At 37.9% G+C, this 110,565-nt stretch overlaps 1 long non-coding RNA gene across 2 annotated transcripts; it reads right to left on the bottom strand.

The window, feature by feature from the left end:
- Positions 1-25,211: 25,211 nt before the first annotated feature.
- LOC141570396 (uncharacterized) lies at positions 25,212-106,379 on the bottom strand. 2 transcript variants are annotated; one of them, XR_012494398.1, is made up of 6 exons: positions 106,025-106,379; positions 99,712-99,803; positions 99,227-99,368; positions 76,606-76,704; positions 74,151-74,244; positions 25,212-25,759 (listed from the first exon to the last, which is right to left on the bottom strand). It is a non-coding gene; the product is annotated as an uncharacterized LOC141570396 (long non-coding RNA). The 2 variants fall into 2 exon arrangements; XR_012494399.1 differs by lacking the exons at positions 99,227-99,368; positions 99,712-99,803; positions 106,025-106,379 and adding an exon at positions 77,096-77,573.
- Between the last annotated feature and the right edge of the window lie 4,186 nt (positions 106,380-110,565).

Below are 110,565 nucleotides of genomic sequence, written 5' to 3'. Positions count from 1 at the left end.
GAGGGAGTCATGAAGAGCTGATTTCGCCCTAGGGGACTAACCACCGATGGTAGAGTGCTTTGCTATTTGCAGAGAGTTTTGTCATAAGTAATAACAAATTTGGGGCGAAGCAGTTTAGCCAGGAGCGTGAATTCTGGAACCACCAGACTGCAGGAGTTCTAACTCCCTCTCTGCTACTTACTGGCTGTGTGACAGTGGGCCAGTTGCTAACCTCTTTGCTTCAACCTTTGCATCAGTAAAATGAGGACAATAGTACCCAACAGAGGATTATTACAAGGCTTCAATATGTGGAAAAAGTACCCAGAAGAGTGGTTATCACTAGATAGGCTTTTGTTAAATAAAAATAAACATGCTTTGTGCTAAGCACATTCCTTTTATTGTGTTTTGGACCCTTCAAACAACCCTATAAGGTAGGTCTTATGCCTGTTTTACTGATGAGGAAATAGAGAATCAAAAAAGTTGAATAGGGGTGGCCAGATGGCTCAGTTGGTTAGAGTGCGAGCTCTGAACAACAGGGTTGCTGGTTCAATTCCCACATGGGCTGCGCCCTCCACCACTGGATTGAAGACAACAAGCTGCCGCTGAGCTTCCAGAGGGCTCAGCTGGTTAGAGCACGGGCTCTCAACAGCAAGGTTGCTGGTTCAATTCCCTCCACGGGATGGTGGGCTGTGTCCCCTGCAACTAAAGACTGAAACTGGCAATTGGACTTGGAGCTGAAGGGCCCTGGAAAAACACACAGTTCCCCAATATTTCCCAGTTAAAAAAACACACAAAACTGACCTCACAAACAAAACAACAAAAAAAGTTGAATAACTTGCCTATGGTCCCACCACTGGTTTGTGTTGGCGTGCTTAAAAAAATAATAGTGGGTAATTATACATTTTCTCGTGCAATAAACACAATTGAGGTATTATACCGCTTTTTATAAGTGACCATGGTGAGGCTCATGCACTTTAAGATGGTCAGCAGAGAGGGTAGGTAGGGGTTTTTATGAGAAGGAAATAGAGGCAGGTGGGTAGGAACCAGGCAGGGAAGTGAGGCGGGCAGTGTGAGGAGGTGGGGTAGGGAGAAGGAATGGGGAGATGAGGAGGTGGGGTGTGGGGTTGGGGTAGCGGGGTGGAGGGGCGTTGATGAGCAGGGAGACCTAGAACTTCTTTTGGCCTGGACTGCCTAAAGCCTCTGCAGGGGGAAAGGAGCCCCAAGGTGGTGAAATTTGGGGAAGAGTGTGCCTTCCTGAGAGCTGGGCCAAAAAGAAGCATTATTTCTTCTATGAATGGAAAGAAGACTGAATTGCAAAGTACAAAACGTGGGTTTAATTTTCTAACTGTTGTGAGAGATATAAATGATAAGTGTCTAACTATTACATTGTTTGTTCACCTGAAACTGATTTAAAAAATTTTTTCTAACTGTTGAATTTGGGCAAGTAACATTGCTCTTCTAAACTTCAGTTTCTTCCTACATAAAATGGTAATACAAACAAACAACGAATGAATGAATGAGATTAAAACCACAATGCAATACATTGCATACCACCCAATAGGCAACAATTTTAAAGTGCAACAATACCAGATATTGGTGAGCACATAGAGCAACAGGATCCCTTATACACTGGTGGTAGGAATGCAAATTGGTACAATCGCTTTGGAAAACAATGAAGCCTAATCTAATAAAGTAGAATAGATAAATTCCACTTTGTGTATACTTTATGTACTTTAGACATGTGGTTCTCAAAATGTGCTCCAAAGACCGCTGGGAGCCTCTGACTCCCTTTCAGGGGTCCTGAGATTACCTATGTGAGGTTGAATTTTCATCATATATCTCAACCAAAACAACATATAATGGACTGAGTGTAAAAACATCTGAGCACCCAGCTTCTTGTATGAGTCTAAATATTAAAGAGACTCACACAAATATAGAACAATGTTACTCTGTCACTAAATGTTTAGTTGGAAAGTATAGCCACTTTTTAAAAAATGTGTTATGTTCACATGTATAGTGGGTTGAATTATGTCCCCCCAAAAACATGCGCAAGTCATAACTCCTAGTGCCTGTCAATGTGACCTTACTTGGAAATAGGATTTTTGCAGATATAATTAAGAATCACAAGATGACATCATCCTGGATTTAGGTTGGGCCCTAAATCCAATCACTGCTGTTCTTATAAGAGAAAGGGGAGAGAGATTTGAGGCACACAAACAGATATACAGGGAGAATGCTGTGTGAAGACAAAGATTGCAGTATTCATCCACAGGCCAAGGAATGCCAAGGATTGCCCAGAGCCACCAGCAGCTAGGAGAATGTCATGGAACAGATTCTTCCTCAGAGCCTCCAGAAGGAACCAACCTTGGCAACACTTTGATTTCAGATTTCTGGCCTCCGCAACTATGACAGAATAAACTTCTGTTGTTTTCAGCCACCATGTTTGTGGTAATTGGTTATGGCAGCCTCAGGAAATGAATACATGTAACGGGTTTATTATTGTTATTGTAAATGAATTATTCAATAAATATTTTAAGTGTCTATAAATTTTTAATTAAGATTATTTGTTAATTTATCTGATTTTAAAGATTCTGGGATCAAAAATTTGAGAACCATTGCTTTAGAGGAACTCATGCACAGGTACACCAGGACACGTATACAAGAATATTTAAAGCCAAAGCCTAATAGTCCCAACCAAATTGGAAATACCTGAAATTTCCATAAATTTTGGTATGTACAGAATAGAAAGGCTGACAACAGACAAAACCAAATGATACTGTTTTCCCTAATACATGGTGAAGCAATCCAAAGCAGGAGGCAAATAATTTTCTCAAAAGTCAGGATAGTGGAGAAGGATGGGATAATAGGTGAGAAGTGACATAGGGCTGTGGGTTGGTGGGGGGGATGGTTTCTTCGGGCTGGCATTGCTCTTTTTCTTGACCAAGGGCTTGTTACATTTATTTCCACTTTATAATTACTTATTAAACTTACATATATTTGATGTACTTTTCTGTATGTATGTTATATTTCACAATAAAAGAAGGAAAAATTAATATGCTAGGTGCATCAGCTAGCCATCATTGTAGGGGAAAACACAGCTCAACACTTGTGGCTTACGTAATACGTATTTATTACTGCTTGGGAGACTATAGGTTAGCTGGGACTGCTCTTATGCAGGCTCACTCATTTGTGGTCACTTGGGGGTTGGGGGGGGCAGCTTTGCTGATCTCAGCGGGGCTTGCTCATATTTTTGTGGCATAGCTGATTATGGGTTGGTCTAGAATGGCCTTGGCTAGGATAACTGGACTCTCCTCCATGTAGTAGTCTCTCACCCTCCAATAGGCTAGCCCGGGCTAGTACACACAGTGGTTATGGAGTTCCAAGGGAGAGAATGTGCAAGGCTTCTTGAAGCCCAGACTCAAAACTGGGCCCTGTCACTTCTGCCTCATTCTATCAACCAAAACAAATTACAAGGCCAACCCAGATTCAAGGGACAGAGTGGAACTGCAAAGACTGTGTCAGTCAAGGCTCCATTAGAGAAGCAGAACCACTAGAAGGAAAAACAAGAACTATATATGTGCATATATATTTATGTCTGTGTGTATATAAATACATATCTATGTAAAATATTGAATATAAACATATTTTTATATTTATATAAATGTAATCATATATGTGTATATACATTTATGTATACATACGTAAAATAAAGAGTCGACTATAGGAATTTGACATTACTAATTGTGGTAGCTGGTTAAACAGACTATGGAAGGCTGTTGTTTCTTCCTCTGATGTGGAGCCTGAAGTTTGCAAATAAAGCAATCAAAAAGAAAAGGTGGATGTGAAGTTGAAGAAGGGGAAGAAACTAGATCTGCGAGGATGGGCCACAGCCCACACCACTTTCTCACTGCCTGCAAGCCTCCAACTTCAATGATGGGTGGTCTGCAAGAAAAGCAAGTGTTCTTCTTCAGGGATTTAAATCTGCATCTGGCCCAGAAATAGAGAAGCTTCGGGTGTAGGAAGGAATATTGTTGCCGCTTCACCACTTATGTCTCTAGTGGACCACTAACCCCCAACTATGAGGATTCTAGGAAAGACTAATTACAGCTGAACTAAGTTAAAACAGTGCAAATCTACCATACACACTTTGTATGTTGGATAGCAATTTAGACACTAGAGTCACCCTTCAATTCTAGTATTTTTAGAGGTAGTCTATATTCTAGTGTTTTAAATAGGAAAAATACTCAATGCATTCCATATGCATACAAAAATCCAACCAATTTTCCTAAATATCAGTAACAAACTCTTCAACTTCTGTAATAATCCTTACGTGTGTCTGCATGATATAAGCATTCAAAATACTAATCATCCAGTTATTTAACACTTAATGGGCTCATCAATAGTATGTTTGTATGTAGCTCTCAAGGATATTATATAGTATCAGATATGAATCATGTTTTCCTTCTACACTGCAATGAACATGCACTGTAATGTAAATAAACAAGGACATACTATGTTAAAGATGTATAATAACACTCAGGAAACTAAAATTTTATAAAATGAAACATTAAAAAGCAGTTACTTTCTAATTGCCCCAGTGAGGTTTGGTGGTGGGAGGGAAGGGGGATGTGGTCTTCGTAGAGGTTTGATGATGGGTAAAATTTGAGAAAGCGTGAGCTACCGTGTTTCCCAAAAAATAAGACTTAGCCGGACAATCAGCTCTAATGCGTCTTTTGGAGCAAAAATTAATATAAGACCCGGTATTATATTATATTATATTACATTACATTACATTACATTACATTACATTACATTACATTACATTATATTATATTATATTATATTATATTAGACCCGGTCTTATAGTAAAATAAGACCGGGTCTTATATTAATTTTTGCTCAGACGCATTACAGCTGATTGTCCGGCTAGGTCTTACTTTCGGGGAAACACGAGTGAAGGAGTTAAGTGACACAGTACATGTCAGAGATGTGTCCAGGTCTAAATTCAAGGAATAGCTAGACAGTCTTCTCAACGTGGCAATTAAGACACAGTCAATGACTGAGAAGCCTCACCTGAAGCAATAGGACAAAAACCAAAACAGCCAATAAAACAGTTCCTCAAAATGGATAGCACTCCCTTATCTTGCAGTTTATAAAGCTCCCAATAATAAGATTGTACATGGAAATGCATTTTTGAAGGTGATACTTCCTCTCATGTCATAATCATAGTCATTTACAACACCAATCATTTCCTATGGACGATCTAAAATATCTTTTAAACATTTGGCATTGACTGTTCAGAATTGCTCTTTTTCCTCTTTCTCTTCTTCTGACCAACAATGAGCATTAAGTTAAACAAGTTTCTCTTCAAGTTCTTCAACATTTTCCCTATGTAAATATAGCCACATGTATATATGTATTTATATACCTCTAACTTTAGCAACATCTGCAATTTTTTGCTTTGAGGTGATCACTTCCCCAAAACATTGGTAGTCAACAACTAATTGGCAGCATCAATTTTCTAGAAAACATTTTTACTTAATGTTTTAGTCCACTCGGGCTGCTATAACAAAATGCCACAGACTGGGTAGTTTATAAACAACAGAAATTTATTTCTCACCGTTCTGGAGGTTGGGAAGTCCAAGATGAAGGCTCCAGCATGGTTGCCTTCTGGGGAAGGCCCTTTACCTGGTTCACAGCTGTGCCTTCTCACTGTCTTCAGATGGTGGAAGGCGTTAGGGAGCTCTGTGAGGTCTCTTATAAGAGCATTAATCCTGTTCATGAGGGCTATACCCACTTCCAATAGGCCCCATCTCCTAATACCTTCACTTATGGAGGTTAAATTTTCAACATATGAATTTTGGTTGTGGTGGTGATGGTGGTAGGGTGACACAAACATTCATAGCACTTAATAATGTGAAGGCGATATCTTTAATGTACAACCCGTGTAAACAAGGACAGCAAAGACCCATCCTATCTGGAAAAGGTCTGAGCTAGGTCTGCAGTGCACTCAGCATCTTCTCTTCCAGATGTGTAAACTAATCTACATATTTTGGCTGGTATGCAGATTCCTTACAGCAGGTTTTGAGTTAGAGAGAATTTGGAGTAAAATTGTTTGTAATCTTCAGATGGTGAGAATTCAGAAAGTAAGGGACACCTGTATTTTTGCCCGGCTCCCACAATTGCTCCCTAGTAAAGATTTATCTGATATCTCTGATATTTGAGAGAAAGGCAAATGGGCATATTAATTCATTATTCTTCACAGTTCCTTAATTTGAAGAGATAGACACAGAGATATGCACAACGGATGCATATTCAGAGTTTTGTGAATACCCAAATCTGTGAGTACTTCTACACCACGTGATTTTTTCACAGTAGGCAATAAATTTGAAATTTAAAAACTGATGTGACATCTTCAGAATCTTGCTGAGAGTGACTGCCTACTTGACAGTGAAAAAGAAACCCTCATGTTGGCCAATCATGCAAATCACATTTGTGTCTCAAGGAAAGACAGATTGTCAGATGTCCCTAGTCTTCACAAGTCTCTCACCAATGGCTGAAATGGAAAACACGAAGTCTGTTGAAGCCAGGAATCCACTCCACCATATTGTCAGCTCATCAAAAAGTGCTGCAATCAGATCCTGTTGTCCCCCTCTCCAAAGAAATTTCTCAACATTGTAGAATTAAGATTTTAGGTTTTGAGCATAACATTAGGGGCAATATTTTAAATACATGTTTGAAAAATGTTTTTGTGGTTTACAAAAGTGAAGATGAAGACAGTAATAAAAACATCACCTTCCTTCAGAACATCAATTTTGCATTCTCCAAAATTTAGGAAGCAATGGATAAAGAAGCTTCACCTATAAATGAGCAGGTGGCCCTGTAAACACACTGCAGGCTTTCAGATTCCTGGTCACTCATCGACCCCACCTACACCATACTGTCCACTAGGTGGTGATGCTCCCCTTCTAATATTTCTGCTCAGGCACAAGCATCCAAGTATTCCTTTTTCATCCGGGATTTACAGCAACACAGCTGAGATATTTAAGCAAAACTTTGCTAAAGGCACCAGAATAACAAAAGGGAGGTGAGAGTTAAAAGTGGTTAGTGAACGGATCACAAAGCTTCTGGAAAGTCATGTTTATATATTTGGACTTCTTCCCAGGATAGTGCAGAACCATTGAGAAGTATTAAACATGAGAAATCCTAATTAGAGTTGTATTGTAAAAAGAGCATTCTGGCTACTATATAAAGACTAGATTAGAGAGGTGAGAATATTGAAACCAGGAGACCAATTGAAAGACTGTTACAGTAACCCAGATAAAAGATGGTGGTAACCAGAAATGAAAATAGTGTGTCTGGTGATGGCTGACTGGCACCTATTGGGATCACTGTCAGATGGGAGAAGATATGAATCAATACAGTAGGAGATGGTAAGATACTGGCCAGGAGTGAATGAATAGAATATAGGTGATGCTGTGGGAGAAAAATGATGAATGGGAGACAGAAAGAGAGAGGGGGTTGAAAAAGTTGTGAAAATGTTTGCCTAACTGGAGCCAAGTTACTTAGGCACTCAGAGACATCTTAGTGATGCAAAAGAGACTGAAGCAGCCTGGCAGCAGAGAGCAGAGAGCAGTCATTTCTTGGGTAACTGTAGGGTGGCATTCTATGAATGAGCACCTCTGTTTTCTGGGCTAGTTGTTTAAAATACCAAGAAGTCAAGCATCCTTATTTTCTTATAATTTCCTCCTTTAAAAAAATCACATCACAAGACAGAGAACTGTCTTCTCTTTACTCTATTATTTTGCACAAAATACGTGGTAAATAAATATTGGTTAAAGGGATAGATGGATGGAGAATAAGAATGATAAATGCAGCTATGATTATCATTATTATTTATAGGGATATCTCTGTTGGAAACAAAATTTCACTGACAAATGCAAACAGCTCCAGATGGGTGGTCAGGGTAGGAAGCAATTTGGTATTAATTCATTTTCATTGAGCTTAATTGGCAAATACACAATGTCCTATATTTCATATTATATAGTCAGGTAGCAAAAACTAATAACAAAAAAATGTATTTTAGCTTAACATTGGCATTTGGAAAATAACCAATGGTCTTGCTGAATGAGGCAGACCATGTAGTATTATTAAGAAGAGCCTAGATAGAATATCCTTTGAAAAGATCACCCTCTATGATCCAAAAAACTATAAATTATTCTGAATTATACTATTATATAAAACACATTAAACAAAAAGGAATGCAGATCTGTCTCTGAGCAATAGTCTCATTTGATTGTTGTCACATCTATTCCGCTAGAAATCTGGGAATCATCCTTCATTTCCCTGTTCTCCTCAGTATTGTTTTGATTTAGTATTTTGATAGTAAGAAGGAACTCTGAAAACTTCAATCAGGTGCGTCTTCCCATAATTTTCCTTACTCCAGGGGTCAGGAGACAGCCTGAAAATATTATCAGGTTGCTACACCAACCCTATAGTCAGGAGCTGAGAAAATAACTACGGAAAGGATCTTGGGCCCACCTGGGCTTAGGGTGAGGCAGACTTGGATCACAATCCCATTTATTACTTGGCCCCTGCTCTGATTGGTGAAGCCTAGTGATATCTGGAGTTCCCAAGAATTAGGTCAGCTCACTAGTATCTAACAATCCTGACAGAATTATTTCTCCAAGTGCATAATTTCCAAGATAAATGGCCAAGGTCCACAGGAGGAAGGCTAGCAGTATGATCATGGAAAAGGTCTTTCTCAAGGATAGCCACCATCTTATTCAAAGCATTCTGGGGGTGGGAACTGACTCAGGTCTGGAAGTAGAAGACTGTGACTCTCTAGAGTGGAGGTTCAGGTCAGATTTCTCCCAGCCTTCACCTACTTGGAGTCTGTGACTTGTGTAAATGAAGTAGGACCGTACTTAGTACATTGTTTATCAATTTTATTTCTGTGGACTCCATGAATTAATCATAACCAGAAATCTCTGCATATTGCACCCCACTCTAGGTCTGATTAACAAACCCCTCTGCCACCTATTAAAATGATCAGAACCATATTCTTTAGGGCACAGTTTTTAGGGACCCTCCTGACCCCACTGAGCTCAGAGAGCCCATTTTATTCAGCTTTTCCTATCAGCCTTCCTAGTTTACTAAGGACCGCTAGTAAAGCCTGTTTTCGTGGTGGTGGTGCTCTCTTCACCAATCTAGTTATCAGGGCAAGAGTGAGAGTCTTTAGGGAGACAGTGGTGGTGAGAGGGTGGGGAGGGATGCTTATAATATTGAATCCAGCATGAATGTCTTCTGAAGTCTTTGAATTCATTCCTCAATTTCATGCAAAGGAATTTGTTCCTTTTTAAATATCATTTAACCAGTCAGTCAATCTTTGCAGGCTTGTATTTGCTGGTCCAGCCAACACACACTTTTAGAAACAGTTGATTTCCTGAGCCTGCCCATAGAATGACACCACCTGCGTCTAAATATGAGCTATCTTAAAATATTCCCTCTTCAACCACGTACCTTCAAAATCCATTTCCATTAATATTCTCCAATTTTTTTACAACACAAATTGGTAAATTCCTGCAATTCCATGTGATGTGATTCTCATTTTTCCTACTCTGGTTCTGTACTTTACTCTATTTGAGGTTGGAATTCTGCTTACCGGCCAAGGCACAAAACTTACGGTGTGATTGTTAGCTTTCTTCTCCAAGGGAGGTGAGGTTGACCAGCAAAGGTGAGCAGTGGCCAGTATTTCCGAAGATTTGGGGGGTTCTGGAATCTCCAGTTCCTAACCTTGTTCTGACAGCTACTCCTCTAATTGCCAGGCTCCTAGTTTTTCCTGATTCTTGTCCTAGAAGACGTTGTGAGGTTGTGAGTCAGCTACCATTATAATAAAGCAGCCCAGGAATTAACCTCTAGGTGTGGTTTGCAGTGACCTCAGGCTTCACCAATCACTGGAAAGATTTAGAGTTTTGTATGTGTTTTGAAGGAAAAAAATTAAGATTTGAATGTGACTTTCTTTTATGTTATCATCTGGTGGCTTCAAGAATAATTCTCCTGTTTGGTACCCCGAAGATTTGCCCCAGGTGAACACAGACTGGAGATTAGCTGTCTCACCACTGCATACCAAGGGTTGCTGACGTCACAACTTGGAATCTGAAATTTTGTCACTACCAAATTTTGTTTGATATTTTTTAGGGAATATGTATGAAATATACTATAATAATCATTTGCATTGGCAGGGGGCTTGTGATTAAAAACAAGTGAATAAAATGCTATGTTATTGGGCATTTTGATATTTATGCTGATTATATGTGAGCTTTTGGACTTGTCTCCAAAGGTCCTGACAGAATGATGACAGGCCACTTGTTCTGGGAATATATAGCACATCAGATATTGTGATAACATGTGCTCAGAAATTCATCTGATAATTGCCTTTCTTTGATTCATTTTAGAAGATGACACACATAATCAAAAGAAAAACAACTCTGATAACCAGTGACGCATACTTTTGTTAACTTTAGCTTGATGATAGCTTGTTAAATTTCTATGACTTGTGTGGTATAGAATCTGATTCCCATCAAGAAAAGGCACAGAAAGGTTATGTATGTCATCTAATCATCTTCAGAAGACAAATATGATTAGACAATTGCACACTACCTTTCCTGAAGCGATAAAAGAAAATTCTGTTTGTTGGTCATGCTCAGATGGCAACCATTAGCTATCTGCCCAATATATAAATTTTTCACCATGCTGCTGACTAAGAAGAAAAATACTCATCAGTAATTGGACAAATGTTATATACAATATTGAGTGTTCATATTTCATGTTTCATGTATTTATTTAATTCAGATGGAGAACAAGGTAAACTTTTATCTGGAGGTTATATTATTGGTGATTATTATTAATATAATGGGTTATATTATTAACCCATACCTGATTCCCCACTTACTGGTTACATGTGAAGGAGGAGTTAATCTTGAGAGTGGGTGAATTCACTGAGCCTTCCTAATGCTAAACCAAAATAAGTTTTTAAGTGGCTCTTAAAATAGGGCAGAAATACAGTTTCTGAATTAGGCTCTACCCTACTACATATGTATAGATTTGGTTTGAAAATTCACTTCAGAAATAGAACATGGGGGAAAAAAGGAAAAAGACAAGACAGCGTGTCAAAGGTGAAGATGATAGTGAAACATCTAGGATTCAGATTGTTCTCTTCCATAAGCTTTCTTACTATACAGGAATAAAAGATAACGTATTATTTTTTATGTAACTCTGGTCTAGTTAATGGTAGTGTTGTCTATATATGGTGCTATATAATACTGTGTTTTCCCTAAGCCCACACATAATGATACTTTATACTTACTTATAAGGAAACCATATACAATAAGCAGCCTAGCTCAGGAGACAGAAATCAATTCAACCAGGCAGCTCTTTCTGAGGAACTGTGGCCAGGCTGCAAAAGATTTTCTTGGGTTCCTCTTTTGCTATTGTTATTGCCCATAGCATATTCTTTTGAATAGTCTGACATGGAGAAATTTTAGGTTTAAGGAGGGAGATGATTTTAAGAAATAAACAAATAGCTTTGGAATGTGAATAATTTAGCTGGTTTTTTTTTTTTTTTTTTTTTTTTTAGAGGAAGCAAGGGAAAGTGAAAGGCAATTATAAAATAATGAAGCTTATTTTCTTGCACATCTGTGGTAAATTTATTTAAAAATAATTACACTAGACAGCATGTATCTGTATGCTCCTATGTGTCAAAATAATTGCATCAGATAGGACATATATGTACGTTCCCATGCACATCCACTAAAAATTTATATTTATATAACATAACCGAGTTGTTCTTAACACAGGACATGTAACTAATTTCAATGAGACTACAGGTTTTACATGATTGATTTATATAAAATATGTTCATTGTGTCCATATCAACTCTGGGGATTGATAAAAATCATAGCGAAACAAAATACCAGGATAAAGCACAAATATTGTAAACATCCATAACTGGTATGGATGTACCATAATGGTAACTTTAATTGCATCAAGGTAGTAAAGATGTGAAAGGAGCTGTCACAAATCAGCTCTCAATACACAATACATGGGATCCATCAGTGGATACAGCTGACTTATAGCACTTACTGCGTACTAGACCCTATCAGTTGCTTTACACACATTATATTGCTTCTTTCCCAGGACAGTCCTTGTACTACGTGGTAATTGCTATTACTTGTTCCCTTTTAACAAAGGGAGGTTTAGAGAGGTTAAATAAGTTAACTAAGATCACACAGCTTATTAGTGGCAAGGCCAGTTCTTGAAAATGTGTTTGTCCGACCCCGGGTTCTGCATTCTTAATCCTTGAAGTCTTTTCAAAATGTTTTCGGAAAAAGTAAACAAGGAGGTGAAACGGATGTGCTCTGCTTACATTGAAGCCATTACACTGAAAGTCTTTCCCCGACCTGGTCCTTACTAACTTATACACACACACCTACCTAGTCCTGCTGAATGAATCCCTCCTCTCTTGTCTTTTATACACACACACACACACACACACACACACACACACACACACACACTATTGTTTGTGTTCCTTTATATCCCTTCTTCACTATTGCCCTTCCATCAGATTCTGTCTCAGCCCAGCTATTCCCATCCCTTTCAGCTGAATCCCACCCTTACTTCTTTATCAAAGGCAAAGACTTTGGTGGGAGGGGGTTAAGAGGAAGAGAACCCCCACACCCTAGTCCCCTCCTTCTCCCCAGCTCCAGGCCACACATCCATTTAGCTGTGTCTGAGGCTCTGGTTTCCCCAGCAGCCTTCTTGCCTTATTCTAAAAGCCCTTCTCCAGCCCATAGGCAGAGATGCCCAGAGTAATATCAGTCTAGATTTTCTCTGAATTGTAGCTCACCCTGTTACTTGGGTCCTCTGAGGCATACCTTCACCATCTCTTTTCTTTTCTTGATAAGGTTAGGAGGAGGAAACACAAAGACAGGGGTACGGGAGGAAAACTTTGCTGCATTTATATGGTTTCCATATTATTCCCAGATAGAAATGAGCTTTGGTAAAAGGTTATTCAGGAAGTGGGACTGCTCATCAGATATGACCCACTCTGGGTGCCCAAGTCTTGGCCATATTAGGCAGGTGAGGTCCATGACTAGGCCATATTCCACTGTGCGCTGGAGAGAGGGTGAAGGGGCGAGGTTTTTTAACTCCAAATTTCATTAAAATACCAACAAGATTTATGAGAAATGATGGAATCCACAGTATGGCATAAAAACGAATTTAACCATAATTATGTATAATAAACAGATACTATGCGATATTCCTGACATTAATTTCCAATTCCTTTATCCATAAAACATTGCTTTAAATATACCCTTGGCTAAGAATGGCTAAGAGAATAGTCTATGTTCTGCTCTAGTCTAAACGTCTCTTCTCTAATATGTTGATCTAATTCAGCTTATCTTTTTTTTTTTTTTTTTTTTTTTTTTTTATGATACTAGGTTGTTCCTGTCCTATGCAGGGATGTCACGCCTGTGTCAGGAACCTTGTTACTAATCAGTAAACTGTCTATATCTGCAATTGCTTAAGGTTCATACTTTTAAAGAACAGAGTCATTGTCATAGAAATGCCAATGTTTGTCTTCAATACCCTCATGATGATGCCTGGAACTAACTACTTTTTGCTCCAGGAACAGTGTCAGGCAACTAACAGTGGCCTAACGAAATGATTGGGTGTGTGGGGGTGGGGAGAGGCAATTTAGTAGAATGACACAGGGGTAGTTTATGGTCCCTAAGAGCAGGAAATATAAGTAGGCTTCTTCAGTAGGGACTGGAACCAGGAAGTAGAAAGTTATGAACGAAAGCTAGTCTGTCCACATTCACATGACCTCTTGTTTCTGCTTCTCTCTGTGCAAATGTTCTATTCTCTTTCTTCCAGACTGGCTCTTTCTGCTTCTTGCAGCACATGGGAGAATATGGCCACCCTACCAGCCCAAGTCATACATCCCTTCCAAATCATGCATTCAGGGAAGATTTAGTGTCTCTGTATTCCAAATCCACATTTGCGGGAAAGTGAACAGATGGATCGGTCGGTGGGAGTCAGGTTTACACTCTGGGTCCAATGAACCCAGGGCATGGGCCAACACGGGAGTCTGATTTCTGAGAAGGAGAGAGGAAGGGTGCTTTAAAGAGGGGCCTTGAGATGGGGTGGGGGGAACAATGGCTTCTCTCTGGGACAAATGGCTTCTTTCTGATGGCATGGTGGTAATGAGATTCCTCCTACCACTTCTTTCTGACTCCTCTGTCCTTTGTGCTTCTGTACTTTGTCAGGACAAAGAGTTTCTGACCAAAGCCTAAGCTGCAATTTGAGCAGCCACTGGGCTTAACAATGGATTCCAGGACACGTCCCCAGTGTTACTGTTAAAACTCACTGATAGTTTAACCATGGTCTCTCCTTTTTCTTTAGAGACAAAGACTAGAAGCAAAGCGCAGATACTCAAACATCTTTCTTCGTGAGTCAGGAATGAAGCAAACAGCAGTTGGAAGAAGATAGTTGTGTTTCACCCCCGATCCTGGGTTGTAATCTCCTATCAGGATTTAAATCATATCCAAAGGAAGCCTTTTTCCCCACATAGTGGAGGCCAGAAATTGGTCAATTAATAAAGAAAAAAAAATCAGTTAAATGGGAAATTATTAAAAAATACACACATACCTTAAATATTTTATTTTCATTTAAGACATGCATATTCATTTGCAAATCTTTTGATGTAGGCCCAGGCCCTTTTCTTTGAGTATAGAATAATTGCTTGGTGTTCTAATCCATATTTCTTGCCTAAATTACATCCATTTACTAGTATCTCCAGAGTTGGTTTATTTCAAGTGGAATGAACATTTAAAGACTCTTATGAAACAGACTTAACACAAAACACTAGCTCTTTACTACTTTTTCTCCCTCTTGTAAGGACATTTCTTTGGTGACTTGTCTTCACTGAGTCTTTCTAACGATTCAATTTACTTTTCATAAAAATAACGATTCTCTTCATTTTGCCCTCATATTTCATTGGCAAACATAATAATTAATTAAAATATATAAATAGAGTGACAAGTACAACTGGCATAAATAGGGGTAAGAATAAACCCAGCCGTCTCCTGGTAAGGCTGCAATTAAGCTGGTGATAGTCAAGTTGTGTTACACACAGGAGTGGTGCTTTGCAAACTGTACTGTGTGTGTCTCAGAATCGCCAGGAGGGCAGGTTAAAACCCAGGTGGCAGAATTTGGGCTGATCTGGCCTTGCATTTCTAACAAGTTCTTAGAGGATGCTGATGCTTCCTAACCGGGGGTGGGGTGGTGGTGCATATTTTGTGAACCACTGTTCTAGCGAGCTACAGAGTGACCTGGTAGCCAGCATGGGCAGCCATTTGGATGTTTTCAGAGTGACCGGAGAATGCCAGATAATCTAGCCGATTCAATGAAGCTCGACTGTGAGCCCTGTCCCTGTCCTTCTCTATCAGGCACTCGAGTTGCTTATCCAGATATTCTGTGCTGAGCTGTAGAAGCTTGGTCGCCCTGGGCTCTGGTCCTGTCTCCGCAAGTAAATGATTGCGTGATCTGGGATGCTCACTTCACTTTAACACCCCCCTCCAGGTCACTTAACTTCAACAATCCTCAGTTTACTTATCTGTAGAAAATGGGTATGACAATGTTTTTCCCAGAGGCAAAGGACTTATGACTCATTGCACAGCAAGTAGCGTGAGCATCGATGTGTTTATGTTGGTCTCCTTTGCCATCAAGTCCCACAGGGGTGGCACAATGGGGGGACAGATGGACGCTATGCACTCAGTGGGTTTGTGTGGCAGCTGAGGAACACAGAGCTTGGAGAATCCACTGCTTATATAGCAAGCACTAAATAATCCTGCTCTTGATCTAGAGGAAGACTTATTAACTTATTAACTTATTTCTCAAGCTTATCAGCAATATAAAATAATCCTGAGAAATGGCCCCAGTGGAAGAACGGGCAGGGTCTTGCAGTCTTGGCACACCCAGCAAGAGTATAAGAGACCCAGGAAGGACCATTTCTCCCAACAGGATGCACTTGTACAAAAATGCAGAATTGCTGGATTCAAGCATATTCACATTTTACAGTTTGATGCTTGTTGCCAAATTGCCCTTCAGAAAACTCATACCAAGTTTACATGCTCACCAAGACACCACAAGAGGGCCCATTTCTCTACATTCTTACTAATACTTACCAACTTTTGACTCTGCTACTTTTACAGGCAAAAGGCAAATTCTCATTTCATTTGTGTCTCTTTACTCACTAGTGAGGTGGAACATACTTACTATTTGTGTATCTTCTGTTATGACCTGCCTGTGTTTGTTTTCTCAAGACTAGTTGGGTTGGTCTGCTTGGACCCAGGAAGAATGCATCATAGACCATCAGTGTTAGCACTGAGCGTCTATTATAAGCAAGACTCTGGATCTGCCTCTGAGCTTCCCCAGAATAGTTGGGGAAAGAAACCACACTCCAATAACAGGGGACTTACAATGCCAGCCTCTGAATGCTAAGGGTCAAAAGTATAACAGCCATTTTTCACTTAGTTGTCACAGAACCCCTTTCAGTGCCAAGTGTTTCTCTAGGCACTGGAGGTAGAAGAACCAATCCGACATAGCCACCATCCTGAAGGCACTCACAGTCTCATAGAAAACAGGCAAGTAGAATAGTGTGAGAACTATGCTAGTAAAGGCTACATAGGGTGCTGTGACAGCAAATTCATAATTTTTAATAAAACAATAATTTTGATCTTTGATAATTTATGTAACTTTTGTGTATAATGATAATACATAAGAAAATATTATACAAACGGGCAACTAAAAATATATCTTATATAGTCTTGCCGTATTAATTTTGTTTATATTTGGGTTTGGGTTTGAAGGTCCCTGGTAAGTGATTAGAGGGAGGAGAAGAATACTCGTAGATTTGAGATATTTATTCCCCTCGCTGCCTCCCTTCAGGGTTGACATGGGCTGGGGGCAGCATCTGTTGCTCAACGGTCTTATTTCCTGTCAGGTGACTCTCTAAACTAGGTTCCAGCCGCTGCTCCTTTCCTTTCCTCTTCAAGTATGAAACTCTACTGGTTATAGTCCCAGAATATTGCACTATTCTTTGTGATTTGTCTTACACCACCTGCACTTTTAGAAATAGTCCTTCTGCAAAACTCTCTTCAAATTACCCAATTTGAGTATGCCATCTTTTTCCTGCTGAGACTCTGATAGGCGCAGTAATAGGTGCTGTAACTGGCTCCAGAAAAATAAATCAAAATCGTTAAAACGGAATCAGATAGAGCTGGGTTGTGTAGTATTTGAAGAGTATGGAGGAAATGTGACTATGGATAACCCTTCACATACAGTAGTATCACGATTACTGAAACTCTCACTGATGATGACACGGAAGGGCAAGGTATTGGGAAAGCAATAGCTGTGGACTTTGATTGCCATGACAACAATAAGGATTATTATATCTTCTGGGTAATTCTGATGTCCCTAAAAGGCAGTAGGAAATGGGAGAAATGAAATAATCAGATGAGAACTCAGGTGGACCATCAGAAAACCTTGACAGCAGCTTTAAAAGAGTATCTTATTTACTATAGTTGCAATGAAGATGTGGCTGAGAACTAAGCCTAGGGTTTGACTATAAAGGTTGAGAACCAATTAAATGCACAAGCCCATGAGGTCTGTTACATTAAAATAGGAACACTTATGGGGCAATGAGTGGGACTTTGACCACTGAGTCATAGACAGAGACACACTTTACAGCAAGGAAAGTATGACAGTGAGTTCGTACCACTGTAATTCACTGGTCTTGCCATGTGTTCAATCTCCAAGAAGCCAAGTGCATCACTAGCAGAGTGGAATAGAATAGCCTTCTGAAGACACAATTTTGGGATCAGCTCAAATAAAGCACTCTCAAGGTTAGGGCACTATTCTACAGGATAGGGTACATGCTTTAAACAAGCAGTCAATGTTTGGTGTATCTTTCTCCACAGTTAGAATGCATGGCCTGGGAACCAAGCAACATGTAAATCTGCAAAAATTTGTCATACACTAGGCCACAAAGCAGGGCGTAATAAATTTCTAAGAATTGATTCATACAATTGTTCTCTAAAAAGAATGCAGCAAAATTAGAAACTAATAATAAAAAATTAGAAACCTTCATATGTTTTGGAATTTTTAAAAGCACATTATAAAAAGATTCATGGGTGCCATAAGGCAAGAAGAAGAAATAAAAGGCATAGAGTTTGGAAAGGAATAGTAACATCATCATTATTTGCACATAACATGAATGATATGTAGAAAATCCAAACTATCTCTCTCACCTTCCTCCAAAAAGCTATTTAAATTCATAGGTGAGTTTAGTATGGTTATTAGATTTGAGATCAATAAGCAAAAATCAATTTTATTTCTATGTATTAGCAATGAATATCAGAATACAAAAATATTTAAATACCATTTTTGATAACTAAAATAATCAAATATCCAGAAATAAACTCTGCAAAAAATAAAACATCAATGGGAAATTTATAGCCAACCTAAATAAAGTAATGCAAGATTCCATGTAATCCCAATCAAAATATCAGCAGGTATTTTGATTGTGGAAACTGACAAGCTGATTTAATAATTCATATGGTAATGCAAAGACTCTAGAATGACCAAATCAATTTTGCAGAAGAAAAAAGAGTTTGAGAACTTCGACTATCAGATGTTAAGACTTCTCATAAAGCTATATTAAATAAAACAATGTGATTCAGGAGCAAAGATAGTCAATTACACCAGTGGAACAAACTAGAGTCCAGAACAGATAGATTCACAGAAAAATATCAATGCAATTCATTTGGGGGTAGGGGGAAGAATAATTATCTTTTCAATACTTTTTTCAATAAATGGTGCTAGATCATTTGGATATACATATGGAAAAGAAAATGAACTTTGATTCCTAAATAATGCCCTACACAGAAATTATTATTAAATGTAAACAGTAAGACAATGAAGCTTTTAGAGGAAAATATGAGAACAGCTTCATGACTTTGGGGTTGGCAAAGATGTCTTAAACAGGACACAATAAGCACTACCATTAAAAGAAAAAATTTAGAGTTCATTGGGTTATAAATTTTAATTCATCAAAAGAGATCATTTAGAGAGTGAAAAGGCAAGTCTCAGAGAAGAAATTCACAATGTATATATCTGATAAAGGACTCACATCCAGAGTATATAAAAAACTCTTACAATTCAATGATAAGAAGACAACCGAATTTAGAAATAGGCAAAATGTTTGAATAAACAGTTTATAAAAGAAGATATGCGAATAGCCAGCAAGCATATGAAAAAGATGTTAAACACATACAAGTCAGTAGGGAAATGCAGACTAAAATGATTTTATGGTACTACACACACAACCAGAATAACAAAATTTTTTTAAAAAAAGAACAATACCAAATACTGATGGGATGTTGAATAATGAGAACTCACACATCACTGATGGGAGTGTAACTTGATACAAACCACAATGAAAAACTGGAAGTATCGAATAAAGCCAAATATATGCCTACCCTATGGCCCATCAACTCATATATCCAGGAGAAATTAGGACATATGTCCACCAAAAGACATTTATAAGAACATCCATAGTAGTTTTATTTATAATAGCCCCAAATATGCATCAAGAGTAGAATGGACAAATAAATGTATTCATTGTCAGTAATGGAGAGAGAGAGGGAAAAAAAACCTGTTGTTATAACATGAATAAATTTCACAGTCACAAAATAGGATACATAATTCTATTAGGCAATGTTGCAAAGGGGGTAAAACTAACCTATGATATTAAAGTCAAAGCAGTTACCTTTAGAGAAGTATTTATTGGGAAGGGGCAGAGGGCGCTGGAATGCTGGAAATATTTTACATTTTGATCTAGGCAGTGGCTATACACGTGTATACATATGTAAAATTCATTGGGTTGTTCATTTAAAGTTGTGTACTTTACTCTATGTATAATACACGCCCATAACATTTTTTTAAAAAGTCATGGGATAAAGAAGAAACTATAATGAAATTAAAATACTTAGAGATGAAGGACACAGAAAGCACTACCCATCAAAATTTGTGGAATACATCCAATGCAAAACTTAGAGGGTAATTTATAGCCTTAATTGCATATATTAGAAAACAAGAAAGATGGGAAAATAATGAGCTATTCAACGAAAAAATTGCCAGAAAAATAATCATAGAGAAATTCTAAAGAAAACTGAAGGAAGTTGAAGGCAGAAATTAATATAACAGAAAACAAAAATAGTAGCAGTGGGGAGAAGAAATGCATAGAGAGAAAGCAATAAACAGAAGGCATGAGACAGTAGAAGTCATTAGAGAGAAGAAAATGAATAGCAGAAATGAGTCAGCAGCTACAGAAATTATTATGAAATGGATTATAAACTTAAATGCAAAAGGTAAAACAATGAAGCTTTTAGAGGAAAATATAAGAGAATAGAAGTACCAAAATGGACCAGCCCTACAAGAGGGAGCATACAATAACCTACTCTATGCCATTATGATATGGCAATTTCTGGAGTGGCTTTTTTGTTACAGAGTTGCAGTCAGACTACTGGACCTACAGCTCCAGTAGTATCAGGAACTGTGCTTCATTTCTCCATGAAGACTGTTTCCTGCTCTCCCTCACTTCCACATGAATCCTTGCAATAAAATCGTATCACTAGAGGTAAATTGAACTTGTCTCTAATTCAACCTATTGTGTTTACCTGACCAATATCGTTTTCCTCTTCTTTTGCTAACAGCATACCATTTAGCCTTTCGAAAACCATTCTTTACATATTCAGATTACATATGATTTTGTTGCCTGAGATGCTGACACAATCCTGCAGTTCCATGTTGGGTCCATGATCCAGCCATGGTTAAGTACAACCTTATACGCGGTTGGTATAGGGATAGGACACCTGCCCAGCCAGGCCAATCAATGTGATTCCTATGACTTTTCCTGAAATCATTGGGAAGAAGGCAATCTCTTTCTTTGAGGTTGCCAGCCTGGTTGAATTAAGCCTGGAGTTGCTGATGACCATCTTTCCAACTCAATGGGAAGAATGCCTTGCCTGAGAATGAAACCACCATACAGGAAAGCAGAGCAGCGTTTTTGTTTCTTTGTTTGTTTGTCTTGTTCCTTTGTTGCTTTCAGTTTTATATCCCACATATCAGTTTAGTGGTTATCAGAGGGTAAGGGGGGAGGAGGTTGGTAGATGAGGGTAAATGGGATCAAATATATGGTGATGGAAGAACTGACTCTGGGTGGTGAACACAGAATGTGATATACAGATGATGTATTACAGAATTGAACCTATATACACCTGAAATCTATGTGACAACTTTGCTAACCATTGTCACCCCAATAAACTTTAATTAAAAAAAAAGAAAGAAAGCAGAGCAGAGATGGAGAGTGAGAGAAGGTGTAAGAGAGATGGCTAACAATATTGTTGGATGTCCTAAACACAGCAGTGGCTGAACTCATCACAATCAATTATTTTTTTCCTTACAATAATTTGTTCTCGATTTCTGCATGTATAACCCAAATTTTCCTAATAGCAACAGTTGACCAAAACAAAAACCTATATCAAATACTTTTTCTTTAATATCACTGCCTTCAGCGACCCCAGGATCTACACATAGGTTTTCCCTTAATGTTACACTTATTTTTCCCTTTCAAATTATTGCTTAAAACATGGTTTCTATAGTACGTGCACGAACACGTACAAAATTTTTGCTGATTGCATTGCAATTTTTGCTGAGTTTTTATTGGCAATTTTGGAAGATTCAGCCAATGGTTTAAGTTTAAATTTGGGAGACGAGTAAAATAATTTGGCAAGGCCCATGTACATTCAGTAATTGTGATACAAAAATCGCTTTCGTGAAAAATTGTTCTCTCTTTCTTGGAGACTCGTAGGCATAGGCTGCTAAAATGAGATTCACAGTTACTCGTACAATCAAAATGCTCAGAAGGGTCAGGGCTCTTTGAAAATGTGTTGAGCACTTATGATTTTTTTAAATACTTGGAGTTCAACCCTTGTGAGTGTTAGCCTCAATTTCCCACAGAATACATGAGTAAAGGAAATAGAAATCTAAGCAACACCAACAGAGCCAGCAAAATAAGTGCTGAGCTAATCTCCATGTCACCCCATGATCCGCTCCCAGACCGAGCCCTTGGCTAACACTGTCACTGTGTGTGCCCTTTCTTCATGAATGTGCTCTCTTCCAGAGAAAGGCCCACATTCCTCCACCACAAACGCTGAAAGGATTCTCTGATGATTTCAAAGGACATACCATGGCACTAAGAAAGCTTGCCATTTTCATTGCTACGGTTTTCAATTCCTGTTTTAATAGAATGAATTTTGACAGTAGATCTTTCTTAATTAATGCTAATCCGTGGTTAATCGGACAGAACTTTAGAAATTGCAGATGACTGAATTCTTTTTCCCTCAAAATTAGACTCTTAACTAATGAAATGTATAGCTTCCTGAAGGAGGTTATTCAAACAACAATCCTGCAGTCCCCAGCACACAAATTCTCTCACAATGGCTTTGAGGGGTCTTGTGTATACATTCCCTCTCTGACTAGACTAAGCAACATGCATTCCATTTTAAGAGATGCTGACAAAAGACCACTTTTCAGCAAACAAGCAATAAGAGTATTTCTTTTGGCTCGTTGCCTTTCTCATTGTATTTCTAAACACTGATAGTGTGACATCAAGGTACGGCAATACGCTGAATCAGATTTACAAACATTTAATTATTGGAATAAATTAATAAATTCAGATAAGACTACATCTAAAAGTTCGCCAAAGAAGTACAAAACAAGAAACATATCTGCTCCTACCAGGAATATCTAGGACTTAATACTTGCAAGTAACTTTTGCTAAAAATATGTTTTTGTCTTTTATTAATACTCATATGTTTTTGGTGTCTAGCATAAATTTATCTTGAATAAGTGAATAAATGAATGGGTGAATTCTAGTTCCTTATGGAAATTTTCTTTCTTTTTAAATCATACCTTGGCATTTAAAACAAACTTTTGGTCATTTGTACAATTTTAACAACTTGGGAGTCAAATAGTTTGTAATTAAAGCTTTGCTACTTGAGGTCAAAAGTAGAAATCTTTGTTTAATTACTTGTCCAAATGTTCTCCTTTTAAGGAATTGTTCCTTCTTTCCATTTTGTCCCACAAACCTAAAGACTGGTGACTGAAAAGAAAAATACAAAATTCATCTTCTTTCTTAGGATTGGCCAGTAATTGCATAGCCTGAGAGAACTTTCCCTGTTCACTGGTTGGTGGAATTTTTATGGATGAGTAAACAGTTCTTTGTACGATGCCAATTGGCAAAATCAAGTCACATGCAGAGTGTCAAATTAGGAGCAAGACTCCATTTCCCCAAAAGGACAATGTGTATTGAAGAAACAGAGCCAAAGTTTTCAGAGCTTTTACATTGCTCTACACATAATGTCCAAGTAGTATCCTCTCCCCTGTAATTGATCTCATTTATTCCACCGTGAATTTCTAATATAGAAAGAAAACTTTTTTAAAGCACTTTTAAGTTTGTTCAACCATCTGTCTCTTTTGCATAATGATTGCCTTTTAGAGTGATGATAATGCCTGTGTGTGTGTGTGTGTGTGTGTGTGTGTGTGTGTGTGTGTGTGCGCGCGCGCGCACACACACATGGTTTTTCAATGAAGGCATTTGTTTGCTTGGTTTTAGAGCAGCATTCCTTGCTTTAAGTATTTCAGTAACTTCCAACATCTATCACTACAAGGTTTTCCAAGAGCTCAACTTTTGCTAGCAGGCAGTTGATCCACTATCTTTTTTGCCTTTATTAAAAAAAAAAAAAAATCCTGGACACACCATCCTATCAGGTTTTACAGTTATGTCTTGATCTTTTTGAGCATCAAACACTGGTAGTGACCAACAATTCTTTCTCTTTGCTGCTGTGCCGCTAACGCCACATTTCCTCTTGCCCATCCTCACTTGAGGATCAATTCTGATTCCTCTACAGAATGAGTGATTTTGGGTATTTATGCCATGTAAAGTACAACTTCATTCTAAGAGTTAAAATTCCTTTTGTGAAATATTCAAGTGTTTTCTTCTCCACCACAACTTTGTTACTGCCATATTCTGGCCTCCTGGTCACTTTTGCATGACGTCCGTGCACTTAGCTCAATCTTCCCCTTCATTTTTAGTTGGCCATATCCTGAAACATCTGACTGTTCATTGCCAATCAAGTATCTTATTTTCTGAGTTTCTTACCCTTCTCAATGCCAGTGGTTTTCATCCACAGTCCACAAAAACAATTCCCATGGGCCATACTCTGGACCATGTCATAATTCATAGCTAATCTTCAACTGATATCCTAAACATTAGTACTATATGTACCCTTTGTCAGAAATCTCTTCTTCTTTGAGCTCACTCTTTTGTTTCCAGTATATCTAATCTTATCCATGTCCAGTTAATTGAGCCACTTAATTTTCTTCCAATTTTCCACCTCACCTTAAATGATATTTTTGGTCCATTACTGCATATGTTGACTTCATTTCCTTCTATTTTACTGCACTCATAATACCACAGCCCAGGATCCATGCCATCATACTTTTCTCATCTGCTCCTACCCATCGGTAGCTGCATATGTTGGGCAGGATTGTTCAAAATTATAGATTAAAAACACTGGGAACCAATGGTCTCCAAGCACAATGCTAAGCTCTCTCCTACCGCTGGCCTCAGTCAATAGATGACTTTGTCCCTGACTTTATTGAGAAAATCCCAAGTCATTGCATAATCAGGACCTCAGCTGACCACCCCTTTGCCACCTACAAATGCATCTTAACTGTACCCTCTATTTCCTTTCATGCTATCTCAATCAAAGAGGCATCCTGTCTGTCTCCTGAAAAGGGGCAATCTCTCCACAGTTTTCCATCTTGTCCCATCACCCATTTCTTTCACTTAACTTGCCTGCTCCACTAGGTCTCCACTAACTCTCCCTCAACAATTATTGAGTAAACACTTAGTTCTTGCTTTGTACTGCATTCCCATCACCTTCTCCTGGATACATCACTGCTTTTCTTGAGAAATGCTTCTGCCTGCCTCATCCCCTCCCACCCCACCCCCCGCCAACCCAACCTCACCAGGTAGCTCAGCATCACATGCCATGTTTCCCACATAATCCTATATGCCAGTCACAGCTGAGTCTCAAGAGAACGTTCTAAGATCAGCATTGGGACTTGATTGAAGGTGAGATCCCAAAGACCTGAGTATTCATTCAGAGGTGCCATGTCTTCAGAGAAGTACTAAAGCTCTTCTCTCTGAGAGGATGGTATGGATGAGCTTGTTGTTGTAAATGAGGAAGAGAAGAAAACCAAACAGAGAGAGAATAGGAAAACCAAGAGAAGCAAACAAGATGGAGACCAGCTGACACTAGGTGAGGAGTGTTGGTGAAACTCTAAAGTGGAGGGAGAGGCGGCAGGCAGAAGAGGAGAGAAGGGGGTAAAGGGAGAGGGAGGTGGAGAATATTTCAAAAATGGGAAACCTATTTCTTTACTTCACAGTGTTGCTGTCATTTCACTCCTCCGTCTTCCCACACATCTTCATAAAGCATTTTTCTGAGGCGATTTTGTTGTTGATGTTGGGATTTAAAGAGGAGACTGAGTTTCACGTCTGCATCACTGTGATGCAGCACAAAGACTTCGTACATGGAAGAAAGAATCAAATAAAGGAAATGATGAGATCATGGAATGTGCCACCTGCATCCCACCCCTGAAACTTATAGAAATTATGAGATGAGCTTTGGACTTCCACGTGAGTGGGTTTCAAGTCCACTTTACTGTTTGTTTTTTTTGAAAGGACAGAAAGAAGGCCCTGCTGACACTGGGTTATATGTTATATGCCCAAGTATATAAACGGCATTCCATGCACAGTTGCAAAGTAGTGGTTCTTAAAATAAAATTTGTCAAACACTGATGGAATTTGGGACTTCTCTTTGTGCAAGTCCTTTTTTTCCCCATTATTATGAGTGACTAATGCACAATATAAACTTATTTCACTCAGTGGATACTAAATTTAGCCAGTTAATAGGTTTACTGAATGAAGACTCTAATATAAGACATCTGGCTGCCACTGAGTGCTATAAAGTTCTGATTGCATCTGATTCAGAGCACAATTTCCATAACTCTCAGTCAGACCGAACTGTATTATCTGCAACATCTGTCCTGACATGAGTGGGCCACAGTTTCAATTGCTGCTGTTCTTGAAATAATAAACATAAATTAATGAGGTTTACTTTGGTGGATCATTTTGTTTTTATGTACTTGTAATTTTTTTGTGTAATTGCTGTAATGTTACCTTTTGTACTTTAATTTGGGCCCTCTCTAACGTTTTTTTTTTTTATTATTGACATGCAGTCAATGCTGGTTTGTCAAGAGCTTTTTCTTTTCTTTTCTTTTTAAAATGTTTATTAAAATATAGCTAACATACAATATTAGTTTCAGGTGTACACCGCAGTTATTCAACATTTATATACCTAAAGAAGTGATACCATGGTAAGTCTAATAACCATCTGACACTGTATGTTATCTCAATATTTTACTGACTATGACCCTCATGCTATAAATTACATATCTGTGACTTATTTATTCTATCGCTGGAAATTTGAACCTCTTATTTCCCTTCACTTTTTGCCCCCTTTAAAAAATTTTTTCAATTACATTTGGCATTCAATATCATTTTATATTAGTTTCAGGAGTACAGCATAGTGGTGGGACATTTGTACAATTTACAGAGTGATCCCTCTAATTAGTCTAGTGCCCACCTAGCACTATACATAGTTATTGCAATATTATTGACTATATTCTCTATGTTGTTCTTTACATTCCCATGACTATTTTATAACTACCAATTTGTATTTCCTAATCCCTTCACTTTTTTCACCCAGTCCCCAATGCTCCCCCACCACCATCTGGCAACCATCAGTTTGTTCTCTGTATCTATGAGTTTGTCTGTTTTATTTATTTTGTTCTTTAGCTTCTACGTATAAGCAAACTCATATGATATTTGTTTTTTGTGTTTTTGTTAGTTAGTTAGTTTGTTTTTTTACTTATTGCACTTAACATAATACCCTCGAGGTCCATCCATGTTGTCGCAAATAATAAGATTTTATTCTTTTTTATGGCAGAGTACTATTCCATTGTATATATGTACCACCTCTTCTTCATCCAGTCATCTATTGATGGGCACTTAGATTGCTTCCTTATCTTGGCTATTGTAAATAATGCTGCAATGCACATAGGGGTGCACATATCTTTTTGAATTAGTGCTTTGGATTTCTTTGCTTAAATACCCAGAAGTGGAATTGCTGGGCCATAGTTTTGTTTTATTTTCTTTTGTTCTGTTTTGAGGAAGCTCCATACTGTTTTCCAAAGTAGCTGCACCAATTTGCAATCCCACCAACAGTACATAAGTGTTCCCTTATCTCCACATTATTGCCAACACTTGCTGTTTGTGATTTATTGATGATAGCCATTCTGACAGATGTGAGGTGAGATCTCATTTTTGTTTTACTTTGCATTTACATCAAGCATCTTTTCATATGTCTAGTGTTAGTTTTTTTGGTGTTATGTTGCATGAGTTCTTTACAAATTTTGGATATTAACCCCTTATCAGATATATCATTGGTGAATATCTTCTCCCATTCCATAGGTTGTCTTTTCACTCTCTAAGTCTTTGTTACGACCAAGCTTCTTTTTCCAGTGGGAGATTGGAACAGCTTGTCTAGGTAGGCCATGGTGCCTTCTGTTCTATGTTGGCAGAGGTTCAAGCAATTTTAAAACTACTAAGCTTAGGGTCTTTCGGTAATGACTTTGTAAGTAGTTTTTCATTCTGTGCTTCAAAGAGACTGGTGCTAGGGGATAGGAAACTTGTGCTCACTTGCATTTTGGCAGCCCCATTCTGATGAATACTTTTATTTGTGTTTCTCTAGGGTCAGTAGTGATGTCTCCTCTTTTATTTCAAATTTTAGTAATGTGTCTTTTCTATTCTTTTCTTAATCAATCTAGCTAAAGATTGACCAATTTTTGCTAAACTTTTCAAAGAACCAACTTTCATTTTGTTGATTTGCTCTATTGTTTTTCTGTTCTCTATTTCATTAATTTTCCCTCTAATCTTCATTATTTCCTTCCTTTTGCTTGCTTTAGGTTTAGTTTTCTCTTAAGTATCTTAAAGTGGAAGGTTAGGCTATTGATGTTAAAATGGTAATTTTTTTTTAATATAGGGATTTATACCTACAAAGTTTTAAGTACTACTTTAGTGGCATCCCATAAGTTTTTGTATGTTGTGTCTTCATTTTCATTCATTTCAAAGTAGTTTTAAGTTTCCCTTGGTGACTTCTTTGACCCATTGGTTGTTTAGGTATATGTTATTTAATTTCCATGTATTTGTGAATTTCCCCATTTTTTTTTCTGTTATTGATATCTAATTTCATTCCACTGTAGCTGGAGAACATATTTTGTATGATCAATCCTTTTAAATTTATTAAAGCCTGTTTTATGGCCTAGCACGGTTTATACTAAAGAATGTTCCGTTTCACTTGAGGAGAATATATAGTCTGCTGCTGTTGGGTGGAGTATTTATCTAGTATTATTTTCTTACTCCACCTACAGCTTTACTTCCACCTGTGCTCCACTTTAAAAGTGCTTAAGACTTTTCTTTTATAACAATTGTAACTTCATAGCAAAATTAAGAGGAATGTAGAAAGATTTCCCATATACCACTTACCCTCACACATGCATAGCCTCCCATTATCAACATTCCCCCACCATGTAACATTTGTTATAATTGGTGAACCTACATTGACACATCATTATCACCCAAAGTCCACAGTTTACAATTAAGTTCACTCTTGGTGTTGTACACTATAAGGGTTAGGACAAATGTAAAATGACATGTATCTGTCAGTATGGCATCATGCAGCCTATTTTCACTGCGCTAAAAATCCTCTGTGCTCCACTTATGTATCACTTCCTGCTCCCCACAACCCTTGACAACCACTGTCCTTTTTAGTGTCTCCATAGTTTGGAAAAGTTTGCCTTTTCCAAAATGCCGTGTAGTTTGAATCAGTGTGTTGCCTTTTAAGATTGGCTTCTTTCACTTACTAATATGCATTTAAGGTTCTTCCATGTTTTTTTCATGGCATGAGCTTTTCAAGCTGATTTCTTTTTAGTGCTGAATAATATTCCATTGTATGGATATACCAAAGTTTATTTATCTACTCACCAACTGAAGGATAACTTGGTTGTTGCCAAGTTTTGGCAATTATTAATTAAAAACTCCTATAAATATCCATGTGCAGACTTCTGCAGGGACGTCAGTTTTCAGTTCCTTTGGGACATACCAAGGACCATAATTGGAGGATCGTATGGTAAGAGTATGTTTAGTTTTGTAAGAAACTGCCAAACTGCTTTCCAAAGTGGCTGTACAAATTTGCATTTGTACCAGCAACAAAACTGAGTTCCTGTTGCTCCACATCCTTGCCAGCACTTGGTGTTGCCAGTGTCGCACATGTTGGTTATTCTAACAAGTGTGTCGTAGTATCTCACTATCATTTTAATGTGCATTTCCATGATGATAATTATATGGAGAATCTATTTGTATGCTTTTTTGCCATCTGTGTATCTTCTTTGGTAAGATGTCTGTTGAGGTCTTTGGCCCATTTTTTAATTGAGTTCTTTGTTATTGTTGAGTTTTTAGAGTTCTTGTATATTTTGGATAACAGTCCTTTATAAGGTGTGGCTTTTGCAAATATTTTCTCCCAGTATGTGGCTTATCTTCTCATACTCTTGACACTGTCTTTCGTGGAGCATAAGTTTTTAATTATAATGAAATTCAGCTTATCAATTATTTATTTTAAGGATCATGCCTTTTGTCCTCTCCTCTCCATGCCCAAGGTCATCTCCATGCCCAAGGTCATCTAAGTTTTCTCCTATATTTTCTTCTAGGAGTTTCATAGGTTTGTGTTTTAACATTTAGGTCTATGATCCATTTTGAGTTAATTTTTGTGAAGGGTATAGATCTGTACTTAGATTCATTTTTTTTTGTGTGTGTGTATATGGATGTCCAGTTGCTCTAGCACTATTTGTTGAAAATACTATATTTGCTCCATTGTATTAACACCTCCAGAGTAAGACGTAGAATATATATGTCATCAGTTCTGATAGTACACGCAGAAATCTCATAATTTCTATTTGCCTTTACAAATAATTTAAGGTAAAGTTGTTTGGGCTTGAAATATCCAGACTGGGTTCCTATGGCAGGAATATCCCTCCATAAGTAGTTAAGAGTTTATATTTTAGAGTCAAACTTGACTCTACAATTTTCCAGTTGTGTGACCTTGGGTAAATGATTAATGTTTTTGAGTCATAGTTTCCTCATTTTTAAACGGCATCAATATTTTTCTTATAGGGCTGCTTTGAAGATTAATTAAGGTGCTTTTTGTAAAGTGCTTTTTCACATCAGTAAATACTCAGTAAATGAGAACTATTGCTATTATTGATACTAGGAGAATGGTTCTTTATAAAAGGAATATCACAAAAACTGTTTAAATGTTTTCTTCCCCTAGAAACTATAATAATTGAGAATTCCAGAGTAATCTAATATTACATTTGAGACTTAATCCGTGGAAACCACAAATGTTCCAGACAACTCTGGCTGGGGAACAACATTCTTTTGGAAGACATGAGATGCTGTGTGGAAATCAAGGGTGGTGTACATGCACAAAATATTTTGGTGACACTCTGGATACAAAATGAACGTAGGAGATGGGTGTGACGCAAGACAAGAGACCAGGATTTCTGAAGTTTATTTCTGGTGTACGTATCATTCTATTATGTTGCCTCCAATCTCCCTACCTCAGTCCTCCCTTTTTCCACTGCTTTGTCACCCTGATATTGTTACAGTACGGTTTCCTATGAAGAGGTAACTGTAACTGCAATAGAAGTACTCCACTTTCCACTCTCAATTAGGTTAAGAATATGGATCAACCATGAAATTTATTCATACACTGAGGAGTTGGAATCTATTTAAAAGAGTCTTTGTATTTAAGAAAAGTCATGTATACCAATTAATTAATTAATTAATTAAATGAGAACTGAATGGGGCAGGGTTGTTCTAGACACTGGAGATGAATTGGTGAAAAAGATGGACAAAGAAAGTTCACGAAGCTTCTATGAGTTAATGTTATGAAATCATTGAAGTTGTTACAAATAGTTTTTTGAAAATTGTTATTATTGAAATTGTCAAACATACAAAAGCAGGGAGAAGCTGTAATAGTCTTATCACTTGGTTCAACAATTTATTAACACCTGGGCAAACTTATTTAATCTGTACTTCCCATACTTGAAGAGTTTTTGAAAGGCACTTTGATTTTAGCTTATCTGACCAACCACCTTTTCTGATTTGGGATTTAAAAAACTCAGAACACAGCTCTTAATTCTTCCAACTGTGGCATCATGAGAATAGCTTTTCATTCTTCTCAGCCACTCAGGGCTTAGTCATCCAATCCTGTACTGTGAGCCACGAGAAAATTGTATTGGCCTTATTTTCTGTTGCCTTGCCCCGGCTACATGATGAATTTGGGGAATGACATTAAACTTGGTAACCCAGCAACTTGATAACTTAGACCTCAGGTAACTCCCTTCTCCATGCAGTTCATTCTAAAACTCGTCATATCAATTATGCACTCCGCCCACCACAGTGAGCACGACCACAGAACAGATGTGAAGTATTTCACTCCCTCTGGACCTTGACTCTGCTTTCCTCTCTAGCAGTTCAGTATTTCACTATTTCATTTGCTCCCAGTCTTCCCTGAACACGAGCCTGCCATCTCAATAGCTGCACTGGCTTCAGGTCTTGACATGTCCTCCTTTATGCAAGACAGCTGCACCTGTGCCTCTCTGCACCTGTGACGTAGATGTCATCCTGGCTCTCTAACGCCCAGGCCCACACTCATTTCTTGTCTCTAGGTAAGAAGTCTTTTAGGGTAAGAGAGTTTTAGTGTGAGAATGACAATTCTCTTAAGGGTAAAATTACCCTGTTAGACGAAGTAGGTTGAAGAGGAAAAAATTATGCCAAACAGACATATTTTGAAGTCAGCTTTTTAAAGAATAAAAAAGTAAGAGAGAAGCCTACTAGGAAATATACCAGAATACTAATAAGATTGGTCCAACGATGTTAAGATTTGGGATATTATTTCTAATCACTTCTTTACTAAGTTATGTAATTTCCCACGTTTTCTAAAAATTAACATATTATTTCAACAATCAGAAAAAAAGCCAAAACACTAAAAAGCTCTCCAAAGTCATAGCATTAAAAATTGTAAACAAGATTAACATCATTTCATTTTATAAGGCGTATTGGCCAGAGACTTTTTCAAAAATCTGTTATAATATTCTCACTGTGAAATGGCATGGCTCTAAAAAACTGGACCTAAAACACTTTAGGAATACGATTCTGCATGTGTTTGTTTTTTCCCGATTTTAGAGATAATACATGTCTACTTTAGAAAATTTGGAAAATACAGAACAGCACCAGAAAAGACTAAACATCACCCCTAGTAAACATACTGTGGCAACAATGGAGCTGTGCCTCTCTCCAGCTGGTGCAAGAAGTGGAATGATCCGATAGACTCCAGGGGCCACCCTTGGGGCTCTTGGCAGCATTCACCCAAGGCCATGCCCTCTCCCCTTTCAGCCAATGGTTGAGAAGGGAGGGGGTGGAGGAGGTGCCAGAACCAGGCCATTTCTGCTTGAGGCAAGACTCCCCTACCAAGGAAATACTCATTTATAGTTTTGCCCCAGGGCTCTGTTAACTTCTCTGCCTTCCCTCGTAATATAGTCTAAAGTGACCTGGACTTTCAGGTCATCCCACAGAACATTACACTGATCGGTTACCTCGATGACATCATGCTGAGTGGATAGGTCAAGCAAGAGACGACTAATATGTTTAGAGGCCTTGGTAAGACAACTGCCCTCCACAGAGTGGGAGACAAGCCCGAGGAGACTCAGAAACCCACCACTTGGGACCTTTTTCAGAGGTTCAGTGGTCGAAGCTTTGCCGAGACATTCTCTCCAAAGTAAAAGACAAATTTCTGAATCTTGCATTCCCTTCTTCAAAGATGGAAACATAAGGCTTGGTGAACCATTTTGGATTCTGATGGCAACACATTGCACATCTACGAATACTTCTCTTGCCCATATACCAAGCGATAGGAAAGGCTGACAACTGTGAGTGGTGCCCAGAGCAGGAACGAGCTCTGTAGCAAATCTAGGCTGCAGTACAAGCAGCTCTGCTGATGTCAGAGATGGAAAAAGTTGCAGTGTGGTGAGCCCCAGTGAAAGAATCACGCTGAAAGCCCTTGGGGTTCTGGACCAAGGCCATGCCACTTGCAGTGGAGAATTACATACCTTTTGAGAAATAGCTCTTAGCATATTACCGGGCCCTGTAAGAGCTGGAAGGCCTGACTGTTGAGCACCAAGTGACCAATACAAAGTGGGTTTTGTTAGACCCACCAAGTCACAAAGCGGAAAAGGCTTAACAGCAGTCCACAGAAAGATGGAAATGGAATGTCTGGGATTAAAGCCAAGTGGGACCAGAGGGCATGAGTAAGCTGCATGTGCAAATAGCCCAGAATCCTATGTCACCACCGTGGTTACATACCAGTGACACTCCTTCAGCTCACACTTGTGGCCACCTATGCAGGAATCTATACAACCAGATGAAGGAGGAAAAAGCCAGGTTTTTGTATGAGTTGGCTTGGTATATGAACGAAGGCTGAAAGTGAACAGCAGCTATATGACAGCCACCGTCAGGGTTGGCCCTGAAAGACAGTGGGGAGAAAAATCTCAATGGGCAGAGCTGGGAACAGGACATCTGACTTTGTGTGGAAGAAAAAGTATCCCGTGGTGAAAAAATATATGGATTCCTAGGTGCCAATGTCCAGTCAACTGGACAGGGGCCTGGAAGGAAAAAACAACAACAGAAAAACCCTGGAAGATTAGAGACAAGGAGATCTTGGGTAATAGCATTTGAATGGAGTGGGCATGAAGTATGAAGATTTTTTAAATCACATATTAATGTCCATCAGAAACCACCCATGGAAGACATACTCAACAACCAAGTAGACACAAGGACTTGGCCACTTGACATTAGCCAGCTTGCAGCACTGACCGTCCCAGAACAGGCACATTGTGTACACGAATGGAGGTGCCACAGGGGCAGAGCAGAGGCCATGCGTGAACTCAACAGCACATACGAGTATGTTCATTACTAAGGCTGATTTAGCTACTGCCACCTTTGAGGGTCCAACCTGCCAGCAACAGAGACCATGCTGAGTCCCCTAAATGGCACTATTCTTTGAGGAGACCAACCTATCATATTATGGCAAGTAACCTTCTCTGGGCTCCTTCCATGGTGGAAGAGCCAGTGGTTCATCTTCACAGGGAAAGATAACTATTTGGAGTATCGGTTTGTTTTCCTTGCCCACAGAATCTCAGTCAACATCACTATCTGGGGACTTACACAATGCCTGATTCATGGCCATAAAATCCCACACAACACAGCATTCAACCAGAAGTGCATTTCACAGCAAAGGAGATGTGGGAGAGGGCCCATGACCATGAGATCCACTCAATATACCACATACAGTGCTTCAACAGCAGCGGCCTTCCCCTGATGGCCTTCCAAAGGAGCAAGTGCTGTCTTGGAGACAGTAAAAAATGGGGTGCCTTTCTTTGGGATGCAGCATAGACACTAAATCAGAGAACTTTATATGGTGATGTGTCCCCTACAGGAAACATACAAGTGTGTGAGACCCAAGGAGTGGAAGCAGGCGAGGCCTCACTCGCCATCATTCCCAGTGATGCACTGAGGATCGTTGTGCTTCCTGGGCAATTCCGGGCTCACAGGGGCTCCAGGTCCTGGTAACCAAAGGGGCACACTGTTGCCAAGGGAAACAGCAAGGGTCTCACTGAACTACATGCTATGACTACTGCCAGGGCACTTCGGACTCTGTACCCATGGACCAGCAGGTAAGGAGAAGACTCACCATCATGGCAGGGATACTTGACCCTGACCAGCCGGAGCATGAGATAGGACAGCTCATCTCATGCTCAGACATGAAAGCAGGGCAGAATTCATATGCATCCCATATAATCTGCTTCCGTTCTTCTTGGTATCCTTTGCCCAGCTGAAACAGTGAATGGACATGTGCAGCAATCCTAGCTTGAAATGAGTACAATTACCAAGGGTTCAGCCCCTGCAGGAAGGAGAGTTTGTGTCACAGCACCAGGTAACTCATCAAGACTGTTCCCCAGGAAGAGAGGCCCATGGTTCCTGGAATATACAGAGCAAAGGATCTATGCCGCGCAAGGGGTGGACTGGGGCAGTCATGAAGATGCATGCTCAGACGTCCTTCAAGAGAACCTGCTGCAATGAGTGTAGATAACTGTCCAAGCAGGGGCCACACTCTCCCCAGGCTGTACCCGCCAGTGACAGAACATGGTGGGGGTACTAGAGATGGTCCATTTCTGCCTGATGTAGGACTCTTCTAATGGGTAACTTCTGCTCTGAGGTTGACTGACTTTCTCAGAGCTGTACTGCAGTCTGAGACTCTTCTACCTTCTTCCTTCCCTCTCTCCTTTCACAGGTGTCAGACCTGCACTGCCATCTGAAGTCTCTCCCTGCACATTCCAACCTCCCCCCACCCCAACTTTTATCCCTCATAGGCATTTCCCCCAATACAGCTCTTGAATTTATAAATCCATCCTGGCATCTGCTTCCCAAAGGACCTGACCTGACGTATTAATGTACAACAATAAACATTATCAGTACTGTGAAGTACTTGCTTTGAATCATAAAGTATTTATTTATTTGGGACCACACTGTCTCTACTGAATTTATGCCCATGTATAAGCAGTTATACAAGCTGTTCAGGCTTGGGCACAAAAAAGCACCCTAATTGCAGTGACACCTACTATGTGTCTGAGGTATCAGTTTCTACATTTGCTTTAGTTCTCTTGCCAGTGCCACGTATTTAATATTTCAAGGTAGATCTTTTCATCCTTCTAATATGTGGGTCTTTATTACCACAATATCCGAATTATTGGGCCAGAGTCTACATCTTACATGGTACATTTCTGTAAAGCTGATCTTACATTATGTAATGCAGAACTGGGAATAGTAAAGTAAGCAGCTATGATCACGAGTGTGTGATAGTTTACATTCAGACCTGGTGAATGATGCCAAAAAGACAAGATTCTTCTTTCACCTCTTAAAAGTGATCAAGTTATTAACTTGGGGCCCAAGGCTGGAAAGCATCTCAGGAACAAAGGTAGAATCTGGGAAGGAACAAGGGTGGACAAGAGTCAGAGATGTGTGTGGGGGCCAGGTATGGAAGTGAGAGTTGGCTGTCGGATGAAGATATCTATTGTGCACCTTATTTGGTCATTTAAAGTAATGCTGAATGTTTAACAGGTTGTTGTTGTTGTTTGTTTTAATTGCAAAGCTTTGCACACATACACACAGAGATGGGATTGCCACAATTTTTAGATGAAACACATTTAACTGTGCATGATCAAATGTCGGCTTGAATGGGCCAAGGGTTTCAATTAACATAAAAGGTTATATTAATAACAGATTTGTAGAATTACTGATAGATTTTACTTCTGTTGATCATTTCAAAATTTTTTTCAGTCAATTCAATAAGACCACAATTATAATTTTGGCCCTCTCCTAATTTTTTGTAATCCCCAAATTATTTTCCCAGTAGGGGGTTGATCTAGGTAGACAATGGGCTGTCTTAATCTGAGCAGGATTGAATGAGGTCAAAAATATTCGGGAATATTGATCCATAAGACTATCAAATATGCCTTTATAAGTATTTTATCACTGCCCCTTGAACAGACTTGTATTCCCCCTTGGCCTACATGCTTTTGGCTCTAGGAACTTTAGCGTTCATTTATCAGAGGTCTGGGCTTAGCCCAGCTCTTTCTTTGAATTATTTATTCTCACAGCCATTTCCCCAGGGCACAGTCCCTACCACTTTTTCTGGATTGCAATGAGAACAGGTGGCCACCATCTGAAGCATCCAGAACCACAGTTCTTTAACCTTCATTTTCCTCCTCTAGACTCTGAGGACAGATGCTGTCTTCTACTCTTTGTCATCAGGGACATTTATTTCTTTCAGGTGAAAATCCTATCCAGTTAGATGATACAGTTACTAATAAACAACAACAAAACAAACCCAATCTAAGTACACAATTGCATTTACAATTTAATCTGAGCTAGGAAAAAAAAAAGAAATGTAGAGAGAAAGTTCTGAGAGGAAACACACCAAAATATAAACAAATATTCCTCTTGGGTGATAGGATTATGGGTAATACTTTTACTGCCTCTTAGCAACATTATAGTACTTTCCAAATTTCCTACAATAGCCATATACCTTTGATCAGAAGGGGGAAAAAATGGTGTAGAATGCTAGGGAACAACACAAAATGTGTTACCAATTATTGTAAACCAGATAAAGTTGCAGTGGCAGAGAATGTGCACAGTTTAGAATAAAGACCCTTGCAGCTAGGTGTGGTCCTGTGACTACAACATGGGGAAGAATGGAAGGCAGGAGCTGATCAGCTTGGTTCATCTTCCTACTATTCCTGGGCAACCACCATGTTGGCTGTGTCAGGGTCTTCCTGCCCCACCATCTGCCACCTCTGGGTTTGGAGCATGTCAAGAGCCCCTGCACCTTTTGCAGCAGTCCTCTTTTGCATAGATTTGAGCTGTAGCTCCTTCTGCCTTTCATCTTTCAGGAATTTTGTAGTCTCTGGTCCACTAAGAATATTACTTCTGTTCTAGCTTGAGTGCAGTATTTAAAAAAAAAAAATCTGTTATGTCTTGGAATTTAGGGAATAAGACTTCTTTGCTTTACATAATTATGTGAATAGTTCCTTCTCTTGATCACCTAATATTTTAATTCGAATCCACCAATACTGTCTCTGGGTTGGCTTAGGTGGCTTAGTTGGACTGTGGACTCCCTGAAATTATAAAGCAAAATATTGTATTTTGTAACACATACATTTTCTTAGAGCATGGTCCAGTAATTCATACTTCCAAAGAAAGCCATGAATAAACAAACAAACAAACAAACAAAAAAACAACAAAAAAGTTTAATGACTGCAGAAACAAAAAGCAATAAGATAATTTAATAATTTCAGAATTTTAGATCTGGTCTGGAATTTTAGATTTCCTTTTAAATTTTATTTTAAGATCTGAGCACCTTTAATCTAAAGAGGAAAAAATAAAAGGAAGAGTCTGCTATAGCCTCAACTGATTTTCACATAGGTTTGGAGCTGCTTTATGGGAAAAGCAATCTGTATCATCACTTGTAGTCAAAACTAGAGAGAGGAAAGATAAAAGAAGTTAAGAACCGAGTCAGTGAAGGTCTGAGGCAACAGTAGCACTCCTGGAATCCCACAGCATGCACTCAGCCCAGACAGTAGCAAGCAGCTGGGTACCAGCTGCTTTGTATTTTCAATCTGTTGTTTCCTTTAACAATGATTTCTTAAGAGAGGTCACCTTGCAGGAGTGGTTGCAATTGCAAGTAAAGAAAACAGATGAGAGAAAAGAATTTGTTTTCTTCTCTTCTCTGAATAAGGCACAGAGGTTAAATTTGTGAGAGGACAAAATAAAACAGTCTCAGCATGTAGATGAACAGTATCTATTTTTAAAATTACACTTGGGATTCTGTAAACACAATTAATGTGAGGGCAAGTAGCATGTGGCTTTCTGGAATCCTAGGAACAGAATGTGAATGGTGATAAGTGAGGATGATGGGACACGGTTGGTGGGAGAAACTCACTTTGCTAATCTCTAGAACAATTAAGAAAATGTCTGGAATTCATAAGTAACAGCAGAAGGAAAGCATGAATGGCCAGAAAGCTGTTGTTCCTGTGCCTGGCTTTTAGCAAAGTCTGAGGTATTTGTTTGGGTTATTTGAGAAATTCTTGTGGTGCTTGTAATCAGCCAATGTTTCATGGCGCTCTGCTTGCCCTCTGGTGATTTCCGGATGCGAGTTGTACAGAGGAGTTGTTAAATGAATTTTCCTTCACATCATCTCTGGGGTGTTTAGAAGTATGAGTACTCTGTCAAGAAGTGCACTGCAGAAGACCCCAAATCCCCAACCTCTCTTCTCCCCTGGAGGCACTGAGATTAATCACCAGGCCCTATTTACCTCCCTGACACCGCCCAGAGCCTTAGAGATTCCAGAGTCTTCCGAGGCATGACTGCAGGCTCTTGGTTTGGGGCTGAGTAGGCCTAAGAGGGCTTTGTCACCCCAAGGACTTTGCCTCTCCTCCCTTCCCATTCATCGAGGGTTCCGCCACAAGTTGCTCGGCCTCTTAGCAGCCTCAGAAGCAGAATTCAGAGAAAAGGGACAGAGCTTCAGCCATGTGTGGAGAAAGTCAGCCCAGCACATAGCTGGAGAATACTAAGCATGCCTGTATGCATTCTAGAAGTCACCCACCTGGCCTACCGCTGAGCACTCCCTCTTCTCGAGGTTCTGCACTTGGGATCAGCTTTGAAGGCAGAGGGGAAGTGAGCCCCTGAAAACACATCCTTCCGACTCTAGAAGTGTAGGCTGGGATAGTGAGAAAAGGGGGCCTGGGCTGGTGTTCTAAGGGCCATCCTTATGATGGCCTCACTGACCAGCGGGTCTCAATCCTGGCTCTATATTACAGTCACCTGGACAGCTTAAACATCCAACAAAAAGCTCTGCCTAGATCTAATCCCGAGACTCAGATTTCATCATTCTGGGATGAGGTGATGAGTCTAGTCTGCAGCCAGGCCTGACAGCATCTGATTTGGACCTAGGATCACGAGCAGGTTGTATGGTTATAGAAACGAATTCATTGAGCTCATATCAGTCCCTGTTCTCCCATTTGTGCTTGGGGAAAACAACAAAGTAAAAACATTTGGGGAGATAGCTGGGGAAGTGGAAAGGATGCCTCATCCTCTAGAAGCAGTAAGGGTCCAGGCAGGAATTGACTCTTATATTCAAATGTTCCAATATGTTACAGTTGCTTTTCTTTGTTAATTGAAAGTTTGACTGAGGTAATTGTGGTTCAGACGCAGTTGAAAGAAATAATACAGATAGATTACACATATCCTTTGTCCAGTTTTTCTCCATGAGAACATCTTCCAAAACTATATAGTACAGTACCCCAAGCAGAATATGACATTGATCCAGTCCACTGCTCTTATTCCGATTTCCCTAGTTTTACTTGTACTGTGTATTTAGTTGTATTAAGTTTTCTCACGTGTAAATTCATATGTCCACAACCATAGTAAGCTACAAAACAGTTCCATCACCACCAGGACCCCTGTGGTGCCCCTTTATCACCACACCCAACCTTTCCCATCCCTAACCCCAGGCAACCACTAATCTATTCTCCATTTCTAAAATTTTGTCATTTCAAGAATGCTCTATAAATGGAATCATACAGTATGTAATCTGTTGGGATTGGCTTTTTTCACTCTGCCTAATTCCCTGGAGATTCAAGTTGTTGTGTGACTTAGTCGTAGCCAGCAGAATGTTTGCATCACAGTTTAACTATTCACCTATTGAAGAATCTCCGAACTCTTTCCAGTTTTTAGCTATTATGAATAAAGCCGCGATGAACCTTCATTTTTGTGTGAACATAAGTTTTCATTTCTTTGGAATAAATACCCACAAGTATAATTGCTGGATCATAAGGGTAGTTTTATAAGATATTGCCAAACTATTTTTCAGTATGGTTGTACCATTTTATATTCCCACCATCAATGGGGCCCAGTTTTCCCATGTCCTTGTCAGAATTTGGTGTTTTCACGATCCTTAGCCATTCTGATTGGTGTGTAATTGCACTTCATTGTGGTTTTAATTTTAATTTTTCTTGTGTCTACTGCCATTGAACATCTTTTCATGTGCTATTTTGTCATCTGGATATCCTCCCCAGTGAAATGTCTGTCATATCTTTTGCTCATTTTCTAATTGGATAGGTTGTTCTTTTTACTGTTTTGTTTTGAGAGTTCTTTATGTATTCTAGATACTAGTGCTTTGTTGAATTCATGTAATTTTAACATGTTATTCATGAAATACATGATTACATTTTCACTGTAAAATTAATACAATAGAATAATATTTAGCATAAAAACATGGACGTCCCCCTGACACACCACTATCTAATCCCACTCGTGCCCCATAAAAAGGGGTAACCATTTTTAACCATTTAGTTCAGGCCTTGTTTTAAGCTGCACATATACAACAAAATGGGCGTGATCTCTATACAGTTTTCTGCAACTTGCTTTTTTTTAATTAACATTTTGACATGACAGAAAACACATAATTTACGTTACTTTTTCTCTAATCATTCAGCTTTTCAAGTTTTTTGTAATCCAGAAGGAAACACAACAATCACAACATCTCATGTCTCCAGGAATCTGAAAGTTGAGGACATTGGTTTCTTGAGTGAAATCTTAAGTTGGAAAAAAAAATGGAGACCATGTGGCTGAGGATGTCATTCCAGGTAATGTGAAGAAAGAGCCTTGTACCACCTGTGTAGGGCCAAGAGACTCAGTTTCCCTTCCTGGTGCTGCCATGGTTAACTGGGAAATTCCTTGCCTATCAGGACTCCTGTTTTATCCTGAGTAAAATCACAAAATTGGATGCAAAGCTTTCTCAGTGCCCCAACAGCTTTACCATCCTGTCAGTCAATTCTCCAGAGGAGTGAGGAACAGGGTCTGGGTCTAGCCCAGGATATTGATGCTTACGCAGGTAAGGGTGGAATCCATCACCTCCTTCTCTTCTCCACTCGCCTACAATAGAAGCCAACTCCAGGACAGGCAAAAAAATCAGCCCTTTCTTCTCACTGCCTGGGAAACATATTTCCCAGTGAAAAGAGAATCATGTTATCTGCAAAATAAGTGAGACTTGGGGAAAGAAGATTTCTTGTTCTCTGAGCTGCTCTACTATTTTAAGACATAATGCAATGTAGCAATGGTGACTGGTTTACTAATTTGCTTTCCCAAAAGAGGGAAAAGAACTTTCATCATCATTACCCCCATTAGTGAGATGTAACAGAGTCTATGTGTGTGTGGGGGAAACCTTGATTATTGTAAAAGCTGCCATCCTCAATAGCCTAGATTAACTACACACACACACCTTATTTGATATATTTATTCACTTAACAAATATTACTAAATGTCTCTGATGTTAGGAACCCTGCCAGGCAGTAAGGTACAATAATGACCATACATAGAGTATCCTAAAATCTTTAGCATCAGAAAATGGTCCAAACACTGAGCCCTCTTGCTCTTGTGGCTTATTAAGCCCTTCTAGAAACTTCTACCAAGGAAGAAAATCTGAGGACAAAGTGGACTCATAATAAAAAAGCAGAGTACCTACCAAATAGGGCACTAGCAAAAGTGTCCAGTGTTTCAAAGCTGGTTTCCTGGGCTTACAGGGTGTTTTAGTCACAGTGGTAAGTGTGGTAAACCTGTGTAACAGAGACAAAAGCATCGAGCAGCCCAGGACTGAAAGCTGGACACTCTGGGTTTCATTCCAGTTCTTCCTCTTTTAGGTCTAACATTTTGTCACATGGCAATTTGAAGTTCACAAATTCCTTAATGGCTTGATCCGACCTTGACTGAGAACATTTGGTGTCACTGATGTAATGAGAAGAACCCACAAACGTTTGCCACTTTCACAAATGATTTTAAAGACAGGGTGAGACAAGAGTTGCTGATATCCTATGAAAATGTAAAAAGTGCTCATTTTTTTAATGTTGATTGGCTATTAACAAATTCTTCACTATTAGATGCCATGTTTGAACAGCGTTATACAATGAAAATACATTGTGTTGAGATGGCTTGGTATTTCCTCCCTCTCTGAATTGTCACATTAACCTCTCAGGGAAAGTTACCATTAACCGTCTCATCTATTTTTTTTTTTTTTTTTTGAGGAGGTTTTAAATCATGTATTCAATTCTCATCTATTTTTAAGAAAAAGCAAACTGCTACAGAATGAAAGCCAGATGCTAAGCTGCATACTGACTTGTTCGGATTGCTCAATATACAATTGCTTGTGATACTGAAGCCCTCAGGATTTACTTATGCTTCCTGTCTGCCCTCTGGCTATAGGCCTGAATTTATCTGGGTTGGATTTTTTGTGTCTTAGATAATTCCCATTCTAAATCTTTAAGAAGTCAGAAGTTATTCAGTATCTGGCTATTCTGAGAAGCTGATAGAGGAGTGTTGCTCAGGAAAGCAATAGGACTTTTTTAGGGAAGCAATTAGATCAGAGAATTTATTTGCTGAAGGAGGTTGGGGTTATAGATGTGTGAAAATAGTATGTCTTTAAAAGGGAGGGGGGAAAAGATCTTTAAAACATCTGTTAACTTTTATTGAGATTCAAGCTCATTTGGAATGTTTTAGATACAGAAAAAGTATATTAATGCCATCACCATTTACATTTCCACAATGTGGAATAATTTTGTATTTTTCATTCAATGTCAGAAAAATGCTTGAACGTTTTTCCTTATTGGTTTCCAGGGCTTACTGATTTCAAATCCTCCTCTTATATTAGCTAGCTCTAATTCCAGAGCTTCTAACAAGGCATTTGACATGAGAATTTCTATTAAAAAAAAAAAAAAAGACTTGTATAATGTAAAGAAATCAAGGGGACAAGGATCCAGAATAACAGGGGCAATGATTATTAATGATCATCCCTAAGAATTAGTTGCAAAAAGAAACAGATGATTTGTTGCTCTTGTTTGCTAGAAAGTAATTCAACAGCATTATTAACTATCCAATTTGTACTTCAAACAACCCTTTCCCCATTTTCATTTGTTAAAATTTATTTGTTCTTCAAGGCCTGGCTCAAATGTCACCTTCTTTCCTGAATTGTTTCTTCCTCTCCTGTGGCAAATAAATGATTTTGTATTGTGTACGTAGAGTTAAAAATAAAAATTTCACCTGCTACAAAGTAAATCCCATGAGACCTAAGTACTACAGACTCAGTGCTTAGAACAGTTGCTCAAAAATTATCACTTTATGAGGGGTTTAAATGTCTAACTATTACGTTGCTTTGTACACCTGAAACTAAAAAATAATAAAGTAAAAAAATAAGTTGTGTCCCATTTGCTGGTCTTTCTCATCAAACTAATACAGGTACACCTTCTCTGGAGTTGCCCCACATACTGCTGAGTCATTAATCCCTGCTCAGCCAATTCAGAAAAAATCTCCAAACTGCAGTGGATGTACCCTAGCTATGCTCAGAATGGTCCACTGGAGCAGAGGTATGTGATGGTTAATTTTATGTGTCAGCATGGTTAGGCTATGTTGCCCAGATGTTTGGTCAAACACCAGTTTTATATGTTGCTGTGAGGTATTTTTTAGATGTGATTAATATTTAAATCAGTAGACTAATGATCACAAAAATCTTTAGTGCCACATAGTTTCACCTGGTGGCAGAAGCAAGTTTATTCAAAGAGTTATCACACTGAAAGATAAAATCAAAAGGCAAAGGCTACAAATCTTCTGACCTCTTCTGTGAGGACAAATTAGCTGGCAGTAGCACATCATCTAGAAATATTTTCAAAAAGATGGACACACAGTCTGTTGTTTCAAGGTAAAAGTGGTAGTTTAACAATGAGTGAGAAAGTGAAAGCTCAATCATGCTACAGAAAGAGCATCTTGAAAGCAAATGTTTAAAAATAATCTTTGTTACTGAAAGTAACTTAAAAGTTACCTTAAAGCCTACATATGTATACATTTAAAAAGTTGGAAATAAAATGTTAAAATGTAGTACCTTTCAATTACTTTGCAAGAACAACTGGCTGTTTAATAGCCCATTTCAATAGCAACAAAACATTGGCATAATTACAGTACGAAATTTAAAAAATGAGTTTTATGATTTTGAGAGCATTTCTTCCATCTAGGTCAAAGTACTTTAGAAAACATTTTTTTCTACTATGATAGCCATTAAAATTAAATCTCCAAATAAACTGAACCTCGTATTGCTGCATCACAATATATTGAACTAAGATTTAAAAAAGGAAGCCTATTTAATTACATTACTCTTATTTAAAATGTGATTCAAAATAATGGTGATGAGTTTAGTGATAGCAAAGATGATAGAAATACAATAATATACATTTAAAAGTGATGGATGTTAAGTTATAGACCTAGTTGTTTACACCCTTAAAAAATTATGAAGCATGCTGAGAAAATAAAGACAACTAATTACAAAACTACAAATTACCTGTCAATCAGAGGTAATCAATGATGGTAGCTCCACATCCTCACAAGAACTATCCTATTGTGACTATTTATTTATTTACTTAGTCTACTTATTTGAAGGATTATGTAGGGTTATGAAAGAAAGCTCTGAGGTGGCAGAGGAGAGCTGTTGGGAAAAATCAGTATTGCATTAACAAAGAGCTCTTGCCATATCAAGACCACTTTGTGGTCATGTGCAATTCTGAGCTCTTTTATTTTATTTTTATTCAACTTACTTAAACTAAAAATAAGTTCACCCATTTTCCCCCCACCCCATCTCTTGCAATCACAAATCTGTTCTTTGTATCTATCAGCTTGGAGTGAGCTTGGTTTATGTGTGCGTGTGTGTGTGTGTGTGTGTGTGAGTGTGTGTTTTAGGACTCCACATATGAGAGACATCATCCAGTATTTGTCTTTCTCTGTCTGACTTATTTCACTTAGCATAATGCCCTCAAGGTTTGTCCATGTTGTCACAAATGGCAAGATTTCATTATTTTTTATGACTGAATAATATTCCACACCACAATTTCTTTATCCATTCATCCATTAGTGGATACTTGGGTTGTTTCCATATGTTGGCTATTATAAATAATGCTGCAATGAGCATAGGGGTGCATATATCTTTTCAAGTTAGTGTTTTCATTTTATTTGGGTATATACCCAGTGGTGGAATTGCTGGATCATATGGTAACTCTACTTTTAATTTTTTGAGGAAACTCCATGTTGTTATCCATAGTGGCTGCACCAATTTACATTTTCACCAACACTGCACAAGGGTTCCCTTTTCTCTACATCCTCACCAACACTGGTTATTTCTTGTCTTTTTGATAATAGCCATTTTAATAAGTGAGAGGTGATATATCTTTGTGGTTTTGATTTGCATTTCTCTGATGATTAATGATGTTGAGCATCTTTTCACATATCTGTTGCCAATATGTATGCCTTCTTTGGAAAAATAGTCAGATTTTTTGCCCATTTTTAAATCCCCCTCCCCTTTCTTTGCTATTGAGTTGTATGACGTCTTTATTTATTTTTGGATGCTAGCCTCTTATGAGATATATGATTTTTAATTCTTTTCTCCCATTTAGTAGGTTGGTTTTTAACTTTGTTGGTTTCCTTTCCTGTGCAGAAGCTTTTTAGTTTAATGTAGTCCTCCCACTTGTTTATTTTTGCTTTCATTGCCTTTACTTTTGGTGGCAGATTTAAAAAATTACTATTAAGACCTATGTCAAGGAGCTTACTGCCTACCATTTTCTTCTATGGGTTTTATGGTTTCAGGTCTTACATTCAAGTTTTCAATCCATTTTGAGCTAATTTTTGTGTGTGGTATAAGATAGTGGTCCAATTCCATTCTTTTGCATGTGGCTGTGCAACTTTCCCAACACCATTTACTGAAGAGACTGTCCTTTCCCCACTGTATATTTTTGGATCCTTTGTCATAAATTAATTGAACTTATATTAATGGGCTTACTTCTGGGCTCTCTATTCTGTGCCATTGATCTATGTGTCTGTTTTTGTGCCAATACTATACTGTTTTGATTACTATAGTCTTTTAATATAGTTTGAAATCAGGGAGTTCTTATGACTCCATTCATTATGTTGAACCAGTCATTTCATTTTCAGGAATGAATTCACAATGCTACAAGGGATTTCTTTGGAGAGAGGTATCAGTAATATGTATAGGTGTTAAGCATCCGCTTAGCTAATTGTAAAGGAGGAGAATTGCCACACAAAATCCTAGAAAAAAGCTTTCTTTCATCAGATTAACTCTAGCTTATATGGGAGAATTCAGGGAACAGAAAAAGTAGGGCAGGATCCCAAAGTATTAAACCTGGCTAGATGCTGATGTGTCATTAAAGTGAGGAAGTTCTTTTTGAAAAATTAGAAAGCTAACAGTGTAGGAATTCTCCATTGTAATATCCAATGTTCTTCCCCAGAGACAGCTGGATAGAATAGTTATTCTCTGCCACAAAGCATTTCTGACATATTCACACATAATAAATAGTCATGCAAAGTCTTTTTGAGTATGTTCATATTTCCTGTTGGGACTAATTCTTGAGGCTAATGAGTTCCATATATTAACTATAGGTTTTGTGCTTACGTTTTAAAGAATGAACTCTTACTTTGACAAAATGAACACTTTGTAAAACAAAACAAAGTATGAACTTTGAAGTCAGATCAACTCGGATTGAAATTGCAGCTTCACCACTTACCTGCCATGTAATCAAGGACATGTTACCTAACCACTGTGAACCTAGGCCCCCTCATTGTGGTAAAACTCCTAACCTCATTGATTTTTATTTTTTTGGTTGAGTGAGATAATAGATGCATAATTTAGCTCACAAATAAAATGGCCTTCTCACTTTAAGTAAAATTTTAACCCCAAACAAGGTCTATCCTTCTATGCTTCTTTATGGTGTTTTCCATTACATTTATCATTTATTTACTTTATTGTCCATCTCTTTGACTAGATTGAATGTAAAATGATGCAGCTAATTTCAAAACAGTTTAGCACTTCCACAAATAGTTAAGCATAGCTATCTTATGATGTAGTAGTTCCACTCATATACCCAAGAGAAATCAAAACATGTATCCACACAAAAACTTGTACACAAATATTCATTGCCCATTATTCATAATAGACCCAAAGTGGAAACACCTAAATGTCCATCAGTTGATGCAATGGAATATTATTCAGCAATAAAAAGGAATGAAATATAGATACATGCTAAACTCTGAAACACTGATAGCACCAAATGCTAGTGAGTATGTAGAGCAACAGGAACTCACATTCATTGCTGGTGGGAATGCAGAATGGCACAGCCACTTTGGAAAACAGTTTGTCAGTTTCTTATAAAACTACACCATCCAGTAATGATGCTCCTTGTTATTTACCCAAAGGAGCTGAAAACTTATGTCCACACAAAAACCTGCAGGCAGATGTTAATAGTAGCTTTATTTACAATTGCCAGAACTTCAAAGCAACACAAATGTCCTCCAGGAGGTGAATGGATAAATAAACTTTGGGACATTCAGACAATAGAATATTATTCAGCACCTAAAGGAAATGAGCTATCAAGCCACAAAAAGGAATGGAGGAACCAGAAATACATATTATTAAATGAAAGAAACCAATCTTAAAATGCTGCATACTATATGATTCCAATTATATGACATTCTGGGAAAAGCAAAACTATGGAGACAGTAAAAAGATCAATGGTTGCTAGGGTTGAGGCGGGGAAAGGGAGGAATAGGCAGAGCATAGAGGATTTTTAGGGCAGTGAAAAATCCTCTCCATGACACTATAATGATAGACACGTGTCATTATACATTTATCCAAACATACAGAATGTCTGACACCAAGAGAAAACCCTAATGTAAATTATGGGCTTCGGGGGATGATGATGTGTCAGTGTAGGTTCATCAATTGTAACAAATGTACCACTTTGATGGGAGATGTTGATAAGAGGGGGGGCTGTGCATGTGTGGGTGTAGGGGATACACGGAAAATCTCTGCATCTTCCTTTCAATTTTGCTGTGAACCTAAAACTGCTCTAAAAATCATAGTTGTTTATTTAATTATGCTAAGTGAAATAAGCCAACCACAAAAGACCACATATTGTATGATTCCAGTTATATGAAAAGTCCAGAATGGGCAAATCCCAGAGAGATAAAGCAGGTTAGTGGTTGCTTAGGTCCTGGGGGTGGGGGGAGGCGGGGGGATGAACAATGATGTGGATACCTAAAGGGTTTGAGGTTTCTTTTTGAGATGATGAACATGTTCTAACATTGTCTGTGATGGATGCACACATCTGTGAATATACTACAAACCATTGAATGATACACTTTAATTGCTGAACTGTATGGTATGGGAATTATGCCTCAATAAAGCTGTTAAAGAAAGCTATAATGTCCTCTTGCTCATTTTATTACAATGAAATGTAAAGTAAGGTTAATGTGTACATTCTCTTTTCTATATGGGTGGGGGTTTGGTTACCACTGAAAAATTCTATTTAATTACACTCTTTAAATTTCTTGAAAGTTGAATGGGTCAGATAAGTTGTTTTTTTCCAAAAATATTTCAGGTCACAAAAATATAAACATGTGTTTGACTAAATTAAATTGTAAGAATTACTGTCTCTTCAAGGGTTTGTGCCTGTAAACATCAGACAATACTGAAAATCATTGAGTTAACTATTTCATGTTCTAAAATCTTTAAAATACAATTTTTCTAAATTTTAATACCAACAGCAATTATGTTACTCTATGGTGTTCCAAATTAAATATAATTTCCAAGATCCTTAGAGTTGGACTAATATTAATTTTTAAATAAACTCTGGTTATCTGAAATCTTTGGTTATCTGAACACTTTCTAAGAGATTAAAAGTTGTAAAGCTAGAAAAACAAAAGCAATGCAAAATAAATAATACATATTTGGTCTTTGTAAAGCTCCAATTATGATGATAAATTTGATGTAGTACATTCATAGTCTTATATAAATTAATGACACAGTTAATATATCTGAAAGCTAAAATTAAAGCTTTAAAATTTTCATCTCATTTATATGTATTTGTGTATGTTTAAATTTACATATAAAGTTATATTAAAATTGTGACACTGAGAACCTTATGAATAACAAAGAGGAAGAACTAACACTTCAGAGGGAAATAGTCTTTGAATATTCAGTCTCCTCTTTAAAAAAAGCAAAGGAAAAAACAAAACCCAAGTCTTATTTGGTGGCTTTTTACAGAGAATAGAACTTTCTTATTTCATACAGAGAGAACTTCTAGAGAGGCTCTGGGTGGTGAACACACAATGCAACATATAGATGATGTATTATAGAAATGTACACTTGAAACCTATATAATTTTACTAACCAATGTCACCCCAATAAATTTAATTTAAAAAAGATGTGGTATGGGGGTGGCAGGATGGCTCAATTGGTTAGATCACGAGCTCTGAACAACAGGGTTGCTGGCTTGATTCCCACATGGGCCAGTGGGGTGCGCCCTCCACAACTAGATTGAAGACAATGAGCTGAGCTCCCAGAGGGGTGGCCGGATGGCTCAGTTGGTTAGAGCTCGAGCTCTCAACAACAAGGTTGCCGGTTCAATTCCCGCATGGGATGGTGGGCTGCACTCCCTGCAACTAGATTGAAGGACAATGATTTGACTTGGAGCTGATGGGCCCTGGAGAAATGCACTATACACCCCAATATCTCCCCCCCAAAAAAAATATGTGGTACATATATACAGTGGAATATTACTTGGCCATAAGAAAAGATGAGATACTGCAATTTGCGGCAACATGGATGGATCTTGAGATTATCATGCTAAGCAAAATGTCACACAGAAAGAGGTGAGAACCATGACTTCACTTGTATGTGGGATATAAAACTGAAAGCAACAAACAAACAAGACAAACAAACAAAAAGTCATGAATACAGACAACAGGTAAGTGGTTACCAGAAGGTGATGCGGGGAGGAGGGGTGGTAGAAGAGAGTAAGGGGGGTAAAATATATGGTGATGGAAGGCGAACTGACTATGGATGGGGAATACACAATGCAATAAATATATAGATGATGTATTATAGAAATGTACACTAGAAACGTATATAATTTTACTAATGTCACTCCAATAAATTTAATAAAAAATTGAAAATTGAATAAAAAATCAGCACAAAACTGCAAAGATTTAGGAGCCTCTCTAGTCCATTGGTCTGTGTGTCTGTTTTTCTGCCAATACCATGTTATTCTGATTACTGGAGTTTTGTAGTATAAGTTGAAGTCAGGGAGAGCGATACCTCCAGCATTGTTCTTTTTTTCTTAGGAGTGCTTTGGCTGTTCGGGGTCTTTTGTAATTCCATATAAGTCTGATGATTTTTTGTTCTATTTCTTTAAAAAAATGCCATTAGGATTTTTTTTTTTTTGATTCTTATTAAATTTATTGGGGTGACAATTGTTAATAAAATTACATAGATTGCAGGTGTACAATTCTGTATTACATCATCTATAAATCCCATTGTGTGTTCATCACCTGCCATTAGGATTTTGATGGGGATTGCATTAAATCTATATATTGTTTTGGGTAATACGGTTTTTTGACAAAAATCTCTTATTTCTGAAAAATTTAAAATTTCTATTAATTGTTACTTACTGCTATGATTATTTTAAATGTTATTTCTGATTATTTGTGTAACTAAAACTTTAATCAGTTTTGTTTTTAGACACCTATGATGTATGTTTATACAATAATACTATAAAATGTTTCTTCAGCAATTATTTTTGATGTCGATTTCCCCAGATCTAGGCCCAAATATTGTATAATGAAAATGTTAAGATGTTACTTTTGCCTAAACTATATTTAGGGTTTCCTAGGAGGCTTCTAGAACATGACAAAGATTTGTTTCAGGAGTTTATGAGACTACTACAAATGATTAAGGATATGTGTCATGTGTAAATATGTGAATTGCATAGAGCGATAATATATTTTTAATAACTCTACACAATTGTGAGAGCTGTACTGTTATCAATCTCACAGTATGGGGAAAAAACCCTATCAAACCATAGACATTCAACCTCATCTAGATTAATTATATGCAGGTAAATGTTATGAGTGTAAATATATTCCTATTTTCAGGATACTTACAAATCACATATATTATTAGAGAATTCCACTTTTCTTCATTCTGTTAATTCTGGCTAATGTAATGTATTAACCACAGCCATTCAATTTTGTCATTAATAGGTGGTTTCTACTTTCCATTTATACTTGCATAAAGGCTCCTGCTACAAACCACAGATCTGAGATTCTGGACAAAACTTCAAAAGGTCTTCAGGAAAGAACTGTTGGCTATTTGATTCCACAAGAATATATACTCATGGATCTGAACTTGCCCCCAAAAGTTGCCGTTCTTATTACAAAGAGACACCAGTCAGACTTCACCAAGACTGACTTAGAACTTCCAAAACTTCCATCCAGAAGTGGTTCACCTCACAAAAGTGAACTCTTAAACTAAGATTAACCAAACAAGAATTAATTAATTACCTAGGGCTAAAAGAACTGATTTGATTATGATTAATGTTTTATTTATAATGAGCATATTAAAATTTAGTTTTTCTTCTTAATAGCATTATTAATGTCCTCAGGAACCGTTTCCTAGAGATGCTATGGCTAATGATCGGTGAGATCCCTTCCAAAGCTATTATCCTTTGAGCTGATGTGAATAGTAACTCAGTGAACTTTAAGTGCTTCTCTGCAGGTGATATTTTGCTCTTCAGGATATAATTACATCACCAGAAATGTGATCTGTGCCTCTGATTGTTTATACTCTACTACATTAGTGATGTATTGATATACGTGATATTTTAAACATTAACGTATTAATTTCATCTGTCTTCTAAAATATATCTAAAAATAGTAACCACTGTTATTAGGAATGTGTGCTGCTTTTACGAACAGGGGTGGCTGTCTTAGCATTTATCAGTGTACTCTGTTCAGCTTTGTTCTGCTTTTTTTTAACAGGGAACTATGATAGTCAATTTCATGTGTTAATGTGGGTATGTTATAGTACCCATTTAATCAAACAGCAAACTAGGTGTTGCTGTGAAAATGTTTTGCACATGTGGTTAATATCTACAATCATTTGACTTTAAGTAGATTACTCTTGATAATATGGTGGGCCTAATTCAATTAGTTGAAGGCCTTAAGAGCAAAATCTGAGATTTCCCAGAAAGAAGAAATTCTGTCTCAAGATTGCAGCATCAGCTCCTGTCTGAATTTCAAGCAGGCCTGGCTGCCTTACAAATTTGGACTTGCCAGCCCTCCAAATCATGTGAGTCAATTTCTTGGAATAAATTTATATCTATCTATCTTTCTATCTATCTACCTATCATCTATCTATCTATCTATCTATCTATCTATCTATCTATCTATCTATCTATCTATCATCTATCTATCTACCTACCTACCTATATACCTATTTATCTGTCCTATCGATTTTATTTCTCTAGAGAACCCGGGCTGATACAGGAATGTATTTGCATAGAAGTTGGCTAAAGTTAGGAGTACTCTCTGTGCCTATAGAAAAGAAGCACTCTATGGAAAGCGGACCAAAGCCACTTAAAGATCAAATCCATTTACTTAAACTCATAGGACCACCATGTTTTACAGTAAGGACCCAAAGTGGCAAGCCCAGACCAAGACTTGTTTTTTTGTGTGTTTTTTTAAGAAAGCATTTTGTTCTTTCATTGAATTATATATATTTGTTTCAAGGTCAGAAGGTGAGAACTCAAAATGCCAAGTGTTATCACAGTGGAGCTCTCTTTGCCACAGTTGTTCAGTTTAATGGCTGACCAGATACTTTTTCCAGTGCCAGATCAGGCAGTCTGATGTGCCACCTGCTAAGGAATGGACCTTATTTTCTATATCTGACATCTTCATATTACTGAATGTTCCAGTGAAAGAAACATTCCAAAATCAGCAAGGCTGAATTGGAAAAAATGCATTTCTTTTAAAATCATAACCACACCTGACCACAATACAGTTTTGCTTTCTTTTGGAGACCACATCTATTTCTGCTCTAACCACCAACGGCAATACAATGCTATTTCCTCTGTTCTTAGAGGAAGAAGCATTTTCAATTTTATATTACTGTATATTTAAAGTCTTCATATAAAAGTTTTATTTAGAAACTTTTCTCATAACACTGTTGTAAAATTAATTCCATAAAATATATAGGAAAGGGGGGGCAACAGGACTTTGAATAACTTTTCCAGGAACAGTTTAAAAAACTAACAAAGGATATCTATTTCTCAAATAATTTCTCCTTGTACCCAGTAGAACAAGACTGCATTTCTAGCCTGTTGTTATTTTGTTTCTGCTGTTATCTACATTTAAAATATTTAAGTTCACACAATACAGAAAAGTTTCTGAGACAATTAGTATCACCATTTGCTATGTGCCTTCCATCTATTCATTTCCCAAGTCTGTATGAAAAATTTTAAACAAAATCAGAAGAATGTGTTCCCGTCATTACTATCCCCTAGGATTTTGGTTCCGCTTTTTTGAACATCAGTTACTACAGAAGATACTCTATGTAGAACATACTTTATTCTTCCCAGGGTATACAAATGCTAAATTAAACATTCTATATATTATCATAAAAGATCACCAAATTAAACTGTTACATGACTAAAAGCAAGTTGCCCAACAATATTTATAGTTATATAATGTATGTATTGCTATGTGTATCTATTTAAGCAGGAAAAAATATGGAAGGATACAGAATAGTTATCAAAGGTAAGATGTGGGGTTGAAGGTAAAAGGAGATTTCTTTTTAAATTCCATATCAAAAGCAACTGGGGAATAACAAATTAATTCTCTTCAAAAGAGTCAAGGTCGTGAAAGATAAGGAAAGACCAAAGTACTATTACACATTAAAAGAGACTAAGGAGAAATGACAACTAAATGTCACATGGTATCCTAGATTGGATCCTGGAACACAAAAAAGACATTAGTGGAAATAAGGTGAAATCTAGATAAAAAAAGAAACTTCCTGGGATTCTTTGCATGTGAGAGAAAATATAGGTAATCTTTCTTTGGAACCTGAACTATGGGATACTAAACTTGATGAAATAAATTGAGTACTTTCTTTTTTCCCAGTTACTGCTAAGTATAATAATACATCCATGTTCCCAGTGGCATATGAAGATCAGAGAATTATAAAGTATATATCACATATAAATGCTTTGTCAACAGTGATTCCTTCTCGGGAAGAGAGTGGAAGTGGGAAGGCAGAATACACTTTTTTTTTTCCACATTTATACTTTATATACTTCAATGATGTTTGGAAATTTTTCAGAGACAATGAATCAGTATATTGCCTGAATAATTAAAACTCCATGAGGGTCAGAGACCTTGATCACTACAGTTTCTAGAATTCCATAGGAAGCCTAGAAGTGTTTCCCACAAAAGAACAACAGCCTCCATTCATTAATGGAGGCTGGTTGATGCACAGAAATCTTTTCCTTGAATTTGTTAAAATTTAGAGTTCATGAAAACAAGCTCAGAGGGAAGGGAGACATTAAAGTCAGGTGTGCTTTAGACAGATTTTCTCAACCTGTGGTCAATTGACCTCCAAGCATGCCTATGGATAGAATTCAGGAAGTCCATGGACCTGGAAGGGAATAATTGTGTATTCATTTTCACTAACCTCTATCTGAAACCTAGAATTTCCTTCAATTAAGAACATAGACAGAAAACCACAGTAATAGACAATTGCGTATTTATCGCTAATGGAAATGACAGATCTATTCATACCCATTACAGTTGTAGATATCTCAAAATCCTGCTTCTGCTCATCATGCTTCAGAATTATAGTAGGTAGTAGGCCTGCCACTAGATCGTAGTTAATGCACTATTAAAGAAGCACATGTTACCGTATCATAAATTTGGCTTGTTGTTTAGGTAACCACATTTATAAAACTGTTTTTATTTGTAGCCCTACACATGGTGCTTTTAATGCATTTAAAACATTATCCTAGGGGTTGTAAAGTACAGCGTAGAGAATATAGTCAACAATATTGCAACAACTATGTATAGTGCCCAGTGGGTACTAGATTAATCAGGGGATCACTGGATAAATTATATAAATATCTAACCACTATGCTGCACATCTGAAACTAATATAAAATAATACTGAATGTCAACTGTAACTAAAAAAATAAATAAGTAATTTAAAAATGAAACAAAACATTATTCTAAGAAAGGGTCTGTAGGCATCACCAGATTTCCAGAGAGGTTCATGGCACAAAATAAGTTAAGAATCCCTGCTTTAGAGCAAAACAAAATTAAGCAATCATTTAAAAATAAAAGCAATAATGGTCTTTTACTCTGGTTAAAAGAGTTTTACAGATATGTAAAAGTCCATATGTCAAAACAGTCATTTTCATTTTGCAGAGACCTAGCACAAATGAAATAACATCACCGTCGTCTGGAGATAACCATCTTCCTATAGCTGTAGCAAGACCTTTCCTTTAGAAAGAGCTGCTAAGCAAAAACCAGTTTCTACAACAAAGATGATATTTTTCTTTTCAATCAAGCACACAGTATTTGACCAAGTCCTGATTTATGAACCTTAACAAGAACCAGGATCCATACAGCCAATCCAAGTGATGTGACAGGTACAAGTACTCGATTTAGGAGTTCAAGATTATGGCCTGGAATCACTGCATTGAGGTTTATGGCCATTTCATTTCTCAACTCTAAGATCTTTAGAAGGACAACACCTGACGACTGATAGAATTTGGTGAGGGGATATTAACAGAGGTTGGGAATGGGGAGAGGCTGCAATACCATGTGAGGCCGCAGTGTCCACAGAGCATATTGTGTAACCCCTGTGCTTGTCCCTCAGTGGGACACATGTTCTGTCCTCATGCCGAGTTGTGACTTGCGTAAGTAGAGATATCAGTGTTTCGCTTTTTGTTTTTGGTTTTTCTTTCTTTCTTTTCTTTTTTTTTAACATTACCTTTGTTTTGTGTTCCCTTTGTTTTCCCGTCATAAACAAGATGCTGTTTATGACAGCATGGGCATCAGGCCCCTTTGTCTGACTTATGGGCGAGGGAAACACCACTCACTCTCTCCTCGTCTCCTTAACTTCTCAGTGGTCTGAGTTTGTGGCAAGTTGCAGGATGTGCCAAGTTACCATAGGAGGGCAGGGAAGTCCCACTTGAGAACAAATACAGGAGGGACCAGGGTAGAAAACTATCAGGGCTCAGATATTCAAAAGTATGGCACCAAATGGCAGACAGATATACTACATGTTTTTGAGGTTTGTCTGCTTCTGACCAGCCTGGCTCCATGAGCCATATTTATCAATAAATAAGAAGTGATCCACCAAAGACACTCAAAGTGTGACCTGTGGACAGGAAACATCATCTGGGAGCCTGTTAGAAATTCAGATTCTTGGGCCCCAAACCAGAACCTACTGAATCAGAATCTCTGAAGGCGGGGGCCCAGAAATCTGTGTTTTCAGAAGCCTTCCAGATGATTTTTCAGGTACACCAAGGTTTGAGAAGCTCTAGTCTCAGCCACCCTCTGCAGTCTGCTCTTCTGAGGAAGGAGGATGTCACTGTCGCACTGAACAGCAGCAGTGTAATGTGCTGTTTATTAAGTGAGCAAAGTGCCGCAATGAATTGCACCAATGCCATGATCTCACTGGACACAGATCAAGGGGGAAAAATCCATTCGTTCCTTGTTTTTAATTTGCCCATGCTACATCCACATCAATGATTTTACAAAACATGACACACCCCTACTGTGACTAATTGTTTTGAAATTGTAGGCAAGAAGTAGAGGTTGAGTAATTCGGAGAATTAAGGCAGAACAATTTGTTTGGCAAGTCAGGAAACTTTTTCTGGTCTGTCCACTGACTTTGTATAAATATGTTGAGAACTGGAACTGAAACTCCCACTTTTATTACCAGCAACCAGCTTAGTGCCAGGTTCACTGTAGCTGCTCAATGAATGCTTGGAAAATGAATAAATGAGTAATGAATGAATGAAATGAAATGAAGCTTTTGTCTTTACCTCCCTGTATTAGTTTTATATTGTTACCAAAACAAATTACCACTAACTTGGGGGTTTAAACAATGAAAAATTATAGAATCTTAGAGTTCTCCATGTCAGAAGTCCAGCCTGGGTCTCACTGGGCTAACGTCAAAATATCAGCAGGGCTGCATTTCTTTCTAAAGACTCTAGGGGACCATTTACTTCCTTAATCACACAGGTTGATGGCAGAATTCAGTTCTCTATGGTTGTAGAAGTCCCCATTTCTTTGCTGGCTGTTGGCTGAAAGCCCTACCAAGGTCCTGGAGGTTGCCTGCCTTCTTTGAACCATGACCTCTTCCTCCATTTCCAAAGCCAGCGATAGGGGGTTGAGTACGTCTCAGGCACTGACTCTCTCCTCTTTCTTATTCAGCCACATCTCTCTGATGGACCCTTCTGCCTTCCTCTTCCGCTTTTAAGGGCCTATGGCTAGATGGGTCTTTCTCGGATAAAGCAGGATAATTTTCTTATCTCAAGGTTCATAATCTTCATTACATGTGCAAGTCCCTTTTGCCATATAAGGTAACCTACTTACAAATTAAAAACCAGGACATGTACAATTTGGGGGCCGTTATTCTGCCTTCTATACTCTGTTAGCCAAAGTGTATTAAAAGCATCTGAATCCCAGGAATTTGGGGGGGGAACAGGCATGTTGTCTTTGTAGAATGCATTAGCACAAGGCATCAACACCCCAAATAAGGTCTTTGCAAGGTGATAAGTTTAGAGAAATTTGTAGCTTTGTACCATGACCACTTTTAAAACTCTTCCTCCATCTGCCATGCAATGCTAAATGGCACCCAAGCTCTCAACCTTTCCTCCTCTTTCCTTTTCCTGCCTCCTAATCAAAACATAATAGGAATAGTTAATAAGTATTCCTACTACATGTTTGTTGTTTACTACATGTTTGTTTAGTATTTTCACACAAACCATTACATTAAATTATCATATGATCTCTATTAAGTAATTATATTCTCATTTTAGAGGAATGGGAAGATTCGAAAGTTTAAATATCCTATTCAAGATAGTAGAGGTCAGATTCTCTTACAAGTCCCTCTTTTTAATCATTACAAACCCTACGTCCTGTGACACCCCATTTGCACATTTCCCACATTCCAAGCAATGAACAGTAAACTTAATATGTTTACTAGCTGATATGCCAAGAAGTGTGTGTTAGTCAGTGTTCTTCAGAGAAACAGAATCAACAGGATACATAGACAGACAGATAGATAAGAGGAGATTTATTATAAGAGTTAGCTCATGCAATTAGGGAGGTGGGGAAGCCCCACGATATGCAGTGTGCAAATTATAGAACCAGGAAAGCCAGTGGTGTAATTCAGCCTGAGTCCAAAGGCCCGAGATTTGGGGTGGGGATGATATAAATGCCAGAAAGAGTCTGAAGGGCCACACTCTGGGAGAACCAGGAACAATGATATCCAAGGGCAGGAGAAGATGGATGTCCCAGCTCAAGCAAAAAGAAAAAATGTGCCCTTCCTCCACCATTTTGTTCCTCTGAGGCCTTCAGTGGATTGAACGACGCCCAGTGACATCAACAAGGGCCCTCTTCTTTCCTCCGTCTATCAATTCAAATGCTTATCTCTTCCAGAGATGCTTTTACAGACACACCCAGAAATGTTTTGCCAGCTATCTGGGCATCGCTTAGCCCAGTCAAACTGTCACATAAAATTAACCATCTCCAGGTCTTTCATAACAAAGATGCTTTGATTTTCACAGATCTCAAGCTGTAAAGAACAACATCAATGGTGAAAATCAAAGCATCTTGTGATAGGCCAGAGGAAAAATCAAAACATCTGGTTTTGTTTGGTATACAACAATGTATAAAGCCTGGCAGAGTAGGAGTTTAAGAGAAGAGCATTTGAGAATTCCTTTTTTTGTCCTTTCTATGCCAGAAAAAGTCCTAGTTGTACGGATTAATTAGGAAGAAGATCTAGGGGAGATCTCAGGAAACTGGTGATTGCTATAGACACAATATTTGGACAAAGTCCTTCACTTCTAGATAGAAATTCTGTTCCTACCAGAATTGTATCCAAACTGGTCAAAATCTTCCCTCAACTCGCAGACGTGCAAATAGGAAGAAGAACTATTGAGTAATGGAGTTATTTTGCCCCTCTTTTGAATAGTGTTGGTCTAGTTTTATTCATTAGCATTCAGTGACTCATTTTTTAAATACAGATGGGATATTCTCTTATTTGCAGACACCATGCTAGGTACAGAGGTAAAAAGAAAGAATACAAAGTTCAACCCCAGAAAGAGAAACACTCACCAGCCACCAATTATAATATGACAATTATTATGTAACCACAAAAGTACAATCTCATATTTATCCTTATCCTGGAGGATGCCTTAATCAGGAAACCCCAAGGAAACATGGATTTGATTCTGGATGGCTTGTTGGTTTAGAGGCCAAGGCTTGTCCCTAAAATATTCATTTTTAACAACTGTCCCATGCAGGGCAGGGCAGCCCACTCCCCCTTTGCTCTGTCCTGTTCCATACACAAAAAGGAACTGTGTTCCTGGAAAACCAGACTACAGCTCCGGCACTCTGTTTCTGCCTATCTCTGAAGATGGGTTTCGCCTTAGATTTCCCACTAGCTTTCCTGAGAGAAGAGCAATTCAATGCCTTTCCTGCTACTTACATTTTTACTGAAGCTACGGTATAAATAAATATTTATTGTGTCCTGTGTTTACCATGCTTATAATTTATCATGGAGAATAATCCTATGGCTAGGATGAGTGTGCGTGATTTTTGTTGTTATTGCTATTGTTGCTTGAGCAGGACTAACCCTGTGAAAATGATAATGTAGGTGAAGATTGTTTTAACCCATCTCTTCTCTTTCAGCACTGACTCCAAAGGTACCAAGAAGGCATAGATGCTATTGGATCCATCTTATATAACTCCCACCTCCAGACTTCACCCACTTAGAATGCTTTTCCAGTATGCATTATGTGCTTCTGAAATTTGTATTGTTGATTTCAATTCCCCATTCCATAAAACTTCCTGTCCTGTTCATCTCTCGGTTCAAAATTTAGCTATCTAACAGATAAATAAGGAAGCAACTACGGGGCAGGGTCTATGACTTACACACATACCTGTATTCCCAAAATCTAGGCCACTTTGCCCGGCTATAATAATAAGTAACAACACTACAAACCATATCAATAATAATAGCATAATAATAACATACGTTTATATAGTATTTACAATATTGCTAAGCAATTATTTATACTTGTATATATTAACTTATTTCCTCTTACGACAACTGTAGGAGACATGTACTATTATTATATTCATTTTACAGATGAGGAAATTAAATCTGTTTGTTGAGCTAAGGCATGAAAAAATGGAAAGTTATCACACATAATTAAATGGACTACCTTGAGACAATTCCTCCAACAGTGGGAATTTGGGGTCTGGAAAGGTACTTGGGAGTGGGGAGGACTGGAGTGGGAGATGACAAGTCTTTCACGTCTCTTCAGCCACACAGTGTTGAACTTAAACAGTTTTTCAGGGATCTCTCCTTGTCTGTGATCTTGCTTCAGACAACTCCACACCATCATTTTTCTGATTTTAAGGATTCCCAGGAGTCAGGGAGGTTGTAAACACTTTTGTCCAGGTCAGGGAAGTTTTGTGGAGAAGTCTGCTATCCAAGGATCCTAAGAAATGTATTGGAGATGAACAGAGAAAGCCAGCCTAACCAGCCACACGAGCCTGCGGGATAGTGCCGGGAAGGCTCTCGTCCACGGGCTCTCTGCATTAGTTTTCTCTGCTACATCAAAATTACTACAGTCTTAGCAGCTTAAAGCACCCATGTATTATCTCAGAGTTTCTGTGGATCAGGAGTCTAGGAATGGCTTATCTTGATCTCACAAAGCTGCAGTCCCCGAAGGTCACCCAGAGGCTTGACTGGGGAAGACTCTACTTCCAAGTTCACTCATGGTGCTGGCAGAATCCAGTTCCTTGCAACTGTAGGTTTGAGTGCTCTGGCTGCTTGCTGGTTGTTAGCTGGTGGCTGCCCCCAAAGCCTTGCCACATAAGCCTCCCAACATACTCCTTACGTCTTCAAAGTCATTGAGGGAGTTTCCAGAGTGAGTATGCAAGCAAGATGAACTCTTATACATCCTATTGCAATCAGGAAAGTGACATTCCCCGACCTTTGCCAGAAGTCACGGGTCTGGCCCATCCTCAAGCAGAGGATGTGTACCAGAAGATGGAATTGTCAGGGGCTACCTAAGAGTCTATATGCCAGTTTCTCAGGACCCTCTTGAAGGCAAGGCAGAGTGTTATATGCACTGCATTCACCTAGCATGTGAGTGGATGAGATCAGGGGCCCCTTCAGACTTGTTCATAGAGGTATCTCGAGTCTGAAACAGTGCCTCCTCCAGTTAGGGTTTCGGGAGGGTATTCCTGTCCATCCTCAGGAATTTTTTTCGCCTTTCTGTTCCAGAATCCTGAGATATAAACTGTTTTCCTCGATGAATCGTCCCCACAAAGTGACAGCCGATACTACCAGCCACCTGGGCTCAAGGAGCCGATTTTCCCGATTTCCCAACCAACTTTTCTCCAGATTCGGGAACAGAAAAGCAAAAGAAATTCCCGAGAACGGGCAGGAGTTCCTGCCTGGAAACCCTACTCCTCAATAAACCTCTGTGAATGAATGAATGAATGAATGAATGAATGAATGAATGAATGAATGACTTCTGGTATCATGCTTGTGGTAAAGAAAGGGAATATACATGATGGGTAGGAAATAGGCTAGAAATCATGCTTTCCACTAATCTGATGTGTAAAAGATAGCTCTTTACTACTATTTACTCCTAGTTAACAGTCCATTTTCTACTACGGAAGGCCGTTGGCAAAGACAGTTTTTTAAAAATTGGGCCAACAGCTAAGGGAGGAGGAAAAAGCCCCTCTGTCAGGGCACCTTTCCTGGGACAAAGAAATGCAATGTGCTCCCAGGAAGAATCGGCCCCCAGACTCCAGAGTCTTTCTGGTTGACTCTGCTTTTCATAGAGAAACTTGGCAAGAGCTACACACATTAACAAGGTTGCTACGCCTTTCTCTTTTATAGCACTTGTAAATTACAAACCCTCAGGCATAATTCTGAGTCTCAATCTCCAGGTAGCAACACTGGACCCAAAGAGAAAACAAATGGAAAGACAGACCCACTCAAATGAGAAGAGAAAGTTTTAGCAGTAAAGTGGCCAAGATCCAGCCAAAGATCAAAGCCACATATTGCTTGGAGCCATTGAGTCGTTGACTGTTCTTTCTAGAGCAATTCCTGATGCGGCCTCTCGGCGTTGTACTAAATTTGATCCTGGTGGTGAGGCCATGGGCATGGAAATATGTACAAGCAGGGACACGAGGACAAGGAGCACAGAAGATATTCAAGATGTGACCTTTGCCATTTACTTGAAAACATGTAGAAACAGAACAGAGCTTGGCTGACAAATGGCCACACCCCAGACAAGTTCAGTGTTTAATGAAACATTGGTTGCTGGTGTGTTCATGTGACAGTGTGTGCGTACAGGGAAAGGGATGGGAATTAGGGAGGACACGTCCAGCTTCCCTTCCAATAAATCTTGTAGTTATGAAAGCGAGGAATAAGGAACTTGTTAAGAGGAGAATGAAACATTAGGCTTTCCCAGCATGCAAAACCAAGGTTTGTGAGAAGAAGTACAGTAATCAGAACTTGGAGACTGCCTTTAACCTCCCCTTCAGGAAATTTTCTAAACTCCAACAGCACAGAAACTTTCAAACAGGACAAAGTGTCTATTTACATGCTGAGCCTTGACGAAAATTTATGAATCAGAACATATTATATAACTAAGAGGTAGGCCCTGAACTCAGGCCAGGAAAAACTCCAACGGGGGGCATTTACTCCCAAGAAGAAACAGTGGCCACAGAAAACAGAAAACCAGTGAGTAATCACCATTGCCTTTCCAACCCATGACTCTGAGCTGGGGTTTCGAACATGGGATTCTCATCTTCTGTGCCTCAGGCAGGTCACACTAACTTACCAGACGCTCTAGGGACTTGAGAGACCCACTCTTTAACTGGAGGTCTGTGGACTTTCTTTGTCTTGCTCCTTTTCCTCTTCTACCTGTCTCATGGTTGATGATGAGACACGTTATTTACCTCTAACATTCACCCATTAGTTCTGGGTGAACTTGTTGAATGAAAGGCCTCTCAAAGTTGTATAATCCTGGCTCTCTCAAACACACCAGACATTGAGAGTCGTTGTTGATGAGTGACCATCTGATCAGCCCTATCCCCTTCATTCAGATGGGAAGTATTGAATCTATATAATCTGCCAGGGCTGCTAAAACAAAGTACCACAGACTGGGTGGCTGAAATAACAGAAATTTATTGTCTCATAATACCGGCAGCTAGAAGTCCAAGATCAAGGTGTTGGCAAGATTGGTTTCTTCTGAGGCCTCTCTCCCTGTGTATTCCCATGATCTTTCCTCTGTGTATGTTTGTGCCCTGATCTCTTCTTCTTATAAAATACAAGTCATATTGGATTAGGATCCACCCTAATGACCTCATTTTATTTATTATTATTTTTAAATTAAATTTATTGGGGTGACGTTTGTTAGTAAAATTATATAGGTTTCAAGTGTAAAATTCTATAATACGTCATCTATATATTGCATTGTGTGTTCATCACCCAGAGTCAGTTCTCCTTCCATCACCATATATTTCACCCACTTTACCCTCTTCTACCATCTCCCCTCCCCCCTTACTCTCTGGTAACCCCTAAACTGTTATCTGTATCTATGAGTTTTTCTTTGTTTGTCTTGTTCCTTTGTTGCTTTCAGTTTTATATCCCACATATGAGTAAAGTCATGTGGTTATCGACTTTCTGTCCAACTTATTTCGCTTAGCACGATAATCTCAAGATCCATTCATGTTGTTGTAAATGGCAGTATTTCATCTTTTCTTATGGCTGAGTAATATTGCATTGTGTATATGTACCACATCTTCTTTATCCAACCATCTGTCGAAGGATACTTTGGTTGTTCCCATGTCTTGGCCACCATGAACATAGGGGTACATATATCTTTACCAATAAATGTTTTTAGATTTTTTTTGGTAAATACACAGAAGAGGGATTGCTGGATCATATGGTAATTCTATTCTTAATTTTTTTGAGGAACCTTCATACTGTGTTCCATAGTGGCTGCACCAATTTACATTTTCACCAACCATGTATGAGGGTTCCTTTTTCTCCACAGTCTCTTCAACACTCGTGATTACTTGTCTTGTTGATGGTAGCCATTCTAACAGGTATGAGGCGATATCTCATTGTGGTTTTGATTTGCATTTCCCTAATAGCTAGTGAAGTTGAGTGATTTTTTTCATGTATCTGTTGGCCATTTGTATGTAATGAGCTCATTTTAACTCAATTACCTCTTTAGAGACCGTATCTCCAAGTAGAGTCATATTCTGAAGGGGGGGGGTGTTATTCAGCCCATAACAGACTCCAAGGAGGTGGAGACCAGGATGAGAGTTTTGAAAAGGATCTTCCTTTCCTATTTCTCCCATCACTTGTAGAACACCTCTCCTAGCTCTGTAGATGGACCCAGAGGCCAGGAGTGATTTCTTTGAGAATCCACTGTTGGGTTTGAGATTTGACCTCAGGGTCCTTTGTGGAAACTCAGGCAATAGTCAGAGGGAGCCTACAGTAGTCTGTCCTTTCTTCTATGACAAAGCTGCACTTTCTAAGTGGATATTCTACTAAGATCCAGTACAGCTGCATCTTTAAGGGGCATATATCATTTCACTAAGAAACACAAAATCTTCACAAATTTTATCTCAGCTTTCTAACATGTGACACACATGCCATCAGCGATACCTGAGACACATGAACAGGGTATTAAGTTACATCAAATCAAATTGTGAAAAAGTTATTCCCTTTTGATCTTTTTTTAGTTCTTTTGATTACATGCAAAAGAAACTGTCAAGTTGGGGTTAATATATCTTTAGCACCTAACACTAATGGTTCTTTTTAACAAAGCGAGCAGACCTTAGGTCAGAGACTTTAGCAAGCAAAAACATCCAGCTGGAATTTAGTAACATTGTTTAGTCTCCATTGTATTTACTCTTATACTTAAATACCATCACCAGAGGAGTGATAACAGTGCCCATCTACCTTTTACAATTAATCTATATTAAAAACTGAGTTAATTTAAAGAAACCATGATGAGAACAATAGCACAAGTGATATTTGAATATGGAAAAAATTATATAGGCAAGTTGCAAATGATTGAACTTTGGGAAAGCCAGCTTTACGTCATTCTTCCAGCAACTTAATAAGGTAGGTTTTATTCACCACATTTTAATGAAATAGAAACTGAGACTCAAAGAGCTTGTTGTTCACAATCCCCCATCTAGTTATCTGCAGAGCCAGAGTTCATATGCAATGTGTTTGATTGCAAAGCTTATGCTCTTAACTACTAAATGACATCACTTGCTCAGCAGGCCCACAAGAGCTTTTTGAGTAAAAGAAGGCAAGTGCTTAAAAGTAAACACCTCGGGTATGGGACCTGTGACTAAGGAGGTCTTGGGGCTTGACTGGTATGGGAACAATCATTTCTTTACTCAGTCAATAAATTTGTATGGAGTATCTGCTATCTGCCAGCCGGATTTTTTTTCTGGAAGTAACCAGAGACATTAGTTCCCAGACAAGAAAAATAAAAATCAAACAAAGCAAAAGAAAACACAAAACAGGGAGGTTTCTTTTTTCCATGGAGATCACTAAGTGGCTTGAGAATGACATAACTCCCAAAGGAGCACCAGGATTGTCTGCAGCAAAACGCATTGACCCTTCTTCTGCTCTGGGCCAGGAAGGAAATATTAATGGTCTCCTCTATAAAAGAACATTGCGCCATAATTATTTTAAGGCATGGGACTTTAAAGAAAAGGGTAGGAGGTTCTCTCATATCCAATCTCTGCTAGTATGAGTTTCTTAGTGTTGGCAATAGTCCCCAGTAATTTTGCCAGAAAAGTCATTGCAGTCTTTTAAAGACTTTATCTAGGAGGCCTGCCAAGACAGAAAATTCAAACTGCGACAGGAACCAAATCCAACTCACTCATGCTCTCCCTCTCCCCTCACACCTACTACTATCTATAATAAAAAGAAGTGTTCTAAGGCCTTAAACCATTGATTGGCAACTGACCATATGAGGACCAACAATTCCATAATCCCTATAGTACCAGAAGAGCAGCAGGGACAAGGGAATCAAAGGCTTCTCTGCAGCCTCCATCTCTTCGGTGGGACCCCCATCAGTAGCCACAACCACAAAGATACAGAAGTCCAGCATTAGTAACTCCATATTGCCGTCCCTCCCACCCTCCTCCTGGCAAATCTTAGAGACCTTCTCCATCTTCAGTTAGATTAGAGAAACAGCAGTAGAGTTTGCTCCTGAACACAAACCGTTTCTGTTGGGTCAATTTGGGGATTTCCCTCTACGTCTTTCTTCTTTATGAAGGGATCCCAACCTTTTTGGGAGCACCTGAAAACTTCTGATTAAAAATTCCCTGAGAGTCAAGTCTCCACCCTGCAGTACCTTGGTACTGACTGCCCCTCTTCAGGGGCAGAATTTCCTTTAGGCGTAAGCAGACATGATTATTTGGGTTATTATCAGACTGTACTGTCTACTCCATCAGTAGACCCAGACAATTTGAGCATGAGAAGCTTTTTTTAGTATCCTCCAAAAAAATGGTGGGGACCACCACATGACCACATCTGTTCCCTTAATACTGGTTGAGATGACGTGTAATGACAAAAAATATGACATAAGGAGTCCTTCTAAATGATGTTGGCATTTATTAATCCCAAAGCAACTATAAGCTTGGTGCAAAAATAATTGCGGTTTTTGCAGTTACAAAATAAACCTTTTAAACCACAATTACTTTTGCACCAACCTAATACATACGTTTTTAAAATACAGTATATATGTCTGAGGCAGATTACTTATTCAGTCTGATGAGTAGATTCTCAGAAAAAGGCTTCCCACGGAATCTCCATTCTGTAGGTTGAAAAACATTACATTATATTATGAGCTCCTTGAAGAAAAAGCTGTTTTGTTCCGTTTTATATTCCTAATCCAGTGCCTAGCCCATAGCAGGTACACAATAAGAAATCAATATTTGGGAGGAGTTTTGATTTAGCTAACACTTGTTACATTCACAGAGCATTATTATATGCAAAGCACTGTTCTAAGTGCTGTACACATATTAGCTCATGTAAGCATCAAACAACTCTAGGGGGGGCAGATGTTATTACCATCCATATTTTACAGGTCACAAAACTGAGGTTCAGAGATCTTCGATAACTTACTCAAGGTCACACAGCAAAGAATTTTACAAGCTAGGATACAAACGAAGATTTTATTGTTGTTCATGTCTTTAAAAGTAACTTTGTGGAGTCCATCGCAATAGGTGTTCAGTGGGGTTTGGGCAGTGCTGACGGACCATTAATAGAATGTGACTTGGGCAACTCCACTGCATACGAGGAGGCATGAGTGCACTTCATGAAGAGGCAACAATCTCCTCGTCTCTAGGTTACTAAGAAACAGTTACACAAACATGCATCACAGTGTGTGTACCCTGTCCGTCCCAACCTGATGTATTTCACACAGTGAGCTCTCACCTGGTTTGTAAAGAGAATGAAAGGTTACACGAATGAATGATGAAGTGAATGAATGTCCCTTCTTAGAGGAAGGCTTTAAATGACATCAATTACTTTTCTGGCTGTGAGGTTTGTCGTTACATTGTAAGCCCTTCCCTGAAAGAAAAATTATGTCAAGGCTTTACTTCTAGTGGTTGAAGAATTAGAACCCATCAGTAAAAGAGACAAAAACATGAAGCAGAGACAGACGGGAGGGAGTGGCCGGCCCAGCACAGCCAGTGTGACTCTCCTGTGTGCCCTCAGCCCTGAGTACACCAGAGAGCAGGTGCTGTGGGAGATGCAGAGAGAAATGGGGCAGCATTCTGCTCTTAAGGAGCTCACGATGGATTAGAGAAAGTGAAACATTAATAAACACCACACAAGGCAAAATGTGACCTGTGTTTAAAAAACAATAACAGAGAAAGATTTGAACCAAGTGTTCTGGGAGCACAGAGAGGGGCCAGATGACTTCCAACGAGCGGAAGCAGGAAATGCCAACCTCTGAACAAACAGTATTTTAATTAATAGAGATTAGAGTAGACAGACTTTCTACATAAGTGAAACTTTCCGGAGATGTGGCATGGGAACGTGGGAGGAGAACTGGCAGTTCGTTCTGGTTGACTGAAGAGTGGCTGCACACTGGCCAACTCTGGACTAATCTTTATTTAGCTAGTATACTATTGTCCTTTTTTTTTTTTTTTTTTTTGTAAAATACAAAGGTTGTACTTAAATGCCCTGAGGGAAGACATGGGCTTTTTATCCTCCTCCACTGTCTGACTTACCGGCCCATTCACATATTCCTGTTACCTGCTGTCTCTGCAGGGTTTCAGATGGCTGAACAGGCAGGAGTTCTCAGCCAGGTATTAAGGCAGGAAAGGAGTGTGTGTGTACAGAGAGGTTGAATTTGATGGGAAAAAACATGCACCTTTATTTTTACTCACTCCTAACTGAAATCTAGCATTTCCTTCCATTTTAAATGTGGGCCAAAAAAAATCACAATGGTATGAGCAGTATGTGTGACTGTCACCAGTAAAACTCACAGATTATTTTATTTCATATTACAGTTGTTGCAGATATCTTAAACTATTGGTTCCACCCTTCAATACTGTGAAAATATGGTAGTTATGAGACTGATGCTGGCTCTTGTTATTTAATGAGTTAATAAAGAAGTATATCTATACTACTACATCACAAATTTTATAAGCATTTTGATATGATTTCCATGTAATTGGTTTCCTTTGTACTCCTATGTATTTTATTTTATGTGTTTAAAAACATTGTTCGGAGAAAGAGTCAGTAGTTTTCACCAGACCACCAAAAGGGTCCATGATAAAAATAAGTTAAAAACTTTTGCTGAAGGTAGCTTGGGACCGTACAGTAGAGAGTTTTAAATATCTTCTTTAGCAGTGTGAATTGAATCTTAAAGGCAAATGGACGCCACTGAAGTTTTCTTTCTTTGGTGGGTTTTTAAATGTCGGTTATTACTTTTTAATAATCTGATTGGAGTGTAATTATTTTTAATCATTTTATTGTGGTATAATTAAATTGAGGCATAATTATAATTAAGTGCACCCTTTTTAAGTGTACAGTTCAGTGAGTTTTGACAAATGTATATACATATGTGACTACCACCGCAATCAAGATATAGCTTGAGTAGTAGAAAGGAAAATTCTGAAATTGTACTTCCAGCTCTCCCACCCTCACAGGAGCCCCACTCTGGGCTCACTAGTGCAACAGCACTTCACTGAGAGACCCCAAACCTAAGCTGTAAGGGGGGAGAACAGTCCACAAAGCACCCAGGTGTACAAACTGATGGCATATTGAAAATCAGGGACTTCGGTATAGATGTGATACATACATGAACAGTCTAATGTGAGTCTTCAAATATCTACCTATGTGATAATTTATGTCACCACTAGCAGGATCCCAACTTTTTATTGGTTAAGAAAGGGCCGGAGTCTGACCATCCATTCTTGTGTTGCTAGCACATGATCCTGCTAACCTTATGGGCACATGCATTGATGACACCTGATATTAGCCACCACTTAAGCTATATCTTGTTAAAACTTCTGAAAACTACAGACATTCATTTAAAAAAAAAAAAAAGTCACCTGTCACCCTCTGGGACTCTGAGAAATCAGCCCAGTTTGGTTTGTCAGGTCCTACAAATATTTTTACCAAGAGGGCATAAAACAAACAAAAAGAAGTCACAAAACTATGTGCATTGGTTGTTACTTTAGCTGCAGTATAGTGGGTCTCGATCACCCTAAAATAAACTAATCTTTTCCCATTTAAAGACAGAGAAGCTAAGAAAAAATCATTCACTTTAGAACAGCTCTCCAAATCTTAAGGAATTTTGAAGTTATCACTGAAACCCTCCAAACATATTTTTAGGGTATGAAATAAAATTGAAAAGAGGTAATTTTTTAGAGGGTATATGAAGAAATCTTTCCTTGACTGTTATTATGCAACTCTCTGTCACATGCTTCCTTGTATTATTCAGGTTGAAATTACACTAAAATAGTAGTGTAATATTAGCAAAATATTAGTGTAGAAAATTACACTAAGTATTAATAAATACAATTGTTTCAATATAAATTTTCTGTAAGAAAGTTTATAAGCCTATCATTGCATAATAGTGATTACAACAGAGATAAGTGATATAATGGCAAATGATTCTTTTTTCCAATGTAGATGAGCCTTCTAGCACTTCCTTTAATAATGATAGCTCTCATTTACTGAATGCTGGTTGTGGTGCAACATTTCATAAGACACTTAATTTGCATATATGTTCTCATTTAATCCACCCAACAATCCCCAAAGCAGTACTAATATGCATTTTTGTACAGATGAGGAAACTGAGATCCACAGAGCCATAAGTGGCAGATCTGACTCTGTCTTCCAAGATTGCATTCCTTCCACTTCCTTGCATTATTCAACAATGTATTCCTAGTTATCTCACATATTAGAGTATGCTTGTGCTTCAGTATCTCATTTTACAACATCTGGATTGAAACGTATGAACTAAGAGTGATGAATTCTCTTTTGCAAGGGAGAATCTCATCTTTTGTAACTGGTGAGAGGTAAATTCTCAAGAAGGAGATAGACCCCATTCCAAGCTCCCCAGGACAAGTTGGCTCCATTCTTCCTTCCAAGACCTTTACTCTGAGCTCCTTCATGTCCTACCATAGACTGAATGTTTGTGTCCCCCGAAACCTCATGTATTGAAACACCAATCCCCAATGTGATGGTATTTGGAGATGGGGGCTTTGGGAGGTAATTAGATCACAAGGGTGGTCCCCTCTGACAGGATTAGTGCCCTTTTAAGAAAAGAGAACTTGCGTCTTCTCTGTTCTCTCTGCCATGTGAGGATACAGCTAGTAGATCACTACCTGCAAACCAGAAAGAAAGCCCTCACCAGACATCAGATCTGCATTGCCTTCATCTGGGACTTCCCGGCCTCCAGAACTATGAGAAATAAATGTTTGTTGTTTAAACCACTCTGTCGATGGTCTTCTGTTACAGCAGGCTGAACTAAGAAACTTCTTTAACTCCCAGTTACTGTACAGCCATACAAATGCACCTAACATTGGACCCAGTCATTTTTTGGTTTTCATTCTTATTAGCTAGTCTTCATAAATGCAAGTTTTCTAGATAATTTAACAATTGCAGAGACTGGTCATAGGACGACTGCAGGTTCAGCTTTAGCTCTGAATAACAAGTACATTGAATAAGCACATTCATGAGATATGATCGAAAGGAAATTTGAGCTTTGTCTCCCATTGTATCTTTAAAATTTGTTTAGTTTCCAAACTCACGGATACAGAGGTAGTTGCCAGAAGGGAGAGGGGCTGGGGGATGGGTGAAAAAGGGGAACGGATTAAGAAGGACAAATTGCCAATTATAAATACAGTCTTGGGGATAAAAAGTACAGCATAGGGAATATAGTCAATAATGCTGTAATTACTGAGTGGTGTCAGATGGATACTACAGTTTTGTACCCAGGGTGATCAATTCATAAGGTATATAAGTGTCTAATAACTGTTGTACACCTGGAACTAATACAGCATTGTATGTCGCCTATAACTGAAAAATAAATTAAACAAAATTTTTAATTGGTTTTGTTTCCCCTTCCCTTGAATGAAATCCAGCATGTTCCATGCCTTTTTGTTCACTCTTAGGTGACTTTATGTCACAAAACAGTCTCCATTCAATAATGAGAATGCCCAGTCCCATATAATATGCAGAACTCTTTCTTTGATTTAATGTTAAATCTTTTTCCTCTCCTAGCCAGTGCAGGTTTCAGGAAGAGTGGCGGTGCCTTTTCTCTCTCTTTCAACCTGCTAAGCAAGGCTCCTAGACTGCTGGGTTGGAGGAAAGCGGGAAAAGGAGCACAGAGAGTTCTTTCTTGACTAGTGTAATTCTAAAGAGCTTTGCGCTATCTGGCATGACAGATTCTTAAAGCTGATTTTCCCACAAGGACTACTGTGGATTCTTTAGAAGTTCCCTTGATAGGTCCCTCCCACTGCAACTCTGCTTGAGAAACCAGTTCTCCAACAGTTCCTTTAATAATTTGCATTTCATTCTGCCTCATTACCTTCTTTGGTACCTGATAGCTATCATTACTCAGAGTCTCAGAGCAAATTTCCTATTTAACAATCTATAACATTTGCCATTACATTAATTCTACAAATTATGGCTTGCGGTTCTTTGGTAGGTATGAGTGCATGACATTCCTTTCAAGGCAGCAAAACTATATATGAAAAATGTTGGCTGACCCTTGTTACAGTACATGAAAATTCTCTTATATTTATTACTTTGCATTCAAAGTATTGTTTTGACTTAAATTTGAAAATGGGTTATAATACCTCTTCCACAGACATTAATTCTTTTTTCATTCCCCCCCCCTCCCCCCCCCCACACACACATTTCAGAGGTTTTCAATAAATAGGCACTCTCAACTTTGGTCACCCTATGCCTGGACTTGAAATCAAATCTGTTTCTCCTTCCTGACGGAAAATTTTCATGTCAGTTCATCACATTTTATTCTTTTCTATGTAAAAATGCAGAAGAGAGCATAAACTCAAATTCCCAATCTCCAAAAGATTTGCATTTTAACTCAAGATCACTGCATCATTCTTGGTCAATATCACCTGTACTGTTGACAGACATATAAGAAATTTGTCGGAGTTAGAAATGTTTAAATAACAGTAGCATGTTAATTTTTAAACACTAATCCCTTTCTCTGTCTCTCACCCCACCACTGCAATTGCATCAGCACTGCAAAATTTAGGGAGGGACTCAACTTCCATGGTCATGCAAGCTCTGTGCCTGCTTAAACTTTGTACCCCAGGTGCCTCACTCACCTTACTGTAGTCCTGTCTCTGTGCACGAGACTAGCGTTTATTCAATAATACTCTCAAGTACCTGAGTGGGCCAAACACCGTTCTTGGTCCTGGACATCCAGAAGAAGAGCAACTGGATAAAAGTCTCTGTCCTCTGTACTGAGTAGCAACAAGTGCTATGAGAAAGATAAAGCAGAGAAAGGGAATCAGGAAGTGCCAGGTAGGGTAGGTAGGGGGTGCCATTTAAAATAACGTGGTCAGAGACATCTTTACCGAGAAGATGACATTTGAGCAAAGAATTGAAGGAGGTGAAATGTTTATGAACATTTGACAAAGTGTTCAAAATATTTTATAAATTTGCTGCCAATAGTTTATAATGAATAGATTTCACATATATATCTGGCTTCTCTTGACAAAGGCAAAGCTCTGGTAGCATGGAGCCGCACTCCTATATGACAACAACCACATGCTGCTGAGAGGGGCTGCCACTTGAAACCAAGCCAGGGCCTTTGTCTTGGGCAAGAGTTCTCTAGTTCTCCAAGTCCCCACCCGCTTTTCTTGCGCAATTTCATCTTCTGTCTGTCCCCTGTAAGCACTTGATCTTGCAAACTCTGGCTAGAAGCCTTAAGAGAGACCTCAAATGCTGCGACCTGCCCTCCATGCAGTGATTCCGAGGCTTGGTGGTTATTGCAATGAGATGGTTTGCTCACAGACCACAGTGACATCACAGTGAGGCAAGGAAACCCTGGACTCTGGATTCCAGAGAGGAATGGTGTTTACTTAGTTGCTTGAAGCTTGGGGACATAGATACCATTGGGCTGTCCTCTTGCTCAGGGACTGACATTACCAGAACTTTGTTAAAACCCTGCTATCCTACTCTTCACATGCTTCAAATTTAACAACCTATAACATTTCAACTAGTCTTTCGTCTTTTCTTGGAGCAAAAGAAAAAATAAATTCTGGGGTGTACAAGGCATGATTTTCTGTCAGCAGAATTTCAACACAACAAGCAGTCGCAGGCCTTTGAAACCCCACCTATCTGCTGGCACATATCAAGGACAGGAATTTTCCACTTGGGTGAGATGCCCATACTTATGTTCATTGAAAGTACCCTGAGGAAGAGATCTGTGGTGGCAGATCACACCACAGGGACTTTTGAGTGACAAAGCGTCATTCCCAAGGCAGCCAGGAGAGGAAAGGTGCATTGCCATAGCAACCATCACTTATACTTTCCATGCTTTAGTGGCATTTTATTTCTGCAACTATCTGCCTAAATTATAAAAAATTTCTAAACTGAAGCAAAGAAGGTGAGAATGAGTTCAGATTTCTTAACTTCAACTTTGTAAAAAGCTCAATGGTGAAACTGCATGAAAGCAGTTTTGTTGCAAAATGAAAACAGCTGGGAGCACTGTGACTTTAAAGCAGATACGGCATTAAGTGTTTGACAAACAGTGGAAGATTCTGGATGTATTTCAATCAACTCACTATATTTGCACTGGATTAAAAAGCCTCAAACCCTGCCTAGTGCACAGAGTACATTACATCACTGGTTTATTTCACAATCACTTGAAAAATAAAGAAAGAAAAAGAAGGGGAGGTGGGATAATGTTTTCAATCTTAACTCCAAGAGGGGTATTAGAAAATTTAACTTTCGTGTTAGTAAAAATGAAAACCATGGATAAAAAAGATTAGAACTATTTTTAAAACAAGTTTGTAAATAGCTACTGTGCTATTCATATAACGTGAATACTAAACTGACATAAATTGAAAGAAAACATTTTAGGGTGACCCTAAGAAAATTTGTGAAACAGGAGAAATTTCTCTTTGTTGTGCAAAATCTCTCTTTTCTGTACTTTTCCTTTACCTCTAACAGGTTTTCCTCTGTAGGGACCCGGCCCACAGGCAGATAAGCTAGCAGGCAGTCAAGGTCCCCCAGCTTCTTGTGCATGAGAGCAGAACTGCAGGGCCTGCCAGGTGATTTCTCCCAGAATGCTCTTTGTTTTGCTGTACCTCTATAACCTCAATTCTTCTCTGCCTGGGGGCAGGTCACTACCTCTCCAGCCCACCACCGGAAGCTCTACCAGGTCTGTAAGTCTCAATTAACCTATGTCTCACACTCAGCCACCTGGTGTGTTCTTTGGGCTTGCGGTTTCTCAGGCACAAATCTTGGAACAACTCTGGACTCAGTGCCAACATCCTCCCTACTGCTCACCACACAGTTCCCATAATCGTACTCTTTCCCACACTGTTGCCTGCTTCCCTGTATCAAAATATGGGGCAATGGAAGGTACAAGAAGCATTTTTTAAATTTTTTCTAAAAAGCTCTGACCCAAAAGATTGCTTGTGATTTTAAGGGCACGAGGGAAGGAAGGTGCAGGCAAGAAAGGCCTTACAAATTTTTATGACATGCTTCTCTTCTTGAGCAAATTTTTCAAAGGATGCTAATCATTTTTACCATGAAAGGCTCCTGTGGTTTTCTTTTGGAAATCATTAAACAACAGCATCTGGCCTACAGGTTGTTCTATTAACTCTCATACCTTCTTGCTACATTCATTGCTTCAGTAGAGTTGCTTTGCAAATGTTTTCTTGTGGTATCCTGAATAAGCGTATGCTGTCATTATGTAGTAGACCTGGACCTAGCAAAGGGAAAAAGAAAAGAAACCCTATTTTAATTTCTCCATAAAAAAAATCTTACGTTCTTTTTTAGCCTGTGTCCCTTTTCATTCTTTTTGTTTTGCCTATAAAACAAGTTAGCAAATAACTAACCCATATACACAGCTTGGATACTAAATTCGTATTAATTGCAGGAAAAGTTAATTTTAGTGGGACCTTCCACTTTAAGGATATTACATGTGCGAGAGATGTTATTTTAAAATAGTACTTAAGATGCAATAAAGCCATTTAACAAGAAAAATTTGTTTTAAAGATTGAGGAAATAACTTTGAGTAAGAGTCTCTTTCCAGCGCCCCAGAAATCACAGCCACGGCACTGGATAATTCTGCTCTTGCTGTGGTTCACCCTGCTCACCTGTTTTCCTTCCATGAGTCACTGCTAAGATGCAGCAATGTCTTCGGATGATCCAAAATTAGATGATCCAGGCCAGCCCCTGCCCTCAAGGTTGTGTATTACATAAGAAAACAACCACTTTCTGTGACCGTGCCTCCCTCTCCACTCCTCACATCTTCCTGCACAGGCAGAAGCTACTCTCTTCCAACGCCTGGTTGCATCCACTTGTTTTCATCCACCCTCTCTTCTCCTTTTGAACATCTTCCTCTCCTCCAGTCCCTTTCTTTCTGACTAAAAACCTGTGCACGTATCCCCCAAACCCTCTTTACATAGTGCTTGCACCTCAAGGTACTACCGTCAACTTTGTTTCCGTACCAATCCCTCTGAACAAGTACTCTGCAGCCTCTCAAACATTATTGTGCGTGTGAATCAGCTGCCGACCAGTGTTTGAATGCAGATTGACTCAGTAGGGGCTCGAGAATCTGCATCTTCAATGAGCACCCAGATGCCGGCCATGCTAGAAGACTCTCAGTCAGTACCTTCGCTCTCCATCCACTCACCACCAGCTGACGTTCATTTCTTCCACTTCAGTGAAACTGAAATGGTTTCTAAATATCACCATTGATAGTCTCATCCTCAAATCCAATGGCTCTTGCCTTTGTCCTCATCTTCTTTCATCTGTCCACAGTATCATTTTTCTCCAGTAGTCACCTAAGACCCTTTCCTTGAAATTTTCCTTTTTTGGACTTGCTGACACCACACTCTTTTGGATCTTCTTCCACAGGAAACTCCAGTTTCCTTTGATTGCAGCTCTTCTCTTGCCACATGAAGGAACCTAATTACCACCCAGGTGATGATTGTCAAATTCAGTATTTACTCTTTGGCTTATCATTTTTCTCTGTCCTTTTTCCTAGGAATTATTTTGTGGATTCGATGTGTATTATTCAAATGTGTATTTCCAAAGAGACCTTTTTCCCAATTTATATTCCAACCTCCAACTAGTCATTAGTTATTTCCACCTGGATAAGCTGCTCACACCTCAAACTTAAGTTTGAAACAAAGCTCAAGACCTAACTAATTTCTAGGCCCAACTTTTCTATTTCCATGTCACACAAGCTCTCAGCCTGAGTCATCCTTAGTTTCTCCCATTCCTTCAGATTCCATCACTAAACTTAAGCCAGAAGGACAGGAAAGGTGGCTCTTAGGATCCAGTCCCGGGTGAGGTGAGAGAACTGTGAGATTTGCTGGCCATATTTCCAGCTACAATTTAGTGACACTTTTATGTTCTGATGACATCTAGATACTCGTATGCCTCAGCTAACCTACTAGTGATGTAGGAATATTTTTCTGTGAGTGCTGGGATCGTGTCTCATGAAATCGAAGAATGCAAACACTGACCAAGGAGAGGTGAGGAGTTGTAAAAGAGGATAGTTTATTAAAAGTAAAGGGTTACAGCTCCCGAGCAGGAGGGGGTTCTCAAATGGGATGCTCCCAGATTAAGGCAAAAGCTCTTATTTTTATACCTTCCCTTGCCTGTTTGGAGAAGTGGAGCTGGCACCTTCGACTATCGGGTTTGTCCTCTTTGCACTTCCTGAAGGGATTAACGAAATAACCATTCCTATCTATCAGATCTGTTCCATTTGTTTGTCTGGCCAAAAAGGATTTATGAGATAATTTATTAACCTCAAGGCACATTCTTATATCTTTATCCTGGAGTGAAGGAGCCATTCCAGAACCTGGAGTTTCAGGATATGGCTGCCTTTTGTTTATTCCACCATGGACCTCCCTGTCTACCTACTAACAACATGCTAACTCACCTGTCTCACTAGTTTAAACTCCTGCCTATTCTTTACCACCCCCTTTTCTTCTTTCTCTTTTAATCTTCATCTTCATTTGCATCCACATCTCCTATTTCCTTTTCATTACTTTCTTATCTCCTTTCTTTGTTTTTCTCCTTTTTTGCACTAGTAATCAATCATAATTTTTAAAAAATTATCACATTCCCTTTGCTTCTCGCTGTGGCACTCATTTATTGAACAATATCTATCCAATCCTATCCATCTCTCATCTCCCTATCTAGCTCACATTATATTTCATCACCATATTCATTCTTGTCATCCTTCTTAATCTTAAAACAGTTCCAGGAGAACAAAGACCATTCTTCTGTTATTCATTATTTTATTTTGTAACCCCTGGTGTCTGGCACTGAGTAGGTGCTCAGTAAATGATTGTTAAAGGCAGGAAGGAAAGGGAGAGGGAAGAGAGAGAATATAATCCCCATTTTGCAGATAAGTAACTAAGGCTCTAAGAGGTTAAGCAACTTGCCTGCAGTCATATAGTTAATTGGTGATGGAGTCAGGTTTCTACGCCCATTCTACCAAAGGCTAAAGCCTGGGTTAAGAATGCTGCCTTTCTGTGTCCCCAGCTCTGCACTAGGTGCCCCAAGAGAAGACAAATAGTATAAGACAAAGGCTCTGCCCTGCAGGAGTATATAATTTAGTGGGGGAGCTAAATACACAAATAACTATAATATAAAGCAGGGTATAATCATGAGTTCACATTTTCTAAAAAGATTTGTTCAGTACCTAGCTTCTGGGTACATAATTTTAGTGTGTGGCAGAATAAAACAAGTTAGTCAACAATGTTCAGACAGAAGGTTCTCCTTTTCCCTGGAACCTTGTGGTTGACATTACTAAGGGTCCTTAGTAATGTCATTGCTAAGAATAAGACAACATTATTCTTAGTAATGGTTGACATTACTAAGAACAAGAGTCTTGAAGTCCAAGCAAAGAAGACTCTTCCTCACATGTGAGATCCAGAGGCCCAGGTTAATGGAGATTACAGGATATTTCCCAGCCTGAAATCTGATCCAACGTGCTTAGGAGCAACTCTTAACTGCCAGCCAGCAGGAACAGAAACAGTATTATTAAAAGGTGATTCTGTTATTGTCTTTTATAAGTTGGTACAAAAGGAAAAAAAACCTGTATGGCTTGGAAGAAACAGAAAGTAAATTCTTCCCCCCCCCCCCCCCCCAAGCCCAGTGTAGATGAACAATGTAAGTTTCTCTTGCAATTTTTCATTTTCAAATGGTTTATCACAAAACTGGTCTTCAGAATTAAAAAAAAAAAAAAGCATGACCTGGCTGCTTAATGAACAGAGGATATGGGTAGCATGCTCAAAATTATTCAAGGCTCCTAAGGTATAATAAAACTAGTGAGTAAGAATTATAGTGGGATTAGTGTGGAGTGCAACTCCTGAAGTGCAAAACTTTAATACGACAAAGGTAACGTTAGCCACGGACAGGTAGGTTCCAGTGTTTCTTACATTTCTCAGTCTCCACAAGTCTAGGGACAAAATAGATTGTCTGAATCAGACATTTCAAATCAGAGGGAATGATGACATTGGGACAACTGGTTAGCTATTTGCAAAAAAAAAAATAAGGTTAAATCATTGACTCAACCTTCTACAAAAGAAATATATCATGTATGTTTAAAATTTTAAGTAAAATGTTAAACTATAACGGTACTAGAAAAATGTGGAATAGATAATTTTATACCCTCAGGGTAAAGAAAGGTCTTTGTAGTGTGACACAAAAGGCAGAAGCATGAAGCACAAGATTACATGTCAGTATGTTCAGAAAGGAAAAACAGAAAAACTTTTATATTGCCAAAAATTGCAAAAGAGCAATGTCAAAGTTCAAGTAAAAAACTGGAAGAACATATTTAAAATACATGTGATAAAAAATTTACATTTCTACAGTTGTTCAATTCAAAAAGGAGGAAATGCATCCTTGCTATAATCACATAAGTAAAATAATTTATTTTAAAAACCTATAATTTCTCAGCTAACAGACTGCAAAAAATGTAGGAGAATCATCATATTCAGTGACAGCAAGCATACAGGAAAATGAGCTAGCTGTCCCACAGGATCAGTGGGAGAATACTGGCTATCTTTTTTGTGAAGGACATTTGGTAATTTGTACCACAAAACCTTCAAAATGGACATGCTCTATGACCCAGCAATCCTCCTTCTAGAAATTTATCCTAGAAAATTATAAATCAATATATATGCAAATCATTTACTGTAGCATTCTTTTTAATAGTGAAAAACGGAAATACTCTATGTGTTCAATCGTGGATGATTTAAATATATTATGATCCAATCCTATAGTAGGATATCATGCTGTTATTAAAAAAATCAGAATCTGGATATGTTTTTGTTGACACAGAAAGTTATTTAGGATTCACTGTTAAGTGAAAAAAAATCACACTCCACAACGACTTGTATAATAATTTCTTTTTTTAAAAAAGCATACCACACAATGTAACAATCTATATAATCACTTCTTTTTAAATTATATATATATATATATATATATATATATACATATAAATATGTATTAATATATATTAATATTGGGGTTGAAATGGCTTTGGATCTGGTAAGACTTGGGTTACATTAACACCAACTCCGAGGCTTTGAGAGTTCAACGCCCTCCGCTAAGGTTTGCTCCTTCCTTCTTCATGCGTCCATCTGCCTCTGCACTTCAAGGCTGTTGTGTGCTGGTCTGGTTTCACCTCATAAATCAGATATGAAACTTAGTGCTTTCACAATAAATCCATTCCCAGTAAGACTTTTGTGAGTTTTTGCTGACTTTATCTACGTGATCACAAGACTTCCATTCTCTATAGTTCTTCAGTCTTTCTCTTGCCCAATTCTGGGAAGCTTTGGTGCCATCCAACATCTGGCCTCAAGAGAAAGGTAATAGAACACAATTTTCTTTTTATCATTAGATATGGGTGTGTATGTATATATTATACATGTGTATGTACATGTACATGGATATGTGTTTTATATATAATAATGTATGTATATATGTGTGTGTGTGTGTGTGTGTGTGTGTGTGTGTGTGTGTGTATCTATAAAACATCCCCTGGCTCCCTGGATATTTAAAGATCTAGGAAGCTATTATTTGAATGTTAACAATGACTATCTATATATAGTGGAAGCTCAAATGACTTTTATATTCATCTTCAAACTTTTGGGGATTTTTCTAAAATTTTTACAAGTATGTACTACTATAATAAGAGAAAAAAATAAAATTATTTCAATTTTAAAGGATAGAGGCATAGTAGTGAAGGCAAGGCAGTATTTCTCTGGATCTGTCCACACCTACTCCACAGAAGCCCGGTGCCTTAAAATTTACCCCAAATTATTCGAGGAGACTGCAGGGATTATCTCACATGTACTCTGAAACTAGCCATCTTGGCTACCACATTAGTTTCCCATTTGCTGCCTCCCCTTTAGTGACATCCCTGCCAATACCCCAAAGGGCATCCGTCCTCACATGGCCCTCAAAGATCCCTGCACTCCTGCTGGTGGATGCCTGCCAGCATCTCAGCCAAGGGACCAAGGTCTCATAAGGCTACCATACCTCATCTTTGCCCCAATTGACCTTCTTCTATTGACTTTTTCTTTTGCAACTACTGTGGAGGACACTGCTACTTTCCAGAACCAGTAATGACCTCTTTTCCCCTTTTTCTACCTTTGATAGAAAGGAAAGATAAAAAATAAACAGGGCTTACTGTCCAAACCAATCCTTCAGTTTTCCCTCCTCCTCAGGTCAGAGAGAACAAAGGCTCCTTGTATTCCTGCCTTCCTGGAAATCTTATTGCAAGGCCCTGTCAGGAGGCTGCCTGGAACAGCTAAGAGATCCGTTGGACCACCCACACTGAAATGACAGAAGACTGTCTGACTCTCAGTCTGCTTCTTCGGTGGAGTGGTGGGGGACCAGACAGAAGTACCCCCAAGTAAGCACCCCGGGACTTACAACGACTGTCCTGCCAGTTCTAGTCCATCAGAGAAGACGTGCCAGTGTGCCCTCTCAGCACTCCTAGAACCCAGCCCTACTATGGAAGGGTCAACCCCCTACAGTCAACCCTGCAGCGGATCCCTACGCAGAGGAGCTCGACCAAGACCAGAAATTATGGCCTCCTATCATGGTCTCCACCTGTTTTCACACCCTCAGGATGGTCAGTACACAAAATCTGGGCCTAGGTCCTCAACCTGGAGCTGCCTCACTTCAGGAGCCACAACATTGATCGCAGGATTTATAATCCCTGGAAAAGGAAGTTGTAACACCCTGAAATTTACTCATTGACCACACCGCACAGGTAAACTCTAGAAATGGAGCCTCAATTTGAAATGAGATTTGAGATGAGATGAAGCAGTTTCACTCCTGAACCCATAGCACACTTTTCTAAAATTATTTCACCAATTAGGATAAAAGTTAATATTTACTCAGAAGGTTAGGGACTAGGGATTTAGCCTGAAGAGTTGTATATGATTTGGGAAAAGAAAGAAATTTGGTCAAAAGTAACCCGGCAGAATTCAATTTAAAAAAGCAAATTAGACCAAGGTAAGTTAGTCAATGTAAATTTGGACTAAATTAATATCCCCAGTCACAAATGACAACTTAAATGTATGTGAATCATTATGGAACCAGCTGATAGTGGAATCCACATATCCACTTTGGTTATAGAGCTGTTATTTTGAAATACATGAAACATGAAGGTACATCACTAGGGTTAAAAGATTATGACTGGAAGACAGAGTAGATGTATTTCTCGCTATTCCTTCCCCTAGGAATAGCCAAATCCCTGTATATAAAACAAGCATAAGAACACTGTGAAAGGTGAGAGAACAAGACAGACTAGCTAGGGACCTTGGAACCTTAGAAACAACATAACAACAAATACTCTGGATTTTCTTTTGCCTTATATATTCTGGACTGAGTGATGGAGAAGCCTGGAACCCAGAAATACCAACAGGCACAGACAAGAAAAACCCAAGAAAAGCCTGCTGTCTAGCCAAAGGGCCAAGAAAGAGTCATTCTAGCAAGACAAAATTTTTGACAATAACCACCTAACTCTAGCCAACACTATGGGCAAAATTATGGCCCCACCTCAACTCCTGTCAACGAAGGCCAAATAGAGAGCCTAGACTTCTACCCTCACCGAGCTATAATGAGGTGTCCCTCTTGGGGTGTCAAAAGAGGCTGAACTGGGAACCTAGACCTCTAACCCCACCTGGCAGTATCCTCTTCCCCTGCTGCTGCGAGGTCAGAGGTGACCTGCCAAAACAGACTTAAATAAGATCCAGTCTTATAACATAGTGCCCTAAATGTCCAGGTACAATAAAAAAAAAAAAAAATCACTCTTCATTACAAAAACCAGGAAAACAACAACTTGAATGAGGAAGGGCAATAAACAGTTGCTAAAACTAAGATGACACAAATGTTGTTAGAAGTATCTGACAAGGATTTTAAAAGAGCTCTCATAAAATTGCTCCAATGAAATTTATGAAAATACTTGAAAAAAAAAGGAAAAGAAAAAGTCTCAGAAAGAAAAAAAAGAGAAAGACTATATAAAGAAGAGCCAAAAGGAATTTTTAGAGCTGAAATATATGATAACCCAAACAAAAACCTCAAATAATGGACTCAGTAGCACAAGAAAAAAGAAGAAAGAGGAAAGAATCAGTGAACTTAAAGATTAAACAATAGAAATTACCTAATATGACCTACAGAGTGAAAATAGACTGAAAAAAAAGAATGAACTGAGCCTCAGGGATCTATGAGAGCATAACAACTTCCAACATTCGTGTCACTGCAGTCCTGGAAGGAGAGGAGAAAGAAGGTGAAAACAAAAAAATGCATTCAAAGAAATAATGGTTGAAAAATTTTCCAAATTTGCCAAGAGACATAAACCTATACATTCAGGAAGTGACATGAATTCCAAGTAGGATAAATCTAAAGAAATCGCCACCAAGACATCGTAATCAAACTTCTAAAAACTACAGACAAGGGACAATCTTGAAAACAATTGGTGAGAAACAACATCTCACCAATAAGATAAAAACGATTTGACTGTTACTAGATTTGTCATCAGAGATTATGGAGGCCAGAAGTAAGTGGCTAATATTTTCAAGTGTTAAAAGAACTGTCAAGATAAAACAAAACAAAACCAAACAACTGTCAACCCAGAATCTTGTACTCAGCAAAATTATCCTTCAGAAATGAAGGGGAAATTAAGCCCCTTCAGAGAATTTGTCACCAGCAGAACTACCCTTAAAATACGGCTACAGGAAGTTCTTGAAACAGAAAGGAAATAATTGAAGAAGGAACCTCGGAACACCAGGAAGGGAAAAAAGGAACAACAGAAAGAGTAAAACAATGGGTAAATACAATAGACTCTCCTCTTGAGTTTCTAAACTGTTTGACCATTAAAGCAAAAATTATAACATTATTTGATATGGCCTTCTATGTTTATAGAGTAAATAGTTGACAATTATATTATAAATGAGAGTAATGGGAATTAAAGGGAAATAAGCTTTCTACACTTCACTTGAACTGATAAAATGTTGACACCCATAAACTGTGTTAATTTATGTGTGTAATGTAATAACTAGAACAACCATAAGAAATATAAAAAATAATAGATATATCAAAATGGAATTCCAAAAATGTTCAAGTAACCTACAGAAATACAGGAAAAAGAAAACAGAGAAATGAAAAAAACACAGGGATAAAACAATATACAAAACCCAAAATGGCTTACGTAAGCCCTAACATAGCAATACATTTTTTATTATAAAATGATTATGGATGGACTGGGTGCTATCCCTTATTCCTCAGAATCCTATTATTTTGTGCTGTACACCTCCAACTCTTGAAATGACAACTTGAATTCTCAGATTCAAACAGAACGGTTAAAGTCACATTTCCCCCCATGGTTTTCCATTGCTTTGACTAATTATATGCCTGAAAATGTGTGTTCTTCAAAGCCACAAAACTTTGAAACTAGATAAGTAGTCAGTCAGTTACAATTAAGTAGTCAGTTACACAGCTTTAGTTGCAATTAACTTAAGCTATGATATAGTATTCCCCCAAACCAAGGCTTTCCAAATATTTCAGAATTAAATTAAGCCTTTTATTTCCTACCATACCTCTGCTCCTTAGCCAAATGTGAGGATAATGTTGTAATGTCACCAGGAAGATGTACTCCAGTTGGCTGTAAGGCACCAACATACACTGTGGTCGGAAATGAGATGAAAGAATCTGGTACGTCCATCTGGGGTATAAAAGACATCCCTAAGCTTTGTGAGCTAATTCTTGGAAACTCCTTTTGCATAAAAAAAATGATATCCATCTTGAGGATTAAACAAATTTTATAAATGTGAATATGTCTCACATAGAGCAAAATGAACAATAGGTACTTAATATTAGTTTTCCTCCTTCGATCTCAGTTTTCTGTTGGACAGACAAATCTACAAATCTTTAGAATGGAGCTCTACTCTACATATTCATATTTTCTTAAAAAAACTTTTGTGAACCCAAATATAATCCTGATATATAGATCACTTGGAGAAGAAACTAGTACAGTGTTTAATCGTGCTAATGCTATCAATAGCATCTGTAGGGTGACCACATAACCTATTGTCTTATCTGGAATATTTTTGAGAATGAAAGAGGACACTATTAAATACATGTTATTCCAGGACATTAGGACTGCATGGCTACATCAGGACATGTCGCCACAGATCAGAGATTCAGCTGTGACCCAAGAGCTGAATCACAATGGCATCAGAGCAGCCAAAATGAAAACCCCAAAATGAAGACTCCCCAGTTCACTCAAGGTCACACATTGGATTTATGGGAAAACTCCAGTAGTTCTCAGCAGACCCCATTTACTTTTATTGTATACCTAGTTTATCAAAATTTCTTTTCTCATTTCTAAATCTTAAGGATGTTGATTACAAGACATGACATCTGATAGACAGGGAGGCAGTACAGCTGTGAATAGGAGACATAGGATACGCAAAAGTACAGCAGTTTATGAGGGGGGGCAAACAGTTACACACCTCAGCAGGATTTTTATAGATTAACACCAGCAGACATGTTCAAAATGTTGACCCTGAGTCATTAAGGAAAGGTTGATTCATGTTCAGATTATATTGTTTGAGGCATTAGTGAACAGTGAACTGCATTTCTACCCAAAACTTTTTTGAAATTGTGCTTTTCAGTGAATAAATGTTTAACTATTTGAAATTCAGCCAATTGGAAAATGTAGTGGGGCCTTAGCTTGAACCCCAGCTGGGCCTGGCCTAGGACTCGGAGCTATGCGATCACGATAAAAAGGCCCATGGAGAAAACGACGGTGCTCCTTGAGAAGGGAGTGACCTAAGGAGAAGGCAGTGCTTCCAAGAGAAGGTATCCAAAGAGTGTGACTGAATGAGAGAAGGGCATTTCTGAGAAACTGGTTCTTATTGCCATCTGGTCCACCTTCCTCCATTCCTCTTTTCCTCCTCTCCGCTGCTACCCTATCGGCAGGTCTGTGAGAGTTGTATCCTAGAGAGTTTTCTACTAATAAACATCCATTAGGCAGTAGCCAAAAGCACTGTGTGTCAACAACGCATGAGACACCCAGGGACTTGGAAACGGCTAGAACTCTCCCAATAGTGGGTAGAAGCCAGAGCCGGAGAAATCGTGTGCTACCTTCTGGGTGCCCCAGACTGAAGGGGCCTGGATCTCAGACTCATTTGGGGATCTGAATAGCTGAGATTTTTACTGGGCATTGCTAAATGGATCCTACTTACCCTGTGCTACTGTTTTTCACATGAACAACACTTGAAGATTTTACACATAAACTTTTTTACTGATGAAAAAAGAAATAGATCTACACATGCCTGACATAAAAATAAAATCACAGTATTAATTGTGAAGAAAAATATGAAAAATTGTCTTGGATACCTAAAAAAATTGTGAAGAAAAAAGATAAATATATATTACATATACATGTATATCTGTGTCTACATATGTATGAATGTATGTGTGCATACATGTATGTATAATGTATATTCTTTAAGTAAAGTGGGAAAATGTAGGAGGATAAAATTAGATCAAATAGCTGAAAGAAACAAAAATCATAGCTACAATAAGGCCTGGAAAACTGGTTACAGTGTTTGGAATCTGTAACTGAAGTTTGTCATACATTAACTTGTGTGATTGTATGTACATATTCAGGTTTTTGCATTTCTCTATAAGGGAAATTATTTGGTGAATGATGTCTTTGGAGAATGAAACTCTGACAAAATTGTTATAATGTAGGTGACTTTTGCTTAAATCACTATCCTGGGACCTTAGACCAATTTATTTTTCTACACAGCTGATTTATCTTTCTTCAAAATCTTTCTTGAATAAATTATTCAAATATTTCCTTAGGTAAATTAGCTCTCACTCAAATATTGAAAATGACTGTATGGTGTATGTGTGGACACACTTGGACACACACTGGTTCTGGGATTAATTTTAGTTGTAAGAGACTGATTTAGAATGTGACTCATTATTTTGAATAATTATGAGATAATTTTAAATAAAATGTTTACCATTAAAAATAGTAATGCACAATATTGGGATTTGAGGAAAGTCCAAGAATAACACCCTTCTCTTTGAGTTCTGAAATAACATTTAAAAAAACAACAGATGTGAGCTCCAAATCTCACCTTTATTACTGGTAAAACAGATGCTGGAGAAGGGAGTTTGTATCTGTGGACAAGCAAACTTCCTAATATTGGAACCAGAATTAGACTATCCGTCTCCCAACAGCACCAGACAGGACCGTCCTCTGCTGTGGAAGAAGAAGGCGCATGCTCTCCTTTGGGTGGCTCACTCTCAGAAGGAAGGGAAAATGAAGAGGCAATGCTATCCATGCCCATTTTCTCCTTCCAAACTCACAGGTCTGATAAATGAGGGAGTGGAAAAGTATTATCTAGGAATGGAAGTGTTATCTAAGGAGTGGAAAAGTGTTATCACATGGAAGGAAACATCAGGCATGTTTCGCAAACATATTCTCTAGTTTAGTGTTTATTAACCATTAATAGTGGGGTGCAGCCACCCCTGGGGGGAAAATATTAACACTCTGCCAATACAGTCCCATGATCCCCGATCATGAGTGCTTCCCAAACCACTGTCCTCCCCTTTGCATAGCATTCTGGAAGCACTGATGAGCAGTTTTGATTTTGCTTCCAGAAGGCTCATAAATGCATCAGAACAATGCATTAGGTAGATTAAGGCTGAGGCCACTTTCTACCCAATTACGGAAGTTGACTGACTACTAATTCTGTTTCCCATCACAAATCCTGAGCAGTTTGTTAGAAGTTTATAATGACAGCATATGACATCAAGATAGTCCAACAGAAAATGGTCAACATAGAAATATGAATACTTTATACTCTTCTCCATTAACAGTTCTCAAAGAGCAACTGAGGTCTATAAACTAAGCCTTGCTTACAAGGTAAGTCTAAAGCCATTATAGTCCAGAGAAAAGTCCAGAATCAATTTCCTTTACCTTTCAGTATTAAAGTACAAAGACATTAATGTTCAAAATTTACCCTTCCTAATTTCTTACTATTTTGTTCAGTTTTTAGATAGAATTTCCCCATTTTGGGTAAAGTCATGCTTCTTTCAGCAGCTGTAACTTAGGCTGCCTCATATAATAATTAATGTCCAAGAAGTGGTATTGTGTAATACCAACTCTTTCACAAACCACCCTTGAAAAAAGTCCAGAGTTAATTATTAGTAGAACATACAAGATTATCAAAGCACTGGCCCCACAGCAACCAGATTTAGAAATTGACTCAACCCTCAGTCCTAGCTAGTCAGCCCAGAACAAGATTATATTCCCAGAATTCAGACTTAGTCTAAACCAAAAATAGTTGGCAAAAGCCACTGCAGAGATTCAATGGCATTGAGAGGAGGAGGATACCTCCTTGGTTTGAGCTGTGTGTGGGGGCCAGAGTTTATGCCATTGTTCAGAAGCCACAACTGTCAACTTTGAATCCATGGGGAAATATCTCTTGGCAAGAGATTATTTTTGGAACTATGAATTTTCTAGATTGGGAGAGAAATCCACTTATGTATACCATCTCTTCTCAGACAAGGGAATTTAAAGATATTGCTGCTTGAATAAAGTCTCAAAATTTGACCTGGTGGTATCCCAGTCTTATTTGAGGTACTTCCTTGCCTATCCAGTATTTTTCAAACCTTCTAATTTCCCTTTTCCCTTTGAACTCCATGTTTCTAGTGTTAAAAGATATTTTTGAAAATCGCAAAATCATTACATAGATATATAAAATAAACATGTGTTAGAGATTTTATTTAACTCATTGACTAAATGGAAGAGTCAGGCAATTGGTTCATAGGAAAAGTCAAAGAACTGCAAATTTTTGTGGAGTCAGGAATGTGGAAATGAATGTGCCAATAGATACAAAACTGGCTTTTGCACAGCATAGTGATGTATGGGTTGTCCCTCCACAGAAGGAATCCTTTTCTTGTCTATAAAGAATTATTTTGCATTGCTATACGTTATTTTCAACTTACAGAGTTATACAATAGCTCCCATAGGATCAGAATCAGATAACTATACAGGGTGTGTGCTAGTCTAGATGCAACCTAGTTACATAGTTTTCCACTGGAGCACACATTCTCCCTCACTAGCACCCCAATATTGAATTGAATGTAGGCCCCAGGTAGTTACACAGTATTCACATCCTTATGTGAGGAGGCGTTTTCTGTCTTTGCCCATAGAGCCTGTTTTTATTACCTCTTGCTGCTGGTTCACAAGTCCTACGAACCCTGCCTTCTAATCGGAGCCATATTAAGATCACATACATGGTGGGGAGTGATTCTTGGCTCTGGGCACAAGCTCTGTGAATCCAAGGTTAGCTTCTTCACAGTTCACTCCTGGGTCCTGGATGCAGATTGGAATTGAGGCAGATCAGCTACTGCTTCCTACCAAGGTCTGGCACTCATAATTGAAATCCTCTGTAATACACACACACACACACACACACACACACACACACACTCACACACACACACACATAATATTCAACTAATTCCATTATGAAAGCAGCAAAAAAAAAAATGCTGCTTTAAAAGTATGTCCAAAACATCTCTTTTCCCCCAAACTGGACGACTGCCTTAGCTCCTTCAGCCATGACTCCCTCTGAGGCTCAATGGTATTGCAAGAAGCCCAGGAGGCCAGGACATGCATGCCTGTTGTAATCCAAGGACAAGCTGCAGCCTGCACAGTGAAGCCACCACGTGAGGATAGGACATTTACTGAGGACAGCAAGCCAGTGTCTGCTGGCTCACCAGCCCCGTCATGGCTGTCTGCTGAGGCCAACCGTGGATGCCATACATTTGCTAGGTCCTCCTCCAGAAAAGACCGCCACTGGCCTGTGAATTGAGCCTCATAAACAAGCAGCAGTAACCAGCAAGTTCAAAATACCCCATAGCCCAGGGGAAAGAGACTCTGGCCTAGGCTGCAACAGTTAAAGTTAATTGTATAGCTGTTCAGACAGACTGCATCAAACCACCATAGTCAAAAATTTGTGTGACCTGGCCTCACCTAAGGCTCCATCTAAGACTGCCATTTTGCTCCAAATGACTTCTATTCCTTATCTATTTCTCCAGATTTCCTGCAAATGCCCCATTGCCCAGCACTCCCCTGGCTGCAACTTCACTCAGCATTCTGCATTCCCAAGAGGAACAGGCAAAGAAGGGGTGTGTCTCTGCAGCCCGGCTTAGGCCATACTCTTCAGTTAGGGAGGCACTCCTCTGAAGGGGAGGGTAAGAGAGAGGGAGAGAGAGGCCAGAGGCATCAAGGCTAAATGCTGTGCTTTCACATCCTTCACAGGAAATAGAGTGGGAAATAACTACTCACCCAACACAAAGCAATTGTCTTAAGATGCATTTCTGTTTCATGTATCACCAAGACAGCAACAAGGGCTGTCCATTAAGCCACGTCCAATGAAGCCAAGACACATCCCAATTAGAAAGAAGTTACAAATTAGAAAAAAAAAGTGAGTCTTAGAGTTAGTAAAGTATAGTAGTAATAGTTATAATAGCTAAAATTTGGGGGTAGTTACTATATGCCAGGTACTGTAAGCACTTTACTTGAAATATCTCATTTAATCCCCACAAGAGCCTTATAAAGGCAGGTATTATTAGATTGGTGCAAAAGTAATTGTGGTTTAAAAGATTAAAAATAATTGCAAAAATCACAATTACTTTTGCACCAACCTACGTATTAATATTATGTTCCCCATTTTATAGAAGGAAATGGAAGTAGAGTGAGATTAGTACTTGCCCAAAGCTACATAGGTATTAGTTTGTAGCTCATTGTAGCCGCATCATTGTAGCTCATTTGGAAATTACAGAAAATTTATAGAAGCAGGGAAAAGTCATTTGTTATCCTACCATTGAAAAACAACATCACAGATTTGACACTGTTTCTTCCAGTAATAAAAATAGCAATAAATTTTCCATAAGATTTTGAATCTCAGTACTTTTTCCTTTAAAAGGCTTAATTATTTTTTTTCAATTACAGTTGACAGTCAATATTATTTTATATTATTTTCAGGTGTACAGCATAGTGGTTAAACATTTATGTAATTTACAAAGTGATTCCGCAATAAGTCTAGTACCCACCTGGCACCATGCATAGTTATTACAATATTATTGACTGTATTCTCTATACTGCACTTTACATCCCCATACTGTTTTGTAACTGCCAATTGTACTTCTTACTCCCTTCATTTTTAACACCCCTCCCACCCAGCAACCATCAGTTTGTTCTCTGCTTGTTTCTGTTTTGTTTGTTTACATTGTTCTTTAGATTCTACATATGAGTATAAGTGAATTCATATGGCATTTGTCTTTTTCTGTCTGACTTATTTCACTTAGCATAATACCCTTTAGTTCCATCCACACTGTCGCAAGTGATAAGATTTCATTCTTTCTATGGCAGAGTAATATATATATATATGTGTGTATATATATATATATATATATATATATATATATATATATATATATATATATATTACTTATATATATAATATATATACATATACATACATATACATACATATACATACATATACATACATACACATACATATATATATATCACCTCTTCTTTATCCAGTCTTCTGTTGATGGACACAGGTTGCTTCCATATTTTGGATATTGTAAATAATGCTGAAATGAACATAAGGTTGAATGTATCTTTTGAATGATCAGTATTTCTGAAGAAACAGCTTTACAGGAACCAGAAACTATTAATAAATATCATCCTGAAATTTCTGTCTAACATTTTAGAACAATCCTACTATGAGGCTTTTGAATAACAAAGTTTTTGTTAGTAGCCCCAATCCATCTCCTTCCTATGCCCCTTAATGAGTTAATTCAAGCCTTCCCATGGTTTGCCCTATTTCTATATTGTACTTAAGAAGGTCGCCCAGGAGTGTGTTTCTTGTATCAATGCCAACTGTCTTTCTTAGACCCTGGACACTATAACATGATTCTGCTGAATTCTTACAGAATATAATCCCAGACCCCTTGAGACTCCATATGGAAAGCAACCAAATGTCATCACAAAAGCATGACTCGGATTTCTGGGCATCCAACCACCTCAGAAGACAAGGCTTTTCCAAGGCCTTGGAACTCTGGCAACACCATGAACTGGTTGGAATGGGCACCTCCAGGTTAGAGAATCCACCCCAGAGGATATCTGACACTTGAGAATGCAAGTGGAGCTTAAAATCTTGAGCAAAACAAAGTTGAAGACACTGCCTCTGGCTATGACATCAGCTATTCACACACCCAACAAACCCAGACAAATGGAACGCAGAGTAACTATATTTTACAGGAACAAGTTGAAAGCATCATGCTAGGATATTCCCCCTTAATCCCATACATAAGGAAACAGGGTGGTGCCTTACACTATCGGGGACTCCAAAGATTCCATATGATTGAAAATGGTTTTGTAGAGAAATAAACTCGTGGCTGCTGTAGGTTTTCTCAAACTGGGCAGGGGGTGAGAGAGACTTGCAGCATTCTTAGAGGCTTGGAAGTTTTATGAGGAATTTCAAATGTTGAGTTTTTATTTTAAAGATAATATAAAAATCTTCTTACTTGTTAAAAAGAAAAATTCATTTGCAGTGATAATTCACATCTGAAAAACTTTTTTTGTAACATAAGACATTTGTTTCTTAAAGTAGTGTTTTTCCCTTTGAAGTCACCAACATATTCTTGAAACTTTAGGAGAATTTTTTGCTCTTGAAAAGGCTAATATAATTTTCAAATTTGAGAAACATTGGTGTGTTACATTAAAAAAAATTAAAACATCAACACCTAGTATGGTGTCAGAGGAGTCTTAGACTTATCAGGGTGATCACTTTGTGTGTTACATAAATGTCTAATCACAATGTTGTACACCTGAAACGAATGCAACCTTGTATGACAACTCTAATTGAAAAATAAAGCTACAACACCTGACTATAATTTTGGATTAGTCCCTTTTTACCTCAGTTTTTCTGTTACATGACTTCCTTGCACTCGTTCCCTTAAATGAGACGTCAAATCAGATGAAATGAATATGTTTTACCTCTCTCAGTGGAAAGATACAGATATGAGGAGGGCATTAATTGTGTTAGGCATATACATAGTTCTTGAGTAGGCCTACAAAGCACTATACAGATAAGAAAAAATTTCATTATTACCCAGAAGCCTTGTGGGGGTGAGGGTGAGGCAATGGAACATGTACTCAGAGCCAAGTGACCAGCTGGTCAGCAACTTTGGCTCCTACACAGGGGTAGAACATTCTGGGTATGATCAGCATGGGAGGTCCTCAGAAGGAGCAGCAATTGTAATTTGGCCAGATGAGCAAAGTAAACTTCTGTGGAGAGGACTGATGCAAGGCATAGGTGTAAACGCATGTAAAAGTACCTAGCAGTTCTTGGCACAAAGCAGATGCTCCACGTGTGTTTGTTCATTCTGAATCTTTAATTCCAGTTCTGGAGTTTTATACAAATCAATTTGGCTTGACAGAACTGTTGTTTTGATTTATGTTCTGGATAAGCGTTTGTATTACGCTGATGCTTACTTTGGATAAAGACCAAGAGAACATACTCCCATTTCACAAGCCTACAGTGGATAACTACCATATGCCAGACACATGTGCTAGGTGATTTTATGGAAACATCTCAGGGATCTTTCAGCTGGTCTAATAATCAAACAGATGTGAGACAGATTAGCAAGAGAAAATAACCAAATTTCATACGTAGATTTTGTATGGGGACTCCATATACATGAGAGAATCAGAGACCCCACGTCCACGAGGGGTTCAGAAACAGAAAGGGAACATGGGTTTATAAGACATTCTGAGTTAGGGATGAGGTGAGGTAGCTGGAGACTTCAAAGGTCATTGCAGAATGATAAGAAGCGCAGATATTTAGTAAATAGAAGTTTGTCCTGCCCTACAGACAGGTCAAAAAGAGGTTATTTCTGATAATCTCCCATTATGGGAAAGGGCCTTAATTCCAGTTCTTCCAGGTAGTCAAGAGAGGGGTGGAAACTTCTCCTGAGACCACAGCTAAAGTTGCCCTTAGCTCAAACCAATCTTCATGTCACAGAGGCATATCTTGGAGTGACTAGCTCTGTACCCCCACAGCAGAAAGCTACTCCTTCCTTCATAGATTCAGAGAACGTGAGAGCTGCCCATCTCTTACATTCCTCCCCCACCTGACAGAGCTCACATTTCAGTTCTTTGTATTGACCAATTTACGATTCATGTTATTTCTCACTTTGAAATCTTTGTATACACACTCTTCCCTCTGCCTGAAATACTCTGTCTCTCCAATACTTCACCTAACTTTAACTCATTCTTTTTTTCTTAATAAATATATTGACTTGTTCTATTATGCATTCTCATTCTCTCTCTTTTTCCTCTTTCTGTCCCCCAAATATGTATTTACTTTCCTCCACCCTCTTTTTTCTTTCTTTCATTTGTTCAACAAGTAGTCCCCGAATGTCAATCATATGCCAGGAAAAACATTAGCCAATCAGATAAAGTCTCTGTCCTCTTGGAACTCATACTTTAGTGAGGAGGATAGATATTAAGTTCACTGTTCACTCCTCCCCAAAATAAACCCTTAAGTATATAACACATCATGTGATAATGACTGCTATAAAGAAAAACTCAGGAGGCAAAGAGATAAAATAGTCGTGACATGAGGAGATATTTTAGTCCAAGTAACTTAAATAATTTAAACGTATTTATCTTCCTCATAGACTGAATATTTCAGTCAGACCTGAGATCATTTACTTCTATACCTTCAGTACTTAGAGTGTCTGAAACTAAGAAGATGTTTAATAAATATTTGTTCAATGAAAGAAAAAAAGAAAGGTTAGATTTCAATATAAACTCCAGATGAGAAAACTGAGGCCCAGAGAAGTTTGATTTGCCCAAGATCAAATAGAGAGCAAGAAATAGAAACCTTAGCTCTAAATGCTTGTTTCAAGGCCAGTGTTGTTTTCACTTTTTTACTCTGTGATATTATGCACGCCTAAAACATCTTTATTTTAATAATGCCCATCTGTTCTTCTTTCAGTGTTGACTAAAATTGGCTACTTGAATGAAATTCTGAGTTCTTGTTTTTCTAGTTTTTTACTTATTCTTCATGGAAACCATCACTGTTTACTCTTGAATAGACAAAGTGTTTCACCAAAGTCCCGTCAATATATTTGTTCACCTGGTCAAGCAGTTAGTTAGTCATAAATCACAAGGATTCAGAACGCACAGTGGATCAAGGACCAGGAAAGAGTTTCCATTGCAATCCCCTTGGATTCTATTATAGCTAAAAAATAAATTTGGGACAAGAATTCTCAAACTTTTTGGCTCAGGACTGTACTGTCTTACAAATTACTGAATACCCCAAACGTGAATTATATCTATTGATATTAGAAATTAAAACTAAGACATTTTAAAATATATTATTTTAATTTAACACTAAAAGATGCATTACATGTTAACATAAATATCATTTTTTATGAAAAATAACTATTTTTTCAAAACAAAATATATATAACGAGAAGAATGGCATTGTTTTACATTTTGAGAACCTCTTTAATGTCTAGAATGCTTGCTGCTTTTACTGTGAGATATTATGTATGCCTAAAACATCTTTATTTTAATAATGTCCCACCTGATTTTTTTCTTTCCTTATAGAAAAAGGCTAGATCCTCCTATCTGCTTCTGCATTCAGTTCGTTGTGATACCGCTCATCATTTAGCCTCTGAAAAATTCTACTGCATATCCATGAGAGAATGATTATTAAAAAGTCTAATGACATCTCAGTATTATTTTTTAAAGTAGTTTGGTTCTGTGGACTGCATGAAAAGGTCTTGGGGACCCCTGGGGTCCCCTGGACCATATTTTGAGCAATGCTAGTTTCAAAAGCCATAAATTTATATTTAAAAAAATTACATTAATAAAACCAGGAATTTAAATGAAGCTATGTTTTGAGTTTTTATTCTTAAAATGTTTGTATTTTCATATTCCTAGAGCCGTGGTCCTCAACTTTTAGTGCATGTGCTTAGGAATCATTTTGGAGGCATACTGACAATACAGACTCTGGGCTTCCATCCCCAAAGTTGTTGATGCACTAAAGTTTCAGCTAGGATTCAGGCATGCACACTTTTCAGTAAGTCCCCACTCCAGTTCCTCTGTCCCCAGGAAATAATAATCCATGGCGGATAGTTCGAGAAAAATTATTCTAGAGAAAAAAATAGCTTGGGTATTTTTGGAAAACCTGAAATGCATTTGGTGAGATGACATTTTAAAATTTGAAGTGGAAGCAAATATCTGACTAAAACAGAGGGAGAAACCAAGAAAAGGGAGACCCTTTTCTTCCAATACATGTGAGCCCATTCTGTGGTTATTGTACCAAGAATGTGTGTTCTTGGTAGCATGTGGTGTATGGAATTTTCCTGTCTGCTGGATTTCACTATAGTAGCCCCCCCTTACCCATGGGACATACATTCTAAGACCCCCAGTAGATGCCTGGAACCATGGATAGTACCGAACCCTATAAATAATACTGTGTTTTTTCCTGTACATACATACATACATACATACATACATATGATAAAGCTTAATTTATAAATTAGGCACAGTAAGAGATTAACAACAATAACTAATACTACTAAAATAGAACAATTATAACAATATACCGTAATAAAAGTTATGTGAATGTGATCTCTCTGTCTTTCTCAAAGTCTTATTTTACTGTATTCACCCTTCTTCTTGTGATGATGTGAGTTGATGCAATGCTTACCTGAAGAGATGAAGTGAGGTAAATGATGTAGATGGTGTGATGTGGTGTTAGGCTAGTATTGTCCTGATATAGCATCAGGATCAAAACTAGCACAAATTCCTTTTTCCTTCATAATTTCAAGGGTAAAAGATTTGTTCTTATCATACATATATCTTAGCAACCTGAGCATATGATTTTTTTCCTTTTCTTATTGAGAACTTTTACCTTTTCACTTAAAGGAAGCCCTTTACGGCTCCTCTTTGGCATATCTGAATTGCCAGCATCACTACTCTCTCGCTTTGCGGCCATTATGAAGTAAAATAAGGGTTACTTGAATACAGGCACCACAATACTGTGGTAGTGGATCTGGATCTGATAATCAAGATGGCAACTAAGTGACGAGTAGGTGGGGAGCATATGACGGACAGAGATGCTGGACAAAGGGATGATTCACGTCCAGGGAGGGACAGAGTAGGACTGAGCAAGATTTCACCATGCTACTCAGATCTGCACCCAATTTAAAACGTATGAATTGTTTATTTCTGGAATTTTCCTTTTAGTATTTTTAACCCACAGTTGCCCATGGGTAACTGAAACCTCAGAAAGAAAAGCCATTGATAAGGGCAGATTAATGCAGGGCTAAAACTCCCTTAAAGTCATCTAAACACAGTTCTTTAACCTACTAATAATATATTCACTTCATGCTATGAAAGTGAAAAACTATTTTTTTCAAAAAGGAGCTAAGGATACCATTAAAGCTTATGAAAAGAAACATTAAGGAAAAGTAAACATATTTTAAAACGAGGACTTGGAAAATCAGTGAACACTCTTGCTAAACACAGTGACGGCAATTAAATGCACCATTTTATTCATTCATTTATCAAATAATCATAAAGCTTGAATGCTAGGTTCTGGAAGTACTAATGTATTTACCCTAAAGGCTCTCCCATTTCTGCCACTAGCACGATCATCCTCCTAGTTGTTCAGGGTAGAAAATTGTGAAAGTCCATTTCTTCGTTTCCTTTACACCCACTTCTCATCTTTCAACCATGTTAATAGATTCAGCCAAGTTGCCCTAAACAAAACAAAAAACAAAGCCTGAATCAATCTGAACTCTTACCAAAAGGATAAGAGAATATCTCTTACTCCATGTACTTGCCAATTATCGATTCACTGAATATTTGGGGTAACTAACCCACAGAATAAGGTAGTTTGGTGACACGTTTGTGGAAATATGTTTGGCTATTTTTTCTATTTTCCTACAGATACTAGTCTATTCAGATTTTTAAAATTTTTCTACCATTTCTACTGTTTTCTATAAAGAAATACTAGATTTTAAAAGTCATCATTAAATTACATACAATACTCTCACAATATATAAATATTTTGAGAGATATATAATTAAGTTCCATACATACCCATTTCTATATTTTTTTCCGTTTTTCTTTGTTAGCTGTTTCAAAGTTGTATTCTTTTTCATTTTCTCCCTAGCTCTTCCTCATTTGCTTGCCTGTTGAAAAGCAAAAATAAAACAAACAAATAAAACTAGCTATTTTTCCCTACGGAACAGCTGGGCCTAGTTTTATCTGATCACTTTATCCAATAAATGTGAATGCATCATTAATAATATGAAAATCATGCCTGTTAACTGATAAATGCTGTTATTGAGAGGTGGTGGGTTACAATATGTGTAAGGATTACAACATTTCTGATACTTTATTTTCTTAATCTTTTATACTTTAAGCTTTATGTTTATACAGCACATAAAGTTAAACTTATCACCTGTATTGAACTAAATTCAATATATTAAAATATTTATAGAAATTATATTTTTCTAATGGTTTTACCTAACCAGAGATCTAAAAGTTTTAATGTATCAAAAAAATGACTGAACAATGATTCAGAACAGTAAGAAACTATAGAACAACTGAGAATGAAACATTAGAGGGAAGGTCTAGTAGACTATAAAATTGAAATGAAATGCTTCAGTAATGAAGGTAGGCAAGAAATCCTGAAGAAAGAAAAAAAAACATTAGAAAGGAGAAGAATACATAGAACTCATCAAATAGAAGAACAGGATGCAGATAATCAACCCAAAAGGGAAAAACATAGGAAATAACTGTTTCATTTGTAAGCACTCAATGCTCTTGAATCTGTTCTCACATAACACATATCTCTCATTTCATCTGTTCTCTATATTTCCCCCTTCAGATAAAGCAATCCCAATATATATTTAGACTTCAATGTCTATCAACAAATCATAGAGGCAAAATTTGACAGAATCGCTCAGACCTATCCAAAATGTTTTATTTTTAGATAATAATATGTTATTTGCACATGAATCCGGTCATTTGACTCACTTGTCTATTTAACTGAGAAGAAAAATATGTTGAAGTCTATGAATAAGAACATAAAATGTGTTAATATTTACTAATATCTTTTAAATACTTGTTATTTCATTGTTATTTTATTTAAATCAATTCTTTACCTAAGTCTTGTCTTATTAGTTTCAGGTGTATAAAGCAACATAGTGATTAGACATTTATATACCTCACAAAGTGATAACGCACTAAGTTTATAATGCATCTGACATTGTACATAGTTATTACAATATTATTGACTATATTCCCTATACTGTATTTTATATCCCCATGACTATTTTTTTAAATTATAGTTGACATTCAATATTATTTTGTATTAGTTTCAGGTGTACAGCATAGTGGTTACACATTTATATAATTTATGAAGTGTTCCCCCTGATAGGGCTAGTACCCACCTGACACTATAAATAGTTTTAAAAATATAATTGATTATATTTCCCATACTGTACATTACATCCCCGTGACTATTTTATAACTGCCAATTGTACTTACTCCCTTCACCTTTTTCACTCAGCACCCCCCACCCCCACCTGGTAACCATCAATTTGTTCTCTGTATCTATTGAGTCTGTTTCTATTTTGTTTGTTCATTTATTTTGTTCTTTAAATTCCAGATATACATGAGATCATATGCTATTTGTCTTTCTCAGTCTTACTTATTTCACTTAGCATAATACCCTCTAGTTCAATACCCTCTTGTCACAAGTGGTAAGATTTCATTCTTTTTTATGGCAGAGTAATATTCCATTATATATATATATATATATATATATATATATATATATATATATATCACAATTATCTTTGTCCAATTATCTATCAATGGGCATTTTAGTTGTTTTCATATCTTGACTATTGTAAATAGTGCTGTTATGAACAAGTTTTCACCAAAAAACTATTAGAACTGATATATGAATTCAGTAAAGTAGCAGGATACAAAATTAATATTCAGGAATCAGTTGCATTTTTACACACCAATAACAAACTATCAGAAAGAGAAATTAAGAAAACAATCCCATTTACAATTGCATCAAAAGGTAAAATGCCTAGGAATAAATTTAACCAAGGAAGTAAAAGACCTGCACTCAGAAAATTGTAAGACTATGAAGAGAGAAATTAAAGAAGGTACAAGTAAGTGGAAGCATATACCACGCTCATGGATTGGAAGAATTAATATGGTTAAAATGTCCATACTACCCAAAGCAATCTACAGTTTCAATGCAATCCCTATCAAAATACTAATGGCATTTTCCACAGAACTAGAAAAAATAATCTTAAAATTTATATGGAACTATTAAAAACCCTGAATAGCCATGGCAATCTTGAGAAAGAAGAGCAAAGCTAGAGGTATCATGCTACCTGATATCAAACTATACTACAAGGACATAGTAATCAAAACAGCATGGTATTGGCATAAAAACAGACACAAAGATCGATGGAACAGAATAGAGAGCCGAGAAATAAATGCCTACATGGTCATTTAATTTATGACAATGAAAACAAGAATTTACATTGGGGTAAAGAAAGTCTATTCAGTAAATGGTGCTGGGAAAACTGGACAAATATATGAAAAAAAAAGAAACTGGACCACCTTCTTATAAACTCAAAATGGATTACAGACTTAAATGTAAGACCCAAACCATAAAACTCCTAGAAGAAAACATAGGCAGCAAACTCTCAGACATTACCCTTAGTAATACTTTTACTGACATATGTCCTCAGACAAGGGAAACAAAAGAAAAAATTAACGAATGGGACTACCTCAAACTGAAAAGTTTTGGCACAGCAAAGCAAATCATCAACAAAACGAGAAGACATCCTACTGAATGGGAGAAGATATTTGCCAATGATACTTCCAGCAAGGGATAAACATCCAAAATTTATTTAAAAAACTCATTTAACTCAACACCAAAACACCCACAAACAATCTAATTACCAAATGAGCAGAGGACCTGAATAGACATTTCTACAAAGAGGACATACAGACGGCCAGTAAACATATGAAAAGATGCTCAACATCATTAATTATCAGAGAAATGCAAATAAAAACCACAATGAGATATCACCTCACACTGTCGGAATTGCCATCATCAATAAATCAACAAACAAGTGTTGGCAAGGATGTGCAGAAAAGGGAACCCTTATGCTATTGATAGGATTGCAAACTGGTGCAGCCGTTATGGAAAACAGTATGGAGGTTCCTCAAAAAATTAAAAATTGAACTACTTTATGATCCAGCAATTCTATTCCTGGGTATTTATCCAACGAAATGCAAAACACTAATTCAAAAAGATATATGCACCCTATGTTCACCGCAACACTATTTACAATAGCCAAGATATGGAAACATCCAAAATGCCATTAAATCTTTTTTTAAAGACTATTTTTTAAAGCCTCCCTCTCTCCCCCACTGCTCCCTCTTTGCCTTCTCTCCATCCTGTCTCTGAGATGGACATCAGAACTTCTGGACTGTGCTAGGTTATAAGCAAATTCTTCATCTAGATCTTCTAATATTTGATCTTCAATTTTGCCCATTCTTCTATTAAGCTTATTTACTGAGCTTTTATGTTTTCTATGCTCATATTTTTAATTTCTAAGAATTTTGGGTCTTTTCATAATCACCTATAATTGTTATATATGAATATAGGTCTGTATTCCTTTTTTATCACACAAGGATGTTAATTATAACTATTTTGGAGCCTTTTCTATTTGTTCTATTAATTCTATTTCTTTGAGGTTTTTTGTTGAGGTTGGTGCCTCTCTTTCACAGTATTTCTCAAGTAGTGATTCTAACTTTTATGCCTTTCTTCGTATCTATGGCTCTGTGTATACATGCCTGTGGATTTGCTTCTATTTACTACAACTTGCTTCCAGGGATTATGGGGTGGGATATGACACGTAGCCGAGAGGAGGTATTCCAATAGGGGTCTTCTGCATGACAGGTCTCCTATTCCTCTCACAAGTCAACAGCTATGTGGGACAGTGCTACGCCTTTCATCCCCAGGGTCCATTGTGGATGTCAGAAGACCTGCTACCACTCCTTTGTGCCATAAGAAAAATGGGAGGGGCTACCTGCCCAGCTACTCTGCAAAGGGTTCCCTAATTAATAATTGTGGCCTCCCTCTGCTCCATTGCATCGATTGAATGGGCTTGCAGGGTCCTGGAACTACAGTTAGGTTTCACAAAGTTATTTATAAAAAATTTTCTTTAAACAGCAATTATTCTAGAGAATTTATGTATAGCATAAAATGAAACATTTACGTCAGTATTGTTATTAAGATTTGATTTCTACTAAGGGATCTATTAGAGATGTCTTGAAACCTCTTTAAAAATGCTTTTTTGTGTGTGACCTGCATAAATCATTGTAAGAAACTTGTAAGAAAATATGAAATTCTCAATTTGCTGTTTTAAAAAGGCAACACCAGCCATAAATGGCTTTCTTGGTGATATTTACTGATCTCACGGAAAGAAGGTGGAATCATGACCTTGCATAAAGCAAAGAGGTAAACAAAAGCAAAAGGATTAATGCAAACTCAGACCTAATTAAAGAACTTTTTGGTGGGAAATTATTACCATCATCAACAAAAGAAAAACTAAGCACCTCCTTTAACAGAATAGATCTTAAATATCTCAGTTGGGTTCAGGGAGATGAAATCAGAGAGAAAAGGGCATGACTCAATTTAATTTGATGTTTTTGAAGAAACCCAGGTTATTCAAATGATCTTTTAAAAATCTTTAAAATTTTAGAAAGCAAGTCATTTTACTGTTATGTAAAATGTTTAATGCTTGTTATAGCTAGAATATTATACTTAGGTGGTATTACTAGGCATCTGTATATACAGGACACACGCTGTATTTAATTATGTTGTCCTGTGTCCTGTTTTCACATTGTCAGGACACCTTAAATGCCCTGCATACAGTTTTTTTCATAAAATTACAAAAAATCATCAGAGCTATTTTTCTGCCACAATGATTGATGTTTACATCATTTAAATGGCAACACCAACTGAAAACCATACCTCTACCAACAAACATATGGACAATCTCTTATTGTCTCTCCTGCAGATTTGGCTGAGAGGAGATCAAAAGGGGGAATGGAGAATCAAAAGTATTTATTTTTTAGAGTCAAGAAAGGAAAAGACTATTCTTTGACCAAATTCCCAAGTTGTGAACAAGCAAGTACTGTGAATCCAAGATAACTTTGTATCAGTGCACAAGCTCTGAAAATCAGGCAAACAGCTAAAAGTCCCATTCCTGTGGCCTTGCTTCTGGAAACCAGCCAGTCAACTCAACAGGCTCACTCCAAACATCTATAAGAGAGCAAATCAATGGCAGCTCGCAGCTTCTGAGAGTCAATCAATGATAAACTTCCAGCCCTGCAAGTCAGCAATCTGTGACAGCCCATCTGATAGCTTCTAGACTCAGCTGGTCAGCCAGTGTGTCACTCCAATAGCCTTGCTCCCAGAGGTCACGGTCAGCTGGTCCACAGCAGCCTTCCTCCAGCGCACAGTAACATGGCCGAAAATCCATCGGTCTTTACACACTCCTGCTTCTGAAAGTCCACCTGTCTCTGACTATCAAGCTTCTCAAAAGCTCATGTAAGATCAACTATAGTTTTGCTCATGGAAATTGCCTTACAAGTATCGCTCTCCCTTGCGGGCAAACAAAATGTTTCCCTTTTTACATCAGATATTGAGTTCAATTTATTGCTAGTTGGCAAACTTGCAAACCTTCAACCCCTGTTTACAGTTTGGTATGAGTTCAGATTTGTGAGTAACTGGTGGCATGGATATGGCCATAAAGTTATCAAATTCAATCTTTTCAAATTTTGCAGTGATTGACAATAGCAAATCAATAATTTTTTGGTGTGTATTTGAAACCCCAAATGCCAAAACACAAGAGTAGGTTTTGTGATGAATCTCTGAACAGTGGACACTTATTAAATGAGACAAAAATTCCCTCTGAAGTTGTTTTCTGTAATATGCAATTGTTCTTTCAATATAAAAATTGTCAGATATAAATTAGCATATATTAACAGCTACGCGTAAGAGATGTATGATTTCCTCAACTAGCACTAAGGCTGATACAATAACAAATTTTTTTGATTAAGAGAAATTCAGATGAACATTTAAATAATCACAGCAGTTGTCATGGCCTTCCACAGTATGTATCATGATTAGCCTTTCAGTTCTAATGATTGTTAAAATGTACCACAACCAAAAGCATTTTCTGATTACAAAACTGCAAGCAAATATTCAAGTACCAGGACAAAATCTACAGCAATAATGAAATGTGTAACAGCTGCATTTACTTCTACAAGTTATCAAAGACCTAAATGCCTCCTTCCTTACCTTTTTGCAGCACAAAGAATTCACAATCACATTCACAATCAGAAAAATTTTTTTCCTTTTGCTTGTACAATATTTTTCTTGTGAAAAAGACTTGCTTACAAGGCCTTTATGAGTAAAAATTCCTTGAAGTCCAGATGAGACTTTAAAAACATTAGCATATTTTAGCAAGGACTCTCTTTTTGAGCTAGGAGTTTATAAGGTAAATTGCATTGCTTTTGGTACAAACTATGCAGATGTTTACCTAACGGTGCAGAAAAAGTTTATTCAAAGTTGAAGCAAAGCATGAACAATTCCATAAAAAGTGTTGACTATCCTACCCATATTTTGTATAGTGCTGCCCAACTAGCATATGATGTTCTTTCTGTTGGCAGTGATGACATTGTTATGAAATTGCTCTCTTACTTCATATCCTCACTTATACTAAGTGTTATTTACTTAGTGAGTAACTTACTAAGTGTTACACCGTTTGTACTGAGCTATGAAAAATTTCTGGAATTTTGTTGGCATTATTCAACTCTCTCAAAAAATCTACTGGCTCTCTTTAACAAACATGTTTGAAGGAATCTTCAGTTTATCACTTAAAGTTTGAGATCATACATTAATTATGAAGAATAGGCCCCCCGACCTCCCCCCCAAAAAAAATTCTTGTTGAGTTTTAATCATCTTTAAAGTAAAGGCTACTTATTTCTTGTTCATAGTTTTCAATCACTTTAGCAAAGGATTATGCAAATTAAAAGAAGAGCAAACAATGTTTTTGAAGTATTTCATTGTTTAAAGGAAATTGTTGAATGCTTTAAAGAAAGAAGTGATGAAGAATTTGTCCCTTTCATTTTCAAAACTGTTCTTAAGGGGGCAATTGTACTTTTGAATGGGAAAGAAACTCCAACTCAAAGTAGGTAATTATTATGGCAATTGTTATAACTATGCTTTAAAATAGATATTATCCTTTGAAGAATTTGATTCTCTTTTACTGGATGTTATTAAATATTCTTCCAGAATGGGAAAAAGTGGAATCATGTGTATTGATGAAGAAGAAAATAAAAAGGGACAACGATGCTCCTTTATATCAGTGGACAACATTTTTAAAAATTATTAGTCAAGAGATACAACATAATCTTCAAGAATAGAAAGCAAGTTATGCCATGAAAGATGGCATGTGCTTTAACAAACAAAATTTGAAGAGCAATTACCAGAATTTTAGCTTTATGCCAGAATACGTTTAGGATACTGGCTTTAAATGCTAATATGGACCATGTTTTATCATTGATGACTGTCACATGGACAAAAGAATGAAATAAGTTGAATATGACCACTGTGGATGATATGTTGCAATAGAAGTGAAACACAGACTATAATCATAAGGAATTTTATAAACAAATTCTGCAAAATAAGAAACCATTAAGGAGAGTCAAGTCATCAGGGAAATAAAATTAAAGAAAGTGGTATGTAATTCAGATGGTTATATTTTATTTTGGATAAATCACAAATACTTTTATAGTAAAGTATGTCCCATGCAATATTGTTTATTTATCTAAACGTATATCTGCATAGGCAGTTAGAAATAATCCAAATTTAACTGGGCATCCTGTATTTTTTTTTTCTAAATCTGTAACCCTATATTTAGGTCAAATTTAAATTTTAATAGAGTTTTATGTGTTATATTTATAGTTTATAATAAATGGTGGCACTTTATATGTCAATATAATTTTGCCCACTTTTAAGACCTGGGAGCACTGCTCACCTTTTTTTTTTCTTTTTTTGTTACTAGGCTTGGTGTTATTTTAATCTTTGTTCTTAATGACATATCATTAGCAATATTAATATTTTTTTCATAATAGCATATTTTACAACTGCTTTTTGAGGGATAATAAATATACCATACAATCTACTCATTTAAGATGTATTGTTCAACGGTTTTCACTATATTCAGAGATATGTGCAACCAGGACAACACTCAATTTTAGAACATTTTCACCACCTCCAAAAGAAACCCTTTAGCTGTTTGTTTTTGTGCCTCATACTCCCTCACCTCCCCCTGCCCACTACCACCACTCACTATTAATTTACTCTCCATCTCTACAAATTTGCCAATTTTAGACTTTTCATATAAATGGAATCATATAATATGTGCTGTTTTGTAACTGGACTCTCTCTTAGCATAATAATTTTAATGTCATCCATGTCACAGCAAGTATTAGGTTGTTGCAAAATTAATTGCGGTTTTAAAGGTTAGAAATACTTGCAAACACTGCAATTACTTTTGTATCAACATAATAGTACTTCATTCCTTTTAATGGTCAAGTAATACTGCAAACTCGTATGGCTGTATTGCATTTTGTTTATCCATTCATCAATTGATGGACATGTAGGTTATTTACTTAAGGTGTTACTTAAAAGTGGAATTGCTGGGTCCATTGGAAACTAAGGTTAATCATTTGAAGAACTACCAGGTTGTGTTCCAAATTGGTTGTTCCATTTTACATTCCTACCACTAGTGTATAAGGATTCAGATTTCTCTGCATCCTCATCAGCACTTGTTACTCCCTTACTTTTTGATTCTAGCCCTCCTAGTGGGTGTGAAGTCCTATCTAATTGTGGTTTTGATTTGCATTTCCCTGATGACTGATGACATCCAGCAACCTTTCATGTTTATCGGTCATTTGCATATCTTCTTTGGATGAAATGTCTATTCAGTTCATTTACGCATTTTTTAAATCGTCTTGTTTGCCTTTTTTATTATTGAGTGGTAAGAGCTTAATATAATCCAGATTCAAGTTTTTTTAATCAAATGTAACATTTGCAAATATTTTCTCCTATTTTGTGTGTTGTATTTTTACTTTCTTGATAGCGTCCCTAGAAACATAGAAGTTTTTAATTTTGGTTAAATCCAATTTATGTATTTTTTTCATTTGTTTCATGTGCTTTTGGTGTTATATCTAAGAACCCATTGCCAAGTCCAAGGTACCACAGACTTCTATGTTTTCCTCTAAGAATTTTATAGATTCAGCGCCTACATTCAACCAAAAAAAGTATCCATTTTGAGTTAATTTTTGTATGTTATGTAAGGTAAACATCCAATTTCATTCTTTTGCATGTGGCTATCCAGTTGTCCAGCACTATTTGTTAAGAAGACTATTATTTTCCCATTGAATAGTCTTGGCACCCTTGTTGAAAATCAGACCAAATTCTGAGAAATATGGGGGAAGAATCCTGGTAGGAGGACTGGGTCTTCAGGAGAGCTTCCTTTCAGGAGATACCTGAGAGGACAGACTATGCCAATCTGCTTCCATGTGACCCAGGAAAAACTGCTGGACATCTGGGGACAGCTGAACAGGGACACGTCCTCCTCTCTTTCCCTGAGGAACACCAGCCTCTACTGGTGAGAATAATGGAGGCAGGAAGCTCTTGCCTGCTTGTCCATCACAGGCCCACCACAGCAGAGACCATGGCATCAGCAATCTCACTTTGCTAAACACACCTCCACAGCTTGACTAAACCTCAGGGGAAGATAGAACCAAGAGTAGACCAAGAAATAGTCTTAGGCAAGCTAGCAGCCAAAACAAGCATAAAGAACAATCAGAACACCTAGAATTGGGTTAACTTCGATTGTAAGAATTGCTAGAGGAGACAAAAGACAAAGTTCATAGTAAATAAATAAGCACTCATTCAAGGAGATTCTATTACAGCACAAAAAGGACTTTGTGAGCCTTAAAAGCATCATTTTGAAGCTAAAATGGAAAGAGAAGAAAGATGAAATTAAAAAATCCAGTTATTGGTGTGATCATCAAGGGGAAGAACTATCTCAGAACAAAGAGCGAAAGCTCTGGTTTATATAAAGACTGAAGTCATCACCCTGCAAAGGTTTCCTGAGTTCTAGGCCAGATTAAAAAAATAAATAATATGTCTGTTCCTAGATATATGCTAGCAAATTTTCTGAATTGCAAGGATAAAGAAAAATCTTCCATGCTTCCAGACAAAAAAGCAAAGCATCAGATTGGTATCAGACTACTGCTCAACTGCAACAATGGATGCCAGAAGACAGAGGAATAATATCTACAGGGCACTGAAAGAAAGGAATGCAATCTAAAAAACCTACTCTTGGTCAAGATACCACTCACCGCCCAGAGTAAAAAGAAACCTATTGATGAATATATAATGATTCAGATTACATATCCTCCATGTATCCCCACCGAGGAAAATGCTTAGAAAGAAACTTTCGAGCTAAGGAAAGCTCAAGAACCTGAAATAAATATAACACTGACTGCCAACTGTAAATGAAATATTGAAAAAAAAATTTTTTTTAAATAAGGGAAACTGAAGAGAAGATGCAAGAGTGAGGAACAATGAACCTTGAAGCACACATTTTTTAAATCTAAATAAATAGTGGTAGAAAGATTGGGAATTTGTAGTGTAAGTATCAAAAGAGTTCTCAAAAACTGAAGGATCTGAAGACGTATATGGCAAAAGAAAAATGAATAACAGTTTAGAACTAAAAGTACCAAAATATCTCAGCAAATAGGAATTGGGAGAGGGTCGGGGAT

This window comes from Rhinolophus sinicus, linkage group LG03 (genome assembly GCF_036562045.2).
Source record: "Rhinolophus sinicus isolate RSC01 linkage group LG03, ASM3656204v1, whole genome shotgun sequence".
Lineage (NCBI taxonomy): Eukaryota > Metazoa > Chordata > Mammalia > Chiroptera > Rhinolophidae > Rhinolophus > Rhinolophus sinicus.
Note: the sequence above shows the minus strand (reverse complement) of the source record. Positions and strands in the feature narration are given on the sequence as shown.